At 32.7% G+C, this 144,179-nt stretch overlaps 13 protein-coding genes and 1 pseudogene across 14 annotated transcripts; 5 read left to right on the forward strand and 9 right to left on the reverse strand.

The window, feature by feature from the left end:
- Positions 1 to 740: 740 nt before the first annotated feature.
- Positions 741 to 6,715, reverse strand: LOC128178005 (uncharacterized). The gene is made up of 12 exons (XM_052844989.1): positions 6,631 to 6,715; positions 5,846 to 5,938; positions 5,434 to 5,520; positions 5,052 to 5,106; positions 4,328 to 4,478; positions 4,079 to 4,216; positions 3,487 to 3,622; positions 2,974 to 3,129; positions 2,516 to 2,733; positions 1,663 to 1,786; positions 1,335 to 1,408; positions 741 to 1,209 (listed from the first exon to the last, which is right to left on the reverse strand). Exons 1-12 carry the CDS (start codon positions 6,713 to 6,715, stop codon positions 1,123 to 1,125), a joined length of 1,404 nt encoding a protein of 467 aa, XP_052700949.1. The 3' UTR covers positions 741 to 1,122.
- Positions 6,716 to 13,159: 6,444 nt separating this feature from the next.
- Positions 13,160 to 20,586, forward strand: LOC128166733 (epidermal retinol dehydrogenase 2-like). The gene is given in 8 exon segments (XM_052832066.1): positions 13,160 to 13,297; positions 13,299 to 13,458; positions 14,201 to 14,385; positions 15,474 to 15,605; positions 15,866 to 16,110; positions 16,323 to 16,346; positions 17,279 to 17,404; positions 20,431 to 20,586. Coding segments are annotated over 8 exon segments (1,095 nt in total). The 5' UTR covers positions 13,160 to 13,174; the 3' UTR covers positions 20,531 to 20,586.
- Positions 20,587 to 23,048: 2,462 nt separating this feature from the next.
- Positions 23,049 to 35,559, forward strand: LOC128178850 (exosome complex component MTR3-like). Its single transcript, XM_052846229.1, has 10 exons — positions 23,049 to 23,710; positions 25,487 to 25,636; positions 28,290 to 28,556; positions 32,459 to 32,537; positions 32,912 to 33,086; positions 33,198 to 33,258; positions 33,464 to 33,549; positions 34,163 to 34,222; positions 34,739 to 34,849; positions 35,216 to 35,559. The coding sequence occupies exons 1-10, from the start codon at positions 23,524 to 23,526 to the stop codon at positions 35,318 to 35,320; spliced, it is 1,281 nt and encodes a 426-aa protein (XP_052702189.1). The 5' UTR covers positions 23,049 to 23,523; the 3' UTR covers positions 35,321 to 35,559.
- On the reverse strand, positions 35,550 to 40,753 carry LOC128178836 (receptor-binding cancer antigen expressed on SiSo cells-like). Its single transcript, XM_052846205.1, has 5 exons — positions 40,667 to 40,753; positions 38,998 to 39,182; positions 38,438 to 38,596; positions 38,058 to 38,138; positions 35,550 to 37,809 (listed from the first exon to the last, which is right to left on the reverse strand). The coding sequence occupies exons 2-5, from the start codon at positions 39,172 to 39,174 to the stop codon at positions 37,597 to 37,599; spliced, it is 630 nt and encodes a 209-aa protein (XP_052702165.1). The 5' UTR covers positions 39,175 to 39,182; positions 40,667 to 40,753; the 3' UTR covers positions 35,550 to 37,596.
- Positions 40,754 to 40,758: 5 nt separating this feature from the next.
- On the forward strand, positions 40,759 to 43,978 carry LOC128178842 (protein LKAAEAR1-like). Its single transcript, XM_052846216.1, has 7 exons — positions 40,759 to 40,917; positions 41,344 to 41,463; positions 41,886 to 41,968; positions 42,410 to 42,481; positions 42,703 to 42,760; positions 42,953 to 43,075; positions 43,541 to 43,978. The coding sequence occupies exons 1-7, from the start codon at positions 40,912 to 40,914 to the stop codon at positions 43,601 to 43,603; spliced, it is 525 nt and encodes a 174-aa protein (XP_052702176.1). The 5' UTR covers positions 40,759 to 40,911; the 3' UTR covers positions 43,604 to 43,978.
- Positions 43,979 to 46,746: 2,768 nt separating this feature from the next.
- LOC128159667 (peroxisomal acyl-coenzyme A oxidase 1-like) lies at positions 46,747 to 54,738 on the reverse strand. Its single transcript, XM_052822841.1, has 14 exons — positions 54,581 to 54,738; positions 53,166 to 53,328; positions 52,510 to 52,670; positions 52,090 to 52,197; positions 51,578 to 51,697; positions 51,266 to 51,381; positions 50,885 to 51,054; positions 50,459 to 50,621; positions 49,977 to 50,167; positions 49,566 to 49,718; positions 49,079 to 49,184; positions 48,500 to 48,646; positions 47,918 to 48,124; positions 46,747 to 47,803 (listed from the first exon to the last, which is right to left on the reverse strand). Exons 1-14 carry the CDS (start codon positions 54,705 to 54,707, stop codon positions 47,732 to 47,734), a joined length of 2,004 nt encoding a protein of 667 aa, XP_052678801.1. The 5' UTR covers positions 54,708 to 54,738; the 3' UTR covers positions 46,747 to 47,731.
- A 7,568-nt stretch (positions 54,739 to 62,306) lies between these two features.
- LOC128188596 (tribbles homolog 2-like) lies at positions 62,307 to 67,486 on the reverse strand. Its single transcript, XM_052859748.1, has 3 exons — positions 66,597 to 67,486; positions 65,478 to 65,770; positions 62,307 to 63,681 (listed from the first exon to the last, which is right to left on the reverse strand). The coding sequence occupies exons 1-3, from the start codon at positions 66,852 to 66,854 to the stop codon at positions 63,207 to 63,209; spliced, it is 1,026 nt and encodes a 341-aa protein (XP_052715708.1). The 5' UTR covers positions 66,855 to 67,486; the 3' UTR covers positions 62,307 to 63,206.
- Positions 67,487 to 77,853: 10,367 nt separating this feature from the next.
- Positions 77,854 to 83,425, forward strand: LOC128170833 (uncharacterized). The gene is made up of 5 exons (XM_052836590.1): positions 77,854 to 78,571; positions 80,739 to 81,194; positions 81,334 to 82,505; positions 83,031 to 83,086; positions 83,313 to 83,425. The coding sequence occupies exons 1-3, from the start codon at positions 78,047 to 78,049 to the stop codon at positions 81,685 to 81,687; spliced, it is 1,335 nt and encodes a 444-aa protein (XP_052692550.1). The 5' UTR covers positions 77,854 to 78,046; the 3' UTR covers positions 81,688 to 82,505; positions 83,031 to 83,086; positions 83,313 to 83,425.
- Positions 83,426 to 83,594: 169 nt separating this feature from the next.
- Positions 83,595 to 84,940, forward strand: LOC128192446 (uncharacterized). The gene has a single exon (XM_052865159.1). It carries the CDS (start codon positions 83,601 to 83,603, stop codon positions 84,606 to 84,608), a length of 1,008 nt encoding a protein of 335 aa, XP_052721119.1. The 5' UTR covers positions 83,595 to 83,600; the 3' UTR covers positions 84,609 to 84,940.
- A 1,513-nt stretch (positions 84,941 to 86,453) lies between these two features.
- Positions 86,454 to 88,139, reverse strand: LOC128192507 (probable ATP-dependent DNA helicase RecS; annotated as a pseudogene).
- A 12,156-nt stretch (positions 88,140 to 100,295) lies between these two features.
- On the reverse strand, positions 100,296 to 102,076 carry LOC128165232 (C-type lectin domain family 4 member K-like). Its single transcript, XM_052829588.1, has 4 exons — positions 101,909 to 102,076; positions 101,592 to 101,772; positions 100,739 to 100,861; positions 100,296 to 100,493 (listed from the first exon to the last, which is right to left on the reverse strand). The coding sequence occupies exons 1-4, from the start codon at positions 102,074 to 102,076 to the stop codon at positions 100,306 to 100,308; spliced, it is 660 nt and encodes a 219-aa protein (XP_052685548.1). The 3' UTR covers positions 100,296 to 100,305.
- A 10,012-nt stretch (positions 102,077 to 112,088) lies between these two features.
- LOC128178010 (mannose-binding protein C-like) lies at positions 112,089 to 115,604 on the reverse strand. Its single transcript, XM_052845001.1, has 4 exons — positions 115,551 to 115,604; positions 114,555 to 114,639; positions 113,500 to 113,712; positions 112,089 to 112,174 (listed from the first exon to the last, which is right to left on the reverse strand). The coding sequence occupies exons 1-4, from the start codon at positions 115,602 to 115,604 to the stop codon at positions 112,161 to 112,163; spliced, it is 366 nt and encodes a 121-aa protein (XP_052700961.1). The 3' UTR covers positions 112,089 to 112,160.
- A 10,409-nt stretch (positions 115,605 to 126,013) lies between these two features.
- Positions 126,014 to 128,869, reverse strand: LOC128165285 (hepatic lectin-like). The gene is made up of 6 exons (XM_052829710.1): positions 128,658 to 128,869; positions 128,363 to 128,508; positions 127,709 to 127,811; positions 127,153 to 127,237; positions 126,687 to 126,899; positions 126,014 to 126,097 (listed from the first exon to the last, which is right to left on the reverse strand). The coding sequence occupies exons 1-6, from the start codon at positions 128,823 to 128,825 to the stop codon at positions 126,084 to 126,086; spliced, it is 729 nt and encodes a 242-aa protein (XP_052685670.1). The 5' UTR covers positions 128,826 to 128,869; the 3' UTR covers positions 126,014 to 126,083.
- A 3,396-nt stretch (positions 128,870 to 132,265) lies between these two features.
- On the reverse strand, positions 132,266 to 142,657 carry LOC128162585 (angiotensin-converting enzyme-like). 2 transcript variants are annotated; one of them, XM_052825834.1, is made up of 13 exons: positions 142,342 to 142,657; positions 140,598 to 140,759; positions 139,101 to 139,188; positions 138,440 to 138,583; positions 137,872 to 138,063; positions 137,076 to 137,173; positions 136,083 to 136,252; positions 135,400 to 135,524; positions 134,897 to 134,995; positions 134,384 to 134,528; positions 133,946 to 134,044; positions 133,545 to 133,667; positions 132,266 to 133,238 (listed from the first exon to the last, which is right to left on the reverse strand). In XM_052825834.1, exons 1-13 carry the CDS (start codon positions 142,522 to 142,524, stop codon positions 132,962 to 132,964), a joined length of 1,905 nt encoding a protein of 634 aa, XP_052681794.1. In that variant the 5' UTR covers positions 142,525 to 142,657; the 3' UTR covers positions 132,266 to 132,961. The 2 variants fall into 2 exon arrangements, with proteins under 2 accessions (XP_052681794.1, XP_052681796.1); XM_052825836.1 differs by lacking the exon at positions 135,400 to 135,524 and adding an exon at positions 135,589 to 135,713.
- Positions 142,658 to 144,179: the final 1,522 nt, after the last annotated feature.

The raw sequence follows: 144,179 nt of genomic DNA on the forward strand, positions 1-144,179 counted from the left end.
TACACCTACCGGTACCCTGTTTTTATTTTAATTCATTTACTGTATGATACAGCTAATGGTACAACTAAATGAATCAAGATTGTCAAATGCAAGTGATCATTCATGATTAGTAATCATTTCAATTCTTTAAAAAATGTGTCCATGCATACCGAAATTGCTCAGAATAACTGTACATTTTTAAATACGGTACATATTTGTCAATCTTTAGCTACAATTTCCTTCCTGAATTTTATTTATTTTGGACCAACGTTAGATTACATGATGTAAAGAAATAAAATTCGAAATAGCCCTCTCCCCCTAAAAACAAAAATGATATATCTTTTTTTTAAATACTATGAACTGGATTTCAGATTGTAGAGACATAGCAACAGTGTTGAGCTTTAGTGAAAATCACATAGTACATATACAAAGCTTCAGTATATACACCTTTGACATTGTGAAGATTTTTTTTCTTCAGAAATCATAAGTTAAATATTGAAAGTAGTTCTAAAAAAAACATGGGCATGTTTACTTTAAAACCATCATAGAAATGCAATAAATTTAACCCTAATATACTTCAATATTTACTACCTTCAAAATGAGCACCTAGTATGGACTTTGATTTTGTATCTTGTAAAGAGATACTGAACTTGTATTTTTTCCGGTAAAAATATCACTAGCTGTCTACCTGAAGAACACCTTTCAGATCTCTGTAAAAATAAAGTCTACATGTGTGGTGGTGATTCTACAACATCCATATATTTAAAAAACAACTTTGATGATTGCAGTTTTGAATACACATATTTCCATTTAAACAAATTAAGACTAGTTAACAATGACTTATTGATGAATACAACTTATATATATAAAGATAAAGAGACATTCCAAAAACAGACAATACTGAGGGGATTGATGAATGAGACTCAATAATAAATTTTGATTAAAAAGTGGATCACTTCAAATTCATCTGCTGCCAGTTTTCAGACCAAATCAAGCAAACTTTTAAAAATAATCATGCAAAGAGCGATACTAAACAAAAGGTAAGTAGCCAATGAAACTGTTTTTATAAAATCTGATAGGTTAAAAAGTCTGCCTCTTTTTCATTATCCAATCATATCACTGTATTCTGTTTAAATAGTTTTTTCAGCATCCAATCATAATGGATCTTCTAAGCCTCTGTATGATACTTTTAATCGGAGGGGAAAAATCAACAGCATCTTCATCACTGCCCTGTTAACAACAATAAGATAATGTGTCAAGCCTGATAATAGATTTGTATTATTAAGTCATTTATTTTCAGTCCATGCACTATATGGAAAAATCGCAAGAGAGACAAATGAATGAAATGAAATTACCGATTCTTCATTCTGGGCGAATTCTTCAGGGAAAAGAATTGGCACTACTTCCTTCATCACTTCTGTGACTGAGTCTTCAATATAAATTCAATAATTGATTCAAAATTCAGTAATTGATTGCAATAAAGAATGAAAATATAATCTATAACAATGCTTTATAATTTGTAAATTTGAGTTTTATTTTAGATTGTTTTTTTTTCTCTTTTGTAGAAGGTGCCTTTGAATGGACACAAAAAAAGTTTACTTTTGATCAATATCATTGCAGATCAGGTTACTGAAGTCATCAGCATGCAATGTGAAAATCTAATGTAAAATGTAAAATACCAACCTAGTTCAGCAATGTCTTCCACTGTCTGCTTCAAATTCATGATATCATCTGCTGACAGCACTCTTAAGGCACTTTCAAATAGACAAAACATTTCCCCTTTTTCTTTATCATCTAAACCTTGCATCTGAAAAAACAACAACAATTTTAATCATTATATTTCACTTATTCTTACAATTTTCAGTATATTAATAGAAAATTTTGAAAACATTAATGAAGAAAATTATTTACAAGCATGAATGAAAAAGGAATTCAACTATTCTGATCTAAAACAGTGAACACATTGATAGTTCATAAATGTATGTACTGGTATATGTACTGTGTATTTAAAAGACAGACAAAAAGCATGCACCAATCCATCCCATCCCCCACCCTTAACATAGATTACTTTAGTAAAGTACAAAATTAATAGTAATGGTCTGTTTTTATCAAATACCAAAATCTGTGAAAGCATGACTACTCTTAAGAATCATTTCCTTTGCTTTGTGGTGTTTGTCACCATTCTTTCACATATCCACCTAAATCGTGGGTAGCATAAAAAGTAGTTATACTGAATGTGAAAGCAGTGGGCAGTGCAAATAAAATACAAAACCCACATCTTTCCATTGTTGATTTAATTAATAGTTTGGTGTTCATTGATCAAATCGGTTAGATCTTGCTTTGTAATTTGTTTGTTCACAGACTATTTAAAACTGTTTGTTAGTGGGTTTTTTTTAAAGGAAATTGAACAAAAAACACTTATTGGATGTTAATGTATCATTATAGTTCATGACATCTACAATTACTTGATAATTAATTATTTCCTAGTGCCTGTAGGTGAAAATAAATGATAAACAGACAAATGACATGTACATACTCTTTCTAACACTCTCTGTTTCCAGTTCTGTTCTAGATCCAGCTGGCTTTGAAACTCTTCTCCAAGATATAAAGCACTGAATGTTCTCAGAGCATTGACGACATCTGATTTAATTCCACTGAGTCCGCCCTTACTGTCTATCCTACCAGCATTTCCAAAGTCCAAGACTTTCACTTTCACTTCACAGTCAGACTCTTTCTGGATCATAACATTTCCAGCTGGATATATTAAGAAAAAATTTCAATGTATTGCATCTTTTCATAGAAATATGCAGCACATTTTTTGAAATATGAATTATAAGCATAGGTTTTTCAAAGATAGCATTGCCATAGATTTAAATTCAATACAAAAAAGAAACTTTGGCAATATATCAGATTTAAAGGCTTTTGAAATCATGTACATGTACTGGAACCTTTATTACATGTACCTATTACATTACATTACAAAAAATAGATTACAGTGAAGATCTCTATGTGTCCATCCTTTCTCATGCATTGTATGTACCACTTCAAGTAGGTTATGGAATACACTCAGAGAGAATGGTTTCAGTAGAGCAGCATTGGTCTGTCTGAGAGTGTCTATGTGCTTGTTTATCACATCATTAAGAGTGACCGCTGCAAAAAATATAAAATTTAATTTAACTTTATTTATCCTATTTTTGCTTCTGCAATACATGTACAACAGTTTGTTGAAAATTTTCTGAAAAAAAAATGTGGTTTCATTAATGGACATAAATTTTGCAGGATTTAACGGTAGTGAAATTTCAATTTTAACAGGTTAAATGATAATTATGTAAATCCCTAGGAAATGGTTTTAACAATTCAATCTTTTATCAGATATATTATATTTCAATGAACATCTGATTAATAATTGGACACAAATATTGATAAAACCATGACAGTTTCTGAAGAGAACTGTTTTTCTACTTAATACTTTTATCAAACTACCAGTATTAGTTTATGAGCCGATACCATTGTCTAATTTTTCCATGTGCACAACCACTTTATTTCCGTCCAGTCGGAACATGTACAGCTCCGGACTTACTCCCTCCATGCTCAGATCCACCCACGCTCTGATTTCCTCTGGACGGAAAACTGAGATCATTATCTGGAATATTACACAAATAATACAAGTGTTTATAATAAAAGTAATACCGCATATCTGGTAATTTTCGCGATGATATAATTTTCGCTTTTTTGTGACCTATTTCAAATCGCAAAATATTGAATAAGCAGAAATTATATCCTGTATCATTTTTTATAAGACACTTTTAAAATCGCTAAAAATGACTGACACAAATTAAAAATACTACATATTTTCCCCATTTTCGCAAATTTTGTGACAAGCGAATAAAAACAGATATATGGTAATAGATTTTCCAAAGCAGAAGAATCCAACACATTTACAACCACACTATTTTTTTCCTCCAGACTCATTATTAGCAATAGTATACAAAGAAACAATATGGGTGCTTTAATTCTTCATATGAACTTATGAAAAGTTAAAGCAAAAGAGACTTTTTTCAACAAAAGAATTAGCAGGATTGGGGCTTTATTTCCTTACTGTTTTCTGAGCATGCTCATTCCCTGTGACTTTGTCTTTAATGACAACAATATCTCCAGCAGAATTGCCTCTGCCAAGCACTTCCTTTGTCTTCTCAAATTCTATATTTTCTCTGTACTGTCCTCTTTCTGTGTGAATCTAATATTTCAGGTCAAGAGAAAAAAAATCATCAATACCAATTAATTTGCTACTACATGATCCTGTCTTTAACCAATTTATTAATAAAGCCACTACTTTATTGAAGAATACCTCTAATTTGTTGAGAACAACTCCTGATGGGGCTTTTTCTAGCTTTAAATATTCCAACATTTCTAGACACACTTCAGTTTTGGCTTTGATGTCTTGCTCTGACTTTGGAACTGCAATTTTGTTTGCATTTGACGCATCCCAGTAGAGTTTTCTATAACAAGATTTCAGTGCTCTAAACTATAAGTCTTCTGTAGAACAGTAATGAAGGAACTATTTTTTTTTTTTTATTTTTTTTTTTAATTTTAACATTTGACCCTGGATGTGATGTAAAACAAATGCTATAGATACTAGATACAACAAGGATCTTACAAAGAAGACGTCTGCTTTGGTCTTGACCTTTGACTAGGACCTTTACCCAGTAAGTGATTTTTAGCATAATGTTTGAACCAAGAGGGATTGAGCGAAAATATACTGAGGACTATGATTTTGAACAGAGATATTTTAGACCTTGACCTTAGATCTAGAAAATTGATTCAAGGCGACTGCACATTCCCTACCATGGATCACTTTATGGGGTGAATACTGAACAAGGTTGAGCCAAGGGGTGAGAATACATATTCCAGACAAGTGATATCAGTCAAACAGCAAGACTCATCAAAATTTTATGAGAATCAATTACCATAAATTAATTCAATTAATCTGGTTTGTAATGCATGTAGATGTAAGAAATTAAGTAGGATAAACAATTTTTCACACACAGATTTCAATTTATTTATACACCTACTGTTTTTGGTTATATTGTAGAGATGGGCGCCCTTTCTCATCCTCCACAACAACAGCTGAAAATCAAAATACAGAATAAGATTTTACAACCAAAATATATATACTTCACTGAATCGTACTGGTGTACACATAATTGATCCACAAAATCTAACTTTACAGCAGAGGAATATATTATGGTACACAATTTAAAACCATTTCAGAATTATGCGATTCCATATAACAAACACAAAGAATTTCAAAAAATCAGAATCTTTAATTTACACCAAAGAAAGTTTACATTCAGCATTTAAATAACAGATCTGTTATCTAATTGGTGTAGATCTTTTTTCATTAATTTTAAAACATCTGATGCAGTGTGTTAATAAAGTTTATAATGATTTCACCTGAATGGTTACTGAGGCTCTCTATAATGACCTGAACTTTCCCTCTCGTAGTTGGAGACAAATTGTCAATCTGACTGGTGAGGGGGTCTGTTTTGAAATAAAAGTGTCTCTTTAACTCCGGCGAATCTTTATACAATTGTAGTAATAACATAAAATTAAAACACAGGTACTTGGTACATGTAATATGATTTTTTAAAACACTTTTTCTATCGATAATAAAATAGATATAATCTGAATGTTTTGAAAACTGCAGTATAAAAATTAAATAACGAATACTGGAAAACAATTGTTATACAGCCAGCGTTTTATATTGAAGCAGAAGGTAAAACTGATAATACTGATTATTAATGCCCAATATCAGAGAACTAGAATCATTGGCATTGGTGTGAGCAATGATAGCATAAGCACATACCTTTACTGGGTTCAGAAAACTGCAGGGATTTTATCTGTCTGTTCTGGACGGGCTGGCCATGGTCCCCAGTCCCAGAGGGAATGGCCCCACTATCTGGTAAAATAGAGACTATAGTGGTACATTCAAGGCAGGAAAAAATGGTGTGAAATATTTCAGTATCATGCTTGAATTACAATTATAAGAGGAATATATATTATATCTGGTCTGTTGACAATCAGTGTTTTTTTTATTAAATTAGAACATAAGATTATAGATATTTCCTTTTCAGCCATGTAACACAAAAATCAATAAAGTTTCCTTATACTGTATCAACAAACTGTCATTGAACCACATATTTAAAAAAATAACACTGTTTCTATAAAGATAACCTCTTAATGTTAAAATTTGGAGCAACCCTTTCATGGATATATTTTTTTAGTAATTAAATGTAATTTAAGGTATATTAAAAAAAATATGACATCAAAATCCTCAAAAATAAAAATTGCAACAAAATCTGCACATTTTTAAAAGTATACAGGTTTATCTTTGTCTGGGTAAAATTTTGTACTTTAAGAAAATAAAAGAAATTCATTGGTTTACATTCATTTTCACTTACATGCATTACATGAAAATAAATTACATGTACCATCTAGAACCATAATGGTTTGATATGGCATTTGAAATGTTGGTCAAGGGATATGAATTTGCGAGGGAAAGACATCACCAGAGAAGAGGAAATTAAACCAAAAAATTTCATTTATATCTAATACCAAGTACATTTTGTAATACATGTACTTATCACTTACTCGTATATCTGTCTCCTTTGGAGACACTATTTGTCTCCCCTGATCCATTTTCACCGGTGTTGCTACATTCTGTACATTGTGACATTATCTATAAGTTCTAAGCTCTTTGTTTGACACCATTCAGTTCTGCAACAGAAATTCACAGTTAGTTCAAACTGAAAAATCCTCATGAATTTTTGAAAAATTCTGCACAGCTTTATTCAATTCATCCCATATGCCACCTTCAAATATTTCCTGTTTATTAGATAAAGGCAAGTTCATAATTTTTTTGATAATGCATGTATAACCTTTTGTATTTGTAAAAAGAAAGTATGATACATGTATTTTAATGTTAAATAAATCTTGGCATACTTCCAGACACTTCCTTATCAGAAGCAATATGAGCAATAATCCACAACAGCTTAATTTTCTAAATACCTCCTCATTAGTCACAAACATTTCCTTACACAATTTGAATCAGAAACGGTCTTCCTTTTCTTTAGAAAGATTATAAGTGGGACAAAAATTTGTCATATTTTGTTGGGTATTTTTTTAGCAGTGCAGATCACAAATATTTTATTTTGTGAACCTGATAGGCTGATCAAATAATGGATGTAGAAACTAATGCAATGGTGTTCAATTGTGATGTTTAACTTCTGAATCAAATAATAAATATCATATTTCAAAGTCCTTTTGAAAATAGATCTTCATGGATCCATTCACTGACACAGAATGGAGATTGGACAAATAAAAAAAAAACGGTGTTCATAATTACAAACTATTAACACAGTTCAATCTACCGTAAATGGAAAATGGCAGTATAAATTCCAAGATTCACATCCAAGTATTTTTATCAATTTGATGGTGGATTATTTACTGCATAACCTTATATATACCAGTATATGGTCAGGGTCTTCCAAAATCACTTTGATATCTGGTGCACAATGGTATCTAATTTACTTAAACTTTTACATTCTGGTAAAAGCTGGGTCCATCTATGAACTATTATTAAAAGAGGCTGAATTTTTTTTTCACCAAAATCTATATTGTATACATAATTACCAGTATATGTAAATTTAAGGTTTAATGATAACATGTAAGAAACATGAACTTGAGAACACAAACAAGCCTTTATTTTGTTTTAATCATCCCATTCTCATTGTGATTTTTGGAGAGATTCCATAAAATTGCGTTCCACCTTCTTGCATTTAACATTATCTACAAATTTAGGAATACTGAGGTAGTATACAAAGAAGAAAGAATTTAATGGCCGTGAGCTTATTCATTCAGGAACTAAGACCTACTTGAACTCTACTAAGAACCTTGGATGACCACTTACAAACTGTATCAAGGATTCCATATTAACCGTTTGCTAATGGTTTCTCATTTTTGTACAAAGTGTGCACAAAGCCAGTTAGAATGAAATATTTACTGCTGCAATAAGTTACCTTTAGAAAATTTAAAATGCACGTGTACTTCAATGCCAGCTATAAGCAATCAATTCAGTAATGAACTAAAATAATTAAGAAACAGGTCAGAAAATAATTACAAGCAAAGCTATTTTTAAGTCGATATTCACTCCCCACTCCATCGGCCCCACCCCTACTCAAATAAACTGTTCAACATATTTACTTATTTTCAAATACATGTATGTAAACAAAGATCTTATTGAAGGGTAGTACAAATGTACATGTATAGTTAAGATTGATAAATAAAACCTAGTTGAACAAGAATAGAATTCCTGGGTCCCCCGCCGGTCAAGCAGTATACTAGTATCAAGTCTATCGACCAAGGCTATTTAGGAACTTGACCAAGGTATTACTGATATAAACATTTGGTATAAATTTTATGAAAATCCGTCAAAATTTGTAGGCATGAGAGCGCTTACAAGGTCAATTTTTGGATAAAACGGAGTCATTATTGTGGTCAAAGTCCCATAACTCCAACAAAAAGTATCAACCAATGCTGATTTTCGAACGTGACCAAGGTATTAGTGGTATAAACATTTGGTATAAATTTTATGAAAATCCGTCAAAATTTGTAGGCATGAGAGCGCTTACAAGGTCAATTTTTGGATAAAACGGAGTCATTATTGTGGTCAAAGTCCCATAACTCCAACAAAAAGTATCGACCAATGCTGATTTTCGAACTTGACCAAGGTATTAGTGGTATAAACATTTGGTATAAATTTAATGAAAATCCGTCAAAATTTGTAGGCATGAGAGCGCTTACAAAAAAGTGTGACGGACGGACACACGGACCCACGGACACACGGACCCACGGACGGACGGACGCCCGGCATTTCTATGTCCCCGCACCGCGTTGCGGCGGGGGACAAAAATACAAATATAATAAAGCAATTGTATCTACATAGATATCATTAAAATCTGAACATGCATTAGCTTACAATATACTTTATACATTGCATGAATATAATTTATCTAAACAAATTTTTCAGACATTGTTTACCTTAAATCTCTATAGGGTTTCTTCAAAGTAGAATAGATACCATGGAGAAATGTTAAATTATTCACAAATGCGCTGTGTATGTTACCGGCACATGCATGTTTTCTCTCACTGCATGAGGGTCAGTGTTCTTTTGCTCCCCCCAACACAGCGGTCATTGACCAGACACTGTTAGTACATTAAGCCTCAGCTCTTACTGCCCTGATCATTTACATGAGCACTTATAATTATTAGTAGCTTTCATTACATGTATCACTTTTGAAAACGGTAAAAATAAATAATAATATAAAGGTAGGATTCTTGCAATTTTATTTATTTAGAATCCCACAATTATATTGGTCATACTATATTCTCTATAATTAATGCACCTGGTTCTTAAATTGCCCTGATTAGCCTTCTCAGCTATATGCACTTTTTTTTCAGATAAATGTTTGCAATTTGTCTTTTGAATAAATACTTGATTCCATTCCAGTTGGAACAATTTTTAGAGTAAACCATGAAAATATAAATACTTTTACTAATATTATGTACTTTTCTTTAAAATGAAAATTTGGATACCAGCTAGACTGAGAGACAAGAAGTTTTTGAAGCAATGTGTCTCCTTGATAAAAAAGTCCAATAATAGGCGCAAATAAATGTACTATCTTCAACGTCCTTTAATGACCTTGCCCTTTACTGACTTTAATTTCTGACCTTGACCTGTAACTAAACTTCCACTAAAATTCTTTAAAATACAATTTACAATTCAATTAAGTTATCACATCAATAATTCACATGTAGATTCATATGATTGAGCTCATCTTGCCAGGACAAAGTGCTTAAAAGCTCTGCAAGCTCTTTATTAAAATTAAAACAACTCGTTATAAACAGTACCTTTACAATTGTAAGGTTTTGTGATAACGGAACTGTGGAGTTCTAGCTTTACTTCATGGTGATCTGCCTGAATATTTTTTGCTGCCAGCAAACTTAAATTGACCCAATTACAATTCCTGATAATTTGGACACTGTTTTTCATTAGGCTTAGTTTCCAAATTCATGATCTCTCTGACTCTAGAACTACGAAATTTTTTTTTCAAAAATCACATAAAACTGTCACATTTCAGGGGTATGAAATGTTCTTCCTATCATCATCTCATTGACAAGGATTTTTGAAAAGGCAGAATTGTCACTTCTTAAAAGGCCAAAGTAATTAATTAAACTCTCATTATAACACCACAGGCACTTAAACTGCAACGTATAGCATGCAAAAAATATGCCTTAATTGTTTATGTACTGGTACATATAAGTATACTTGCATGTCCTTTTGAATCTCATGCAGAAAAAGTTGTACATGAGATTGGTCAAGAGTTTCTGATATTATGTGGCTATAGATATTGTGCCACTGTCAGTCACAGGCACTGGATTCCAAACATTGCTTGCCAACCAAAAAAAAATTCTTTCACACCATTGCATTCACAGAAGGGGAGGCTACTTTTCTATACCACTAGGCACTTTGGATTTACACAGAAAGGAGAAAATATTTGGTTAAAGGACAGGTGACACAATCACAAAAACATTGACCAACAAGTTGAATTGTGAGTGGGATACAATTTCTGCAAAATTTTCCTTACTACTCCCATCCGTTTCACAGCTATTGCTGAATTACTGAGCTGATAAGACGCGTGACCTCAATATGCATATCTGAAGCCTCTGAGGTCGGAAACCTTCGGTGCGACGTAATAGCCGACACACTGCCCATTCGCTGTAGCTTTGAACCATAGGGATTTCTGAATTGCTCTTATCTAAAATCTGAAGTCATTAACTTTTGCTCATTGCTATTAAAAGTTTGAGAACCCAGTACATAAACAGAGTTATTTTAAGCTTAGAAACCCCATTTCTGTTTCCTCAGCAATTATGAATAAGAGTAAAAATTGTGACCTGTAATGTTAACTTTTCATTGATCTATATACTTCATGCTGGAAAAAATATGTCAGATGTTGGATTTGTAAAAGATAAAAATCATCAAAACCATGGAATTATTGTTTCTGAAGAAAGGATTTTGTTTTGTCAACACATAGTAAGTGATAATGTACAGAGACTTTTCGTAACCAGGAATTTCACTGGATCTTAAACCCTAAATAAACCCTAATTAAGTTAATTGGACTTAATAAAGATTTTTTTGATTTAAGAAGTATTACCAGAAATCCTGGTACCTGTAAGCAAATATGTTTGTAAATTTCTTTAGTTCCACAAAATCAGGGGTCTACCTTAATCTCAATACTAATAACCGAAACATCTTTTAATTTTATTTTTAGTATGGTATTTGATCATGTTTGTTTATTGAAATTTAATTAAAAGAACTATATATATACCAATTTTCATAATCAGTAAATACTGAAACAGTAGTTTCTTAACATAGTATTCAGGTTTTAAAAACGTATTAATCTCAGACTCCTTGAATTTTATCCAAATGTAATTTGATCTTTCTTTTAATAGTTTATGAAGATCATTTTTGGTAGTACTTCTGAGTTGTGTATTATTTATTCTCTATTGATCAAACCTAAAAAAAAAAAAAAAGAAGCCCAAAAACGAGCTGTTATGCACACTGATTACTTCTTATATACTGACATTAGATTCAGATGGACAATGAATTATTTTTTTTACAGCAACACCAACTGTTACAAATAGTACACAAAAAATGATTTATATGTGATATAATAAAAATCTAACTCATCGTGCTCCCAGTTTAGTTTTTTTTAAAGAAAAAATATTTATATTAATATCAACTTATTCAAATCAATGTTTAGGATCTGCAAGATTGGATTAGTATGCATATTCAAACAATATATTTCAAACTTTACTGAATACTGACAATCTGAACAAGTGGTTGCCTGTCTGGCTGACAGGATGATAATCTGCAATAAATGATTATCAATCACAGAATCTTCAGATTCATTCTTATTTAATTACTTTTTTTCAATTCCTATTACCACTATCTTATGTACACAAAATGTCTCAAAAACTCCATTAACCAATAATACAACATGTAATCTTGTACATTCTATAATCTTATTACTTTGTTTTCAGGAGATTGTTCATATACTAAACTTTTAAATAAAATATGCTTTTAATAAATTCACTTTAATCTGATAGTGCTTTATTTCAAAATCATCATTTGCAACACAAATACACTATCCTGTACGTGTAAATAATTCCTCGTCCATTGCTATGTTTACTATGTAGCCGATAGCTGACTATGTCATCTTTGACAAATAACGCACAGTGGTTTCTTATCTCATTAAAGATCGGCAAAACTCGGAGATCTGCTCCAGCTGGGATTTTCAGCACACTTAATTGAGCTGTGTGTTCTTATCTGATGCTAGTCAAATGGAAAAATTGTTATAAACTGATTTATATTTATCAAAGAAAATGTTTTTAGAAGAAAATGATTTTTAAGCATGCCATACATACTAGTATCTGACTTTGCATACATGCAGGTATCAAAGAAACACTTGTCCGCTGCTTTTCCCTTGAAAGTGAAAACCATTACAATTCACAAGGGGGAATACTCCACTGACTTTGGAGTTGCACACCTTGTGTCATTAAAAATGTATGCTATGAGGTACCCACTTAATTTATCTCAGAAACATTAGCGTTTGCAAGTGGTCATGTTCTGTTACATTTATCTGTGCATACGGTTATATTGCAGAGGAGATTCTCAAACCTGAAAGAGAGAGGGCAAACCTAATACTGAAGGCGAACACTGAGCTTAAATTTATACATGTCTGTGCTGAACTGCATAGAATGATGGATATATATTTCATCTCAACATGCTTAAAGGGGTATAAATTAACCTAAAATGTAAAGAGAAGGACACACATATGTGTTAATAGTAAAGAGTAAGTAATCACCTTTTAAAAAAGCTTTTAAAATACTTGCCATACCTGTGACTGTGCTGCTGATTTCATCAGTAGAGCCATTTTTAGTCACGTGATTTTTTACGGGGAATACTTAGTTTACAAACATCTATGTCAAACATGATAAATAAAAAAAAATTAAATTTAACACGTATCTTCAGTAGAAGTCTCTACTATTATTTAATTAAACAAGAACGCTGATTATGACAACAATAACATTAACTGGAAGTATCAAATTATTTAGTTTAATAGCTTTGATAGAGAAACTAATGATTACTCCCCTCGACCAAAGGTCAAACCGAAAACGAAAGCAGAGTGCACGAGATCTGTCGACTGTCGACAACAAATATGAATCCGATTTTGGAGTTCTTTTCTACCCTGTTGTTGGTAATATATTACTGGTTAGAGGCAATAGTTTTAACTTTCATACCAGCCAGTTTAAGAGGGAAAAGTGTTGCTGGAGAGACAGTGCTTGTCACCGGAGCAGGTAAGCTGGAAATTTATTTTTCACTGAGGTGGTCGAGGAAAGTAATAAAAATTTTAAACTTGCTTTGAGGAAGTTGTTAATTAACAGTTTCATCTGAATGCAATCGTGAAGTTTTACTTGATAAAAGCAAAATATTCTGACAAATTCATCAAACAATCAATTTTTTTAATGAAATTTACTTTATAGTGAACAGATTTATGAAATATACAGTAAAATACGCTTATAGCGAACACGTTTTTATTGAAATGACGCTTATAGTGAAGTGGTTTTTCATTCCCTGTGAGATTAAAACATATTATGGATATAGTGAATAACATTTATAATGAAGCAAAATCGCCCATACCTGGCACTTCGTTTTTTTATAAGCGTGTTTTACTGTATGATATATTCACTAAAGTAATTTAAAGTACATTTTTCTCTTTGGTTTAATTCTGTTGCTCGTAAAAATAAAAAACAATATAATCACTTCAAAATCCTAATTGCGGAGGTGGAATGGAATTTGTGGTGTTGTTCAATGTTGACTCGTATCTTAAAATTTCCTCCAATATTTAAACTGTCCAGTAAAAGTTGAGTGACAAGTTGATTAAAAATATACTTTTTATATGAAGAAAAAATAAGAAAAATGTCTATTTCCCTAAATTTGCGGCAATGTGCAGCTGCATCACCCTCCTTGTTGCTACATGCCTGTAATTAGATAGACTTTATATTTCTCTGTAAGTGTACTTTTATATTTCTCTTGAAGGCAGTGGAATAGGCAGGTTGTTGTCCAAAAGATTTGCAGAGCTAGGGGCCAGACTTGTTTTGTGGGACATAAATCAGTCTGGTAATGAAGAGACTGCCGAACAGGTCAAGGCTATTGGAGCCACCGTCAGGACATACACTGTAGACCTCAGCAGCCGGGAAGCAATCTACAAGACAGCTCAGCAGGTGCTTGCTTGTTAATTAATTATATAATAATTTGATAATAATTTTGTATATTTCTTCTTATTTCTGTGGTCATAATCAAAAACTGAAACATCTTTTTTGATTCAACGTGTCACTTAAATATTTGCCAATTTTGATAATGTGTGAGTATAAATCTCTGAAAATAAAACTGAACTGTCTGAATACTGTTTTTCCATGATCAAGTAATTTCAAACATAAAAACTGCATATGATTTCCATAGTCATTAGTCATTGGTTTGTGAGCCAAGTACTGCTTAAAACTGTTTCTTTAAAAAAGAATATCATCAAGTATCTTGTGCAATTCTGTATGATCTGCATTTGTCTAGCTGTCATTCAACTCAAATATTAGTATATATCCACATAGGCCACACTTCTTGTCTTAGATGTTTTATCTCTTTACATTTAAATTCAGACAGATTTGTTTTATACGACATCATGATTAGATAAGAGGGGAAGGTCAGTTACTTATGTAACAGATAAAGAGATGATGTGTCTGAAGGCCTTTTTTTAAAAATTTTATTTACAGTAAATCATTTTCCACAATTTACATAGCTGGTGTTATCCTTTGATTAATTGCTAATATTTTCGTGTTCATATACTTTTCATACAATTAAAAGGAGGGAGAGAGAGAGAGACAGAGACAGAGAGAGAGAGAGAAAGAGAGTCATTTAGTATCATGAGCTGAATGAAGCTTATATAGGCAGCTTAGACCTTTGTTCTGCTGTATTTATTTACAACTGTTGACAGTGTTGAAAAGATAGAGGGAGTTTTTGACTTACTTTACAATTCAACTACCTTAATATCATATTCTCTTATATTATTATGTATTGGTGCATGGAATTGACCATGAACTAGATTAAACAGCAGGTGGTACATCATTATAAGATTGCTTTTTCCTTTTCATAATTGGTATTAAACCTTGAATTTTTTTAAATAACCATTTTGTTACTGGCACTAAAATTATAAAATACATGTATATATTGACAGAAATTGTATGATGTGTATAAATCTATTTACACTACTAAGTTATTTACAAGAGCTCCTGTTAATGATATATCTGTCAACTTGTAGGTGAAAAGAGATGTCGGGGAAGTGGATATTCTTGTTAACAATGCAGGTATTGTCACTGGTAAGAAGTTCCTTGACTGTCCAGATCACATGATTCAGAAAACCTTTGAAGTCAACACCATAGCTCATTTCTGGGTAAGGAAACATGCATTCAAAAAAAACAGTGTTTGCATGCACTCAAAAACAAAATCCATTCACAAAGATATTTCTTGTCAAAAAGAATGTTTCATTAAAAATTTAAAGATAATGTGCCAGTAATAATATTTCAAAAATAAAGAACCTTTCAATATATGGCATTACCTATGATATAAATTGTAGAAGGTTATATTCTTGTGAGATTGATCATTTGATTCTATTGAAAATAAACATAATTTTTTTTTTCTTTCCCCACACAGACTTGTAAAGCATTCCTCCCAGGAATGATCGAACGAAACCACGGACATGTCGTCAACATCGCAAGCTCTGCTGGGCTGATCGGGGTTAACGGACTGGCCGACTATTGTGCCAGTAAGTTTGGTGCTGTCGGATTCGATGAATCACTTCGAATGGAACTTAGCATGCAGGGCAAAAATGGAGTCCAAACAACAGTGGTCTGCCCTTACTTTATCTCAACAGGAATGTTTGAGGGAGCAAAAACCAGGTAACATGTCAAAACTGCTTAAAGTTTCTTTTATTTTGTATATGCAGCTTTAACAGAGATTTGCCTACCATTCCATACATGGCCATGAGTAGCTAAGAAAATTGAATCAATGAATGTCGAATTTTTGCTGAACTGAATAAAGACCCCAATTTCATCAGTATTACATGTATTTAATATGGTAAGATTTTTATATGTAAATGTCATTCCTGTAGAGAAATAAAGGTTCCATTTTTCAAGTAAGTATATATTTTAATGAGGCATGATTCGATCTCACCATTTGAGGAACATTTAAATAACTTAATTTTCTTCACAAGTGTGAACCAACTTTTATTTGTGAGGACATAAAAAGTTGGCCAGATTTACAGGGTCAATTATGACAAACCTAGCAAAACATCATTGACTTTCGTAAAACCAAGTAGAGTATATTTCAGTTTTGGTCTCCAGTTCAAGTAATTTTTGCTTTTGACTGGCCTATTTATCTGTCACCAGTTGTAATTTTTCATTACAGTATTGTTGGGGGAATGGCAAAAAGGAACTAGATTTCTTTTTTCAAACTCAATTCTAGGTCAATTAAAGGTCAATCGCAGTATAAGGACAAGGTCATTAATATAGGTCAGAGGTCAAAATTACTTTGACAAGGTGGCACTTTGTGTTCATCAAATAATATGACCAACAAATTTGATTTTATTATGATTTAGCTATAACATGCTCATTATTCTTTTCACACTTATTTTTTATTCATTTATCACTATAATAACATTTAACGAGCTTCAAAATATTATTTTATGTTGCATTACTATACAAAGTGGTATGTTTTGGTATTGTTTAGTGAATCTGAGTTCACAGAATTCAACTAATTTGTTACTACATGTAAATGTTATATTCATATAGCATAAGTCATAATAAATTGCATATTAACTTGATAATTATGAGAGAGAGAGAGAGAGAGAGAGAGAGAGAGAGAGAGAGAGAGAGAGAAATTCATTTAGTATCAATCATTAAGTGATTTTTTTTTTTTGTATATAAACTATCATAACTACACTTCTTAAAAATCAATAGATGTACATCCCTCATTTGTCATGTCAGATTAGTATTTACAGCAATTATCTTGAACCTTGGGTTTCTTTTTAATGTATCTAAACTTGATTTTCTGTTTTACTGTATAAAGGTTTCCTGCCATTTTGCCCATTCTGAAGCCAGAGGAAGTATCCCACAGGATCGTAGACGCAGTTCTGTGCAACCAGCACATCATCATGATTCCTAGGATTATCTATATATTCGTGCTGCTAAAGGGGTAAATATACCATATACTGCATATCCTGTAATTTTCACAATGATCTAATTTTGGCTTTTTTCTTGATTATTTTTACATCGCAAAATACACAAAATGCAGTAATTATTACTGGTATTGTTTTCCAAGAGAAACTTTTTTAAATAGTAAATAAAAAGGGTTGAACATTTTCCCAATTTTCATAAATTTTGTGACACGCAAAATAAACCTATAAACACCATTCACTTTCAAAAGAAAATTTCAATGAGTGGGCCTACTGTCTGTAAGAATATGCATGGGTTTCCGACAATAAGTTGCTTCATAGTACCGATCAGACCAAACCTAACAGAAAGTACCGGTAGACCCCCAACTAAACCCTGGATTTACTTTCGAGGTCTGCTCCAGGGGTTCACTCCAGGTTTACAAGAGCAGATCCAGAGTTAACCCCGAGTAAATCCAAAGTAAACCTAGAGAGGACACAGAGAGTAAATACAGTCATAAGTAGACCCCTGAAAGCAGACGCTAACTGTGTATCTGGAATATACAAGGGGCGGGATTTACAGGCGGTTAGATGGTAAGATAAAAGACAGGTCTTCTTCACACCTCAGTGCATAAAGTGGACCCCAAAAGCAAGCCCTGAGTAAACCCAAAGTAAACCGCAAGTGGACCTAAAGTAAAACCCGAGTGGACGTAAATTTAAAAAAAAAAGCATACCTATTGAATGTAAACCTCCAGTAAACTCTGAAAGTAAATGCAGGGTTTAGTGGGGGTCTGCTTTGGTGTTAGTTTGGGTCTGGTCAGTACTGTATATGTTCATTTGTGTATGTGCATAAATCCTATTAATAAAGACAGGCAGTGGCAAATAATTTAGATACAATGGTCCAAACTAAACTCAGCATTGATGGTTTGTAGGTTTTTACCTGGAAAATGTGGGGAGATTTTGTCAAAATATTTTGGTGCATCTAACTTCATGGACACTTTTAAAGGAAGAAACCCAAATTAGTACATCTTTGTGTAGAGCCTAAGAGGTTGGTTTATTCTTGGTGTAGACCCCTACTCCCAGCAGTCTAAAATGAAATTATCTTATTTATAAACTTGTATACTCAATTAATCATGTAGCATCAGTGTATCACACACAATTATCTGAGGTAGAAGTGATTTCATGTCAGAATTTTCAACCATTTTGCCAGAGTTATGCCTCTTTATATTTTGTGTGAATTTTTTTTTTCAATGGCTCTAAACATGGTATCAAAGGTAATATTGCACCCAGAACATGTACCTATATATACTGGTAGTTAAGTAGCTAAATGGTAGAGGATGTGATTGAAAGTTATGTAAATATTATAGGTTTTATTAGCTTTTGAATCATATTTATTCTTTACTCTGATACTTGTATCTGCAAGTAAGACTAACACTTGACAATAACCTCTAAAACTTAATTAGCTTTGAAACTCTGGCATAGGGAAATCAATATTCTCCTTGAATTCATAGGTGGGATAACTGTATGTGTAATAAAAAGGTCAGATTAAAACCAAACCTTCATTAGCTCTTTTTTCTATTAAATAAAAAACAAAGCTAGTGAAAGGTTTATTTTAATTAGACTGTGAAAGGTGTACACATATCCAGTTAATCATTAATCTGCTTTTTGAGTTCAGTGCACACATATGCCTTTACTTTTAGAACAATTTTAACAAGACCTTGGACTTTCAGAAGGGCGTTGCTATTCCTTGCATCAAATCTAAAAAAAAAAATGACGAGGTTTCAAGCAACATATGCATCGATTGCATAGTCTTAGCTCAAAAGCCGGACAAATCTTGTTGATTTCAAAGAGCCATGGTTGAGTGGCTAACAATGAAATAGACAGGCCTATGTCACATTGCTGTTTGACACAACTACCCAAAGTCCAAGGTTCTATAGTGATAATGCAGCTGTAACTGTAAATACATGTTAAAATGGCTTTTTACCAAAATACCTTTACATTTTTGCTTAACTTATGAGAGAGATATGTTATGTTAATAAATATTTCATATTTACTGTGAGACAATTAAGATGACCTACAATGTATAATTATACATCAACAATATATAAAAAATTAGGGGTATTTTTCAAGTCCGAAAGAAAAGTACTTTAGTACATTGTATTTCTAAGGAACTAATATTTCTCTTGTTTTCATTATTATTGAATTGTTTGGATTTGCTTTTGTGGGGAAAGGGGTGACATGAAATACATTTTTTATGCAGGAATTTAAAAAAAAAAATTGAGTTTAATGAAACTTTAATTTCTTTCTTGTGAATAAATGTTAAAGGCCAGCGCAGCAACTTTGGAGGGAAAAAATTTTAATTTCTGGGCCATGTCTGTTTACATTAAATTTCCAATCAGTGACTGAACAGTCTTAAGATCACTTTACTGGGACAGACCTGCTAAGTAGTTTATTTTTGTTGGCATTGGGATAGCATTCCAACATGTGCACAAAAGTGTTGTTGGACATTTGCCCCATTTGGTGAATGGTAGGCTTATCTCATAGACTTCACCAACAAGATAGCACGTGCTAAGTAAGTATGATTGAAGAATACACAAGAACACGCATTTCCAGTGTGTGGAGAGAGAGAGAGAGAGAGAGAGAGAGAGAGAGAGAGAGAGAGAGAGAGAGAGAGAGAGCTTTCTAGCAAGAAAAAAAATTATATGTAAAATGTCAGTGTGGGTAGAAGGTGGAGGTTGGAAAGAGAGAGAGAGAAAGAGAGAGAGATATGGATGGATGGATGGGCAAACAGAGATATGAGAGACACAGAGAAAGAGAGAAGGTACATTGACAGGCAAAAGGATGGGGAAAAAACAGTAACCAGTATATAAAACATCATATTAAATTGATACTTGTATCATGAATAAAAAAATTCTGGTGAGCAATATGAGTTGTGATTTTGCTGTGTGCACAAAGTACATGTAGAAATGAAAGATTGGGGCAATCAAGTTAGTTCTACAATTGAACGTACATGTAGTTACAAAAATAATCAAATATCACACTTGTTAATTTCCCTCTGAATTATTTTCAGGATTTTCCCAGTTAAAGTATCGGAACTTCTTTCAAGAGTCTTTGGTGCTTCTAATTCAATGGATGAATTCAAAGGACGAGCTGCAGCTAAATTAGACTAAGTTGAAAAATGCTAATTAATTAGTATGAACCTCTGACTATGTGATTAAAAGAAAAATAGTATTAGATCCAAAGTTAGAACTACAGTGTATTTTATCTTGTGTGAAATTGTTTGTATCATTTGAGGTTGTCAAATTTGGTTTACTTTGTATTTGTGAATATTGATTAATTAATTTAAATTCATAAATAATGTTTGCTCACACGAATCATTTGCCACATTAGTTGACAGTTAATAGAAGTATACATTGTATTTATAAAATATATATTGAAGAAAAAAATAAGTTGTCATTATATAATGCAATCAAATTATATGCTGTTGATTATATCTATTTAGTTGTGTTGTTTTTTTGTAAAAAAAAAAACAAAAAAAACAATATTAAATGAAAATCTAATAAAATGGTCGAAAAAATTTGTTTATTTTTCTCTTTCTCTTTATTTGATGCATCATTTTAACTCACACGGAGAGAGAACTTTGGTATGGGTGTATTTGTTTTATCCAAAGAACAAATTCTTGTATTCAATGGCATTAAACTTATGTCAATGTTATAAATTTTCCTTTTTTCCCAGTGGAACATACTTAGACCCTTTTTGTACCAAAGTTTGATATTAACATTGCTGGGGCATTAAATCGTCAATGACAGCTTTTGAGAGATTGATTTTAAAAAGGACAAGGTTCCCTCAGCCATTAACGTAGAGGAGAGCCTTTTATTATTCCCAATGTTGTTCAAGTCACCCTTTGCTTTACAGATTTGATGATTCCATGCAACACAAGTCCGTGATTAAAATTCTGTTCAAACAGAACAAAATCGATTAAGGTGACACGAAATCTTTAGAAATTAAAGACACTTGCGAAAAGGTATACCTACTATACCTATCTGAGTATTTACATGTTGAGCGAGATCATGGTACGGGACAAAGTTAGGTGGGGCCCCAATGGGGGATTAGGACCCAACGACGGAAATAAAATTAGCAAGATTAATGGTCTTTGAATGGTTTTCTTTTTAGTTTTTAAGAATGTGCATTACTGAAACAGATTATGAATACAGAACCCGTATTTTGCATTTGTTTAAGCAGTAAGCACCCTTGCAATGCAAACGTCTAGTTTGTCGTAGGCGGGCATCAAACCATGTATGGGTTTAGATTTCGATGCAAATTTCTATATCAGGGTTATTATTATTTCATCTAAATTTACCTTTAGCTAGGGAAAATTTACATATATATATGTGATTTTTAGAATAATGGTAAAACAATACTAAAAGCTCATTTCAACCACCGGGGTTTGACACAATCTGTGCAATTTTTTTTTCTAAATCGTATTCATGTATAATATATACCACTATAATAGGTATATTGCATATACATATACGAATTAGTTTGCACAGATTGTGCCAATTAAAGCACTGTGATTTAAAATATTAAACTATATTCAGTTTTAAATTTTACCTTTTGGTGGTTGGGGGGGGGGGGGCACACGCCCGTATCACAAGAGCAAATAATGTTCTTTTAGTTTGATGAATTGTACATGTCTATTTCAAATATATCAGAATTCAAAGATTTATATGCTTTTTACATTTTCATGACCGGACAATTATTCGGTATTCGCAACATGAAGTATCACAAGTCAGGCAGTCAGGCACGTCGTATATATCAGCCCCCCCCCCCCCCCCCACGTCATTTTCCAAATGCTTACTTTAGAAGTTTTTCTTAGTTATTATTCTTTTTTCTTGCCATAAAGTTCTCTCTCTCTCTCTCTCTCTCTCTCTCTCTCTCTCTCTCTCTCTCTCTCTCTCTCTCTCTCTCTTGCCTCCTCCACCTTCTACCCACGCTGACATTAAAAAAAACTGACTTTTTGACTTTTTATACGTGCCTGAAAAATTTGCACATGTTCAATTTTATATCTTTATCGGATCTGATAAAAGTAAATTGTATTTGTATATATATCAGAGTCTATAGTCTAAAATTCTATTAAGACAATTGAATAAACATGTTGTGTGTTTTGTGGGGGGTTTTTTCTGGAAGGGGGTGACTGTAATCTAATTTCCATATCTAACGCCATGGCTGCGCGTAATGGCAATATAAATGAGTTTAATCCATTTGCTTTTCACTATAATAAGTTTGAATGAATTAGATAATACATATGAATCACAATTCTAAAATATTAAATCTGTGTTTGGTCTCATAACATTAGTTTTAACGTTCTACACGCACGTAAACACCTGTTTTGTCTTTTTAAACAAACACTCTCGATAAATGAAGTAATCTTTTAGAAATCACAATTCTTAAAAATAATGACTTCTTTGTCCATATAATGTAAGTCCCAAAGTTCTTCTGTGCGTCATTCCATAAATCCGGGTTATGGCGAACTGCACTAGATGCTTAAATGGAAAATTAATCTTTCATCGCAGTGAGGATTTAATATTTTCTAAAGCTTGTGCATAAAAAATTTAAAAACCTGCATTTTGAGACTAATTGGTACTCCCCTCGGGTGCCCCGCGAGGTCTGGTGTTTAAAAGATCTACAAAGTATGTATTGAAAGATTTGGGGAAGGTGTATGTTTAATATATCGGGCCAAATATCGACGGTTGTGATTTCAACTCGGTGCGACAATGTTTGACTTAGATAAAGTGGGTTTGGATTCAAGACATTAGCATGGCCATAGAAAGCAATTGCTAGCGGGATAGATAGGACCATTCAAAGGAAAAGTCATTTCTCTGTTAGGAGGATTTTTTATTCAAGAGATATCGAAAATAACAGGAAAAGTAATAAAGATTCTATCCTCGTATAGTTATATCAACATAAACAACTGAACCGAAATTTGGAGGAACTTGTGAATAGGAAGAGGGTTGAAAGAGCAAAGCGTTTCGGAAAGTGTATAATCGAACGCGATTTTTTCCGCATGCAAACCAGATGACTTGAGCCTGGAATTAATATCCCGTAACCAACTGAGTCTGATTGTTTCATGGTTCGGGAAATTGTGTGGTGACAAGGACACGGGATGAATTGCCGGGTGGGGTTAGACTGGATCGGCTGTGTGGTGCAAGTGGTGGGGGCCCTCTTTTTCACGATTGGGTTTGGCACCCGATACTGGGCCACCAGCGACAGTTCCGTGAACGCTGGACTTTTCACCACGTGTGACGGGTCGTACTGTTACGACACCCATGTCTTCTACCACGGAAAGTCAGGTAATAACTGTTGGAGATACCGTATGCATTGTTTAACTTAACGATAGTTTAATCATTCTCCCATATTTTCTTAGAAAAATCAAATTTAATATCTTGATAGTGCAACAAATAATTGTTGAATATACTATGCATTGTTAAATCATTCTCCTTCATTTTTCTCAGGAAAAGGAAATTAATATTTAGTTAGTGCAACAAATCTCGTACTTTTTTTTTATAAGAACGCTGGTAGGGAATGATTGAAAAATGAAATCACTTACTGTAGAAGTACAATAGTACTTACTCTTTGATATAGTGTGTCCTTCTTTATTGCTTTCATAATATCAAGATACATGTATTAAGTTTGAAGTACCTTATATTCTTTATTGGTGATATTCGATAAATTAAAAATATTTCAATCATTAAAACAAAATATATTTATGCAGTATACATTTGAAATGGTATAGGATAGTTCAACATATTACTTATTTGCTTGAACGTTTTTTCTGTCCATGTTTTTTTTTTTCAAGCAAAATGTCCATGTATTTTTCCAAGCAAACCACATACTAAAATGGATTATGTTTCATAAATTCAAATAATTGTCAATGAGACAAGTTATTAAAATTTATATATAACATATACATTCTTTTAAGTGCAAAATATACGTATGTGCATACTGTTGTATTACAGTAGGAAAATGCGATTTATTTAAAATTTCACTGTAAAAAAATCTTCATGTGCGTTTTCAATGCGCATATGTTATCATATATTATTTGTCCATCTTTTTGCGAATTATAAACTGAAAAATATATATTGAGATGTAAAGAAAAATTGTGATTGCGATTGGATTATAAATACTAATACACCCTTGTTATTGAGCTCTCTGTACTGTGTAAATACAGCGTATCAAGCAATGCCGCAAATTGAATTTGGTCAAAGCCCTGTGCCTAGAATAAACATTTTATTCTACAGTACACAAATTATTATAAATGGAAGCGAACCTTATAGACTTGAAATAACTGGATCTGCAAACTCTGTAGTGTTATTTTATATATAGTGTAACACTGATTTCAATTTCAAAAGAAGGAAAATAAACACCAACGGAGCACCAACACTTACAGTTTGCTCACTAATTAATACGAGAAAATATTGACACACATGTATCACAATGATTTTGGGGACATTCTGTTTGTTTGTATTTTTTTAGGAAGCGGGTGGGAAAAAAAGACACCCCCTTAAAAAGCAAAAAAAAAAAAGAAAAAAAAAAGACTTACTCTATGTCTCTTCCAGTTCTGAATATTTTTTGATAAAGAAGAATGGGTCTGTTAGTGATCGCCCTAATATAGATATATCTCAGGTTGGACCTATCAGCCAAACAATTGGACAAGATAAAAAATGACCACACCCTTTGTCTATTGGATCCCATGAAAGTATGCTCATGAAGTTTCACTATGATATTATGAAATAATGACCACACGTTTTGCCATAATGGTCTTTTCTGTACATGATATCGTACACATACATATTTACCACTGTTTACAAAAGGGCAACTGAAACCCATTGACAGGCAAAAAAATTTAAAAATAAAAATGAAAAAAGACGAAAAAAATTTCATAACATTAACTTTGTCAAACCTATTCCGTTTGGGTGGGTTTGGAAACTTGAATTGAAAATTATATATTTCAACTTTTAGTGTACATGTATACCACTGCAGCTGCTACTGAAAAGTTACCTAATACTACCGTTGTCTTAAAACTATTGTTTTTCAATATATAGATATGAATGTAATTTCTGTTGCAGAGAAGGGGGCCATTATGGGGGCGGCGGTGCTTCAGATCTTCACGTTATGTGGTCTCTACCTCGTCCTTCTACTGATGCTGCTTTACATGTGTGGTCTGTTCAACGAGCGATCAGTGTCCAGGGGTGCGGCATTTACCGCTTTTGCGACAGGTTGGTACTTTATGATAAACGTTAGAAGTGTGTGTCTTGGGGGGTGGGGCGGGGTAGGGATGGATTGTAGATGGTAGATAAAGTCATATTCCTAATTATGTACGTTGTTTTACGGGTAAAACAAGTATTTATAATATTTTAGGTGAAATATTGGGACGTGGGTATACACTCGTACATGCATATCGACGAAAAAATATGATTTGACAGTAAATTCAAAAATTTCGAGAAAATGAATTTTCGGTTGTATAATTTTTGAATTTACAGACAATCCGCTTTCCCTTTCCTGCCCCGCAGATTGAAAACAGTTACAATGAATTGAATTTTAAAAATTTATCGGGTGGCAGTATAGAATAGGATCAATGCCCCAAAATCCGATTACAACAAGTTTGCACATATAATCAATTTCTGGTAAAATTTGCGAACGGAGGTACATATCTTCATTTCTTAACATCAACCTAGTTAACAAGTATCTTTACGACCCGGTCATGTTCATTTCATCAATTTAAAATGTATTTGATCTATGCGATGTATATTAAATAACTCTAGTCATCTTCACTAAAAAAAATTCATTGCTTGGCAGATTCATCGATGCTTTTTATTTAAACAACAACTTTATATAATATATCACGTTTAAATAGCATGATATGAGCATAGTTGTTTTCATTCTGATAATTTTAAAAAACATTTATTTCTTTAAAAACTACTTTCCCCCAGTTACCAAATAATTTGCGATCTGCACTATACGCCCACCAATACTGGTAAAATAAATAAGCATATATACATGTATAAGTTGCAATCATTCCATACTATAGTAATCTTTTATATATAAATTTGATTATCCGCATTCGTTTTTTAAGTACATTTTAAACAATTGTGTGGTTTTTGACATAGAGAATAAGTTTTAGAGAAATACAAAGCAATAATGAGGGAATTTTCTCTCTTTTTTAACGTAATTTCCTAAGTTTAAAATGCTCGTTTTTGTATAGAGCTCTAATGAAGTTAATTTATAGATTTATATAAAATTTAATGCAAAAAAGTGTTAAAAAATGTATAATATACATTAATTTTGTTCCATCAAAAAATAATTTATTTCACAAATATTCCTGACCTTTGATAAAATTGAATTATTTAATCTCAACTAATTAACAACACCATCCGTCTTTACATTTATTTATAAATATTTAGTGCGGAAAAGACCCATACATGAACAATTCAGGAAAATTCCTTAATTAATTTATGCTGTAAATTCAATGTTTGATGAGGTATAATCAAGTTTGAATTCCTTCTGTGTCCTTGAGAAAAAAATTTTTATACCAATTAATGATTTGCCAACTGATCAAAGTTCATGCATGGCTTATTACGTTGACATATTATGGTTTTTGCGGTATATGTTTATTGCTTTGATTTAATTAAAGTTTTTTTCCCCTTTATTATGTAACAGTCGCGAGATAGTGATTGGTCTAGAACTGAACTTCGATCACAGAGCTGTGAACTAAATGAACTTGGATAATTTAGATCTTAAATTAGATGGCTAGTTGACAGATGCCTTTAAACAACGGGTCATTCAGACATATGAATGGTGTAGAAATATGTATGAAGATGGGCGCCCTCCGATAATGACGCTACGCCCGGGTGTCAAAGGATTACCGTAAACGACGATAATCTACAAATGAATAATCTGCCAGTTTTTTGTTCGACCTATACATGGCACCGCCGTTTACTGCATAAAACGTTGTTTTGAAGATATTTGGGAGTGATTTTCTTCTATGTTCTGATATTGCGGACTAAGGTTCGACAAATAAAACCGGAATTGTGTATGCGAAACAATCCACATTCACGGCGTTTTAAAACACCGCCTAGATCTTTGCCTATATATTACACTCAACTAGGCCTACTCATGTTGATAAAGATATAGAAATGTAGACCCAATTACTCGCTCGAGTCCAATGCTATTAACCATCTAGGGGGTAAAGGAAAGGGACTGGATATTCTCCCAGTTTTTATTTTAATGTAAAGAAAGTTATTATCCTAAGAAATACCCAAAGATGATTACTTTGTATAACAATGGCTAGCGATTGTTACTTGTTGAAAGGACCTGGATAAAATTTACCAGGTTTACTAAGCTTCATTAAGAATTACAATGAAATTTAAATGTATATTTCAACTTCTTAGTCATTAAGAAAACAGTAGTCTAATCCTATTTACTTCACAATCTAAAAAGGGCGGGTAAATTACTCAAAACGTCATCAGGCGAGGTAATATATAATTATAATAAGTATTCAATGAAATTATCACCCCCCCCCCCCCCCCTCGGCCCAGTATTTGGAAATCATGAACATTAAATTCGTATATCCAATGCTTTTCCAACATCAGTCTGATTAAAACCACCACCCCCTTCTCCTTACATGGACTGATGAATGTATTAGGAGGTTGAGGGTATTCAATCAGATTGTCAAACATGTGCATGTTTCCCATGTTGAAAAACAATACGTGTATGTATGCAAATTATTGTCATGAATTATATGTCTGTTTTGAAAAATTGATTTCTCAATAGAGTACTAGTGCATGCGCTTACTTTAGAATAACAAAAATGACGCTAGACATATTTTATATGCATTACACATATATTTGATGTATTTTTTCTGTATTTCAGCTTTGTTCGGATTTATCAGTGTCATCATGTTTGGTTCAGCCATGACGTCACTACAGTACAGCCTAAATTGGTCGTGTGCTTTTGTGATAATCGGCCTCATTGTGGACATTGCTGCCGGAATTTGCATCTACATCGGCGGCCAGCAGTGGGAGGAAGCGCAGAAAGTACAACGGAAGAGAGAACTATTTCCACCAATCAAATCCTCGCGTCTTGACCCGCGGCTGGAGCAGAGAATACAAGCCGCCAATCAAAAAGGATCTAATAAAAGTTCCGGCAAACTCTTTAATCCAAAGGCCAGTCCACAACTGGGACGGAAGTTCCGGTTTTAGATTCTTCTGAATATAGGAGAGACAAAAATATTCGGGTCGGAAACAAGCTTTTCCAAGACTTCAAATGGTGCTTATTTATTTTGGTTACATATTTGTTACAAGACTGTGTTGTTGATGTATATAATGACTGATGTAATGTTTTAATTGTTATTTATGGACTGTTCTGAAACAGTCATTATTGTCAATGCTGTTAGTATGTGTAGTTTCCGTATACATGTACAGTGTAATTTATTCAATAGTTAAACCACAGATCAATGACTAAAAAATTATCTATACGTTCTTGCATAGGGCAACACATTCCGTTTTAAGTCATCGTAAAATTTCGGAATGTGTCTGTGATATTACAGACAATTTTACTTTTATAAATGCTTTTAATTTAACACGCCCTTATTCAAACACTCGACGCCAGGTCAAAAATCAAATAGAAATGATATGGAACTTTTCAAATCTATTGTTTTAAGCTTAGCTCAAAAAGTGTAATTGTGTTCTCAATCTGTTGATGATGAAAGAAATCAGGACTATTCGTACTTAGGATATTTTCGCTTATTTTTAAATAAAAATAAATTGAATTCTGAATTGCCTAAATTTTGAAAAAAAAAAATTATAAATGCGTAACAAGAGATGTCGCTATTTTAAAAAATTGTGAAAAAAGATTAATGTTTATCATTGTCAACAAAGCGATTTATTTATTGTCCGCTATCGGTCAGTAAGACATGCCCTTTTTTCGTTAATTGTTTTCGTTGTGTATCCGAATTTGTACTTACGGGCAATGATGGTGCATGATTCGAACAAAAATGTAAATAATGTACACGGTGCTAATGGACAGTAGAGAGTTTAAAAAAGCGTTAAAAAAGGACAAATAAATATTGCAGTTTCAAGGACTATCCTCTTTCGGCTTTGTAACTATCTACAAGTTTATATAATGCCAATGTGATTTCGAGTTTCTATATTAAATTGTTCCTAAGCATAAAATAGATGTCTTCGATAGATCCAGTTTCGACTGTATGAAGTAGTCCTTGGAATGTTAACGTTACGTCTAAATGAAAAAATCATTCTTTAACTCATGAAAACCAGGTACACAGAATTATTTCATATTTAGCAATTGATAACAAGGGAAATTGACGCCACTTTTTGGTATGGAATTCGTCGTTTTCCGGAATGTTGATTTGTTTTGTTTGGTAGTCTATACATCGTTTGTCACTGGTGTACACGATTGTCAGGATATGTATCTCCGATCTAGTCAACACTAGACGGATGCAGGGGTTTTTGCACGACAAGAATAAAATTGAAAATAAACGTCAACTGTTTTCCTTTACTTATTTTGTTTTGTAATAAACATATTTATATAATATTATTTTTTGGGGGTATAACCAAACATATTTTACAGAGCTTCTTTCCAGAAATTACATTCATTTATAAATTCATAAATGAGGTTTTTTAAGTAGTTTAAAAGTTTGTTTTCGGATAGAAAACATTCTTTTTAGATGAAGTGGTATATAGAATTTCAAGTCAAATCATTTCTTTTTTTTTCTGAGAAAGTTTTAAAGTATGTTAGCATAAAACAGTCAAGTTCTACAACTCCCTTGCTTGTAAAAGTATGAATCTTTTAAACAATGAAATGCTTTTTAGTGGTTAATATTTCTTTTCTGCAAATTCATTGGTAAAATACTTTAAAAAGATGCAGTGGCGTTGAAAAAGTTACATTTGTATATAGACGGAGGAGCCAAAATGGGAATACCTATGTAAATGTCTCGAGCCTTGCTTTCCCGGCGTTATTTTTAATGTTTCTCAAACTATATAACGATCGAAATAGTTCAGAAAAAATGATCTTTCCAAAATATTTGTTCAGCCATTATCCAGCAAATCTCATTGTTGTTAGATATCAATATACAACAATTCAAATAAATAAAAATACGTTTGAAAAAAAAATTAACAAAAAAGTTTAACTGCAGTCATTGTTGAAACTTATATAGATATAAGTAATGATTAGGAATCATTCTTTGAATATTATAAGGCGATCAAATATTATTTGTGTGATCAAATCTATCATAAAGCTCTTCGAGCTTTATCATGTTTATTGAATTTCGATCGTATTTGATTACCTCAGTCGTAATATTCAAAGAATGATTCCTTAATCAATATTCTTTTTTTTTTTTTTAGTTGTTGTTTAACCAATAATTCGAGCAGTCGAACCACTTCCAAATTTATTATAATTTTTCATTTCTAACATCTTCGAGTATCTTGGTAAAAAACCATTATTTTACTAGACCCCCCCCCCCCCCCCCCCCCCGGGGAAACTTTATAGAACTCGGATCGGATCTTTCCCACTAACCTTTTAAAATTTTCTGGAACTACTTATCTATGGATCTAGTATTCTTAATCTACTTTTTTGTTTAAGATTTAAGACATTATATTCTTGCGGTCATTTTTATAGCTCCCACACCTTTTCGGATTTCGTATTTCCTTTGTTGGAAGTTTATGTCTTACAATATTCCAACATGGCTGCGCCCATGATAAAATCGTGAGCTTTTGTAAATAGTGTGATTTAACGTCATAAACAGAACTACACTCTGAAACAAAGATGCCAACAGACTCAAGGCGAATTAATGGTCCAGAGGATTCATTTGATCCATCAGTTTTACTTGTAGATAAAAAGACGAGAGAGGTAAATATCTTATTCATTCTACTTATCTGCTTATTCATGTTATTCGTCGCACGATACAGGTATGTGTCAAAACCCGTGGCTTACGTCAACCCAGGGAAATTGTACACAGGAATATTGCACTAACAAACAAAAACATTATCATATGAACGCATTTAAAAACAGAAACAATATATGATGCACATAACCTAGCAGTGTATCACATTTTACAGTATTTTACAAAAACCAAAGGTCCCTGATCCAGACTCTACTCAACTTATGGGTTGTAGAGTATGAATGAAAACACTTTGCTATAATTTCTGATCAAAGTTGATAAACATGGCTCGCAAAGGTAGGAAATTATTTCATTGTCTGACATATGTTTAACCAAGTATTAAAAGTGGCTCTACAATTACTGACTCTCTGTATTATAGAAAATTCTTCGAGATGGAAAAAGAAAAGACGGAAGAAAACCAGAACAAGTCAGACCTATATGTACGTACATCAAAACTAAAAAAATATAAGAATGAATTTCATGTTCATGAAGATAAGTATAAGAAATTTGTTAAACCATAGTGTAACTCATGATACTCTTACTACTACTACCTATATATAATATGACATGTTTTATACTCTGTTCCAAGATATCCTTGATTCACGTTTTGCTTCATTACTCAATATTTATTAATACTTCAGAATTAAAACAATGTTCATTTAAAAGTATGGAAAATTTCTAAGATTTCTTCTTTGGAACGTATCCTATAACTTATCAGGTTTCAATACATGGCAAAAAAATGTTATGTACGTCCACTGGGATTTTGTTTTGCGCAGACCCAAATGATAACATCGAAAAATTGTACGAGTTACTTAAAATTGAGAAAAGACATCAACATTTCCCATTATTAATCTCCGTAATCTGTTTTCATTCCTATGAATTTTTCCAAATGAAATATGGGTTCCAATGATGTTATGATAACGATGTATGATCATTGATGTGTGAACAATGTTAATTTGGATATATTCCCTTTCATTTATAAAATTATTTCAATTGCACTTCTTTCACAGGTATGTATTTTTAATAAATAAATAAATAACTTTTAATGAATAAATAGATCATCCAAATGTGCTGCATGAATATTTTGGGACGAACTACAATAAAACAGTTTTCAGGTGTTAATTGCTTTGTTTTCATTATACAGTTCTAAAGGCTGGGATCATAAGTCAGGCCCGAGGATCAGCCTACATTGAACAGAATGAGACAAAAGTTATGTGCGCTGTGTAAGTCCTTTAAATCTATTAACATACAATATTCATGTACATTTACTGTCTATCCAGTTTTTTTCAATTGGTCTAATTTTTTCTGATTACTTTTACATCATAGTAAATATAATTTACTGTTAACTTAGCAACTTTTTGAACTGCAAAAGAAAAAGACAGATAGATATGAAAAAAGGGTTACATATCAACCCCATTTACCCCCATTTTGTGACACACAAAACAAAAATAGATTAAGTAAAACTATAGTATAATACTTACAGGTATTTGCTGTGTAAACATATATACTATGTATGTTGTAAGGATGTACTTGTATTGTACATTCTATGCATATAAATTAAAAAAAATATGATATGATGATTTTCTATCAACATTAGATATGGACCAAGAGAAGTAACAAAGAAGGAGGAATTCAGCATGAAGGGTCAGCTGACCTGTGAGTTTAAGTTCGCGACCTTCTCATGTCGAGTTCGTCGCCAGTATCAACAGGACAATGAGGAGAGAGATTACAGCTGTCAGTTACAGGATGCCCTGGAACCTGCTGTCCGTATGGTAAGTCTTAGTCAGTACCATGCTTACACTCTATTGATAATTTTGCTGAATACTGTAGGTATACTGGTACATTTGTCATTGTCTTTGATTTTGTTGATTTGCTTATTTCAGGATAAATTCCCCAAAGCTCAAGTGAATGTATATGTGACTGTGTTACAAAATGACGGCTCTCGTAAGTATAAGTTTGTGTTGTTGATGGAAAAAAAATTATTAAAAAAGTGAACACATGACTCTTGCATATAAACATTCTTGATGCCACCTTATTTTATCCCTTTACTGGACTGTTTTGTAGCAAACATACATGTCAGATGTTTTTGACATATGGCTTGCCTTGATATCAGCATAAGGAATTAATCGAGTCTTTTCATTATTTTTAGCTTTAGCAGCCTCTTTGACCTGTGCCTCAGTGGCTCTGGCTAATGCAGGGATAGAGATGTACGACCTGGTGGTGGGATGCTCAGCTGTAAGTCAAAATACATCGAACAGTGTATATTTAAAACACATCTATCTTCCGGCACAAAGAAAGTTACATGTATGTACGGATATTTACAGTCAAAATATCACTATTTTTTTACAATATATAAATGATACAGTATAGAGCTTAAAAGTGCAATGGTCTGGTTAGCCTCCCATTCAGACATATGCTTTTGGCATAACATTGCTCCACAGTTTTGCACATTTGTACACTGGTATTAATACAAATGTAGTAGTTCCACTGTAAATAACAATGATTTTATAAAGGTTAAACTATGTCCATAATATTTCTACACAAGTGTAACAATGCACTATTCCAACCATTCTTGTATGATGAACAAATACCATTTGTCGGTACATGTATTTGGAAATAATAACTTTTGATAAAATGATAAAAACACAATCCTGAAGCTAGGATATAACTGTATCTGACACATACACACACAGACAAATGAATTAAAATATTCTTAATTTACCAGGCACTAAAATACTGAAATGACACATGCTTTTATGCCCATCAAATATATTTGCATGTGTCTGCAATGATAAACAATTTTCATAACAGTAAGCAAACTTTGAAAATAATACTTTTTCCTCTGTAGAGAATTACTCCCTCTGAAGTGTTCATAGACCCCACAGAATCAGAAGATTACAAAGCAGAGGTCAGTGTGGGAATTTGTTTGGAGAAAATTCTAAAAGCTGCTTTGTTCGATTTTATATCAAATATCAGTCCATAACTTTCTAAGATAATTGGTTTGTATGGAAAATTATTTGATACTGTAAAAACCTAAAAAAAATTGGACCAAGCAGCTTTAAAGAAAACAGTACTGTGAGCAACTGATACACATTGTAGTGGTTTGTGTTTCTAAGGGAAATAAATCTGATTCAGTCTAATGAGGTGGTAGGAAAAATATATACATTTTTTAATAATTTTGGTACATATACTATGTCACAAAAAGTGTATTGACATTTTGTATGAACATTGTATAAAAAATTGGGTAAATGACATTGTGTATGAACATTGTATAAAAAATTGGGTAATTTAAATGACATTGTGTATGAACATTGAAAAAAAAAATTAGGAAAATAACCATATTTCCTAAGATATGATGTGAGATCATATACATGTAAATATACATCACATATCCACTTGTTAATAGTATGAGATTCTTATTCAGAATGACAATGAGGCGGGGAATGGCAGCGTGACCCTGGGGCTGATGCCGTCCCTCAATCAGGTGTCGGCCATCACCTCCAAGGGCGAAGTGGAATTTGAATTACTAAATAAGGTATACTTGTAATTGTGTCTAATTTTACCCCGGTAATATCGATGGTACCCTTCTTGCACTGGAATTCACACATTGATTCCTCAGATAAATACCACTTAGTCTAGTTCTTCATATCAAGTGAAAGATTTACCATTAAGTCAAAATCATGGAACCAGTAACATATGATACTTGATTTTGCCTTGTGCCTTGATTCATTTGGGAAAAAAACTATATACTAATACACAGTATTTTGGTTTATCCAGCATGTTTATTTTCAGCTATCATATGGTTCTTAAGTACCCTGATATCTGTACCTGTATTTTACCTATAAGTTCAAAATTTCTGAGAGAAAAATGAAAACTTAACAATGGCTTTCATTCTCTGCAGGGCACCAAACAATGTGTTGATGTTTGTCAGAAACTGTACCCAGTTCTCCAGCAGGCAGTGGCTAAAGCAGTGGAGGATAGGTTGTCCAGTGATCATGTGACGTGACCCATAATTCCATAGTCATTATATTCAGCTTTATGATCTTTCATTTACAGTCTTTGTTCAGTAATATCCATAGTTCAAAGAACTTTGATTGGATCTGATGCAGTTGTATCCTGGTATATACTGTTAAACAGTACAGAACCGTCTTTATATCTGGTTAATGCAATTTGTGACATTTGACATTGCTGTATTGAAATTTATGTAGTGTCATTTTGTGATTGAAATAAACATGTTAATGAAAAGTTTTGATTTAATATTTTGAAATTAAACATTGTGTATCACATTCCATGAGAAGTATCTATTAACATTCAAATTTTAATACCCAAATATGCTCTTTGTCAAACTAATTGTTGTGTCACTTGTTAACATGCAGTGGCAAATTATCATCTGTTCAGCAAAATTTCTGATCTTGTTCATATATGTTGTACATTTAGTATCTATATGAAGCTTGTCATGTTAGAATTCAGACTTCGAATATAGATTTGTAATATAAATATAACAACTTGTACAGACCAGGAAACATCATAAAATCTACATCATTGGCACTTTTCACCAAGCTATGGCTAAAGGACTTTATCAAATGCATATATACAGAGAAAAGCACAAAAACCAGTATTAAACAATGAATAAAATATTTTTAATGACAAATTCAGTGATACATATACCAGTACACAATTTATAAATCAGCAAGACTGGGAATTTCCGTTTAAAGAAAACAAAATTGCAACCACATTACCAGTATAAACCCAGAATATAATATAATCTTCATTCCAATATACATTGCATCATACTTACACAAATCATTCAAGTACATGTTTACTTATATATGACAGTTTCTTTTCATTCAGAGATTCATAAATATATAATGGGAGGGAATTTATTTGAAGAAATGAACTATTGAATTTTAGAGCAAATAATTGACATTAAATGGAGGAAAATGGGGGGGGGGGATTCATGGCTTTTACTCAATTTCTTCAAGGTTGCCAGGAAATTCTTCAGCAAGTACTAGTTCTAGATGACAGTCTTTTCAATTGATCATGTAGAGGAAGGTAAATAAATATACAAAGTAAGAATATTTCTACTATATTTATAAAAAAAGGTTGACTAGAGATTTAAAGAGTGATAACCTCTACTGAACAAGAATAGGTTATAATTTATGTTTAAAATAACACAATAAACACATTAAACATGTTAGGCCTTATCATACAATTTGTCCATTATATTTGTCACTTGTTTTCTATCGGATAAATATCGTGAAGAAATATTCATGTACATCTTGTGGAAGAGATCAGATTCAAATGAAGCGTTGAAACCATGGTAGTATGTGTTTATATAATGTAATAAATCCTTTCACACAATACAGATCAATGTTAATTAATTACATGAACATGTAACTTTAGAAAGTATCCTAAATTTTTTTAAAAATATTCCAAAAATTTTAAACAGCCCTAAATCTTTTTTTCACACATTTAAATCACCATCCATGAATTCCACGCTTAGAGCAGGATTGTCTAAAATCAAGTATGCAATAAAAACTCATTCCCTAGTCAATGATTTTTATTTACAGTATCTATTTATACAGTAAATGACATTCTGTTAACCTTAAACATACATTGATTTCTTTTTTTATCGTTCTCCAATGTTTATCAATGTTGTTAGGTTAACGTTAACTGTTAGATATTAAAGCATTGACTTTTGATAAATAGAACTTCAGAACAAAATTTTGTCTTCTAGTGAAAAATCTTATTCTTGAATTCAGTAAATAAATATACCCTGTTCAAAATTATTTACAGAATATTATCAAGAGTTTCTTCTTTCTATTGAGTTAACAAATAATTTAACATTGCTGCACAGATGTGTTCTGCATTTCATATATTAATTCTTATTCACTAATAGGTTAAAGTGTAGATAAACAGAGCAAAACTTAACTAATAATTGTATACATAATTACATGTAACATTCAGTTGATATTCCTTAATGCAAGCAGGTACAGCTAAAATTATCAAAACATACATGTAAATAAATAATTTTTGTACCAGTAATTTACCAGTAGTTTGTGTTTTACAATTCATTCTATATGCCCAGGAAACAATTTAAAAAAAATATTTAAACAGGATATCAAATAGCAAACCAATTCAAAGCCTCAAGTTACATGTATGTACACAATAAATGCTATGTATCATTTGTAATGTTGCCTCTCTTTTGGGGTATTATGACCATTGCACACAAGAATGTTTGACACATGGGTTTGACGATGAACTCACTGCAATCAAATAGCATCAAGAGCTTAGCCTGACGGCAGCGAATGAACTGTCTTTTTTGCTGCGGGCCTGCTCTTTCTCCATTTTCCGTCGCGCGTGTTCCTGTAGTCGTCTCTGCTGCTCCGTCTTCCTGCTCTGTTTGATGGCTTCGTCAGCCTGCCATGACAGGTCCTCCAAAGACTCCTCCCCCCAGGCATTCTCTGTGTCCTCCCAAGACCCTAGCTCTGAACCCTAAATACCAAAAATATGCATCATCAATAGAGAGACCTGTTTGTGCTTGTACATGAACAGCATATGTAAAAATTTCATCAAATTGAGTATACAATTTATAAATTATCTATCAATTGTGTTTTCTGCAATTGAGCTTTTCATCATAACATTTCTACATTAACTTTGTTGTGCAAGCAGTTAGAGCTTGCTCTAGAATTATAGTAATACTTGAAATATTATATTTCTTCATGATGTTGTACAAGACATACATGATTTATGGGTACATCTGCAGAAAGCGCAAATTTATTGGCATTGGACTGAGAAGATGATGTATTTCCTCCAATATAAACCTAATGAACAAAAGAAAAAAGAATTACATGTTATTACAAGTAAGTTCATTTGCTTCAAAAAATTTTAATAAAGATAATTTTTATTCATTTTAATTTTGTTCAACAGTAAAATAAACTACCAGTTTCATGACTTCTAATAAAGATAATAAACACAGATATCAGTAATACTGAAGAAGGAGAAATTTTCATGGAAATAAGATTTTGCAGATTCGTGGTCCAAAATGTTTTTGAAAAGATTTTATTGCATTTTGATCTGACAGATAGATACTGAGTATGTTTGATACATAAGGAAAGAACACCTTTTTTTGCTTTTTTATTCTTGGCGTCATGTCTGAAAAGAAATCAATATCATCCTCTTCTTCCAGGGAGTCCTTCTTTGTCCTTGAATTTCCCGCCAGTCCATTGGACGCTATTCTCTTTGATTCCGAGTCCCAGTCATCCCAGGCTTGAAACTCTTCCTACAGAAAGTAAAAATTTGTTAAGAAATGGGATGTAATGACCATACAACATGACTATGGCTGAAAGAGTACTGGCAGATTGAAATTCAATATTATGTTTTCTGCTCTTAAATATAATATTAAAGTAGAATCTATTGTATAATCACAATATGTCAATGCCAAAAAGATTTGTGAAAGTACTGCAGGGGTCTGTCAAATCTGCAGGTTAACTCTTATTTACTTTCATTCATTCATTCTTCCAGAGTGTATTCATATTATATATATGCGTAATAATATGTGATTTTACATGATTATGTACACATACACAGAATGTCTGTAATTAACAGTAAGTTTCTATCAAAATATAAAGAGATCATTCAAAATTTACTTAATATGTTGCATGACAAAAAAATGAAACTCACTTCAGTATTTGCAGGCATTTGGTTGAAATCTTGCGGAATTGAGTAATGGTTCGACATTGGCAAAATCGTGTCTGAGGTACGTCTCTTTCTTCTGCATATTAGTCTTTTCAGTGGGGAGAGTATTGTCAATAAAATTCCAAAAATCTTCTTTATGACATTCCAAATCACTTTAATCATTCTGAGTTCTAAAATGTGAATTTTTGATTATATTAGAATTTTGACATCGCATATTGCAAACTTGAAAACATGCAAGCAAATGACATTTTAGAAAGTTTCTTTTTTTTTTTACATTACCAAGTTTTACGGTTATGATGTCAGTTAGTGTATATACCATTTAAGTGATACATTTATTACAGAACTGTCAAATGAAATGCGATTAAAAAATAATGTTAATACAGACTGACTTCATCTTAGTGAAATTTGGAAAAATAATAGCAAGCGCAGCTCATCCGCATGAAGCGCCAGCAATCACTGCGAGCTCTAACGACAATGCCTGAGTGAAGACTCGGAAGAGGAAGTTCAAACAATTGCTACCGAAGACATACTGAAAATTCTGTTGTCAGATTCATGCCCACAATTCCTTGTAATTTGCAAATGGCTACCAATGTCATGTTCTCGTGAGAACTGGTTAAAATATGTCTTTAAGAATGTCATGCAATAAAGATGAATAAAACGTTCTGTTAATTCTAAATACATGAGTACTGGTTTGCAACTAGCTGCATAAGGTATTTTCTTGGCAAATTGTCCACAGTATTACGTTACTTTGACAGAAATTGTCGAGTGATGTCTGCTCTAATAACATGAGGTCACAATGTCTAAACTGAGCATGCAACCTTTAGAGTAATGAATAAAAAGATAGGTGGGTCCAAATGTGCACGTTCTAATGAATCTGATCGTGTAACTGTGATTGTGTCATAGGCTTCACCCTTTACACAGTCATACTGTAAACAATAAATGTTTATACATGTACATGTATTCTGGAGCGTAAAATATTTTATTTTTAATAATTTTTTATCACATTAATGCATTCATTTGGTAAACCATTCTGTAATTTATTATTTACCTTCAGGAAACATATAATTATGTACCCTCAAATTGGTATATAATTCAATTAATGCTGCACTCGCCCCAACAGTTGCACCGTAAAACACATTAAATAATGCAAAATAACTGGTGGTGATAAATGATTTTCTATTTAAGTACAGTATACAAGTATAATAAGTAAGAGACAAGATCAACAGGCAAATAACAAATGGTATCTATCGACTGTACTTCAGATCCCTTGAGCTTGAAATATTCAAACATTTATGTCTCTGCTTATATATATACATGTAGCAGCACAAAAAAAAGATGTGTTTTCTTTCTTCATAAACAACTGAATAGGCAATCGAGGGACGGTAATTAAGAAGCATTTAGTAGGAATGTTCATATGTATACCCTATTATCTTTATAGAAGGGAACAGGCATAGGTTCACTTCTCTAACAGTCTAAGGAGAATTAGCCCATGAGATATTAACAGCTTTATCCGTTTAGCATGCTGAGTAACGATTAAAGCGATATCTACACTGTATATAAACGATTTTCATTGCATGAAATCATTAGCATTGTAATGGAAGCCAACAGATTTAACAAAACAACATCAAAATGTAAATAAAAAGAAAATAGACACCTGTGAAAAAGCCTCACTCCGAGTCAGATTGCTTCAATACGTATTCGCTTATTTTTTCTTTGAGTTAAACGTTTGAGAGAGTTGGATATTGGTGATCTCCTTTTCCCGCTAGGTGTCGCTAAAGTTGCTAGACAACTGTACACAATATGGCGTAAAAAGGAATGGTATATCCCAAAACACTGCATTTGGTGGATAATTTAAGTAGAAAATAACTTTCGGAGGAAGTGAAAGCAAGCCATTCCATTATGCCGGTATTTCAGCTTTTTAAATATAGCACGCATTTCAATTATATACCGCAAAAACAAAGTTCCATTTTCCTCATAAACAAGAAGGTTCAGTGCAGTCACTCAATTTACGTAGTTTAAAGTATAAAGTAAATTCAAGCTACATATCTACCCATAGTGATTGTACTGGACCTAAACACATGTATACTTTAGTTATAGCACAAATGACAACATACATCATCATCAGTCCAACTGTTCATGTATTGACCAACACATCTTTAATAAGTTTCACATTAACAAAAATTATTAATATGTGACATTCAAAATTGCAAAATGAAAGGGACTACTCAATTTATTAACAAGAGTCAATAAATTTATATTTCAATTTTTATGTATTTTTTATTAAGCCCTTTTGGCAATAGATATACATATATTAGTCTCTCAATAACTTAGAGTTTACCTCCGTTGGATGATGATGGGGCTGGAGGCAAGTTTAAGCCAAAGAACAGAAAGAAAGTGGACCAACATGACCTAAAGAAAATGGCACCTGTACAACGAAGCAGATACCTTGCAGTAATTATATAAATTCTCATTCTTAATTCTGTTACAATTCTGTTTACTCTGGTTTTGTAAAGTAGGATTCCCGCCTTTCAATTGAGGGGCTTAAGCTGATCATGAAGAAGGATATATTCCCCCAGAAAACTGCATGGTTCTAGGGTAGAAATGATAAATACAATATTTTTTAAAACAGTGTATTGAAGTATTTCCCCCAAATAACCATCAGTTAAATGACACATGGTCTTATCTTAGTCTCAGTTAATGTAAATATACATAATTGGTAGGGTTTGCATATTAATAATTAGATTCTGCTGTAAGCTTATAGTTTAAATAAAATGAGTAAATTTTTAGACATAAATGTAATATACATGTACCAGTATATGTTGCAAAATCAAAAGCACTGTTTAATTACACTAGATATTATGATTAATCACTAGTATGAAGACCCTCCAAAAGAAATATCAGATGCCATGGGAGCCACAAAAAAGAGACTCCTGGAAAAGAGAAGAGTCATGACGAGGTAACATTAATATTTGATTCCAGGTAATTAATAACACAATCAATACACTTTTCTACCAACAAAACCAACAGGAGTTAAATGCATGCCAACATTCATACATGTAATTAACAGCATACTGGGGGCCTCAATTTTCAAAACAGCCTATACATAGAAGCTTTTTTTTATATAATGATGAATGCACTATAGCTGATATTGAAGTATGAAAAACCCAGATGTTAAACCTACAGACAACTTGAAATTTTATACATGTAGCTGTAGATCTTGAAAATTGTGTGGACAGTAATTCAAACCGTGTTGTTGATTGAAAATCAGAGAGACACCGGGTATTTTATATAGTTGTTGTGGACATGCTATTACGTGTATATAAATGTATATTTCATTGGATATATGAAATAATAATGCAAACATACCAGAATTAAAAATTGCTCCATTTCACAATAGGATTAATCAGGATCTGCCAGAAGAAGAAATTGATGAGAGAGATAAACATGCGAAACTTATTGGTCAGCTCAAGTAAGTGTAGCTATAATGTTAATGTACATTGATCATTATACTATGAAACCCTGTTTCATATAAAGTTCCCACAAAATCTTAAGTACTGGAAGAGGTTCATGTATGCTCTGAATCCCAAGTATTTGGAGGTGTTAAAATTACCGTATAGTTGAAAATTACTGTGCATGTGACTAATTTTGAATTACTTTGGGGAAATATATTGGGATATTTCAATTTTTCAGAGCTGCAGAGGCAAGAAATAGGTTGAGAATAATGAGATTGAGATATCAAGCTAATCGGGTAGGTACACCAGTCGCCACATTATACATAAATACCTGTGTAGGGAAATCAATAAACAATGAAAATAGTTTCTTCATTTTATTTTAGCAACTTCTCGTTCTTCCCTGATTTGATTAAAGCCTGTACATGTGTTTAGACTACTGCTTTTATTAGTTCAAAATGCTTGATTGTGATTTTACTTATCTGTTTCAGGCTCAGGAAATCAGTCATCTTATTGCGTGTCAGCCCACAGCACTGAAAGCTGTACGCCTACAGGCATTAGTCCCATCGTACCCAGAGAGGGAAGACAGGAAAGATAAACTGGATAAATTGGAGGTAATAATAATCTTGTGTTAACAAGATATTTAAATAGAATTTGTCTTTTTGGCAATTGATAAGAATTTCTTTTACACTTTAAATATTTTTTTTTCAAGGAAGTAATTATATGGTACTTGTGCAAAGGTGTGTCAAAACTAAATTCAGTTAACTGACATTCTAAAATTACTAGAAACTTATTGGTACACTTACAAAAAACTCTCTCTCTCTCTCTGTGTCTGTCTGTCTGTCTGTCTCTCTGTCTGTCTGTCTGTCTGTCTGTCTCTCTCTCTCTCTCCGTATACCAATTAACACATGGTATAAGCATTCAGTTTTTGATTAAAATTGATTTTTAAAAAATATGGGAACTCTTTTTACTCACATATCTGTTTTGCCTGAAAATTTCCATTTTCAAAATATTTCAATTTCCCACACCCCTCTCTCTCAACTGTGTGAAGATATTGATTTATTTATGGTATTCCACAGAGAGTACGAGTGGAGCGGCTACTGGAGGATGCACAAGGTCTGCTGACCAACAGAGTTCACTGAGGAGTTTATGTTTCGTGAATATTTCATTGATTTTTTATCACTTGATGTTCATAACAAGATCCAAATTAAAACAAAAACTTTCAATTATATTATATAAGAGAGATACGGTATATCAAAGGATTTTTATAAAAAAAAATCTCATGTGAATCTATAGTCTGTTAAAGTGGGATATAGGTTGTGGATTTATTGTGCCTAAAAATTGTTCCAAAAGAATAATATCTTTAAAAAAATCAATTAGATTTCAAGCTGATGTAATGAAAATCTGTTGGCAGGTTTTACCCATTTTGTAATAACGTTTTAACATCACTGAATTCTAATTTGCATTTTTATATTTTTGTTTATCTTATGAATTTGTTTTTGTTTTTTGTTTTTTTTTTTTTTACAAGTGCATGATATTTTGTAAATTGAAAAGAAAAGCTTGCCTGTATTATTTGTATTAAATATCTTTATATTTTTTTCATTCAATGATAATGAATTAATTAAATTATAGAGGGAGGGGGGGGAGGGGGGGGGTTATGGGCATGATGAGGTGAAAAATAGAAAGAAAGGTTGCAATATTTTATCTATTTTTAGGGCTTGTGCAACTGCAGGCCAGATGTGCAGATAGACAAAGCTTGTATATATAGAAGTGTTTGTAAACTATATACAACATGCTTACATGCAGTATAAATATATATAATATATGCAAGTGGGCAATGGATGTCCTACATGTATTTAGCTTATATTGATATGTAGGCTGACAGAATAGATATTGATAGAAGTCTCTTATTTACATCAAAGAATCTAATGTTTAGTAAATACCAACATCTCACTTAATATTTTATTTGTTTGTTGTTGTTGTTTTTTTTTCCATTAGTATCAAGAGCTCGTATTAAGTAAGATATCTTACCATTAAAGTTTTGTATTTTATCAAACATATGATATATAAAGTGCTTAGTGATTCGAAATGAAATTTCATTAGAATATTATTTCATCGCTGGATTAAGGTTGGTATTAATCTAGAGTTTGTGATTATGAGGGTGTACGTGTCCCAAGATTATCTGTGATCATTATGTAGATTGCCTTTGTTGATGGTAAGTTGTACATTGGAAGATTTTTTTATTCATCTTCTCACTGTACATATATGTTTTGTTTGTGTTCTGTAATTATTCATACATTATAAATGTGTTAAATAAATTTAAATATTCTCTGCCTCTAAAAAATCTTTTTGAATTATATTAATCAGAAATGCTTTCTCATACACTGAGTTATTTCCCTTGCAAACTTACTGATACCTTTTGGGTCTTTTCTCACGTTCGACTTGTCAAACGTGAATTTGGTTAATTGTTCATCAAATCAGGATGAAAGGAAATTAAAATAGTATGTTTTTCTTTCTTTTTTTACTATCATACAACTTGGCATAGAAAAAGTCATCAATGTTTAGAATCTAACTAGGACTATATTCGGTGTAATATTGGCGTAGGGAAATATCACGTTTCGCAATTCAAAATTGCTGAGTCTGTTTTAGCATTTTAAAAACAATAACATCAATGTTGGGTTTTTTTACTAGTGTAAACTAATGATATGATACTTGGGTTTCAGAATATGTTTTGCCAATCAAATTATATTTTTATAAGCTTTTAAAAGCTCCCATTCTATACATTGATTTTTGTGAAAAAATCACTAAAATCAGTTTTTCTCTCTTATTAAATGGCCAATATATTAGCTTTTCTGTCAATTCATATCTTTATATGTAGCTGCAATAATGTAGCCCTCTCCCGATTTTTTTTTTTTTTTTTTTTTTTGGGGGGGAGAGGGCTACAACTCCATAGGATCTCCGTAATGGTGCAAGTGCGGGAGTGATTCACTCCCGCAACGATTTCGTCTCAAATCGTATATAAATGACGATAACATCTGCATTTCTTACCTGAACTCAAATAATGTAGATGTCTATGGCATAAATTAATCCAAAAATATCAGGTATAGTCCATATATCGGTTATTTTTCGTTATGTCAACAACGCAAGTTGAATTTGTCCGCCATGTTTACTGACCTTGACCGGTTTTATTTTGAGACAGCCAATGAGAATTTAGGAGCGGATCTTGAACTGAATATAGGAATTCCCCTATTTTAAACATAATTAACGCGGTAAATATGAATTTTTCATTACATACCAGTTCCTTAAATGATGTTTTAGTGATAGAACGAGGTTAGATAAATTATTTATAGTGACATTCACGTTATCAAGCCCATCAAAACTCCAAGCGTAAATCCCATAAAATCACGCGAGAACTGTCATGGCTGCTGAAAAAGACGACTGTAAACATGCTGATGTGTTTTATCTGGTTTGGATTTATATACGGTTAGTTTGTTCAACCTGAATTAAAAAATCATTTTATCTAAAGGAAGTCAAATATAAAATCGATCTTTTCAGACCGAAGTCAGTCGCATTAAAAATTTAATTTTGCACCATTACGGAGATCCTATGGAATTGTAGCCCTCTCCAGTAAACATCAGATATAAAAAATCGGAGAGGGCTACATTATTGCAGCTACTTTATATGAAGTCTTCATAAAACATAAAAATCAGAAATATGTTATTATTGGAAGCATAAAAAATAAGCAAAATTTAAGAAATTTAGAGGAAATGTGGGCTAAGCAATATCAATTTTAGTATAAATATTTATTCCAATTTAGTAGTACAAGCTGATAGACATTCTGATATTCTATCATTTCATGGAAGAATAGAATCTTCAAATCTTAAACAAATGTCTACAGAACTACAAAGAGCTACACTTATTTTTATCATCCTTTTTGCTGCGGAAAAAGGTAGTGACCTTGACCTGACCTTTATGCAAAAACAGAAAGGTCAAATTTGATTGAACTGATAGAATCATTTAGTAATATGATCCGTTTGACTATGTAAAAATTTCATGAATTTCTTATTATAAGAAGTATGTTTGATAAGGAGAAGACTCCTTCCTTTAAAATAATGTATGATTTTCAGAATTAATAAATTGTGTTTATATTACCAATTACAGCCTTGGCTTAAATGTATACTAGTACATTGAGATTAAATTGTGTAACAGCTCAGCAAATATGTACACCTCATTTCTAATCCCAAGCTATGAAATTATTTGAAGAAGTAATAAAGAACTCCCTTACTTAAAATCAGGATTTTTTTAATTGACTCTGTAAACAATATAATGATACTAATGATTGACACAGATGATAAAAATTACTGGTTTAAACAATGATTTGTATTTAAAGAATCATGTGTAACATTATGGAATGGGAAAAGCCATTACATGAACAAACATGTAATTACATTCAAAACTGAGAGGTAAATAACGAAACTAGTCAGTACTGATAAAAAGCGGAACAGTTCTCCTCTGCATCAGTGTATACAGTATTCATCAATGGTATTCAAACCACGTTTGTATCGGTATATCAACAGAATCGCGTTCAGGCTTTCATGAGTTTCATTTATAATGAGAAAAACCAGAGTACAAAGATCTTGTATATTTCATATATGCATAGTGTACAATGGAAGCAATTGCTCTATATGAATAAACTCTGATCAATCAAGCCTATTTGAAAATGATATCCATAATTATTGCACATAAAAAGTAATCAAATGTTGATAAATTATAATAAGGTACTATACAATGATAAATAAATACATCATAACCTAACAAACAACAAGAAATTTGCTCATTTAACTGAAACATAAGCAAGTCTTCAAACAATACATACTTATATTTGTAATATTGTGACAAATACTTAATATAACAAGATGATAATTAAATTCAAATATCACAGATAAATCTTAAAATTCTATTTCCATTTAATTTAATTCTTCAAAGAACAACATTAAATACATGTAATGTAAAATCAATCATGTGTACAAATACATGTATATGTTTACATAAGATGTGTCTTGTATCTTGAAAGGAATGGGTAATTCAAATAAAGTTCCATTTTGATTGATGATGAAATCAAATACATTGGTTGTGAACATCAACTTAAGCTCTGCTAACTAAGACACCACAGCTAAAACTCTACCATGACCTGCTGCATGTAAGTATTTCTACAGTTTGTAGTTCTGGGCACGGCCGTATGATTCCATTTAATTATAGACGTTTCTACTCTACAATTTGGAGTACTGCTGATATTTTCCATTCTGGGCAGGTTTTATGTATTTGTAATATGAATCCAGCACCTAAAAGGTGAAAAAAAATAAATTTATGAAGTTAAAATGGTATAAAAAATGAAAGATAAATGAGAGGAATTAGCCATTAGCCCAATTATGATGTACTTGATGTATATCATATACCTCTTTTTCATTCATTGGTGAACTCTTGGCGTAATCATACAAAGCCTGATACACTTGTCCGTCATATCGCCCTAAACAACTCTGTAGTACTTCATCTGGATAATCAAAGGCATCCACAAATGCCACGGCATTGGGTCTGACCTCTGCTAGCAGCTGCATCAGCTTCTTCTGTAGAATCTTCACTTGTTTGGAGTCAAAAAACTGGTCCTGAAAAACAGAATTACAAATGTATCACAGATTGCAAGCTGTATTGTACAGATGTACATTTTTTCAAAAATTGAAAAATTTAGGTACATTTAAAGTTTGATATCACAGTTTTTTCCTTCAAAACATATAAGTACATTTTTCATGTTTTACAATACATGTATCAAGATCCTGAAAACACTTTTTGAATATAAAAGTACATGTACATTATATACATTATTTTGTGCAGACTTTAATTTTCTTAATTTTCTTTGGTCAATAGTCATAATATCAATATGTGCCACTACAAAAATATCAGCTTCATATCATTGCAGATTGTTTTCATGAGAGACAAAAAAACTGGTTCTTTACGTTAAACTTGTCACAGAGATAACAAACCTGAATGAATCCCCCCAGATTCTCCACAATGCCGTGGACAGCATACAGTTTACACAGACTAGTGAGTGCCGACTGGACTTTGTAATCCATGCGGGATTTGACAACTGTCTCCACAAAGTGTTTTGTTACAAATGCATGGCAATGGGCCTTCAAAAGAGAATGGATTGGTATGTAAAATCTAAAAATCATTTTCTATGCAATTGTATTTTACAAAAAAAATGTATTCCAGAAAACAGACTTTTCTCCACGATTGTTTTATTTTTGACCAATTATCAAAAATATTTGCCAATGGCAAAAATATTGAAGCCTACCTTGAGCACTATGTGCAATAAGTTGGTATTTACAGTACATCTTTTAATTGTGAGTGATATTCTAGTTCTCACAATTTCCAAGGAACCAAATCAGCTGTTTTGATATTCCAGCAATAGTACCCGAACATGTACCATCAAGTACAATGTATATCAGAATGGCTAATTTTAAACTACAATTCCTTTCTACTGCTTATCTCAGTGAAAGATAGTGCAAGTATTTCATGATTGTATTCTTGAGCACAGAACGGTAATCAAAATAGTGACTTACAATTGCTGCCCAGGTCAACATAACAGTGGAGCCATTCCAAGCTTCCACGGGAGATTTCCCAGACTGCACCAGTTTCTCCATGCTGGCTGCAGCATCGCGTATCATTCTACAAGTCAGAGATAGACATTTACAGAATGTTTAGGAACAAATATCACTGAAGAACATTTTCCGAATAGAATATTTAATGCAGTTTTCACTGACTTAAAAAATACTCTGTATTAGAAATTTGCTTCTTAATATTTCCAGATATTCACTTTAAGTCTTTTACCAATCCTTAGAGTTTCAGAATGAACAGAATTTCACTCCATTAAAAACCCACAGAAATTCACATGAATGCCAAATTCCAAAATTGTCTTGACTCATCATTTGATTGTTCAGTGATTAGAAATACATGTACCGGTACATTACTGGATTTTTTTTAGCAAATTATTTCTTTAGAATCATATCTTCTCATGATTAGGTAGAAATCATTAAGAAGTACATGTACCTTGCTGCTCTGTGTTCGTAAGCCATGACAAGACAGTTGAGAGCCACTTCCTCTGTCATACAAGACTTCTTATTAAGATCAGTCGACATGTATTGCATAAAGGTTGGGAGAGCTTCTCCGTTTTGCAATTTCCCATACATTTTCATCAAAAACCTATGATATATAATTTTAAAAAATTAGGTAAACATAGTTAGAAAAAAACTTAATCACCATCATAAAACCATGATCCAAAATATGAGACGTTTTCTTCCTCATTAAGAAAGCCAATCACAGATTTCTTTCTATCCATGGTTTGAGATGATGACACTTGTGATATTTACTGAACTACAAATACACTCTGTATTAGTGCACGTATTTTACAAATATTCAAGGTAAATAAACTCAACATTAATTGAAATGGAAACAATTTACCTAGCAACTTGCAGCATCATGACATTGTTCTCTCCTTCGTAAGTACAACCCGGCACGACATCAATGTATATTTTTGGCAGACCGCTGGCATGGGAGTAGCCATGACCCCCACAACACAGACGGCATGTCTCCACCCCTGCAGAGCACATCCAGGAACTAAAAGCTTTTAAGCCTGCTGATATGGCATGAAGCTAAAAAAAAAATGACATTCTTCTTAAGTATGCTGAAATACAATTTATCTATATAAATCATCTACAAGGTACACTATACATGTATTATAGTGATCTATTAACAAAAGGACGAGTTGAATTCATGTGCAATTCTAGATGGGATAAATGTATAAAAAAAATGTGTTAATTTCTTGTCTTTTGGAACAAAACAGTTCCGAAATTTTAGAATGAAGTTATTTTTTTAACTGCTTCTTGCCATTTCATTTTTCGCAAAATTCCACAACTGCAATTTTAATGTGAATATAAATGTACCTGGGGCATTGAGTTTAAGTTTCCTCCTTCTATTTCCGCAGTGGTTTTCAGGTAGAAGTCGTACATGAATCTTCCGGCAAAATACATGGCATAAGAAGTGGCAAGCAAGGGGAATAACCTGTACTGCTGGGTTTGATAGTCAATGATTTGTGCTTCCTCTCCCCTATAAAAATTACAATGTTACTTGTATAGAGTATCTACAGGTAAAACAAGAATTGGTCTGCTATACACAAATATACTGAATGTCTCATTTGAATTTTGATTTCTTATAGCTGAATGATGGCACATTATCTTCTGGAACATTATCTGTGCAATCTTTCAATTTTAGAACTTTATATGTTAGTAACAAGATTTTACTGAACTTGGAGGTCAGGTAAGGAAAAACGACAAATCAAAGAGGCATAATATAGACAAAATTGTACATACCCAGGAGAGACCTCCGTCTGTCGCCGGACTGCACTGTATCGTATAGAAATGACACAGGCCTGTGCAAGGGCCCGAGCAGCATCGGTCACAATGGCTGCCCGTACCAGCACCATGGAACCGTAGGCTATCTTTGCGTTGGGTGGTTTAACATATGTTCCGTCCTCTAGGACCTGTGTTAACAAAACACAATCATAAGTAAAGTAATCATCTATTAAAAAAAACAAAACTTTTTTCTACTTTATACCGGTAGTTTACCATGGACATGTACATGTGTATATGGTAAACTACCATTAAGATGTGAAAGATATGTACATGTATATGGTACAAATAGGAATGTCCAGGTTTTATAAGAATACACGATTTTTTATTGATGAAGCCTACCTTGGAGTATCTCATGAGCATGTTTTCTCTTGGAATTCTGACATTGCTTAATCTTAAGAAACCATTATCATTTGTACCATATCCAAACTTGGGTCCAATATCACCAACTTCAATACCTAAAATCAATTAAGAAGTTTATATACTTTGAATGACGGATGCTAGAAATCTAAGATATCAGATCATTCCGATACAGTAATATAGAATATGATAAGGAAATAAAAAAAAAATGGCTGCATTCTAAAAGCAGAATGATAGTCATCATGTAACTGCTCTCAGTTAAATTCTAGAATTGTGAAAGAAAATTTCACCAACCTGCCAAGGGCATATGTGTCTCAAGGTCACGAATCTGAACCATGAACATATGGATGCCACAGTTTTTCCCTTGTGTGTATAGCTGGGCCATGACAAGACAATGGTTGGTTGTCTTTCCAACTACAATCAAAAGAGTGTTACTATCACCGATTTCATCTAATATACCGTAGATTCCTAATTAAATGCGAGGAATTAATATCAGCGTAAAATCATGAGGAGCACTCTTCACTAATTTTAAAATCTCGCCATTATTCTTTGAGACCTGAGAAGTATGAGAAATAAGAATAAAAGTTCTGCTTTCGTGATTTTATATTCTCGCGATTTGATACAAAACAGTGGGATCGCGGTATAAGGAATTTATAGTAATGACCATCAAGTAGTATGTTAGAAACATTCTGTATTATAATGACATATAAGCTACTGTAATGGAATATCAAGGCTTTTAATTGTTCATGTATACACTTTATTGAATTATACTTTAGGTCTAAGACAACAGTGGAATTTATACTAACGATTTCCCGGCCAGTATTTCATGGAGGTTATTGTGGGGGAGTTGAGTATGAATTCTCTTGTCCTTGGATCGTATGTAGCAGTGGTTTCCAGTCCTCTTATGAATGTTCCTTTAAAAATGCAAACAAGCAATTGATAAAAAATGATTTTACATGTAAACAGATTATGAAGTAAATTATAATTGTACATACTTTGATAATTCTATTATTTCTACATTAGATACTCATTCTCTCTCTCTCTCTCTCTCTCTCTCTCTCTCTCTCTCTCTCTCTCTCTCTGCAAGCTTTTCTGTAGGCTATCTTGCAATGCTGGTGTCTCTTTCTCCCTAAATATTTCTCTTACAATAAAACAAATGAATGGAATTCTGCAGTCCTGCACATATACTGATAAAAGGGTTCCTTTGTAGTCATTAGCTATCTTACCATGCCCCATTTCTGTTTGAGCATACGTTCCGATCATTTTCAGACTCTCGGCCAATGGGAGCCATCTTTTCTTCTGCTCCTCTGTTCCTTGTTTCTCTATTGTGGGTATAAACATCACAGTGTGTAAACCAATAGGGCTGTTCTCATGAGGGGCTGCAGCTCTGAATAAGATTAATCTCACAAAAATCAAACAAAAGAAGAACTCTTGATCTGTGTGGAAAAACTGCATACGCAGTCATTTTGTTACCTAGATGATTATTGCCCAATTCATTTTCATTGTCAGAAAGGAAATATAAATTAGGCTAATTTAATTAGGAATAGTTTATTTAAACAGCATTGACAAAATGTATTTAATTATTAAATGTGGTAAATTTTAGTAGTGAAAAATAAGTCATTGGAAAAGTGCGGTTTTTTATTTAAAGTGTAAACCTAATATTTTCCCTAGTTTTTATCAATAACTTTTTGGCAGAATTTAATTTAAATATTAAAAGTAAAGTGCAATCTACATTCACTTAAAACTTTAACTTTATAGAAAATAACTATTTAAAGTTGCTTACTCTGTTTAGAAGAACTTGTTTTTTACTTTAAAATTACAAATAAAGTGCAATTTACATTCATCAAAAACTTTATAGAAAATAACTTTTAAAGTTGCATACTCTGTATAGAAGAACTTGTCCACAGGTTCTGTGAGGTTCAGCTCCTTACATTTCTTGTTGATGTACAGATGTTTCTGCAGACAAATCTCATATTGTTCTTCTCTTGTCTGGAAAGCCCAAGGCTTGAATTTCCTGAAGAATGGGTCTTTAGTGGCCAAATTGTCTGTAATATTCATAAAATATTGGTAATATTTGTTAAAATCATTTTTTTCTTTAAACATATATTCATTTGGTACTGTGACTTACTAACTGACTTTCAAAGCAAAAAGACATCTCATATATAATCTTACATCTTCGCTAGCCAAAAGTTTTCGGTCCACTCCACTCCCTATAAACCCTTGGGAAGCGGAGTGGACCGAAAACTCCAGACAAAACAATGTGACGTCAATATTCTAAGGGCAACTACTCTAATTTTAAAGATTTTAAAGAATAATTTTAAAGAAATGAGTAAGCGAAGCGTCAACCAATGACGGCCATATTCCCTAATATTATTTCTCACAGAACAAATATAGAGATATATGAGGCAATCACCTGCTATGTTTAAACCAATGAAAATGTGACATTTCAGTCCAAGGGAAAACAATTCTTATTGTTTTATTCCTGTAACAAATGACAGCTTAATATCTTACTGACAAGACTAAACGTGAGAGACTTTAATTGTGTGGTGGTCCAGATACTGATTACAGATACAGATACAACTATGGAAATTCTAAACACTTGCTAAAATGTTTTTTTAGTCTTTTGTTAGCTTGTATCAAACTCTGATTTGATGGAGGCAGCACCTAATCCTTGTCAACCATAATTATGGTCGTTGGCTAATAAATATGAAAACAATCAATCAGTTATTAAGGTCAGATTGTTAAAGTTTTTTGTTTAAAAGAAAGTATATTGCTGAAAGACATTAAAGTATAGTCAAATTAATACATATAACCATTTTGAATTAAAATCAAAATACATTTATAATATAGTTGAAAGCTAGGTCATTTCTTTAGCTTCTAACATCAGTTCATTAATTTCAAATGTCATTTAAATAAATTTCGTCACTTCAGTAATTCGATGTCATGCTCAAAATTAGTGAACATATAGGCATCAAGCTTATAGATTTCTGTCTACTGATTCTATTAACAGCTGATCAAGTTGCTGCAATTTACTACTGATATAAAACTAGGCAAACGCACGTTTTAGTATGCAATAAATACACAATTTTTTTTCAGTTGGTGGCACTATAGCTCCCAGGTCGTCCGTCCGAATTTTTTTCAGACCGGGAGCTACAGACCTGCAGCTGGATCTTGCTTTGATCAGCTTTTTACCGGTATCATCATCAACATTAGACCATGCAAACTTTGCAGCAAAGGAAAAGTTCAAAGTCCAACAATTAATTTTTTCATAAAAGAAAATGCAAATTGATAACTCACGTAAATATCTTCTTCTTTTCACCTTCTCTGGTCCTCTGTAAATAAAATTTGATAGTTCTTCCACGTCGAAAGTAGATTTATTCCTTTCTTTTGCAAGATCCGAATTTACTCCCGTTGTCGTCGCCATTTTTGGAGAGGTAGGTGTTCAGTAGACTGTACAATGATGGGGTCTTTTACTGGGACTTTCTAGTCACGAGCTCTTACCCGGGTTCAAAAAATTGACCGTTTTTATTACCTTATCTTACATTATCTCAGTATCACTGTTATTCACCTTAAAATATATATAAATTAAGTACATTTATATTCAAAATACAAAGTAATGCTAGGATATTAAAAAAGTTTACATCACTGGGTGGAGAAATCAACCACTGAAAAGTTTTTAATCATGAAAATTGTGCCTCTAAAACATCTTTTACTATGGTGGCTAAATTCTGCTCTTGAGTGCAAGTTATTTTCCCATCAAATATGCATGTCGACATGCGAGATCAATATGTTGACATGCAATATAATTATGTCAACATCAGGGACATACGTATCGCATAGCCGCCTAACTCCGTCACTACCCCAACTCCGTCACTTTCGGGAAACTCCTCGCCGTTTAAAATCAAGTGCGGTTATGACGTCATTTTTTGAATGCCAAAAAATTTCAATCAAAAGTCAACAATTTACAACGGTTAAATTTAAGAATGTGTTCAAACATAACAAAATTACACCTTGTTCATTTCATGCAACAATAATTGCATGAAATCAGCTAAAACTTTTTCACGGGTGCACTAAAATAACGATATTTCTGACATGCGGGCCCATTCGATGATTAACGGTGGTCAGTCATTTTAAGAGAGGTCAAGATGAAACATTTCACATGTAATTTATTTTTTATTAAGGTCATTTATACATTTTTTTCAGTCCGCAATAGCATTCATGCACTACACTTGATGATAACGTCAAATCGCTCATACCATAATTTTTGCCTTATACAGGGTTACAGATATATACGATATGTCGGTGTTTAGAATATGCTACATTTATTAAAAATGTAATAAATAAATAATATAATCATCAATATATTTATTATTGATATGATATTTATGAAATATGGAAGGACAGAAATCAAACGGCTTCCATACATCCTGAAAAGGTCATTGTGATTGTTGTTACAAGGAGCCATTTTTTAATTCTGGCGATCATTTCACTTTCATGAAATTAAATACAATTTAAATTGTATCCACCGATTTTGCTTCTTTTAAATTGGCCTAGATACAAGTTGAGTTTAAACTGAATTGTTAATGTGTCTTCATTCCCTGGCGTATCAAAGATCATGTAGGTGACGGAGTTAGGTTCATAAGTTATGATAGCACGTGTGATAAACGTCGTATTCAGAGGGCTTATTTAAATAATAATAAAAATATTTTTGTTAATAATTTTATGAATTATAACGTTTCAGATTATATTTAGTGATTGCAAATGATAAAAACCGCAAAAAATAAATTACAGAGAAACGTGGAATGTTTTCTGCTTATGGTGACGGAGTTTGGGTACTCGGGGATATATAACATAGTATATACGTCCCTGGTCAACATGCAACGTAACTTATTTAAATCGCTGATATGCAATTATTATTTTCATAGATTAAAATTATTCAGAATATCAATATAATCAAATTACGCCCACTTGTGACTCCCAAAATGCTAGATGCTAATTATCTATGTTGAAATGAAATGCGAGATAAATACATGTATGTTGACATGCATGCAATTATTTATGTTGACATGCAACTAATATTTTTGTTGATATACAGGTAATATTTATGTATATGTTGACATGCAACTTATTTATGTCAACATGTAACTTAGTTATGTTGACATGCGAAATAAATAATTATGTTGACAAGCAACTTTTATAAATAAGTAGCATCTAGCATGTTGAAAGTCACATGAGGAAAATATTTAATTATTTTTTACAATTCTTATCGGGTACCTGTAAACTGCAAAACATAATAATCTGTGATGTCAGATACGGGCGTTAGTAAGGGATTTTACCCTTTTAAAACTGAGATTCCCTAATTTGATTTGTAACTTGCATGTCAACATAATTATCTTGCATGTAGAAATAATCATCTTGCATGTTGACATAATTTTCTTGCATGTTGACATTACAAATTCCTCAACCGCTTACCCGGTATTTGCAATAATGTAAAAAAAAATGATGTACATTCTAATATCTTTGATGAAATTAAAGGGAGATGATGACGATGACGACGACGACGAAGAAGAAAAAGAAGAAGAAGAAGAAGATGATGATGATGATGATGATGATGATGATGATGATGATGATGATGATGGAGACATTACAACCACAATTTTTTTTCTATCGATATGAAATATTGTAAAATGAAACGATCGAAAACAGTGTGATTTAGAGCATACTGGATGGTTACCAGTTTCTAGCATGAGAATTAATTGTTGTTTCAATATACATGTATAGCATGAATTTGGACGACGTATTTTGACAAAAATAACTTTGCATTATAGAGAGCTATTATGCCCATATATTACCTTAACTTAAACATAATCTCATCTCTCTCTCTCTCTCTCTCTCTCTCTCTCTCTTTTATATGGTGGTATATTTCTGCCCCCCCCCCCCCCCCCAATGCAAAATAAATTATGTAAACATGCGAGAAAATTATGTCAACTTGCAAGATAATTATGTTGACATGCAAATTACAAATCCTTTTAGAGACTTTGATTTTTATATGGGTAAAATGACTTATTATGGTGACATATCTATGCCCCTTGTGTGCAAGTTATTTTTCTATCAAATATATGCCGACATGCAAGATAAATATGATAACATACAAAATAGTTATGTCGACATGCAACATAATTATGTTAACATGCAAGTCTGTGAGGCCAAGAAAGAAAAAGTACACACTCCTCGATTTCAGAGTGGATGTTACGAAAGAGTTAATTGGTCAATTTTCCCGGAGGAAAAGGCACAGTTGTGTTCCGCAGCCTGACCAGAGCCATCGACTTGTACTAATCGTTGGAGCCAAACGAAGGTGTAAGTGGTGCTCCAAACAGCAGATTCGAAGAGAAACAGTGTATGCATATGGATGCAATAGTTGTACCATTCATTTATGTAAAAATGATTGTTTTGTTGATTATCACAGTCATCATTCGTTGCCATTTGAGAATTAAAACATGTATATGTATTATCATTGGGCATGTCTCATGCAATTTCTTATGTAAAGGTAGCTCACTTCATCAAAATTTATACCTGAAAACACCATTCACAAGGTGGCAATGAAAATGGTATGTTAAATTGTTTGTATCAGTTGTTTCATAACTCAGTGGTTGTAGTATTGGGTTTTGTGAACTGTAGGTCACAAGTCTACGAAAGACGAATAGGGCCACATAAAAAAATATTTTTATGTCGTAATTACGAGAAAAGATCTCGTAATTGCGAAAAAAAAAGATCTCGTTATTCGAGAAAACATCTCGTAATAACGAGAAAAGATCTCGTTATTACGTGTTAATTATCTCGTTATTCGAGAAAACATCTCGTAATAACGAGAAAAGATCTCGTTATTACGAGACAATTATCTCGTAATTACGAGAAATGATCTCGTTATTACGAGTAAATTATCTCATTATTACGAGAAATGATCTCGTAATAACGTCTTTCGTACAAGTCAGAATCTGTCTTAGGTTTTTGTTATATTTACCAAACAACGTTTTTTGATACACTTTTTTCTCCAAATTGCATATATATTTACTTCTTATATATTTCATATTCACCACGATATCTCTCATAAATAAGTCATTTTCTGCTGATGTGTGAAAATATTTTCAAGTAAAGTGAGCTACCAGATTAATACATTGGATAAATTTTGGATAGGTTAGCATGAGAAATGTGTTTAACTTCCATGAATATAATGTATCTTTAAATGGGAATATGTGTGCATGTTGATGCACCAGCATTTTTAATGGATCATTATCAGTAAATGACATTTTAAGTGAAAAATATTCTGAATTATTCTTAATTAAATCATTTCAAAGTTTGAATGACTTGTGTTTTTATTTTTAAGTAAACTTGAGAAAAATAATGATTGCATGAAAGCAAATTGATTAAGAAATTGATATATGAATAAATAAATATCTGTTTCTCACTGTTTCTTAAATGAAAAAGTCATTAAGCAATAGAATTTAATTTAATTATGTTTTTAATGAAAATAAATCAAAGATAACTTGAAAAACATTTAGAAATCCTTTTTTAAAATGCTTTTAAAAAAATTACCATATTCTTTTGCCATGGAAACCATAAATTTCGACGGCAAAACATAAACCATTGAATTGAATAAATTTGGGTTTTTGTTTCAAAAAAATTAACAGTGAATAAAAGGTCTCATACTAGTTAATCTCCCCTCCAAACTTTACATCCCTAGTGTTTGTTTTAGAAAAATTGTGTACAATTCATTAAAAAAAAATGATGAAAATCTTAAAAATTGCTTAAAATCCTATGCAAACATATATCTTATAATTACATAAGCACATTCTTATGAAGGAAAGGGTTAACTGTGTTGTACAAATGAAGCGTGTCATTATTGTTTTATAGTAGCACCCGGTCTGAAAAAATTCCAATTCGAATTTGGACGCTCGGACCTGGTCGTTTTATCATTTTCGTGTCTTTGACACCTCCCTTGTCGTAGCAAGAGTTATCTTTCTTTGCTCTTTGGGGTTTCTGTGTGTTGTGCAATATTCATCTAAAGCAAGCTGTTAACCAGCTGTTGCTCTAGGCCCCAGTATTTAGACATAAGTCAAAAATTGTACACCGCCTTAATGTTTCTTGATTGAAAACACTGAAAAAAAATGAAATGCGATTGAAGGTGTATCTAGATATAAAGTTGTTAATTACAAATTTCAATCGATATTTTATGCATGATAAAAAAAATCATTTTGTGACCGACTGAAATTTGACTTTATTCTGAAATAAGTTCATGATCCCGAGACCAGCTGTTGTTCATATTAAACTTTATATGGTTTACACTTAAATTATGAGTAAAAAAACCAACAACAACAACCAAATCTGGGGAATCTATTGGGGCAATATTAAGGTCCTCAACCATCTCAGAAAATGCTCCATGCCAAAAACTTAAAAAGTTATATCAAATGCCGATTAGGTACTGCGTATTATTTTTGTTGAATGTGTTAATCGATGTCGTGTAAACACATAACGTTCCTATATGCTATAATCTTATAGTATATAAGGATGTTATGCACGTGATAGTAATCAGGCACGTAGCATCGGGGGGGGGGGGGGGGGGGGGCTGCCCCCTTCCCTTTTTCTCGCAACAAACATTTTTCTGAAGTACTCATAATAGAAAATTGAATTATTGTGGAGTTGGCCACCCACTATTTGAGAGCACGTAAAAATCAGAAGTAAAAATAAGTAAATTATAGGTATAGCCCCCCCCCCCCCCCCCCCCCGGGATAGGTTTTGAACGATTTGCGACAACCCCCCCCCCCTTTTTTTTTTTTTTTTTTTTTTTTTTTGCTCGGCAAGATTTTTGGATGAGCCTTCCCCTCCCCCCGCACTTTAAAAATCGATGCTAGTTACGTGTCTGGTAAAACCTTAATTATTACTACTACGTATTGATACCGATGTTCATAATTATACGCAAAATGGTTTTTGAAACATGAAATTCTCTCTAGTGCAATTGTTTTCCTGGAGAAATAGAATATTTTTTGGCGAACTTTGTTATTCGTCAAAGAATACATACGGTGGACTAGGAAAATACTCAGTCAAAAACTGGAGGTACTTCCTCGTCAAAAATTTTATTTTAAAAAACTGATCGCTTAAGATAGTCGCCAGGGGAAATATATATTTCCGTGTCTCTCATGGCCTTGATATGGTTAATTCTTCAATAAACCCAAAATGCGTAGTAGTTCATAGAACCCCCCCCCCCCCCATCTCTGTAAAGGTCAGTAACCTTAAAGAATTTTAACACAATGCCATGGAAGTCATCAACCTATAATGTGAAGGCTGAAGGTTTCACGTCATTCAGAAATCCACTGCGCATTTCGGAGCACGAAGTAGATTGTGTATCTATCCATGCGTGCATAATGACCAAACGGCGGCTCGTGTTGTACTAAGTGGCCGTAAAACAGCGACAATGCACGGTGTGTGCGTGTCCTATACCTACTTCTCACTTCCTTTCTCGAACAATTTTACGTCATCTTTTGATCATTATAGTTTGGACTATAATCAAAGAAGAATTGCGCAACCGTTTCTTCTCTTGCAAACGTCATGCAGATAACCAAGCTAATATTGCTATAGTAGTACATCAGTATATCATATTACATGAATTTGTGCTCTCTCTCTCTCTCTCTCTCTCTCTCTCTCTCTCTCTCATGGACAATTTGAGGTGAAGGTAACTTTGACCTGGCGCGATTATTTTTAGCATCTCTCCTCATCAGCTGTCTGACAATTAAATATGCTGACTATCTCAACAGCATCATCATCCTCAATATGTGAAAGGACTATTTTCTTGTGTCCATGCATATAACATGCAAGAAATTGTAAGAAATATAATTTTTTCGACTAAGCAACACTTCCTTTCTCTGTATAACATTATACGTCCTCCCCCATGCCAAACTTATGTTTATTGTATAACGAAAATCTTTCAGTTGTGCAAAATATTTGTTTTCTATATCCCCCTTTTTGATACGAATAGCCCCCCCCCCCTCCCCACGTACACTATTTCGGTGTTGAATTTATAAATAAATGAGAATTTTTAAACGTACATACCGGTACTTTGAAAAAATGGAAAAATGGATTTTTGTTAGGGGGAGGGGGCTTGTCAAGATTTGGGGTATGTCTCCCCCCCCCCCCCCCCACTTCACACAAATGTTTAGCTGTTTATTGGGTTGTTTTGCTAATAAAACATATACCAGGAGCATATAGCATTAGACCAGTTTTTATCATTTTTGCTACAGAAAAAAATAATACAATACTGACAACCGAGCCGATAAGATTATGCAAACTTCAATGATTTAACGGGTACATTAGTCATAGAGATCTATATATCAAATTTTACCCACTTTTCATCACTTATCAAACCCCCGGCTATACAGTAATGTTTATATATACATGTATAACAATTACTGACGAATCGTGCTTGGTCAATCGTTGTACTAGAACATGACCTGTTCAGCCTTAATCATTCGAGTATAGAATACATTAGCTGCATAGTACATGTCCGAGAGGAACCTTCCTTTATATTTCGCAACAGAGAGAAATTTGACCTCGGTGACCTATCACAGCCACGGCGTAGTTTATTTATTTGCAATATCCATGAGGTGTGACGGCTAAATCACTAAAACGTTCATCACCCCACTGGAAATATCCGTAGCCGTTTCAATACAATCGGATTTCAATAGATTATCAAAACAGACTCTGTAGTAAACAAGTCGGGGAAAAGGATAAACATGTTTACAGTTCATATGCGTAGTTTTCCGATCGGAAACGTCATACATATGAAGAAAATGACCAACGTAATACAATTCGTGCTTGTACATGCTAGGCCCTAAGTAAATACATGTACATGTATTACCTGGAAATCGTGTGGGTTCGTTATCTCACGCATTCCTAGATCGCATACAACCAACTATATATCCTCCAGTCCAAATGGAACATTCGTTACTCCATGTACAAAAATAATTAACGATTTTTTTTTATTCTTAACATTTTTATTATGTGATTAACAAATACAGAGGGCAAAGCCTTTGTTTGTTTTTTACACAAGAAAACATCACACGTTCACACACAAATGACTACCGTCGTCTGTTCTATAGAGATATTGAAATTTGTCCCCAAAAATACACTACTGTATGGGATATTGTTAACAAACAAAAAAAACAAATTTTTTTTTACAGCAATGCAGGGTACAAAATTGCCAATTCTAAAAGAAATGAACGACATTTAGCAGTCCTCTACAATTGCACCCCCTCCCCTCCCCCCTCCCTTCATTACATGACAAAATAAATTAGACCACTCATAAATTGTCACTCATCACCTTACTGTACATGACTGTGTCACACTTGCTGCCTGTGGAATGTTTCATTTCTAACACACACACAAGGCCACTTATGTACACATATAAGCAAAACAACACATGACACCCACATTTTGCATCACCTCATTTACACAGCAGCACACAATTTCAGACATTCAACCAACACAGAAACTGGCCTATGTGTTCTTCATGGAGATCTTACTCTTGCGACTCAACACAAATTAGTTTTATATTAATATGATTATGATAGGTGATACCATTCACATGTACAATTTACAACAGAATGCATTTGCTCATGACATGAACTTGGCACATATCTCATCAAAATTTAAACAAGTTGTCCATTGCAAAAAATTATTTGTTAAGTCTAAAGCAGCTTTGCTCCTGAATGTTTCACAATCCAGCACATTTTTCAGCAGCAATTAACAGTTACATAAATAACTGCACAAAGTTCCTTATAACAATATGCTAAAATGTTGCATTAATGTGCTCTACCCGCTTCATACGCCCGATTTCTCAGTTCTTTTCTATGGAAAGTTTCTCAGGAACAAGTTATACAAAGAAATTGTCTTCTGCTTCGTGAACAACCATGTTTGGGACCATTTGGTCCATGTTTTTGTGGTCAATGATGGTCACAAAGCTGGAAGTTGAAGAGCAATTGGTAAACCAGGGATGTTTCAGAATTTGGTCAGCAGAGAGGCGATCTTGGGGTTCCCTCCTCAACAGATTTTTGATCAAGCATCGAGCTTTTGGAGACAGACCAGGCGGGACAGAGAATTGCCCTCGACGGATTTTTCCAAACAGCGCACTTGGGTCGCAATCATGGAAAGGGTATCTTCCTACCAACATGGTATATAACATGACACCCAGACTCCAGACGTCTGCGGATCGGCCCGAGTACGTCTCATTTGGGTTGAGAATTTCTGGGCTGACATATGCAGGACAGCCATGCTTGTCTGTAAGTTGATCGTCGCTGTCGTCGTTCAGAATGTAAGCATCCTCCAAGCCATCCAATCGAAGCTCTGTCCTACAAAGATAAAGTAAAACAAATATTGACTAAATTGAATGCAATCCAAATCAGATTAATTCAACTATTTTGATAAGTGACAATCATATATACGTGGGATAGGAAAGTTACTAAATATAGAAGGCTGATATCCTGTAAGGAAGAATTCATCAGCAAATTACAAACATTCCGGCAATTCATTAGTTGTGCACTTCAAATGTTCTATTTAAGGAGTCCTACATCATTGAGAATTTCAAGCGTTTTTAATAATTCATGTTCTTTACTGGGTCAATGCACTGGCGGGCATTTAAACTTACAAGGAATCAACCTACTTGCTGAAAACCTAACACATGCGTCATTCTGGTAACGCAGACAGGAGAAAACTTTTTATCAAAGAGACATGAAGCCAAATGACTGACGTCAGTTTCTGTTATACAAGGCCGTTATACTGCTTTATCAATGATTTTCCTAAAGTAGGCCAAATGCATATTGTGCTGTTGACACATTCCTATTCAATACTTCTTCACAATTAGCCCACTCCTTGCCCACTTTTGTTATAAAGTGAATTTTATGTTTTATCTTTTACATGACTGTAGAGCACAGATTCAACACACTGTGTTCTATATTTAGACCAGCCTGGGGCTCCCGAAGTGCAAGGATCGACCCATTGACAGGCCTTTTCCATTTCCTTTTTCACCTTTGCGGCCAACATGTATCGTAAAAAATCAAGCGGGCGCATATACACTATTCTCTCCATACAAAATCTCTTCGACAGCATAAATTTACTATTAGCCAGAAAAAAAGGTGTATTCACTATATGGTAATTAACCAACACAGAGTTCTACTTTGTCTTTACAATGACAGCAGAACCCTGTCACCTTCTCCATTTCCTGATGACTAGAAACCCTGTTATAGAAATTCAATATCACGGCCCTCGCAAGAAACTACGCTTTAAACAACTCAAGCCTTGGTAAAAAGTCGCCACACCCTTCGATAATGAGATAAGACATTAACAAACTCACTGTCGATAACACTTCAACCTGGCTGCTATATTCAGGAACGCCTTATCAAATAGATAGATTTCCCTGCTATTTTTCAAGTGCAACCAGTTAAAAAAATAGTTGCAAGATGCATGAAGCTTGCAACGTAGTTTGCAAATCAATTCCTCTTTTTTGAATTCCATGAATCTCAGCATGAGATCTCAGCGTTAAACAAATTAACCATTCTTGAAAGATGTTTATTTTCATTTCTATGAATAATACAAATGTAAAAATTTTTAATGCTTCAATTCTTGATGCCTTTGGCTATACACCAGATAGGTATTTAACAAGGGCGTCTGCATTTTATGACGTTGCTTAAATTGTTGGGCGGAGTTGATTTAACGACTATGCTAGGTGGAGCTGTACATTTACAATTAGCTGACCTACATTCACCTATACTGTGTACCGATGTGTTAACTTTTGAAGACAAACAGTGATATGCCAAAAGATGTGCACGATCACTCAAAATTAGAAAAAATTGAATATTCATGTACATACTATTAACCACCAAATTCATCGACAATTACTAAATTAAGATCTTTGAGAAATGAAAATTCAAATAAGTTTTGATGACATTTTAACAATAAAGGATTCGCAAATCAAATTGGGATTTTGTTTTTGGAATTGGAGAGAGGGGAAGAAATATGTAATACATCAAATAATATAATTGGAATTTCCATACATATCTCACAAAATGAGAAATCCTGTGATATTTTATACTTCAGTTCCAAAGCAACAAACACATAATTCTACTTTAATTAGAAAAGGTGTTTTTACCTTTCTTGATTTTTGAAGACAAATTTTCGAAGCTTGAGATCTCGCAGAACCACTCCGTTTTCATGACAATGTAAAACAGCGGCCACAATTTGCTCCATCAGCCGCGAAGCCTCCTCTTCTCGTAACTTTTTCTTCTGTCTCACATATGAATGCAGGTCTCCGTAATGACGATCAAAAATGACATAAGCTTTCGTTTCTCCGAGAATGATCTCCGAAATGGAGCTGATGTTATCATGATCATCAACCTGCCAGTATGGTGCAAGATTATCTCTGTATGTATTTACAGGAAAAACCTACAAACGCAGAAGAAGAATTGATAAAAAAGACATTTTCATATACATATACATATTCATCTTTAATCTTACCCATTTCCTTATATTTTACTAACCAATTCTTTCTAGATTCCTAAAATATTCTTATGTTCATACTGGTAGATCTATATATACTACAACTGTATTATACAATTATGCGCAATTATATGTTTGCTTGATCAAATAAAGTCCTAATGTAAGTAGATCACAGGGAGAAAGAATTAGAGATGCTATAAATAAACCCACTTCAATTGATACAGCATGATAGCATATGATAAAACATTCTATGAACATGACTGAGTAATTTCCTGTTGATGCAGCTGACTTCATAGTTTCAGAATTATAGTATACAATACACTTATACAGGATAGATATAAATGTGTCAAACTACATGAGTAACAACTTCGCTACTAGTGGGCTTCTTGCCAATTTTCTTTCATATCGAATAACTATTATGTAACACTCTTCAAATATCACTACAAAAACTGTTTATTTTATATGCACCATGTTTTGTGAAGTTCATATGTTCACGCACAAGAAAAGCAGATACTGTGATCTGCTATCAGGTAACCCTTTGCTTGACAAACTGCAAGCTATGACTCACCAAAAGGCCTACACACAAAATTTGAATATTTTTAAAAATATTTATTTTTTCTAATGATGTATTGTTGCATTTCATCCAATTACAAAATATTATAGCATAATATCTTATCTATATCCCTACTGTGAAATTTTTAGTAATGATATTGTATTTTTTTTTACAAAAAAATAAATAAATATCGAACTAAGATATGAAAAAGATTCCCACCTTGCAGATGTATTCTTCATAGGTTTGCCAGTTAACAGCCCTAAACGTCTCCCCTTCTTGCTGGTCAAGTAAAATGTATCTTCCAATTTTCGAAGCATTTTGTGCACTAGACTTCTTTGGAAATTCTGGTACTGAGAGTTGCACATCAGGACTAAGTGTCGAGTTTAGGTTTGATTGTTGAATGTCAAATAAATCTTCTTTCTTTTGACGCCCATGCTTTGAGATATGCAGCCTGGGCCTTACCCGCGTAATATTCATAAAGGAGGTTGATTCCTTCCTTTGTTGTTAAGAGTTCAGGAATCCCCAACTTCCTTACCGATTTCTTCGGTTGAGTTTCCTTCAAATAAGTTAGATCACCTATGTTGACGATCGACGTTCTTTTATACAAGCTAAATAAAATATTGTTGAATCACATTAAAAATCGTTAATTTCAGTATCACAGTTACGTAACGTTTAACGAACAATGAAATCTCGTGCAAGTGTTCCGTTAATCACAGAATAACAAAATGGTCCAAAACTGGAATCTTTTGTAATGTCTGGTCCTTTGAGAGGAAATCTATTTTGTGCCCTTACCCAAAGTCTATCTTAGGTGTGCAATAACGTTGCAATCACAGAAGTTTCACTTTATGATGAAATTGCGTACAAGGAATAAACACTAGAGTCGGTCGATATAGCGGAAAACTGCGATTCTCGTTTTAAATCCGTCAGTAAAAAGTTGAAAACTTCTTCACACCGTTCTTTCTTGTTCTTTAAAGAAACCTACCACTAATTTTCTTTCTCTTGGGAAGGGCACACTTTCCCCCTCCTGTTTAGAGGATTCTGGACATACTGCGTCTAGCTTTCTCCATTGTGCTGTTGGCAACGTGTATCAAGAATAGAAAGACAGCGGGGCTAGTTCAGATATTCATACGCGTATGATTTAAAGTTAGCGCATTTGTTGTATTTCAGCTTTGATAATTTTATGCCATTCAAAAATATATATTTTCACTATCATTTATTTCATTTTTTCTAAAATTTGATTAATAAGGATTTGCTTCGAATATGATATTGGAACTATTTTCTTTACGGCAAGGTACGTGTTATTAATGAAATTCTTTCCGATCTAATTATAGAACGATACTTCTGAGCTTTCTAAAAATAAATCTTGAACGGAAAGTTGTATAAATGTGATTGGCTAGAAGATTGCTTTTCTTTTTATAAGTTAGAGGGAATCCCTATAAGAACTCCATATATGGACGGTGTCGTAGTTCGAAATCCGTGACGTTGAAACACGTCAGCAATCAAAAGAACAAAGGATTTACATAATGAGAGGTTACAAAGGACTATTTAAACATGTGTTTACCAAACAAAATATACACTCTAAGGAATTATTGAAATAATAATTTGTTTGTAATTTGTTCCATTTTTTTAAATTCATCTTATATAATTATATACCTGATGTATATATGCGCTTCCATCACATTTTTAAAACTATAATAAAAACCAGTAATTAAGTATGTGTTCAAAATATAAAATGCAAATCTTTTATAACAACGACGATTAGTTCTAGTTCTTCTTGTTTCAACTCTTACATATACCATATTCAAACGAAATTTTCCTGATGTTTCTAATCTTTTGTGAGATTTTCATAATTAAGCATGCACATTTAATTGTGTGATTTGTAATGCTTGTTTGATCTAATTTATAGGAACTTTGATATAAGTAAATTAACACTTTAAAAGAAATTCATATAGATATCTAGATATTTTAAAGTATTCTCATTTTATGATATGTAATGTGATAAATGATTTTTTTTTTTTTGGTCAGAATTAACATGTATAATATATAATAAATTCTTTTTACCTTTTGCTTTTGACCAGGACATTGCCGACACTGAAGAAAAATATATGCATGAATTGTATTTGTAGGCTTCAAAAATAATTTAATGAAATGCGCGTTTTCCTTTTGGACAGAATGTGCGCACCAAAACTTTGGCTAAACTTGCAGCGCAGATACAATTCTGGTGTGTTCCGCTTCGTAGTTCGTATTCGTCATCGAGGTCATGACCCCGTGACTATCCATTGGTCAGTTATGAGTACACAGGTAAACACGGGTGTATATTACATATTACTGGATAGGTACGTATTACTTATATTGACCTACTTAAGGGCACACCTAGATTGCAAACTGATAAATAAAAAAAATGATGGATTTGATGTTGTAGAAAAAACTAAATCTACAAAACATATATGTCCATCTTACATTAACACAGAACACGTCAGTATATATGTTCATGTACCTTTATATATATATATATATATATATATATATAACTTTTAAATAGAATGAACTGACATCTCGTATGAATAACACTATACATGCACATTTATCATAAATGAATTGTCATATTTAAAAAGTTATATTTTGCTATTTCTTTGAATTTGACAGACAAGCAAGGCACCACCTTTATAATGTTGCAAAAATTAATTAAAAGACAAAAAAATAAGTAATTAAATGAAGAAAAAAACAATTCTCCACTAAATCAGCAAATTTTACTGCTATAAATAACTTATGCCCCTTACGCCCTCCCTTGATGATAATTTATTGACTGACCGCGATGTATTTCTGTAAGGACAGCATGAAAAACATCGACAGTCGTCATATTTCTAGACAAGGGAAGAATATTAATATGAACATGTATAAATTGAACATATTTTAACGATTAAATCAAATGGATTAGACACAAGTTCTACATAACTTAGATAGTCTTCTTCTAATAATGAAATTTTATAAATATTGCCATTAATAACGTTAGATATGAATACACATAAATATACATGAATAAACAATCTACTACATATATAATATCAATGTACATGTATATATTTTACTCATAAAAATGATTATATATCAGAGTATGTATTTCATATGTTTTTGTGGAAACTATAGTACATGACTTATTCGAAGTGTTTTTTCATTTTATTTGAAATACTCCACGCCAAAAAAAAAATATGAGAAAATATTACGACAAGTGATCGAATGAAGAATATTAATAAACACATTTCCTTCAAAGTTGATATTTTTCGTGAGCTGCCTTCCACACCCCAATATCCTTCAACACCCTCCCCAACCCCAACCACCCACCCACACATACACCTGATGTTATTAATTTCAATATACCTGTAACTGTTAATGTCTACCTTGTATATATGCTATGCTTACCGATTGATCGAAATATGACGTTTGCACCTGGACCTAGTCAGAGGCTGTTGAATATTGATGGAATAAAGATCTAAAATTATATATAATTCATGAAGGAATTTTCCACCTGTATTATACACACACACCTACCCATTCCGGCGTTAAAGTGCTGAGGCCGAACTGTTAATTAAATTTACATGTATAGCAGTGTACATATGCACGTCTTCATGTTTTAAAATCTAAAAGTTGATAACCATAATCGAGAAAGACGAGGAAACAGACGGATAAATCTTAATTAATTACATTATATAGATTCATTATTAAAAGGAAATTGAAAGTGTAAATTAGAGGTACATGCCAGGATCCAGTCCAGACAGTTCTCGAGACTACGGACCACGGAATTGTCCTACATATGTGTAATGATGTAGAGCATATTACGTGTTTTAATTCAGCTTTATCTTGAATGGAGAATGCTGGAAGAACTTTTTAATGCCGATAGTCATGTACTATTGAAGTACATGTACTGCGACATGCTACTCACAGCAAACAGAGCCATTTTGAAAATGAAATGTGAATTGTTAAAAATTGTACAGGTTTTTTTTTTGGTGGGGTTTGTGTTTATTGAAATTGTTATTTTAAGTTTTATCAACTTAAAATATGTTTTAAATTATGTAATTTAAATTAGACAACCAAGAAGGTAAAGTGTTAAGAATGCTTTGTATCAATAACAAATTACCATGCATCAAATATTTAAGGCACAACACCGATATAACAACTTTATAAAAAATGACAATAAATAAGAATATAATAATAATTTTTTAAAATCAATTGCAATGATAATTTAAACCAAACTTGCGAAATCTTCAACCGCTGAATACTAGTAATTTGCATAAGGCAGATTATATCTTTCTTGATTTCAAAAGAAATCCCTGCAAGTATTCTATATGTAATAAAAGATTCGTGTTTCCATTTTAACATGTAAATAAATGTATTTCTTAAACACATGCTTCTACAATTCTTTATTTATTATTTACTTTTTGTTCTATTTTTGTTTTTTGTTTTTTGGGTGGTGGGGGTTGTCTTCAATAAATGATCATTTCTTCTATCTTTTTATTGTTGGGATATTTGATATGTTTAAAAGAAACCACTTCTAATTATTTCCTTTATAATTGTCATCATTGATAAATGTAAAAAAAAAAAGGATCATTGGGTAAATCATAGAAAAAAGCGATAAATTACAGAAATACGAGATTTTTCTCTAGATGATGCAACGATCTCTTTGAAATAAACAGGGATGATGAAACTTCAAGAAATGTATGACGCAACTCCACGCCACTGCAAGCCGCGTTGTTTATGTTGTGTTCACAAAGCGTGACGATCGATTTGCTTATGTATATACACATACGTAAATATCAACAATATATATCCGACAACATATATATATACAAGTTAAGCGCGTATGACACACACACGCACATTGTACAGATTTTACGACCTATATATCAGGTTTTCTCGGAAAAAGCTCCTTTCTCTATTCGTCGTTGATTTTACTTCTTAGATAAGCGTTTAAAATACCCAGTTTTTCTGTATTGAACAATATTACACGAAAAGAGGAAGTGGGTATTACTAATAGATACGCCCAGAGACCACAATTCATGACCTCGGGACAAAGTATCGTGTGAACTTTGCACAAATTCTTCCGACATAAGATTATATTTGAAAAAGTTTTTAAAAATTCCCAATTAATTTTTAAACCTTTTTAATTCTCCACCCTTTCCCTACTTGAACAAAAGTTTAAAATTTTAAATTCAATACATAACGTTTAATATGATATAACATATAAGTTATACGCACAATGGGAACAATAGCCATCGTGAGTGTATGAAGAGATGCGTGTACATCGGTGGTGTAAGTGTATTCATAAGCATATGACATTCTTTCAATCAAATAAGTTATTCAAGACGAAACATTGACAAATAGGTAGAGATGAACCCTGAAAGACGTAAACAATCAATAAGCTCAGGTAGAGCATGGTATAATAAACGCAGGTTGATCCAATAAATTCCAGCCAAATCATATAATATTCGTCATTCGGCGAATTGTGCAACTAAATGACCAAGTCTGTTTGAACCAACTTAAATACCTTTGAAATTTCAGAGGACCATGGCGCAAAGCAGACAAAATTCCTTCATTGTATAATAATCAATTGTATATTATTATGATTTATGCAACACGTATGCAGTTCAAGTGTCGTTGAAATTTCAAAATGCTCCACCCCTTATAAATGCATCGTTTCATAATAATTGTACTCTATATTTTAAATGGTATTCAACATGATATGCTTTTTCAAACAATTTTTCGTGGACGATGTTGAAGTTTTGATCGTGAAATAGTCCAATTGTGTTGAATATATTGATAAATTTTTAACGCTATATTAAAGCTTCATAGATACAGGTACAAAGCCATATTGTATTCTGTATTTATGCTATCTCCATCTGGCGCATGCAGCGACCTACGTTTTTTCCTGTTTAGGTAAAAATTAAAGATACCCAGCTTTTATACTTATCAAAAGTATTTTATCGTATTATGACATAGGCCTGCCTTCTTGTATGAGAAGTAGTAATTATTTAATTATAGACACACTAACCCACCAAAATACCTCGACTCAATTCATAAACTAAACCGAAGGCATTGAATATTTAAAAAAAAATTCCTAAAGGTATGTTTCATCACGAATGAATAGTTTTTAGTAACGGCCTTCAGTTCTTGGATGGAACATCAATAGACACAACAACATATTTCTCAAGGTAAAACTTCAGCCAGGTAAAGAATGACGTAATATCTGTATAAAGAGGTTTGAGTTAGTTCCAGCCAGATTAGAGCAAACTATTAAATGCCCTAGTTTTGGGGGACCTTTTTAGCATAACATTAGCGCAGTTTCCGAAGCTCATTTGCAACGAATTGAAAAAGCTTTGATTATAATTTTGTTGTTGTTGATAAAATGCCTTAACCATTTGTATGACTAGTTTTGTGCATGATGTAGTTCTTTTTTTTCAACAACTGTTGGCGAATCACGTGACTGACCATTTCACGATTTCAATTCATGCAATCCATTCAGATTTTGTTTCAGATCGCAAATGAACTCTAAAGTAAACGTTGTTCTATCTATAGAAGTAGTCTTATCAGAAGCGTCATATACCTGATACAAATGTACACAATATATCACGTTAGATTATAAACATAAAAATAGTGATTGTTCTCACCCAAAAGTCACAGTTGTCTTTTTTGCATCATGTGTGGGTGGTGAAGGGGGGGGGGGTATTTTGGTGGGAAATCGTTGGCCTTTTTTGCCAGCAATTTTGCTCTTCCATTGATATACATCGAAAGTCTTCAGATCTTCTTACGGGCATATACGAGGGTCAATCAAAAAATAAAAAGACAATGTGACTGTCTATCATATATTTTTCAGTAAAGTCATAACTAACAGATTATTTCATGCAATAATATTTATATTATTGATATACGAAGTTTCATTCCATTTGATGAAAAGGTATTTTCGTTACCCGATTTTGGTTGAATATAAATAGTGCTAGAATGTTTAATTGATGAGTTAAATTTTCTACTTAGAAATTAGTTGAAGAATTGAATATACAGGGTGCTTGTAAATTGTTTGTTAAACAAAATGATGTAAAACTCTTTATTTGAATCAAACGCAACACTGAAAAGAGATCAACAAATTAAACCTGAAATTAAATAATACCAACACCCTGTCCAACTCCGAAAAAAGAAATTTCAAACAAATTCTATTTTCATAATCTTTTATTGTAAGATAAACCATCGACATTTGGTATTTACTTATCTATCTTTTTGGATACACGGATACAGGTAAATCAAACCAAATAAAGACGGAAATTCTGTTTAGATTGCGAAATAGTTACTGCGTAAGGAATAATGATCAGTTGGACTCTAATCCCGGACTCGACTTCGTCTCCAAGGGAGCGTGATTTAATGACAGTGTCTACATTTATGTAGGTATCACCCCGTACCCACATCCTATCATACATGCTATGGTACTAGTAATGAAAAATAAAACTCTATATGCATTCTTATGTAACGGAATCATTTTGAACTACAATTGCGTAACAAAGGGCACAGCTGTTTTTACTGTCATAAAAATAGAGCTATTTTAAAATATGTCGCTGTCGATTTAAGTTAAGAGTTTGCCGTAGAAGTGACTAAACATTGAAATTTATTAGTATATGGCAAAAGTCATGTAAAAGATTGTCAATTTGACACACAATATTAAGTGAATTTAAAATGTCCCATGTCCTAAAAACTGAAACCAAAAGGAACTATAGAACTATACTAGTTTGACCAATATAATGAGTATATAAATGTCATTTTTTAGGACATACATGCAGGCTATGGAAATGCTCTGAACTATAGAATATTAAATGGAGAAATCATGCTATTGAATACAGAATTTATCCTGTAAAGTTCTTTAAACGTGTATGTTTTTGTCAACATAAACAATCAATTTCGAGGTTCCATTATTAAAACGGTCGTCAAAATAAAGAAAAAAATGTAATAAGTTGTCTTCACGATAAATATTAAAGAATATTGTTCAAATTCTTCTCGGATTTAATTATATCTTGGAAACTGCTGTAGTTTTAGAAATTACGATGCAGTTTTCTTAAGGTTAGTAGTCCTATATTACATTATTGCCATAATTAACATGAATCACTAAAATGTACAATATTATCATTTACTTCTTTGTTTTTTTAATGGTATTGAGATACATTTAAAACACATATGGAAGCTTGTGTGATGCTTATCAAATTTGTTGCACCTTTTCGCAACAACAACTACAAAAAAAAATTCTCTGGAAACATCCGTATAAAAAATGTTAAAACTAAATAAGTTCGTTGGTTTGTTATTCTATTTCTCGATTTATTTATTTTAATACGATTCAGTTACTATTTATTTCATCAAAAATGACAATGTATCGGATTCTAAGCAAATGTCAAATGAATGACGATGTGTAGTGTTTCAATAGGGCTGGTCAATAAACAACTATTAATTCCATTAATTTGAGTCCCTGTATTTGTGTGGGAGAGGGAAAGTAATCAACTTCTTGGTTTAAAAGTAAATATGATATGACAGTACGAAATCAGATAATGATTAAATCAACTGAAGTGCTACATCTAATTTAACGTTATTGTTCGTTGTCAAAATGTCCAAAAATAAAACAAGAAATCTTTCAACAAAAATCGATGAATTAAACAATAAAGGCGGTGTTTTCTAGATTCTTTCTTTTATTAGCTTACTCAGTTCTCATTAAAATGATTTACAAGACTAATCAACTGATTAATCTCCAATAATCCAGAGTAGCTTACGGCATACTTTTTACCACATCATTAACAGTGACAATATTCTAAATATAATCACTTGCATGCTGTCTACTTTAGCTTCAGTATATATCGTCTCAACTATTTACTTTATTTGCATCATCTAAGCATCATCTTACTAAACATTATTCGAAGGTTATCTGTACTTAATGAACTAAAATAATTCTATTAAATTTGCAGAATTTAAAAAAAAAGAGAGAGATATAATAATAAATCTGTTTTTCATTGTTTAAGATGTTACAAAATAAAAGCACCTTCTGATTAAAATTCCATGTAATGTCAAAGATATTCAACAAAAGAATTTCTAAGACAGATATATATGAAATATTTTATTCTATTTTGTCATTGTGAATAAACTTTTAAAAAACAAATTGTCTTAAATTTGTATTTCGTGTGTATGTATATCTTGTTCATACAGCTGTGCAACACTGTGCAGACACTGAGCGCAACTATATACCGGTACCTTTTATATATATATATATATATATATATATATATATATATATATATATATATATATATATATATATATATATATATATATATATATATATATATATTCATTGTCCATTTGACGTGAGGACACACATAATGAGTTTATGTCTATATTTTTACTACGTTGTTAAGCATTTAAAATACCCACTTTTTAAGTACTGAACTATATTGCGCCTTGTTATTAAATAGGGTGACCTTTCTTTTATGATAATTTTGTCATACAAGAACAACTTAATTTTTCATAACTAGGTGTAACTAATAGGCAATATACATCCCGATTCATAAACCACAGACATCAAATAAAGAGACCTTTACAATATATTTCATTTGTATTTGAAATAATTTGTATATTTAAAACAAAAAAATTATCTTCAAAATGCATTTTCATTTCATTTCATTTTGAAACTAGGTACTTGTTTACCTGTCGAGAGACTCTGCACTCACCCCTTTGTCATCTTTCACCTCCCAACCTTTTATATGAGCCGATGATTTTTTTTCAAAATTTGAATCTTGAATCAAAATACAAAGAACAGATCATCTTGGCAGGTATTTAATTACCGTTAATCAGCGACACTAAAATATTTGTGCAATATTCAAAATTTGTTATATGAGAAAATCGAGGAGTCGCTCTTTAAAAGATTGGATAAATATAAAAAAAAATTCCGAACGTCCTTTCTGAGAATTGTTTTTGCAAGACAATATCCGACCCAACAACATTTTTCTCAAGGTAAAACCTTAGTCAGGTAAATTATTACGTAATATGCATATAAAGAACATTGGGTTAGTTCCAGCCAGATTAGATCATATACGTCTTAAATGTGACGCCCTAGTTTTAGGGACCTTGTTTGTTGTTACTAATGCTTCTAAACAGAATCTAAGGTCTGATTATTTAGTTTTATACCTCTTGCATGGTAAATCTTCTATTAAAGTTATCTTAATATCAATATGCATATTATTTATTGATTGAATGGTATATTAAATTCATAAAACCAAAATAAACAAAGAAAAATTCAACAAAACATCTTTCAGTAATGCATGTAATATTAATAAGCTGAAATCAATTCATAACATCCGCAAACCCTAACAATTTGAAAAATAAATTCAAACAAATTGGTTTTAAAAACTTTCAATGAAAGATCAATAAATCGCATTTGAATCTACATCTGTAAGGATATGGATACAGTTAAATCAAAGCACTGAAAGATCAAAAGCTTGTTAACAATGCAATATACTGCGGGATCAATAATTTTCGTGGGGGCAAATTTTCGTGGATTGTTACAACTTTATAGGTTCGTGGGGACTTTTTTGTATATTTTTATACATACAAAAGGAAATACGATTTTATAACTCTAATTCATTAATTCGTGGAGGATGTTAATTCAAGATTGAGTGGTACCCACAAATTCCGCGAAAATTGAACCAGCGAAAGGAATGATTGATGCTCAGTGGAGGGTTCATCCGGTATCATCTTCACCTGTAATTAATGGTACCTGATTTACGACATTGTCAACATTTAAGTCTGCATCATCCCGTACACTTTGCGTATGGTACATGACTATGTTACTACTTTGATAACATACCAGAATGATTTCCTACTGGTCAAAGTTATTTACAAACTCCGAAAGCAAAATTGTATCTGTTTTATGTAAGTTTTTGGTCTTGCAATATCAAAGGGGAAATATGTCAAACTCTTGGATTGTAGGTGTTAAAAATATTTTAGATATGTGTGGTTTTTCAAATATTTGGTATGAACAAAATATTGTAAATGTAAAGTGGATTTCTACAATTGTAAAAGAAAGGTTACAAGACCAATATATCCAAAAATGGTCTAGTGACATTAATGACTCGTCAAAAGGGCAAATTTACAAGATTTTTAAGAAAAATTTTAATTATGAAAATTACATTAATATATTGCCACTTAGGCTCAGAAAGGTTTTTATGAAATTTAGAACTTCAAATCACCATCTCCCAGTGGAGACTGGGAGATGGTACAATACACCTTTAAACCAAAGAGTGTGTAAACTGTGTAATTCTGGTCAAATTGCTGACGAATTTCATTATATTCTGGAATGTAAAGAACTATTGACATTTAGACGTAAATATCTTGATGAAAAATACTGGTCAGCGCCAAATACTATTAAGTTTTGTGAACTTATGTCTTGTTCAGATGCATCGTCGGTGACCCACGTCTGATTCACATCGATTCTCTCCATCATCACCCGTGGGTCACCAAGAAAAAAACAGTGTGCTTTTAATTATATATGCAAAAACTCTTTGACCTTTATCTTATCCAATGAAATCTCCCTTTACATTTATCGATGCTCTTCTGTATTGGGAGATACGTTAGTCGATACACATGGGAGGTCAATGGCGGAAAAAGGTACCGAGAAAATATGCGGCTTATGTAGAAATACAATTAAAGATAAAAAATCGTATAGATTAGTGTCAACACATGAAGATTTCTCAAGGATATTCAAAGAACTCAGTTTAAATGTTAAAAATTATGTTTGCAAATTTTGTGTAAATAAACTTAATAGACTCGTGAGGATCGACGACGATATCAAAACAAGATTGACAAAACTGTACGAGAAGAGAAACGAACTATTTTCAGAAATAAAGGAAACTGTTATTAGTAAAGCGCATTTACGTACACCTGTTAGCAACAAACGAGAAAGGCAAAAGAACACACCAACACCACGGAAGCCAAAGATCAGACGATTGTTGCCATTCAATTCCCCTGAGGTTAGGGCTGCACCAATTGATAAACCTCATGCAGAGCGGTCTATTTTACCGCATGAAAAAGAGCCGTGGATCAAACGTTTGGATCAATCTAGCACAAATGATGCCTCTACGCAAACAAAGACTTACCATGAGAAAGACTTTGATGTCAAAGTAAGTTCAATTATATTACTTACAAATAAGGAAAACAAAAAAATTGCACACACTAACATTATGTACATGTAACATATTTAACAGTTTTTATTCAGGCTTCAGGTTATATGCACGAATTCAGAAATTTTTCCAGAGGGGGGGGGGGGGGATGTCCGAAGGATAATACTGTGTTAGCCGGGTAGGGGGTGTGGTGGTCTGAGGCATATTTGCGACAATTTTGCTGTATTAATTAAATAAATTTTTATTTTCCAGGGGTTGGGGGTCGCCCCCCTCCCCTCTAAGTCTGCGCATGAGGTTTTCTGTTTCAGTCTAAAGACAAAGAAAATAAGCACCACCTTCAAATTTACCTGGTCAGTGTAACCCTGTCAATCAACTGAATTGATCGAGGCCCCAGATTGGATTATAGAAAATGATTGACATTTGTTTAATCGTCCTATGTATACCATGTCTAGTGCTCATGACAATCATGCAATTAACTTATGTCTTTTGATGCTTAATGTGACGCCATGTCTTTTAGCACTATGACAAGAAAAAACTAGTGTTTGACAGAGACTAATTTTTCTGCTATTGAAAATAGTAATTAAAAATTTACTTGTACTTGGTTATGTACAATACCAAACGCGCTGATTACCAGCAGTCTGTCAAATTCACATGACGCCGGTCATCCATGAAAACGTCCTTTTATTAATAAAGATCTTGAGAATATAGAGAACATAGAATTAAATTGAATCAAATATTGCGTCCACGATTTATAACCTTAGTTATCATATTTCTTTGAAAATATCATCACGAGCCGAAACCAGAAAGGGAACAAGTACAGACAACTCTGGTACATGCGTAGCTTGTGCACTTTAGCAGCGGATCCCCAAAGTAATATAAACATATGCTTATCACTATTGAGTTGTAAAAGTCAAAAAGGTTAATATAAAAAGATTTGGCCGCCATTTGCTGATTTGACTCCCATTTGGTGGTCAATCACCCATGTGATACATGTACTTCTAATATGAATTTATCTACCTAATGGTGGTTTAACTTTTTTTCATCTCAAATTACATATTTTTGGGCATTATGTCAAATAATAGGACAAGTAATTTGGCAAGTTAATTTTAAAATATTACATTAAATATTCTCTTTTTCACAAATTATTTGTGTGGGTTTATTGAACATGCATTTAAAAATATGATCACATGACATGGATTGCATGCAGGAGGTCGTTATAAATCAATGTGTCTGTGTTTGTTCATACGACTGATTTTTTTCCGAATAGGACATAATCTCAGTTATTTTGACTTCTACTTTCAATTTCATCATATGGAAATTTCCAAAAAATGAAATACATAGAAGAAAAAATACAAAACAAAGATCTTCACAGACAGACATACCAAATGGGGGTTGAGTGGGCCGGGGGCCAAACCTGATAAATGGATTTTTCGAAAACTTGGGAAAATGGTTAAGGATGTCAAATAGAAAGATTACAATTTAAGTAACACATTTGTCTTTAATTTTTTTAATTATTCTTAGTAACTTGTTATTTTGAATTTTAATTGTTGATTTAAAAGTTTAAAATTTTTAAATAGGTGTATTTTAAAAGTGAGAGCACATGGCTTAGTGGTCAAGGGCGTTAGGCCAGTAACCGAAAGGTCTCTGGTTCAAACCCCGCTGTGGTCAATTGATGTTGTGTGTAGTGCACTTAGACAAGGCACTTTATATACATTGCCACCCAGCTGAAATTGGGTACCAGCTTACGCTGGGGGTTAACCTGCGATTGACTGGTGTCCCATTCAGGGGGAGTCAATGACTCTCATCTGCTTAGCACCACGGAAACCTGGGATAAGCACCGGCCTTATGTGCCTTCATGGCACGGAGAAGGATTTAATTAACTAACTTATTTTAAAAGTAAATTTTTTTTAAGTACATGTTTATTGATATATTTGGCCAAATTAATAAAATATCCATGTTCCTCACTTTCACTAATTTGGGGTTGGCTGCCATTCAATCCGCTTGCGGTGTACCTATATTCTGTCTAAAACTATAGTTTTTTCGATGAACCTTTCAGTTATTGAATCTTTGAATTTTTGGTGCTACACAAAACAATGAAGCCCATGTGTGATATCTCCATTCTGTGGAGTGGTTACATATAAAGTAAATTTGACTATTTTTTTTTCAGATCATGGCAAAGTATGGAAGTAGTCATAGATCATCAATAATTTCTGATCCCACCCAGCAAGCAATATGTAAAGCTATGCTTAATGGTAGGACGAGTTTTGTACACCATATGATGAAGTCAGACCAGTACAAACAAGCTGTGTTGCAAGAAGTGTGTAAGCACATACACAAAGAAATATGTGAAATTTGCAGAAAAGAAGAAAATCAACTTCACTATCATACAGAAATTGCAGACTGGGAGAGTCTTTTGCATTATTTAAAGGGAAAAGCCCCTGTCACTGTTAGGCTCTTACAAAGTGTTTTATTGAAAGATGCATCAGAACAAGAAGTGAAAGGTCATAAGGTTATAAGCCTTTGCACAGGATTTTCAGTCTTTTTGTATAGCAGAAACCACACTCTATCAAGACTGCAATACACAATTGGACTGCTGTTGGATCAATGTGGAGCCACAAAAGAGGTAGGTTGATTATTTGGATAGTTTTATTTTTCATCTTACATGTATTGAAGGAAAACAAAATATTAATTTCTATCTCTTTAATTACTGTTGTTTCAGTGTTTGATATTGTACATAGATTGAATTTTTATTTTTTATATAGGCTATATCTATATTGCATGACCTAGGATTCTCGGTTTCACCAAGTGCATTGCATAGGAAAAAAAGAGACATAGTTCTGAAACAAGAGGAGAGAATTGATAATACAGTTGCAAGATATGTGTCCGAGAGGCGAGATATTATGACTTGTGAGAAAATCATAAAGGACTATGAAGACACAACCTATCAGCTGACTGAAAAAGTGGAAGGTCCAATTCAAAGTCCTAGAATACCAGTATGCAACATGCACTGTACTTTGTTATCAAAATGGGTGTGGTGCACAACTGAATGCTTTTACAACTTTAGAGCTTTGGGATTGCTCAAGAACAGCTTTTTCAAGTACAAAGCTTTCAAGTGAAGTTACTTTTTCAATGAATTACAGAAACATGCACACTACTAGTGCCATGCAAAAACCAGAGACTGTAGTTTTTGATACAAGAGTGAACAAGGTGTCCAACACAGAGACACTTAACTCATCAGGAAATCAAGAAAACCTTGTGGCATATTTAAAGAAGAAGATGTTAAGAAGAAAAGACAATCCATGCATACCCATTGAAATTCTGGGGGACAATGTCGACATTCTCATTACTCCTGCAAATATGACTTCAGACAGACAAAGGAAATCATGGCATTGGTTTCTCCTTCTGGCAACCCAGAAGAGAATAATTGATCAGGAGCTCCCTACAAATAAGCCTGTAGCCGACATAGAAACAATCAGTAGTTGTGTGTTTTTTCCATCTAAAGTGGAAATTCTTGATTTTCAAAGAAATATTCAATTTCATGTTGCCAGAATCTTATCAAATTTTATTGGAGAACTCAAATCATTCGAAAAACTTCTTCCAAACTATATACCACACCCACAAATTGAAAAAACGTCCCAGAAATCTGTGTTTATAAACTGTGACTTAATTGACGAGAGTGAAAATTCTTCCGATGGAATGATTAGAATAATGCAGAGAGTTCACTCTCTAGCTGTGCCATTCATTGACGGAACCGTTGAAATAGTAGTTCTAGGGGGTGATGTTTTGACAAACGAACGTGCTATGAGTGCACAACAAGCGATGAGAAACAATGAGTCAAGCTATGAAAAGCTTCTTGGTGTAATACATAGACCTGAGGGACTGCACAGACAGATGAATTTTCTGATGGTATCATGGGTTGTAGTTGGTTATCTTTGTGAGTTTTGTTTTGTTCTTTCATCAGTTTGTATAAAGTTTTGCATGTTAAGAGAAATTTCAATTTCAAATCTTATCATACATCATGATTTCATAAATTTTAATTTGCTTTGCAAAAATTTTCATGCAAGACTTTATTAAATGTTTCATATTTTTTAGTTCTTTATTCTAGCTTGCAAGTTGGTTCAAATCATTGTATCTCAAAATTTTTCTTTCCAAAAAAAGGTTGGATAAACAAATATATTAAAGATAAATTCTAATTATAACTCACCAGAACATAAATAATATCAAATATCTGGCATTTTGAATAAGCTCTTCAATTTAGGTATTGCTTGTTTTTAAAAACCTTATGGGCATACTCATTTAATATTTTATTTTTCATAGAATGATAATTTAAAAGAGAAAATTTTTTTGGAGGGGAGAGGTATGAGATCAACAACTAGATTTGGCCAAAGTACATGAATTAACTATGGTATTTGTTATTGTCATTGTTTGTGTTTACACATTTTTATTCCATTGTGTTTAGAGATGTTTCACCATTGAAGTTTGAAGGTTACAGTTTTTGGTTTACTAATTTCTTGGGTAAGTCAATTTGTTTTGGCAAACATCAGGTATCAAAATGTTTATGTAATAAACATGTTGATTAATTTATTTATTTTTTGGAAACATAGAACTAGGTAATTAAGTTAAAATTTTTGTATCAATCATATATTACAAATATTATACTTGAGTAAGCAATGTAACAGTATAGTGTTGAAAATCAATATGTGTCAGCATGTCAGGTTTAGATATTTTCAATTTACTTCAGAGTGTATATCAAGAGTTTTACAAAGAAGAAAGCAGCAGCGATGGGGGCAGTCTCTATCAACTTAGAAACCTAATCAACAGGAGAAATGTATCTGGAGCAGACCAGGTCACTAATGATTTCAGGTAATAGATATGTTTGTATTATCTTTATGTTTAAAAACATAATTTTTCCATTTTATGTTTGCTCAGATACTTTTATGTTGGCCAAACAAGATTATGTGCAATTTGTCCAGCTATAAGCAAGATACAAAGCTCAAAGGATTTTCTTTATTACCTATTTAGGTCACACATGAACTTTGTGGTGGATGCAATGAGTGGATATGTGGTTGCAGCATTTATGAGCCTACACAGCATGAATGATATGGATGACAAACCTGGCAGCTTTCCATTATTCTCCCTCATGAATGAAAATCAGAAAACAGACTGGTTATATGATCAAGCCGATTTAGTAATGGATGTTCTAGGAGTTAAAGATACAACATATATAGATGAGCTAAACGAAAACATCAAGCAGTTAGATATAGACTGTAATAAACTTTGTGAAATGAAGAGTGCAACTGGTTTTCAGTGTGCATTGTGTGACAAACACTATGTAACAGAGGGCCACTTCAGGAATCATCTTAAAAAGAAGCATCAATGGCAGTTCCATGAGAGTACTTTGACAAAAAGATCCGACAGTGTTGTATCAAGTTTTATAAGGATGGCTCTATTGCTAGTCGACACTTGTGATGCCTACAGGATGGGAGACGGTGAACGTTGTCTTCGGAATGCTAAATTTGAATGGATGTATGCAGGTGCGCTTGGACATACTAAATATAAGTTGTGGCTGTGGAGATATATTGCCTACATTGTTGCGATACTCAGCCCAAAAGAAAGTTTCGAATATAAATGGAACATATGCCAGAATTTGATGGGAGGAGTGGACCAAAATATACCGAATGATAACTGTGTGGAACTACAGATCAAAAAGATAAAATCTCAGCTGAACACACAGGGTTCAAACAAGTCTTTCAATTCTGCCAAGGTAGTTACAATGTCCACACAAGTTATTGATAATATGAAACAAAAACTTATGCAAGTAAACAATACAGTGAGAGCTGGGAGGAAAAGACCACAGGTGGACAAATCTGTGGATATCGGTCGAATTGCAGAATGTGTACTCAAAAATGGACACGGTGTTGTAAAGGATTGGCCATCGTTCAGTAAATTTAAAGACCCACTATCCAAGCTTGATCCTAAATCCTTGCATCAGTGGATGGGCAAGCAGAAGAAAATTGCTTCTAAATCACTGCAGTGAAATGTTAACATTGGTCCTTTTTCACCTAGACTCTCTTGTATGTTTTGACTGAATATACATGTCCATATGTTATGTGTTAACACACAATATCAATATTACAAAACTTATTGCATTGCAGTATCTTATTATCAATTCTGTGATATGAATCAGAACTATTTCATTGATACACATATCTGACTGTATGAATATGTTGCAGTGATTTTCAAATTAACTTATAATTTATAAGGATTAAAATCTCTAATCCTTGGTAATCGTAAAGTTGCAATGTTTACTTTGACCAATAAGTATGACCTTGTCCTTTATGCTAAAGAAAATAAACCAATTAAATTTTATGTTGTTGCTTTGAATGGGTCAATGCATTTGCAATTCCTCTTGGGTAATTTCTATACCATGTACCAGGTAATGAAATACATGTACTAGAAACTCTTCCAACAAAAGATATTTCAGTTGGAAAAAATCTGGTAATCCCTCATTTAATTTTGAAAAAAAAAATGCATGCAAGTGTATTAAAATATTTTACTACATGTACTTTTATTAGGACGAAAAGATATCGCACAAAAAAAAATTAATTTGAAATTTCATCGCTCCCAGTTATTTTTTTCCATCTGGAATAGCCTTTAGCCTCTTGAGTAATTTTCAATGTCAAACAAGTTGCATTGGATAAAGTAAAGAAATAAATCTGTCTAATACAGGAAAAAATGTATGGAAGGGTTAGAAGGCACTTTTTATATGTTTTTTTTTAAGGTAGGGGAGGGGAAATATTTAAATGTGAAGGTGGGGTAAAATGGAAAGTGCCTGTCCCTTTACATTTATTCTTGGAATAGCCACATTTATTCTTGAAATAGTCAAGAAGAAAAACTAGAAACATTGTTTCATTCAGCTAAATCCTTCCATGATTTCTAGTTCATCTGTTATAAGTTGAAACAGGAATAGACATTAACAGTTACTAAATGCAAGTGTTTAGAATTATTAAAGCACGAGTATACTGTGTAGCAAAAAATATATTTAAAAAATCCAGTTCACCCCTATCCATAAAAAAGTAAGGGTTTTTCTTTCAGAGGAATGTGCCCCCCCCCCCATATCCTTCCTCTAAAATTTTTTAGCAACTTAATTTTTGAAAAGCCATTTAGAATTAATGTCTATCCCACTAAAAACAAGTTGTGAAATCAATGTTCAAGTGATAAAGAACAAAGTTTAATTCATAGATTTAAATGGTTTATATTACATGTACATTGTTTTAAATTTTATAACAGTGAAACATTGGAAAAAAGCTTTCTTACTCCAACTCTGGATATGTATCATCTATATCAAGTACATCATCACTTTCTAAGTCTGTGCTATCTGACATGCAAGAGTTGTCATCACTAGAAACATCATCACTTTGAAATAAAAAATATGGATGTTGATACAGTTCACAACAGTCACCACTGCAATTACAATTTTGGGAACATATATCACAACATAAATGTTTTACAAGTTCTAAATTAGGAAGCGAATCATATGATTCCAATATTTGAAGTCTACGACACTTATCTTTATTTTCAATATATGTCTTCATGTCAGCTTCAAGTTTATGAGTATGTCTACTATTATAAAGAAGCAGATGTAAGGACTGACTACCATCACGGCCAGCACGACCAAGCTGCTGAACAAAGCTATCCATATCTTTAGGAGGACTATAATGTACAACATTGTTTACTCCTTTGTAATTCACTCCCATACCTGCAGCACTAGTAGCAATTAAAACTCTAATATTTCCATTATCATCATTCATGTCCTCTCTAATTGTTTCCTTAACATTTTCAGATGTACATGAATGAAACATATTAACAAATTCCATTACAGAGTTGTCTAACACCATTAAAAATGCAGTGTATATGTCTGCACAAATTTTTATGCTTGAACAAAAAATAAGTGTTCTTGGACAGTCTTTCTTTTTCGTAGATAAATCATGTGTCAACCAGCAAAATGTTTCATCGATGGGCACAGTGTTTTTTAACTTTTGAACAAATAACTTTATGTTCTCTCTATCAGGACTGTCAATAATGTCCACACAGTTGTTTAAAGCCAGTCGCTTCTTAATCACTTTTCTTGCCTCCTTGCTAGCAGTGGCTGTAATCACTAGGGCTGGACAACTTATCAATGACCTGATCTCACCTGTCCGTGAAAACCATTCCCTGAAAGCTTGTCCATGTTTTGTATTTTCACCCCTAAAAATAAATTAATAAAAAAAAGTAAATACCTCTTAAGTTAAAAGTATGGTACATGTACCAGTAATACAAATCCTACACACATTCAATTTTTTATCTTTAATTTTTGAAACTTGGGCCAAAATAATGAAGCACTCTGAGACCACTGCATGAGCAGTATATATTCCCTACCGGAATCCCCCATTCCTCCCATTTCTTACTATTTATTAGTCCCCTACAGGTTTCACCGTAGCCTTCCACGCTTTTTTCCTCTAAGCGTTTAAGGAATAAATTAAACTTCATATGTAGGTTCAAGTTGTCAAACTACAGAACAACTTTTGTTTCGTTAGATCGACAGATGATATCCGAGAAAAATAATTATTTACATACCATATTATGGGGATCAAAATATAAGAAACAATAAGATATCCACCTTCAAGTTATTGCCACAGATTTCCTTGGCAAAATAATACTGTTTGCATTCATATAATTTAATAAGTAATTAGTATAAATTAATTTGGCCGAGGTGTCAACATCTTGGTGTTGCCAAGGTGGCAACACTCATTGGCCGAAGTGTCTGTCTGCCAATCAATATCCCCCTTCAAAAAACACCTCTCCCTCTTTTGAATTTGTTATGCCATTGCCCTTTCAACATAACTTGTAATAACTACTGTTTAATATTTTTATATACTTACCAATGAACAAGAGTGTGGGCTTCATCCACAACGAATAATCTAAAGGATTTGGATCCTGACAACATATCCCGCCATTTATCGTTCTGCAGTATAGCTTCTGGTGACGAAAAGACAAATTGGTATTTACCGTCGAGTATCGAGACATCCTCAGACTTGTCTTTGCCAATGAATGTGGCGGTAAACCCCTTTGATGCTAAAAGATCCGTCTGTTCCTTCATAATGGACAAGAGGGGACTGATAATAAGAACTTGTGGTTGCACATCCAATGAATTGCTATATTCATAAAAAATAGGGAAGGCCATGTAGCACAAAGACTTCCCACCACCTGTCCTAAGAGAGAGGAACACATCCTTCTTTGCCAAAAGACTGTCGATAGCTTTTTCTTGTTCTGCGCTTAATTTCTCTACTTCAAATATTTCCTGCAATGTTGTTATGCTGGGCGCCGCCATTGTTACTGTACTTCCAAATATCGTCAGTAAGGCGTTCAGTGATTGGTTTGATATTTTCAGACTCTCCGAGTAAAAACTTGCTCGGGTGCAATTTGATTGGTTTATTAGGTTCATGCATAATTCATGAGAATCACGCGAACTAACTTCGAGACAACCACGGGTTTGAGGAAACTTGTGGACTCAAAACCGTGGTTTGCGACGATGGTTCAGATGCTACAAACCTGAAAAAATTATGTTATTTTATTATCAAAATATACAGTTTGATATAATAGTCTGTCCTCCATTATTATACTTTTTCCTATCTTCATTGTATATATTGTATATTTATGCTTATTTACTATTTATTTACTACTTATCTATTCATTCATACAATGTACCTCTGACTTTTGAACTGTATATAATGATTGACCTCATGTACCATTCCATGGTGTGAGCGAAATAAACTGAATTGAATTGAATTGATAACAGTTGAAGCTTCATACATTTATTCAGTGTTTAACTGCATTCGAGGAATAAATAACAGAAAAGGAAACAGAAATGAAACTAGAACGTAACTGAACTTTGACGAATATAATAAATGTACTTAGGTGTTGTTTTAGGACATCTGTGGAGACTGTCTGACCTACATATTATTATCATTATTTAGCCGAATATTTAACGCGCTTGTTTATTCTGTTAAGATCTTTAATTGTTTGGGGTCAACATTATCATTAACAATTGATTTCGAAATATCTTTATCATAAGGGGCATCATATTTAGAAAAAAGTCTTAATTACTCATGATAAATAACATTGCTTAGTATGTGTGCTCGTCGCATTTGACTTGAAAATCATTGTAATCGGGTCAGTGCTTATTGGTCTCAGCAACCAGAAGGACATTAAAAACAAACATTATAATTCATTAGCTTGCTCTGTTTACATATAGTATACAAATATAAGGCATTTGAAATTATTTGAAATGAAAACAATAACACATATGGAAGTTTGTGAGCTGTTTTCGTTTCATCTTAAAAAAAAACAATTGGCTATAGAAATATTCTTAATGCGAAAAATTATTAACGTTTAGAATTTTTATCGGTTTGTAAATATTTATAAAGGTTTTGAAATTTCATCGGTTTGTTATAATATTTTTTGATTTTAAGATGAAAGTAAACAGTAGCTATTTAATGACAATGTGGGAAGTAAGTAAATGTCAATAAGGATGAGTTGTATTTCACATGCAGTTCAATAAACAATTAAATTTGTAAATTTGAGTCCCTGTATATAAGGAGGTAAAGGAAAGAAATAATTTTTTTTATTCAAAGAAATCTGGAATGAGATTTAAAATGAAATAAAGTAAAGTGTTATATTTTTTAAAAAACTTTTTGATAAAATAATTCATTTCTATGATGTCAGAATGTACAAAACAAAAAACAAAAAACTTAAACAAAACACAAAAGCGAACAGAAATTGATGATCAGAGCATATAAGGGTTAGGTTGTTTTATGTTATATGCTACCTAATTTCTGTAAAAAGTTTGTTTTGTTCTCATTAAGTTTTTTGTTTATTTTTTATTTGCCTCCAATTACAGTAAATGGTTACTTGAAACACATGTTAAGACTATTAAAAGGTTTATCCAATCGTGTAATTTGATGATGTTTAGTAGTGATGTTACACCGATCATACTTCATTTAATAGTCAAGGCGATTCTAATGATTTTCCATCACGGGTTTTGCTGAAATCCCACATTTATAAAATATTGACTTTTTTAAATGCATTGCTTCGTTTGATAAAATTTATACACAAGTATGAATTTTTAAAGCCCAAAAACTTGATTATCATTAGAGCAAATCTAATTTCATTGTTAACTCAAACCGGGGATAACAGTTTTGTTTGTAGTGCTGTGTAAGAAAAAACGACAACCATGTACGTGCTACCCCCATCCTAAATTCAGCAAAAAGGTAACCGTACATGTATTGCAAATTCATAAAATATAGTTTATGTATAAAAGACCTGTTATATACCTGCGTGCAGTTTCCCTGATCGTGACTACAATTTAATGAGGAAGTCACCTTGTTTTAATGTCGATAAACACATTTCTGGGAAGTAAAATTGCAGAACGCAATTATCGTTTTACGTTTTTAGACACCCTATATGCGATAAAAGTGCTCTTTTAATTAACGATCCTTTGTTTTATGAACTCAATCAGAGCACTTATGCTCGATCCTCTCGTATAAAAATCACACTTAACTTAATTCAGTAATTTGATGTAATATAATTGTCAGATAAGATAAAAATAAACATAACAAAATCGTCTGAAGTAAAAAAAAAATCAAATTGAATACTGTTACACTTTTTTAACACGTAAAACTGAGAGTCAATATGCAAAAGGATTCTGATAAAAAATGTTATATTTTTTTAGCATCTAAATACTTAAAATAAGGATTTCGACAATTCTGCATGCACGTCCATACCAAAGGACGTCTAAACTTAGGAAATACAATGCACTTTGTATAGATGTATAAGAATATGTATCGTTAAATATATTGTACATTATATATTCTTCCTTGAAAAATTGTGTGACAGTAATGAACAATTTTAGGATAATTGAGGAAGTTCTATACCGTAGAATCGATAGGCATCTCTTCTGATAATGATAAAATTCCTAAAACTGATTATAATTCAACCACTTTTTTCACTGGCTACTTGAATTTGTATGCAATTAAAAAAAAACCAAATCAAAAACAAACTAAGAAACATTTATGGTCTTTCCGTCCACAAAAAGTTAAGGACTTTAATTAATTCAAATCAAACAAATAAAATTGGAAAATGCTATCCATATAGTTTTGATTGTGGTTCATTTATAGATAAATTATATTACGTTTCACGGTTCTTGTTTGATTGGTAGAAACAATCGAGTTTATTGTTATTTAAAGTCCTGTGGATTCCATTTTGTTTTGTTTCAGAATAACTTTCCCTTTAATACAGACCAAACATTTGCAAAACTCATAGCAAATTTGACAAGTTATAGAAGCAATAGGATGAAAGTTACTTATACAATTCACAAAATGACAATGGATTTGAATTATGCTTTTATAATCATCTTTCACAAATTAAGAAAATGACTTGATTTAGATTCATTGCAAAGTTATGGAAGATTGGAATTTAGTATATAAAAGTTAAGACTCTCAATTATATACACATCAACTACACAGATGTGAAGCATCTATATTTGATAGAAGATTTTTTTTATCTTGAAACTGTATTCTATATTAGATAGAATATGAAAAAGAAACAAAAATGCTGATTTCTTATGTACATCATATGCTGATTTTAATACTATATAAAAGAGCATTTACATTGTTTATATGTTTCTTTTTTGTTGTCAATAATGTTAATCTAATAATAAAAAAAAACAAAAAACAAAAATTGTTATTTTTTTTTTTATCTTCTATACATAATTTATATTCTTAAATTTACCATGGCTCCTAAGTGCACCGTGTTCAGATTACATAGGTAAATATGAATGTCAAAGTTGTCTTTCTTGAATTTTGCATAGATGAGAGATTGGTTTGTCTTGTGCGCTGATGAACCGATAAAGTAAAAGTAAAAATGAGCGCGAAATTAATTTGGTTTTAGGCTTACAGTTATATCATATGACCTTGATACTAAGCAAAATTTGGTTTATTTTAGTGAATTTATAAGTTGAACATCTCATATATGAGGTATCCCGAATGTTCTTACATCAATAAATTTCGTATTGTGACATATTTTGCCAATAGTTATCAAAATATTATGACAGGACCAGAATAGATAAGTCTACAGCTACTTGATTTTGTGTTTGTGGTCATATGAAATATTTGTCATCAATACTAGAAAACAATATATAGAATGTGACAAGAATCTAAAAGTGAAAAGATGACGCAATGGTATCTTTGTTATATACAGAGGTGATGAAACTACATTTCGAGTATGATGCAACAGCACCAAACAACCTTCGTTGGGTTTGGTTGAGTTACAAAGCGTGACGATCAAAATATGATAAATTGTATACTTTCCAACAAAATAAGCAAGATAATCAATCAAATGAATATTTGTTTATAGTTTAAAAGTGTATCAATAAAATAATGACATATGATCTTCAGAACACTATGAAATTATAAATTAGTTTGTACAGATAACCATTTTTACCGTTTACTCTTGGTCAGGAAACGTACGTGCCTTAAAATATGATTACGCGAACACTAACTCAACTTGATTTCATTTAATAACGAACAGTAATTTTGGTTATCTTGTAAATTCACGAAGATTTTTCTCAGGACATCATATTCCCTATTATTTATAATTTATACAACCCTTTCCTTTTAAAACCAGGTAGAGATCTAAACGAGAACTCATAAGCATGGCTGCAAACGATGCCAACGGTCCGCTCTTTCGATAGAAGCGAGAATAACGTTAAGCACAAATTGTCCTAGAAATCGACCAGTTATATATAATTATTTCGATTTAAAAAAAATATATCTTAGTTCTTTCCGATTTATGCAAGTGCATTTGTATTTACAGCCCAATATTCAGTCTGCAGGCTGACTAGATACACTATAAAAAAGTGTACATGCGCATTTCGTCGAACTGCAACCCGGGAGTCGTGTACAAGAAGATATTCTTTGTGATTTCTCCGGAAACTTCTCATTTGTCTTTCCTGAGATTTTCGTTCAAGACAAATCAGATAAAATGTAGTTTCAGCGCCATTTTTAGCACAAATTTTCACAAACATGAAATACTTATTATTAAGTGGCACAGCTTAAGATAACAATAAGCGAACTCAAATCAAGAAGCGTCAAGCCTAAGGTCGTGTAAACCTCTATCAACTTTTTCAAAAATTCTAAAATCCTATTCCTATGCGGTCAAAAACATTATCCAGAAAACACATAGCATATATTTGTATTCAAGGTATGATAAAAAAAACCCCCACGAGTACCGTTTGTGCAATATTATGTATAGTAATTATTTGGTGTATATGAAATAGTTAATTGTTAAGATGATACTTGATCATTTTTGTTTTCATTTTTCATTAATTAAGATGATGGGAATAACTATTTAAATTAGTTTTCACGTTACAGACAGGCGAAGTTTTCCTATTTTTCCATAAAAGTAGCAACAAATATCAATTTTCGGTGAATTTTTTTATATCTAAGGATGCTTTTCTTGTAACGCCAGGAAAAAACCCTTTAAGTGTCTGAAAGTTCAAAATGTTTTACACAATATACTTCAACAGATACTGTGGGAAAAGTTGGGTGAGACCGTCTATAAAAGTTTTTCAGGAACACAACTCGTCGAATTTAGGCGTTTTCTATTAAAACTGATACAAGGATGTAATACTAGTATTTTTAAATGGGTGCTCAATTAATAATGTATTATAATTCTTTAGATATACAATAAATATAACTATCTACTCATATCCATAAGCATAATATTCTATCATGTAAAATACATTCAGGATTTTGGTGCATTGAAATACTAAACACATCATTCAGAGAATTTAGGCAAATTAATGCCTAAAAACCCCGATAGGTATAAGCTATTGGAATCAATTTTAGAGACAAAACAATGTCCTGTCTTTAAAATCCTTGCTCCGTTGTATATCTTGCGAGAGAAAAATAGGCAACACCTGAATTAATCCACCCACAGACCAGCCAGATTACATAATGCGATGACAAGTAATCGGCGTCATGCTCCAGCTGGATCATATCGTGTAAGCATGTCTAAAACTATTATTCATTGCAAAAACTCTTTTTATGTCATTATTTTATGTGACTGAAATCTTTTTAATGAATTAAGGGCTTTTATATGTTGGTATTTTGCCAAACTTCATGATTTTTTTTTTAAATCAACATTAAACTAGTTCGAGATAAAGAAAGTTTACCGAACAGTGTCGTATTAATTGAAGTATTTTATTTTCGTACAAAAGGATATCTATGTAATTTTTTCTAACTTGACCGTGTATTTGACTTTTCATACACAAACTGAAATACCTATTATAAAGTAATGATCACACCTTCAAACTTTTTTTTTCGGTCAACCAAATAAAACAATAACACGACATCTAGAATGAAAATTGTAGCCCATGTTCCTTTTATTAACAGTTGCTTAAACAGGTAAACTATTCGAAGCTATGGTAAATGTTTTGTTACTCGTAATGCCAATAATTTTCACTGCTAATGATGATGATCAAGATATGTGTGTCGTTTTTTCATTCTGTTTCAATGTTACGAGTATTCAATATTTAGATCAATTTAGGATTATATCTTGAAAAAGCTTTGCTTTAGCTTATTTCCTTTGTTGCATAAAAAATGATAGCATGCACTTTGGAATGTGCGTGTTATTCGGTTTACGCATTTACTAGTACTCAACAAAGTTAACACAACATTTGTTTAAAACTCATTATTAAACTTTGTATTATAGTAGCTTTAAAATGAATAATAACAAAATGTATAGAAAATTGTCAGAAACGTATTAAATCATCATAGTTTTTTTTCTACGTTTGAAAACAATAGAAAAAAGATAAAAACTTAACAATCCTTAGTTTAGATAATCTATCAAACACAAATGGTATATCCTAAGGAACTTTAAACCAGACGGAAAAACTCATAAAACATGTAGAGCAAGGTTAAGGTTTAATTTCCATGGACTTTTATATTGCACGTATCCCATATCCTAAGGAAATTAAAATCAGACAAATCCAATAGTTGATGATTAAAACATAGTGCAAGGTTAATTTGTTCTGCGATGCGCATTAGTATTTTACTTTGAGTTCAGAGAAAAAAAAAACTATATTGATGACTGAAATGATAGTTAAATATGTATTGCCGGTTGAGGTTGCTGTGTTTGAGTAAATAACAAAATTATGGATTTGTAGTCTTTCTGGTCAAATAAAAAAACCCAATTAGAAAGAAATCAGCATTCATATATAGCTTAAAATTTAGTTGTGAAGATTTGGAGGTTGGGATGACAGCGTAACCACTGCTACTCATAAGGGTGTAACAGGGGCTCCAAAGAGATGCTAACTATATAGGGACCCGTAAAGAGGACTTTTATCATCGATTTTTAATTACAAGGAGGACTCTCACCATTGATATTTATAGTATCAGGGTCAGAGGTGCTGACTCTAGTAATGCAAAACATCCTATATACTTTCGTGGAACAAAGTTAAAAATAAAGAGGTCTCATATCATCGATATTTTTAGTAGGTTTTCAAAGAGCCGCTGTTTCTACAAAATGGCAAACATGCGTAAAGAAAAAATTAGAGTATAGAGATCTCATATCATCGTTATTTATAGAAACGGAATCATTACAGAACATTTAAAATAAAATGAACTAGTATACTGTAAAATTGGAAAATTATGGCTTGGGGTGCATTAAAATATATGAGAAAAACCGAAAGACGTGGGCGTTGAATAAGAGCCGTTGGTTTGACAATAAAATTACTTGTAGAAGTAACCTGAAACGGCTACGATTTCGCCGACAGCTGGGGAACTGAAGAAATAAATCGTAGAGTTAAGCCTCTGTGAGCGCCTGATATGAAACAAGAATAAATGAAAAAAGTTCAGTACGACAATAACGTTTATGCCATCGATAGAGCTCATTTTAGGAGAAGAATTCAACAGACAGAAAGTATTTTGTTACCTATATCAAAAGAGATAAAAAATTCATAAAGGGCAACATATCTTAGACGGTGAACTTTCATTTCTTTCTTCTTTTTTTTTATCAGTGAAACGTTTTGATTGTTAAATCTAATGCGTATTATTTGATGGAATATGAAGTGTACTTTGATCCATATATTTTAAGAGGAGAAGAAGGAAGAAAATAAGAACTAAGTTTCGACTATTTTTTAAAAAATATTACCAGTTGTTAAAACATTCATCACATTTTTGGAAAAGATGTTTCTCTGTTATATCAATATGAAAGTACAACTTTGTACTTTAATAGATTTATTAGAAGAACAATTTTAAGAAAAATACATAACGAAAAATAATGTTACGGATATAAGTTTTACTAAAAATTGATTTATGAAAAAAATAGTGTTGGTAAGATTTGAAATATACATAATAAAAATCAAAAAAGACCAAAGTAGTCTATACATTGAATATATTTTTTTTAATGAACAGACAAATAAAACTATTGATAAATATATTCAACTTTAAATAATAGTGAAAAATAAAAAAGATAAGGAATTTATTTGGATATGTTATGTAATATGCACGTGCGCAATTTATACTCGTCCTCAGTACTTGGACTTATGTGCACAACTAGATATCCAAAGGGTATACAAGTGACCTTGTCTTAAGTTTTCTCAAAATATTTTAACATTAAAGGAAATAATTATGATATTAGGTAATTCCCAATTTGGTACAATTTGTAAGGACCTGTGAAAGACGCAAATGTTTGACGTTGGTCTATGTATTTCCAAGTACCGTCGTTGCGTTCCAGTCAGTTCCATTTTGATCAATGAGATTAAAAACGTTAAAAATTGGGCTTTTTTTATAGATATTTCTTTCTTATAACCTAATGAAATTTTGAAAAAGTTAATAAACAAATATTCATTTAATAAATAAATACTGTAATATACATATACAAAGGAATAAAAAATAATTTTCAAAATAGCTTTTGTGCATCATTCAATGAAGTCTTTTTTTTTTTTTACACAATAACATTGACCCGCATACAAAAACTATATTTAATCTTTATAAAGTTAAATAAGTAAGTTACTGAACTATTGAAGTGTTTTAAACACAATAGTTATCTGTTCTTTTACATTCTAATATAGCCGTCTAGTCGCACAGATTGCACATTGCAAAAATTGCATAAAGCCCTATTGATTCCGGCGAATTTCGCAATCCCTATAGAACTAAACCTCTTAAAGTAGATCCCAAATCTTTTCAACATCAGTTAGTACTGGTAGGAACAACTAAGATATTATTTGTAGTCGTATGCATTCCTACGCAAGAGTTCGATTACCAAAGCGCCTTTTGCACATCAGTAGCGTTTGGAATCAAGGGAAGACTATCCAATCTAAAGATAGAACCAGTACTGGCGTACACTAGACTAAGTAGACTTCATCATTATTTGTTTGTTAAAACAAACTTGCATAAATATTTTCCAGATGTATTTCGATTACTGATACATAATACATGGTAGAGTTTGATGGCGTTATTTCTATATCTTCAAATATTACACAACATAATTCATTTGGGGTTTTCCGTCTATAGCTGGGAATTCTTGTCAGATAAGTAATTATCAGCGTAATTAATGAGCGTAATTATTCAAAGACAGCTAAGAAACTACTTTAATGCGAAATTACATGTCGCTTATTTTGAATTAAATAATAATGAATAAAATCAACTCCCAAACTTGGGTACTTCAGTACTTTGATTAAATTTATACTTTCACTATCTTTGTGCAATATTTACTTTCATCGTGTAAAACAATATTGTGTTTTTTTAACCCTGTTTGCAATAACAGCACTATTGATTCTTTTTTAAAAAATTCTCTAGCTTGACATTTTTTCACCATCCAGGTTCATTTGCTTTTTAATTTCTTGTATCATTTAAGTTAGTTAACAAAATATTTTGTGTGTGTTGAATTCTTCCCCTTAAATGAGCCATTCACTTTTCCTATTTTTGTATGGAACTAACAGAATTTGAACATTATTGTCAAACTGAACTTTTTTCATTCTTTGCATTCAACTTGTTTCATTTTAGGCGCTCACTGGGACATAACTCTACGTTTTAATGAAAATTCTTAAGTTCCCAAGCTGTCAGCGAGATCGTAGCCGTTTCGAGTCACTTCTTATGAATCTTTTTACAGGCCTTCTTATTGTTAAACCATACAACGACTCTCATTCAATATCCACGGGCTTTTTTCAATGCATTTAATGCTATGATTTTCTCTTTGCTATTCTTTGACAATACATAATTAAATGACCCTTTTCATAAATTTAATGATTGAACTAAAAAGGTTTTTTTTCAAGTCAGCAAGGATCCCGTTTCTATAAATAACGATGATATATGAGACCTCTAAATTAAAATTCTGTTTCTACGCATGTTTGCTACTTTGGAGAGTAAACATCTATAAGGATCTCGTTCTGTCCAAGCTCACTATTTTGTAGAGTCAGCACTTCAGCAAGGACTCTGATTCTATAAATATCAATGATAAGGGTCCTCTATAAATATCGATGATAACAGTCCTTTTAAAAACGGACCCCTTTTTATTAAAAGTTACGTCATCATCAAAATCACCTCTATGAAAGTACATTTTCAACAAAAGCGTATCTCGTATTACTATCATTACAATTAAAATAAAAACAGGTAAAAAAAAATCTAAACTAAGTACTAAATAGTTTGCTACTTATAAAGAAAACTGTTTCCCCTGTACATGAAGATTGCCGATGAATGTTAGTTTGTTATTTCATTCTGTTTTATTACCAGATCAATATGTGATTTTATCTTTAAAAAGCTTTGCTGGTGCATATAACGTTTACGTTTGTTGTAAAAAAAAAGATAATATGAACTCTAGAAGGTGCATGTAATTTGATTTATAATATGCAGATATTCACCAATTTTTCCACAACTCTTGTATAAAACCAATACCTCAGTTATGGTTAATCTTTAAAATGAATAATAACAACATGTATAGAAAATTAATATATACAGAAACGTATTAAATATATTGTTTACAAAAATTCATGAATTATTTTTATTTTTTGCTACATGTGGATACAGTTCAAATAAAATAAGAAAATTAACGTTTCTTAGTTTAGATAATCTACCAAACACGCAAATTCTATATCCTTAGGTACTTTTAATCAGACGAAAACACTACCGACCATGAACCATGAAAAATATAGGGCAAGGTTGAGGTTTAATTTCCATGGACCTTTGTCTTATATTACAGATATCCCAGATCCTGAGGAAATTAAATCAGACAAATACTAATGATTACAACAAAGTGCAAGGTTAGATTTATTTGTGATGCGCAATTGTAGTTAACATTGTGTTCAGAGGGAATAAAATAGATGACTGAAATGATAGATAGATATGCTTCGCCGGTAGATGCTGCTGTGTTTCAGACAATAACAAAATCAGACTTTGTTGATTAACAACGTTGTTTATTTATTGCTCATTGTCAGTTATACCTTTTGGAATATTAGTTTGATTTTAAACTCGCACTTTCTAAAGAAAGTTCAGGTATTTTGTTGTTAAGTTCTGTTTTTATTGTTTCCTTCTGTGTCTGTCTTTTAACTTATTAATTAAACACCCACAACTTACATATTTGATTGTCCTTGTTTTTTATAGTTACATTGATTCTAATTCATACAAAAGCTGAAAATAACAAATAATTACATTATAAAAATGTTTACAACTCAAGTACATGTATATTTTCAAGCTTTCGATATAAATATTTTTTTTTTATTAAAGTTATATGTACATGCATGTATATTATGTTTGCCCCCTCCAATAAATCATGTATTAAACAATTTTTCAAATGATCCTTTTTGATAAGAAATGTAATTGTATCAAACTCAACAAAATTCTTCACGAAATATGATGAAGAAATTGTTTGATTTCAATTTGCATGTAATTTATTCATCTTTTCATAGTGCTCAAACATCATCAATGAGTTCCATCTCTCCATGGTCAGAATTCAGAACCTTGATTAAAAAAAGCAGACATTTTTCAGATCTTTTTCACATATTCATCACTATTTTCAATTAAGGAGGCTGGATGGTCAAAATATTAACCATTAGATGTCGTAAAACTAAAAGATATGATTTGTTTAGCTATAAACTATAATTTAGTAAAGAAACAATCCATATATTTTACTTTTATAACTTGGGTTTTTTTCTATATTTTGATACAGAGCTCGACAAAAGGCCGGCGGGTTTCCAACCTATGACGTCCTGATCAGTAGCTGTGGCTTTATCTTTATTGCGTTCAACATCAAGAAAAACGCATAAAGACGCAATATGAAGAGGCCCTTTCAAACAAAATTCTCTCTTTTAGTAGAGGCAGATGCTGACACGAAAAGACCCATCTAAAGAAACAAGGGCGTTGTAATTGTGTAGATCTTTTAACATTTTAATCCCTTTAAGGGGCCCGGTATAAACATAGAAATGAATTTTTAAAAAAATTAAACCAACAGATTTTAACTTTTTTGCTAAATAATAGTCTACAGCTATAAAACCCGTATGTTAAGATTTAAGGGAGATCTTATTGGTAAATTTGTTGACCATCCTACCGCCTCATATAAATCAAAGAAGTCCCAAAATGAATATCGAAAAGGTACCGGTATGACAATTTCTTTACCTGATTCTTCACACATGACTTGGATTAAGCGTCACATTGTACATCGTCCCACCGTCCAAGACGACTTTGATAATTGGTGAAGGCACAGTGCTGCGCTTTCCCCCAATTGGCTGGTTGTCCCTTATCCCAACTTGAGTATGCGGTTTTCCCTGTTGAGAGTGTTATCCATTTCCCCTCTGTGCCATTGTCAGTAAAGTCAATCCAATATGGAACTGTTTGAACACGTTTATCATTTCAATGATGACATAGAAAAGCATCAACTTGTTAAAGATCAAAGCTATCTGTTACGAACTCAAGTCAAAGTGAATATTATTAATATTACAGATCTGGATCAGTCCAAGAGTTAGTTGATTATGAAAGTCACTCTAATACTGACCAAAGATCGTTGTTGATAGTTTTGTATAGTTTTCAGATTCATACAGTGTAAGAATATCATTTGCAAATCGTGTTCACCTACCATTTGGAAAATTCTTTGTAAACCATTTGTTTTCATCATCATCGTTGATCTGAAGCAGGGTTGTTCCCTGATCTCTGCAGAAAATCTGTTTTGAAAAAAAATGAAATACAACCATGAATATATATGAATCAGGGAAATACAAACCTCATATGCTCTTAAATCATTCAGAAAAAGAGTTACAGCGTTTAAATAATGTACATGTACTATAATTGATCAGTATATTACATAAAATGAAAGCAAATTATTCCATTAAAATGATTTATTTCTATAAAAAAAAAAGTTTGTCTGCATACTGTGCGTTTCGTCCTTTTATTACCACCAATAAACGATGTGAATATCGTTAATGAAGTACTGAGAATTCGATATATACGGTATACTTTTAGATGCACTAAATTCTGCTAAATGATAAATTGGAAAGTAATTTCATGTGCACTTCAATAATAATATTCGCGGTTCGGGATTGCTTCAATTAATTAAGGTGGTATGTGACACTTCCAAATAGTGACGTGCAATAAAATCAAGTGTAATTTTATAAACAGATTCTTCCCCGAAATAGAACAATAACAGTGTATCGCAGTGGGTTAGCGGTTTCGCTTGGAATCTGTAGGTTATGAGTTTGAAATCCGGTGGACTTTTTAAAACAACATTTCCGAAAAAAAATGTCTTTTGGCCAAATATTGTAAGATTTAAAAATTTGAAACCGGTTAAAGTATTTTAATTATAATGTATTTTAATTAACATTATTATCGACAGATTCCCCATACCACCTTACACTGCTCAGATTTGTCGGTATCAGTAACATCTAAATAATAAGAGGGGAAAACACTTAGTGGATGGTCAATTTTTAGTTAAGGGTAAAATATGTTCATGTACCAACCAATGGTTTTTGGTTTCCTTCTCCAGACATCGTTGATACTTGATTGAATCCTATTCAAATTTGTCAACATCTGTCCGTCACAGGTTTCGGATCCGCTAGACTCGCAACCATTGAACGTACAGCATGTCTCACTGCACTGAGTCTCAAAGACAGCTGTCTGTCGAAATATTTTAATGTAATGTAATGATTCAATAAATGTAATAAACAAAATTGCAGTTCAATGTAATGTAAAATTCGAATAAAGACTCTGAATAAAATATCGTCATTTAAAAAAAGAAAAAGATTTGACTTACCTTTATCATTTTTGTTTTCTTCTGAATGGACGAAAACAGTTGGAAAGGAAGGTCCGAGATGTTTTTCATCAATGCATTATCTTCCTTGTATGTTGCAGCATAAGAAACTGATGAGCACAAGGCCAGCACCAGGAACGCACAATAAATACTAAACTCAAAAGACCGCATAGTGAGATGGTTTTTTTTAGCATTCAGTATGGCTACATTTTAGTGATTGAACAAGTGTATTTTATACATGAAATGTTACAGATGTTAGTGGATAAAGATACTTAGTAGATATAGAGATACATATTCAAAGATCGAAATGCGTTTTATTATGTTTTGTGTTCATGTAACCCAGAACATCACCGAAGTAGGAATTTATATAAGGATGTCCAAATAATATCCCGCAGTTGCATGGCCAATTTAAAATTGGAAATATATATCAAACATTTATTTCTGTCAAATAATAGAATATCTACATTTTTCACCAAATCTTGTCTCTTGTTACGAAGTTTTAACGGAACGTCTTCCAAAACAAATAGAAAAATACGGAATGGCCCAAAATTTCAATGTAATATAAACATGACTGTTATGTAGAAGTCAGACTTTTTTAAAAAATACATGGAGCTGAAATATTTTAAAAATAGCTTAACTGGTCCGCTTGCGCTAAGTCACTGCTATATATAGAAATTAAATCACTAGTTCATGCGTGGGATAAGTATTGGCTAGCAACCCTAATAACACAAGTTGTCTGTTTGACACAATTACAAGAAATTTCTATTCTTTGTCCTCAAAATGAAATCCAATCAAGCTTAAAATTAACCTAGATATCGTCCTTAAACCAAATACATGACGGTATTCTACTAGGACATTTATGTGGGGTATGTCAGCTATCTGACCTTTATATTAAGTCATTAAATTCAAAAGAGAAATCATGCGTTGGAGTTCCAGTAATTAAATACGACTTATTAAAGAATTAATCTATTTGAACAGAGATTTAAATATCGAACAAAGAGTAAAAATAAACAGAAGGTTTCAAAACTCCTTATCATAACAGTAGGTCTCTAAAACAAAACGAAAATCTTTATTACTTACATGGAAACTTGTTAATAACGGGGAATTCTTAAAGACTGATTTTTGATTTTATTTTCAAATATCATAACAGTAGGTTTCTAAGGCAAAACCAAAATCTTTATTACTCACATGAAACTTGTTAAAAACGGAGAATTCTTAAAGATGTGTGCTCATTACAGCTATTGATTATTTATTTTATTTTCAAATATGACACTCAAGAGTTTTTATATCATAAACAAACATGTTCGTAGGTAGTATTTTAAATAATGATCTATATTTAAAACATATGATTAATCTGTGTTCATGCATAGAATCGGAATGTAATCGAATGTGAAATAATTTTTTGGGGGATGGGGTGGGGCGTGAGAAAATCATGAAATCCAATTATGATTTAATGAAGCATAATGAAATATCCAGTTATGAATTTTTGTCGGAACTAAAGATTTTCTTGATTTCGGAATTGGAAGTTAACGTTGCAACAGAAATCAATACATGTAGTTAGAACAATAAAAGGGTAGGGCTGTGCGATGTTTCCAGAACCGTTTTTTCAATCAGTTTGCGGTGTTGTCGTTAATCAACTCGTCTGTAGGAATTTACAAGACTAATTTTACTTTAGAAGTTACTTTAAAGTTGCCTCTAATTGCAGTAAAAGCCTCTTTTTAATGGCGTAAGAGGGGTTATCGATATTTTTATCCATTCAAGTGATTTGATTATTTACAATAATGTTAAAATTACTGTAACAAAATCAAGATGCAAAAAACTCGCCATCATCGCACACAGAACTTCACAAATACGATGGTTTTGAATGTGTTTTAATCTTAATCTTACAAACGTGCGTAATAACATGAATGTTTAGACTGGCATTCAGTCTGTATAAACTAGTAGTGGAGAAATTTGAAACATGTCTAAGTTGCTTTCATATAAATAGCTAAATCTTTATTTGACAAATAAAGATATCGTTTTGATATGTGTGAGTTGTAATGAGTTCGTTGTACAAAACGAATTACAAGTATCTGATAACTGATAAAATCGACACAAGCTGTGGTTGGGGGTTGAACGATAGAATGCAATAATTGCCCTACCCCCCCCCCCCCACCCCCCGACCCAAGTTTGTGTTAGTCAGAAACAATATTGTTGCAACTTGTCCAAATATGAAGTCTTATTTGTAATTTTGTATTTTCTCTTCTATGTTTTGAGGGAGGGTACTGTATACAGGCATATTTACGCGCCGTTTTATTTTCGCCTCTTTTTGTCCTTGTTCTTCCATAGCGAGTGAATTTAAGACTGGAAGATTTGTAACAAGACAGAGTTATCTCATTTGCAAAAACAGTGTCTGAGCGAATTTAAGACGGGGCGAAACCGTTCACTAGAGAAGAAGGGCGAAAATAACATGGGGCAAAAATAACTCTGTATACAGCAAGTTGCAACATAACATGCATGGTAAAATGTCCCTTGAGTAAGATAATTGTCTTGCGAAATACGTGAGATTGTTTCTCATTGCAATATCCCGGATCGTGACTCCGATGTAAAGCTAATGAGGGAATTCAGATGTCTTTTGGTTCATTGTCATGTTGTTGTGAACATACTTGTACTAAAATAAATCCTTGTTTAATTAACGCTCTTTTTCTTGGGAACTTGAATGCGGAAAAAGAAACCTTTGATTGACAAATAGTTTCAAGGATAATCAGATGCGCTAATGTTAACAAGAAGGTTAAGGACGCCTGAACTACGCATATATTCCGGACAACTACCCATCAGATTTATCTTTGAATTATTTTTATAATTCTTAGTATATGCTTTCTTGAGCCATATACTATTATCTGGTTAAATGTGATCTAGTATATGAAGCAAAATTTGCAATAGATTTCAACTTTTTCTCAATATAGATATTTTCGGCAATTCTCCCTGCTACTCACTACTTTGTGAGTAGCGGGGCGGATCGGAAACCCTATTCTGTATTCCTAACATGTTTTAGCTCATTGAATGATACAATCAATTGATTTATGAAAATCCCGATTTTCCAGTTCAATTACTTTTTCTCGGTAAAGGGAAGACAAACACTACCTGTTTATTATAAGATCTCCGTAGTTATCTTTCTTGAATAACGCATTTGGAGAGAGAGAGAGAGAGAGAGAGAGAGAGAGAGAGAAATATTTTCAATTGTATTTTGACCAAAAAAACCCAATCACGTCTTATTTGATAGGAAACGTATTGGATTAACATTAACAAAAGTAAGCACGAAAACAAATTGTTTGATTTCAAATCTTTTTTATTCTTTTCATGGTGTTCTAACATTTTAATAAGTTCAGTCTCCATGGTTAGAATTCAGAACCTTAATATAAAAAATGAAAACATTATTCAGATTATGTCCACAAAAACATATCTTTTACCGATAGTTAATATTCTATTTAACCCAGAAGTTCATTCATTTGATTTAATTGAATTTGAATGACAGAAGTGACAATCATGTTACAATGTTACGCTGTATCCTTGAACCTCCATGCTTGAAAGAAGTTATGGGACAACGTTATATATCTATTCTTATAAGCACATCATTTTTGAGAATGTAATTTAAATATTTTCACGTTACACAATATTTTACAAAAGGCCACGTTGTTAAGTTAGTCTGTTTTGAGAGAAAGTGTGTCGCAAAATGGAAAGGTCCCATTATTCCTTATTGGAAGAATTTATTTAAAATTTTAAACATAATGTTCTTTGTTGGCAGTAGCAGATGCTGACTGGAAAAGATCAATCCATAGAAACGAGGCCGCTCCAATCGAGTCGATCTTTACGCTGGCTCGATGGTCGTGGATTTTTCAAATGTTTTAATCTCCTTGACAAGAAGTCAAGTTCAGTAAAAAGATATAGGAATATTTTTATTAATTTTTTTATCAGTAAATATTAAATTATAGGGTATAGCTATTTAATTAATATACAAGCATTTAAGGTAAAGCTGATAGGTAATTCAATGACCACAAAGTCTTTTTTTTATTCAAAGACGTCTCAATATATTTAAGTAAGTAATTGCTTGTTAAAGTGACATTGCGCATATATGACATTTGTACATACAAAAACATATGCATAGGTCGAAAATTAGTAATTTGTATCCGGCCCTTTGGACCCTATAAATTTCTTTATACAATTGTAGCTTTATGCGTGCATGATTTCAAATTTAAATTTTATAAACTTCTTGACATTGATAAATTCCATTTCTGATGTACAATTTCTAACACCTTTATTTTTGATTATAGGTAATTTTTCCCTGTGTTGGTAAGCAGAGTTTATAAATCTAGCAGTTGTATTAAATTGGTAATTGTTGATCAATGAATCACATAAATATTAACTAATATCAAATTCTTCGAAATTAAACATGTAGATACATTTGTATCTATATATAAAAGACATTAAGACAATTGACCTGTTGCTTCACACAGGACTTGATACGTGGCGTTACACATCGTATCGTCCCATCGTCCAAGTCGTTTAGAATAATTGTTGTTGGCACAGTCCTGATCACCCCTCCAGTTGTCTGGTTGTCCACGATCCCAACTTGTGTATGTACTTTTCCCGGTAGATAATACCACCCATTTTCCTTCCGTACCAATGTCAGTAAAATCAATCCAGTATTCGACTGTTCGAACATACATGCAAAATTGCATGTGAATGATGAGACATGGCAAACATCAACTTATTAAAAATTAAAGCCACTTATAAACAATTAATACATGTATTACAGATCTTAATCGGTCCAAGATCAGGTTGATTATAGACATTACTCTAATACTGACCAAAGATTCTTAATACTTTTGCGAAGTTTTCAGATTCGTATGCTGTAAGAATATCATTTGACCATTGTAACGTTTCCATCCTTGTTTACAAACTGCTGAGAAGAACAAAGATATCGTATATTAAAACTTGAAATATTGAGAATTCATTATATATACCTTTAGATGCAGTGAATTCTGCTAGATTATAATTTTTAAAGTAATTTAAATTGTACTTCAATAACTGCGTGTATTTATAGACGGTTCATGATTACTTCAATTAAGATATCCGATCCATTTTAGGACCAAATTTTTCCAACCTTAAATATTCATCATGTATTTAATACTTTGATATTCATTTAAAGCATTTAAAAGTAGAAAAAGATTTACCGAGAGAAATTTTCAAAAATATTATGAACTAAGCAGTAATTGATTAATGAAGATTGCATTAAGGTCTATGGAGACAAGCACATTTTTTAAGATAAAAAAGTAATTACTAAGAATATTTTAAAATGCTTTGGTGGAAAGATGTATTTTATGAATAGGAACACAAAAACTATTGAAAATAAATTTTATACCGTGCAGATTTTTTTAAAATTAATTTTTATAGAATAAAAGCAAAGGGGGACAACTCTTCAAAAAAAGGAAAAGGTCATTAATTAGGACACATTCCACACTTACATATTGATACTTAAATAGGAACATTATGTTCAAGTATACTGAGTGTTAGCCCTTACATATCTGTTATGCACCCAAATTCATTGAATCTGAGGCTATTATGGATCGAACACCTTAATTAAGGTGGTACCTCACACTACCATATTGTGACGTACTGTTTATCGAAAAAAAAATCCGTTAAAATCAAGTGTAATTTTATAAACAGTTTCTTTCCTCGAAATAGAACAATAACAGCATAGGGCAGTGGGTGAGCGGTTTCGCTTTGGATATGTATAGGTCATGAGCTCGAAACCCGCTTATCGAACAGATTCCCCATACCACCTTACACTAGTCAGATTTGCCGGTAGCAGTAACATCTAAATAACAAGAGGGGAAAAACACTCAGTGGACGGTTAGTTTAAGTTAAGGGTAAAATATGTTTATGTACCAACTAATAGTTTTCCTATTACATACACCGTTGATACTTGATTGAATCTTATTCAACTTTGTCAACATCTGTCCTTCACAGGTTTCGGAACCGCTAGACTCGCAACCATTGAACGTACAGCCTGATCCACTGCACTGAGTCTAAGAGACAGCTGTCTGTAGAAATAAGAAATTACATTTCAATAAAATGATATGATCCAATGTAATAAATCAAATTACAATAAAATGTAATGTTCAGTTTGAATTTACAAAGAAGCTGAATGAAACTTCGTATTTTTTTAAATTTTGACTTACCTTTATCATTTTTTTTCTGAATGGACGAAAACAGTTGAAAATGAAGGTCCGAGATGTTTTTCATCAATGCATCGTCTTCCTTGTATGTTGCGGCATAAGAAACTGACGAGCACAAGGCCAGCACAGGGAACGCACAACAAATACTTAACTCCAAAAACAGCATAGTGAGATGGGGTATTGTAGTATTCAGTATGTCTACATTTTACTAGATTTTATTTAGTATTTATATATTATTTGGAACACATGAAATATTACAGATGTTAGTGGATAATGATGCTCAGTATATATAGAGATACATATTTAGAGATTGAATTTCATTATAATTATGTTTTGTTTTCGTATATTCCAGAACATTAGCTAAGTAGAAGTTTGTATGAGGATATCCAAAATTGTTTGTCCTGCTAATAATTGTAAATAATTTTCAATAATTTTCAATTTAACATAATTTTTGATTGATAAATGATTGATCATGAATGAGAGAATGACTACGTTATTCATCAGACCTTATCTCTTTTTACGGAGAGACAATAAATTCATGTTTTAAAAGGATAGACTAATAATTATTCATCATATCGACTATACCTAAATTATCATTTAAAACATGCATATCTAGCAATGTCTTGCATCAAATTTCAAGGAGGCTTTTGACACTTGACATAATTTTTAAAAATTAAAATCTGTCGTAACGCAAAATAAACCAAAGTCTTTGTTCACATAAAATTTCTAAATAAGCTGTAATTGTCATAAATGATTCAAAATAAACAACAAAAATTTTAATGGAACGTCTTCCAAAATAAATAGAAAAAGACGGAATGGCCCAACATTTCCATTTTATATAAACATGACTGTTATGTAGTAGTCAAGTTTAAAAAATACCAGGAATTAAAATATTTTAAAAATAGCTTAACTAGTCCACTTGCGCTGAGTCATTGCTATTCATAGAATTAAATTACTAAGTTCATGTGTGTGGGATAAGTATTGGTTCATAAGAAATATCTGTCCTTTGTCCTGAAATCCAAACCAGCTTAAATTTAAACCAAATATCGTCCTTAAACTAAATACACAATGACACAATTACAAGAAATTTCTATTCTTTGTCCTAAAAAATGAAATCCAATCTAGCTTAAAATTAACCTAGATATCGTCCTTAAACCAAATACAAGACGGTATTCTACTAGGACATTTATGTGGGGTATGTCAGCTATCTGACCTTTATATTAATTCATTAAATTCAAAAGAGAAATCATGCGTTTGAGTTCCGGTAATTAAATACGTCTTGTTAAAGAATAAATCTAGTTGAACAGAACTTTAAATATTGTACATAAAGTCAAAAAAAACAGAAGGTTTCGAAATTCCTTGTCATAGCAGAAGGTCTCTAAAACAAAACCCAAATCTTTATTACTCACATGGAAACTTGTTAAGAACGGAGAATTCTTAATCAAAGATTGATTTTTTATTTTATTTTCCAATAATCGTATCAGTGATTTTTGATTTTATTTTCCAATATCATAACAGTGGGCCTCTAAAACAAAAGCAAAATCTTTATTACTCATATTGAAACTTGTTAATAACGGAGAATTCTTAAAACCGTGGTGCTCATTGTTAATTTTTTATTTCTATTTTCAATTATGATACTCTGGACCTTTTAACGTCATAAACAAACATGTTCGCGGCTAGTATTTTAAATAAAGGTCCATATCCAAGACATATGATTAATCTGTGTCCATTTGTACAATCGGAATGTAATCGACTGTGATATAATTTTTTGGGGAAGGAGGGAGATATGAAAATCATGAAATCCAATGATGAATAAATGAAGCATAGAGCTATATTCAATTATGAGTTTTTGCCGAATCTCATGATTTTCATGATGTCGGAATTAGAAGCAATCCTTGCGACAGAAATCGATAATTAGAACATGAAAAGGGTAGGGCTGTGCGATGTTTCCAGAACCGTTTTTACTATCAGTTTGCCGTGTTGTCATTAAATCAACTCGTCTGTAGGAATTTGCAAGACTAATTTTACTTTGGAAGATACTTTAAATTTGCCTCTATAATTACTGTAAAAGCCTTTTTCGAATGGCGTAATAGGGTTTATCGATATTTTTCATCCATTCGTGTGATTTGATTATTAACAATAATGTTAAAATTACTGTAACAAAATCAAGATGTAAAAAACTCGCAGTCATCGCACACAGAACTTAAAAATATTTAACGTGCGTAATAACATGCATGTCAAAACTTTCGCATTCAGTATATATAAACTAATAGTGGAGAAATTCGAAACATGTCTAAGTTGCTTTTATATAAATAGCTAAATCTTTATTTACGAATGAGGATATCGTTTTAATATGTATGAAAGTGTAATGAGTTCGTTGTACATAGCGAATTACAAGTATCTGATAACAGATAAGATCGACATACACTAGCTGTGGTTGGGGGTAGGGGGTTGACCGATAGAATGCAATAATTGCCCTCCCCCCCCCCTCCCTGCTCCATGGTTGTGTTAGTCAGAAACATTATTTATTGTTGGAACTTGTTCTAATCTGAAGTCTAATTTGTAAATCTGCGTTTCCTCTTTTAAGTTTTAATGGAAAGTACTGTATACAGGTAAATTTTCGCGCCGTTTTATTTTCGCCTCTTTTTGTCCTTGTTCTTTCCTAAACGAGCGAATTTAAGATTGTGTGATCTGTAACAGGACAGAGTTATCATTTTTGCAAAGACATTGTCTGGGCGAATTTAAGACGGGGCGAAAACGTTCACTAGGGTAGAAGGGCGAAAATAACACGGGGCGAAAATAACTATGTATATTGTATGTTGCAACATTACATGCAGGGTGCAATGTCCCATGAGTAAGATAATTGTATTGCGAAATACGTGAGACTGTTAGGCATACCTTATAGCAATATCCCGGATCGTGACTCCAATGGCATAAAGATAAGGAGGGAATTCAGATGTTTTATGGTTCATTGTCATGTTGTTGTGAAAATACTTGTACCAAAATTAATCCCGTTTAATTTACGCTCTTCTTCTTGGAAACTTGAGTGCGAAAAGAAACCGTTGATTGACAAATAGTTTCGAGGATGATCAGATGCGCTAATGTTAACAAGAAGGTTAAGGACGCATGTACTACGCATATAATAATGTTTTCCAGAGACGGTTGAAGTTTTCCGGACAACTACCCATCAGATTTATCTTTGATTTTTTTTTTAAATTCTTAGTACATGCTGTTTTTGAGCCATAAACTATTATCTGGTTTAAAAAATCCAAATACTTTAGCTTTAAAATTTGAATATCGTTAGATGTCTTCTTGCCTACAATTGAAATTTGTTTATTGATTTGTTGAACCCTCGGAATAGAATTGTTCTGTCTTGTCTTTTATTTAGGAATATACGCAGACTGTTTATAACCATCACGTGATATAGCACTAAGGTGGCTAAATAGTGAGACGGATTAGAAAGGGGAGCATTAGATTTTTTTTAAAAGGAATATTATTGAATTTCTATAATAATAGTCTTCAAATATATTTAAATGTTTAAACCAAACGCGCGGAATGAACTCGTATATGAAGTAAAATTTGCAATAGATTTCAACTTTTTCTCAAAATAGATATTTTCGGCAATTCTTCCTGCTACCCACTACTTTGTGAGTAGCGGGGCAGATCGGAAACCCTATTCTGTATTCCTAACATGTTTTAGCTCATTGAATGATACAATCAATTGTTTTATGAAAATCCCGATTTTCCAGTTCAATTATTTGTTCTCGGTAAAAAGGAAGACAAACACTACCTGTTTATAATAAGATCTCCGTAGTTATCTTTCTTGAATAACGCATTTGGAGAGAGAGAGAGAAAAAAAAGAGAGAGAGAGATTTTCAATTGTGTCTTGACCATAAAAACAAACACGTCTTATTTGATAGGAAACGTATTGAATTAACATTAACAAAAGTAAGCACGAAAACAAATTGTTTGATTTCAAATCTTTTTTATTCTTTTTATGGTGTTCTAACATTTTAATAAGTTCAGTCTCTCCATGGTTAGAATTCAGAACCTTAATATAAAAAATGAAAACATTATTCAGATCATGTCCACAAAAAACATATCTTTTACCGACTAATATTCTATAAAAACCCAGAAGTTCATTCATTTGATTTAATTGAATTTGAGTGACAGAAGTGACAATCATGTTACAATGATACGCTGTATCCTTGAACTTCCATGCTTGAAAGAAGTTATGGGACAACGTTATATATCTATTCTTATAAGCACACCATTTTTGAGAATGTAATTTAAATATTTTCACGTTACACAATATTTTACAAAAGGCCACGTTGTTAAGTTAGTCTGTTTTGAGAGAAAGTGTGTCGCAATATGGAGAGTTCCCATAATTCCTTAATGTAAGAATTTATCTAAAATTTTAAACATAATGTTCTTTGTTGGCAGTAGCAGATGCTGACAGGAAAAGATCAATCCATAGAAACGAAGCCGCTCCAATCGAGTCGATCTTTACGCTGGCTCGATGGTCGTGGATTTTTCAAATGTTTTAATCTCCTTGGCAAGAAGTCAAGTTCAGTAAAAAGATATAGGAATATTTTTATTAATTTTTTATCAGTAAATATTAGTTTATAGGGTATAGCTATTTAATTAATATACAAGCATTTAAGGTAAAGCTGATAGGTAATTCAATGACCACAAAGTCTTTTTTTTTTATCAAAGACGTCTCAATATATTTAAGTAAGTAATTGCTGGTCGTGGATTTTTCAAATGTTTTAATCTCCTTGACAAGAAGTTAAGTTTGGTAAAAAGATATAGGAATATTTTTATTAAATTTTTTTAAAGTAAATATTAGTTTATAGGGTATAGCTAGTTAACTAATATACAAGCATTTAAGGTAAAGCTGATACATGTAGGTAATTCATTGACCACAAAGTCTTTTTTTTATCAAATACGTCTCAATATATATAAGTAATTGTTTGTTAAAGTAACATTGCGCATATAGACATTTGTAAAACAAAAACAGATACATAGGTCGAAAATTAGTCATTTGTACCCGGCCCCTTGGACCCTATCAATCACTTTCTACAATTGTAGCTTTATGCATGCATGATTTCAAATATAATTATATAAACTTCTTGACATTGATAAATTACATTTCTGATGTACAATATTCAACACCTTTATTTTTGAATGCTAAGTAATTTTTTTCCCTGTGTTGGTAAGCAGAGTTTATAAATCTAGCAGTTGTATTAAATTGGTAATTGTTGATTAATGAATCACATAAATATTGATTAATATCAAATTCTTCAAAATTAAACATGTAGATATATTTGTATCTATAAATATAAAATAAATTGAAAAGATTTTAAGACAATTCACCTGATGCTTCACACATGACTTGATACGTGCCGTTACACTTCGTATCGTCCCATCGTCCAAGTCGTTTAGAATAATTGTTGTTGGCACAGTCCTGATCACCCCTCCAGTTTTCTGGTTGTCCACGATCCCAACTTGTGTATGTACTTTTCCCGGTAGATAATGTCACCCATTTTCCTTCCGTACCAATGTCAGTAAAATCAATCCGGTATTCGACTGTTCGAACAAGTATATCATGATTATTTAAGAAGATGGGTGAATAAGGCGTGTAAACTGTCTATATAGGGATAAATAAGATACTATAAAATTAAAATATGAACAAATCTCATAATTTCTATCTAAATAATTGAAAACAATTTATATTTACCATAACATTGATTTATAACCTTTAAATCTGTTAAATATTTAGAAAAGGTTGATTTAAACTGGCGTATGCGTGTCAAAACCTCCAAATAGTGTCATTTTTAGAACTTCAATTCCTTTTGTTTCATAGAGTGGGTCTTGGCTCCATATTTTTGTAATAGTCTATATAAAGTTTAAAGGAAATCAAACCTATTTCAATCAACAAAAACGTGGAAAAATGACCCACTATACATTAAAAAAGTCATTTTGTATCCCAACAATTGAACGTTTTTGAGAAATACTACAAATTCGTGGTTGAAGTTGCATTTAGCATTTAACAATGAAGTTTGTTGTAACTGAAATGGTTCAGTGGTTAGAGCACCAGACATAAAGTAGCATTGTAGAGCTAGAGTTTTAGGTTGTGGGTTCGATACCACCAAAACTTTAAATTTTTTTTTCTTATTGTTTGTTAAAATATTCAAAACTGAATATAGTTAGAAATTGTGCTTTTGTAAACTTGTAACATAACATGGCAAACATCAACTTATTAAAAATTAAAGCCACTTATAAATAATTAATATTACAGATCTGAATCGGTCCAAGATCTAGTTGATTATAGACATTCCTCTAATACTGACCAAAGATTCTTGATACTTTTGCCATGTTTTCAGATTCGTACGCTGTAAGAATATCATTTGCAAATCGTTTCCACCTACCATTTGGAAAATTCTTTGTAAGCCATTTGTTTTCATCATCATCGTTGATCTGAAGCAGGGTTGTTCCCTGATCTCTGCAGAAAATCTGTTTTGAAAAAAAACCCATCAAATACAACCATGAACTTGTGCTCATCGGTTTCTTATGCAGCAACATACAAGGAAGATGATGCATTGATGAAAAACATCTCGGACCTTCATTTTCAGCTGTTTTCGTCCATTCAGAAGAAAACAAAAATGATAAAAGTAAGTCAAATTTTAATAATATACGAAGTTTCATTCAGCCTCATTGGAAATTCAAACTTTACATTACATTTTATTGTAATTTGGTTTAATACATTGGATAATGTCATTTTATTGAAATGTAATTTTCTTATTTCTACAGACAGCTGTCTTTGAGACTCAGTGCAGTGGATCAGGCTGTACGTTCAATGGTTGCGAGTCTAGCGGTTCCGAAACCTGTGACCTTAACTTAAACTAACCGTCCACTGAGTGTTTTCCCCTCTTGTTATTTAGATGTTACTGCTACCGACAAATCTGACTAGTGGTAAGGTGGGGAATCTGTTCGATAAGCGGGTTTCGAGCTCATGACCTATACATATTCGAAGCGAAACCGATTACCCACTGCCCTATGCTGTTATTGTTCTATTTCGGGGAAAGAAACTGTTTATAAAATTACACTTGATTTTAACGTTTTGGGTTTTTTAAATAAACAGTACGTCACAATATGGTGGTGTCAGGTACCACCTTCATTAATTGCAGCAATCATGAACCGTCTATAAATACACGCAGTTATTGAACTACAATTTAAATTACTACTAAAATTATAATCTAGCAGAATTCAGTGTATCTAAAGGTATATTTATCGAATTCTCAATATTTCAAGTTTTAATATATCTTTGTTCTTCTCAGCACAAGGAACACACAACAAATACTAAACTTCAGAGACCGCATAGTGAGATGGGGTTTTGTAGTATTCAGTATGTCTTTATTACTCACATGGAAACTTGTTAATAACGGAGAATTCTTAAAACCGTGCTGCTCATTGTTCATTTTTGATTTTATTTTCAAATATGATACGACCTTTTAACATCATAAACAGACATGTTGGCGGCTAGTATTTTAAATAAAGGTCCATATTCAAGACATATGATTAACCTGTGTCTATGTGTTGAATTGGAATGTAATCGACTGTTATATAGTTTTTTTTTGAGGGGGGGGGGGGGGGTAAATGAAAATCATAAAATCCAATTATGTTGAAATGAAGCATAGAACTATATTCAATTATGAGATTTTGTCGAAACTCATGATTTTCTCGATGTCAGAATTAGAAGCTAACGTTGCAACAGAAATCAATAATTAGAACATGAAAAGGGTAGGACTGTGCGATGTTTCCAGAACCGTTTTTACTATCAGTTTGCCGTGTTGTCATTAAATCAACTCGTCTGTAGGAATTTGCAAGACTAATTTTACTTTGGAAGATACTTTAAATTTGCCTCTATAATTACTGTAAAAGCCTCTTTCGAATGGTGTAAGAGGGGTTATCGATATTTTTCATCCATTCGTGCGATTTGATTATTAACAATAAAGTTAAAATTTGGTAACAAAATCAAGATGGAAAAAACTCGCAGTCATCGCACGCAGAACTTAAAAATATGATGGTTTTGAATGTGTTTTAAGTTAATCTTACAAACGTGCGTAATGACATGCATGTTTAGACTTTGGCTTTCAGTATATATAAACTAGTAATGAAACACGTCTAAGTTGCTTTTATAAAAATAACTAAATCTTTATTTGACGAATAAAGATATCGTTTTGATATGTGTGAAAGTTGAATGAGTTCGTTGTACATAGCGAATTACAAGTATCTGATAACAGATAAGATCGACATACACTAGCTGTGGTTGGGGTAGGGGGTTGGGTGTGGGATGGGGGTTTGGGTGGGGGGTTGGACGATAGACTGAAAAAATTGCCCTACCCCTCCCCGCTCCATGGTTGTGTAAGTCAGAAACAATATTGTTGCAACTTGTCCAAATATGAAGTCTTATTTGTAATTCTGCGTTTCCTCTTTTAAGTTTTGATGGAAGGTACTGTATACAGGTAAGTTTTCGCCGTTTTATTGTTGCTTCTTTTTGTCCTTGTTCTTCCCTAGCTAACAAATTTAAGGCTGGGTGATTTGTAACAAGACAGTTATATGTATATCTTTTGCAAAAATAAGTGTCTGGGAGAATGTCAGACGGGGCGAAACCGTTCACAAGGGTAGAAGGGCGAAAATAACACGGGGCGAAAATAACTCTGTATACAGCATGTTGCAACATTACATGCATGGTGCGATGTCCCATGAGTAAGATAACTGTATTGCGAAGGACGTGAGACTGTTAGGTATACCTCATTGCAATTTCCCGGATCGTGACTCCAATGGCATAAAGATAAAGAGGGAATTCAGATGTTCTATGGTTCATTGTCATGTTGTTGTGAAAATACTTGTACTAAAATTAATCCTTGTTTAATTAAGGCTCTTTTTCTTGGGAACTTGAGTGCGAAAAGAGAAACCGTTGATTGACAAATAGTTTCAAGGATGATCAGATGCGCTAATGTTAACAAGAAGGTTAAGGACACCTGTACTACGCATTCCTCTTGGTTCATATAATAATGTTCTCAAGAAATGGTTGAAGTTTTCAGGAAAACTACCCATTAGATATATCTTCAAATTTTATTTTTATAATTATATAATTCTTTAGCCGTATACTGTTATCTAGTAAAGAAAAAATCCAAATACTTTAGCTTGAAAATTTGAGTATCGTTGGATGTCTTCTTGCCTACAATTGATATTTGTTTATTGATTTGTGGAACCCTCGGAGCAGTGTTGTTCTGTCTTGTCTTTTATTTAGGAATATACGCAGACTGTTCATAAACATCACGTGATAAAGCACTATGGTGGCTCAACAGTGAGTAGGCATAGAAAGGGCAGGATTAGATAATAAAATATAATTCAATTTATATATAACAATAGATTGCAAATATATTTAGATGTTTAACCCAATCCGCGCAGAAAGCATTTGTACATTAAGCAAAATTTGCAATAGGTTTTAACTTTTTCTCAAAATAAATATTTCTGGGAATTCTGTGAATCCATCATCTTACGTCAAGGGTTTCTGATCCGCCCCGCTACTCACTATTTTGTGTGTAGCGGGGCGGATCGGAAACCCTATTCTGTATTCCTAACATATTTTAGTTTATTGAATAATACAATCTTTTGATTTTCGAAAACCCCGATTTTCTAGTTCAATTATTTTTTTCTTGCTAAAAAGAAAGATAAACACTACATTTTTATTATATGCTTGCTGTAGTTATCTCTCTTGAATAGTGCATTGGGGAGAGAAAGACAAGGAGAGAGAGAGAGAGAGAGAGAAATTTTATTTAAATTAGAACATTTGCATGAATCTCCTTGACACGTTTTGATATATAAACAAATCTATTTAAAACAACAAAAACTTTAAATCCAGATAAATTTTAATTTAATGGAAAAAAAAATTACACATAATAAGTCAAATGCTATATCCTAACAAACTTTCAATACGACGAAAACAATATTGAACTTGAATCAGATAAATGATCAAGGGCATGGTTTTCGTGGACTTTTATTTACATTGCACGTATATATCCCATATCCTAAGAAAATTAAAAAACAGACAAAACAAAGCAAGTCTTTAATGATAAAACATCGTGCAAGGTTTACTAGTATTAATTTTTATTTATGAATTTACTTATTTATTTTTTGCGATGCGCATTTGTATTTGACATTGTGATCAGAGAAGGAAACCAACATTGAAATGATAGAGAAATATATTTTGCCGGTTAATCTTGCTTTATTTGAGTTGAATAACAAAATTATGAGGTTTTTAGTCCCACAGCTCAAATAGAATCAATAAGAAACAACAAATCGGCATTCATAAAACAAGCTCTCGCGGCAATCGGTTTTTAGAACGCAGTTCGCAGTTCGCAGTTCGCAATTGAATAGTGAACTGCGTTCTATAGAACGCAGTTCGCAATTCAAAATTTAGTGCGATTGAATAGTGAACTGCGTTCTATAGAACGCAGTTCGCAATTCAAAATTTAGAATTCATACTTGGGGCCCGCTTGCCTTCTATGCAATTGAATAGTGAACTGCGTTCTATAGAACGCAGTTCGCAATTCAAAATTTAGAATTCATACTTGGGGCCCGCTTGCCTTATATGCAATTGAACAGTGAACTGCGTTCTATAGAACGCAGTTCGCAATTCAAAATTTAGAATTCATACTTGGGGCCCGCTTGCCTTATATGCAATTGAATAGTGAACTGCGTTCTATAGAACGCAGTTCGCAATTCAAAATTTAGAATTCATATTTGGGGCCCGCTTGCCTTATATGCAATTGAATAGTGAACTGCGTTCTATAGAACGCAGTTCGCAATTCAAAATTTAGAATTCATATTTGGGGCCCGCTTGTCTTATATGCAATTGAATAGTGAACTGCGTTCTATAGAACGCAGTTCGCAATTCAAAATTTAGAATTCATATTTGGGACCCGCTTGCCTTATATGCAATTGAATAGTGAACTGCGTTCTATAGAACGCAGTTCGCAATTCAAAATTTAGAATTCATATTTGGGGCCCGCTTGCCTTACATGCAATTGAATAGTGAACTGCGTTCTATAGAACGCAGTTCGCAATTCAAAATTTAGAATTCATATTTGGGGCCCGCTTGCCTTATATGCAATTGAATAGTGAACTGCGTTCTATCTAGAACAATTCAAAATTTAGAATTCATACTTGGGGCCCGCTTGCCTTATATGCAATTGAATAGTGAACTGCATTCTATAGAACGCAGTTCGCAATTCAAAATTTAGAATTCATATTTGGGACCCGCTTGCCTTATATGCAATTGAATAGTGACCTGCGTTCTATAGAACGCAGTTCGCAATTCAAAATTTAGAATTCATATTTGGGACCTGCTTGCCTTATATGCAATTGAATAGTGAACTGCGTTCTATCTAGAACGCAGTTTGCAATTCAAATTTAGAATTCATATTTGGGTAGTTTTTAGCTCACCGAAACGAAGTCGGGGGGAGCTTATGCTATACCCTCGGCGTCGGCGTCGGCGTCCGAACCTGGTTAAAGTTTTTGTTGCAGGTCCTGTATCTAAGTTATTACTTGTCCTATCTTCACCAAACTTGCATGGATCTTGACCTACTCATGGACTTGAAAGACCTGAATGCTGAATCAGGGCCATGAGTTTCAGATGCTGGAGGAGGTTAAGGTTTTTGGAGCAAGTTAGAGTTTTTGGTGCAGGTGCCCTTTGATAGCAATCATTAGGTTACTACTGGTCCTAACTTTACCAAACTTGCATGGATGGTGCATCTTATGATACTGATGCATCAGACATGCTTTAATGCTGAATCTGAGCCTTAGGTTTCAGATGCTGGATGAGGTTAAGGTTTTTAGAGCTGGTTAACGTTTTTGGAGCAGGTGCCCTTTGATGATTATATCTTAGTTATATCTGGTCCTAACTTCACTAAATTTGCATAGATGGTGCGTCTTATGATACTGATATACCTGGCAGGCTTGAATGCTGAATCTGAGCCATAGGTTTCAGATGCTGGATAAGGTTAAGGTTTTTAGAGCTGGTTAACGTTTTTGGAGCAGGTGCCCTTTGATGATTATATCTTAGTTATTACTGGTCCTAACTTCACTAAATTTGCATAGAGGGTGCGTCTGATGATACTGATATACCTGGCAGGCTTGAATGCTGAATCTGAGCCATAGGTTTCAGATGCTGGATGAGGTTAAGGTTTTAAGAGCTGGTTAAAGTTTTTGGAGCAGGTGCCCTTTGATGATTATATCTTAGTTATTACTGGTCCTAACTTCACCAAACTTGCATAGATGGTGTGTCGTATGATACTGATGCCTCTGACAGGAAGGAATGCCGAATCTGAGCCATAAGTTTCGGATGCTGGATGAGGTTAAGGTTTTTAGAGCTGGTTAAAGTTTTGGAGCAGGTGCCCTTTGATGATTATAACTTAGTTATCACTGGTCTTAACTTCACCAAACCTATATGGATGGTGCGTCTTATAATACTGAAGCACCTGACAGGCATGAATGCTGAATCTGAGCCATAGTTCGGATGCTGAAGGAGGTTAAAGTTTTAAGAGTTTGTTAAAGTTTTTGGAGCAGGTGCCCTCTGATGATTATATCTTAGTTATTACTGGTCCTAACTTCATAAAACTTGCATGGATGATACGTCTTATGATACTGATGCACCTGGCAGGCTTGAATGCTGAATCTGAGGCGTATGTTTCGGATGCTGGATGAGATTTGTGTTTTTTGGAACAGGTCACAAATTTTATAGATAATAGCTTGCATAGTTGATTTAACTATAATATTAATGAACTGCAGAGGTAGCTTCAGATGCAGATCTCCATTATCAAAGTTGCTAAAAAAAATTATCCTATCTAAAACCTGCTTGATAGATGTGTTCGTTGTTAAATGATATAATATGATTCCTATGATATAGTATTGTATGATATGATACACTATTGTTTTATATGAAACAATATTATATCATATATTATATTGTAAAAAGTTATATGATACGATATGATATTGTATCAATTTTTTTTGTACATTATGATATGATATTGTATTGTGATATTGTTATGTATAGTATTGTTTATTATGATACAATATTGTATAATATGATATTGTATAATATCACATATATTATATTTTATCACATGCTATTTCATATGATATTGCAACATGATATAGTATCATATGATATGATATTGTATAATATATATCATATCATATGATACGATATTGTATAAAATGAGATTGGTTTATATAATATATTTATAGATTACTGCATCACCAAATTTCACAGTGGTAGTGAAATACCACTAGTAGATGCCCCTGAAAATTTCGGGCCCCAAAAATGAATTGCAAACTGCGTTCTAGAACGCAGTTCACTATTCAATTGCATATAAGGCAAGCGGGCCCCAAATATAAATTCTAAATTTTGAATCGCGAACTGCATTCTAGATAGAACGCAGTTCACTATTCAATTGCATATAAGGCAATCGGGCACCAAATATAAATTCTAGATTTTGAATTGCGAACTGCGTTCTAGATAGAACGCAGTTCACTCTTCAATCGCATATAAGGCAAGCGGGCCCTAAGGATGAATTCTAAATTTTGAATTGCGAACTGCGTTCTATAGAACGCAGTTCACTATTCAATTGCATATAAGGCAAGCGGGCCCCAAGTATGAATTCTAAATTTTGAATTGCGAACTGCGTTCTATAGAATGCAGTTCACTATTCAATTGCATATAAGGCAAGCGGGCCCCAAGTATGAATTCTAAATTTTGACTTGCGAACTGCGTTCTATAGAACGCAGTTCAGTATGAATTCTAAATTTTGAATTGCGAACTGCGTTCTATAGAACGCAGTTCCTTATTCAATTGCATATAAGGCAAGCGGGCTCCAAGTATGAATTCTAAATTTTGAATTGCGAACTGCGTTCTATAGAACGCAGTTCACTATTCAATTGCATATAAGGCAAGCGGGCCCCAAGTATGAATTCTAAATTTTGAATTGCGAACTGCGTTCTATAGAACGCAGTTCACTATTCAATTGCATATAAGGCAAGCGGGCCCCAAGTATGAATTCTAAATTTTGAATTGTGAACTGCGTTCTATAGAACGCAGTTCACTATTCAATTGCATATAAGGCAAGCCGGCCCCAAATATGAATTCTAAATTTTGAATTGCGAACTGCGTTCTATAGAACGCAGTTCACTATTCAATTGCATATAAGGCAAGCGGGCCCCAAATATGAATTCTAAATTTTGAATTGCGAACTGCGTTCTATAGAACGCAGTTCACTATTCAATTGCATATAAGGCAAGCGGGCCCCAAATATGAATTCTAAATTTTGAATTGCGAACTGCGTTCTATAGAACGCAGTTCACTATTCAATTGCATATAAGGCAAGCGGGCCCCAAATATGAATTCTAAATTTTGAATTGCGAACTGCGTTCTATAGAACGCAGTTCACTATTCAATTGCATATAAGGCAAGCGGGCTCCAAGTATGAATTCTAAATTTTGAATTGCGAACTGCGTTCTATAGAACGCAGTTCAGTATGAATTCTAAATTTTGAATTGCGAACTGCGTTCTATAGAACGCAGTTCACTATTCAATTGCATATAAGGCAAGCGGGCTCCAAGTATGAATTCTAAATTTTGAATTGCGAACTGCGTTCTATAGAACGCAGTTCACTATTCAATTGCATATAAGGCAAGCGGGCCCCAAATATGAATTCTAAATTTTGAATTGCGAACTGCGTTCTATAGAACGCAGTTCACTATTCAATTGCATATAAGGCAAGGAGGCCCCAAATATGAATTCTAAATTTTGAATTGCGAACTGCGTTCTATAGAACGCAGTTCACTATTCAATTGCATATAAGGCAGGCGGGCCCAAATATGAATTCTAAATTTTGAATTGCGAACTGCGTTCTATAGAACGCAGTTCACTATTCAATTGCATATAAGGCAAGCGGGCTCCAAGTATGAATTCTAAATTTTGAATTGCGAACTGCGTTCTATAGAACGCAGTTCAGTATGAATTCTAAATTTTGAATTGCGAACTGCGTTCTATAGAACGCAGTTCACTATTCAATTGCATATAAGGCAAGCGGGCTCCAAGTATGAATTCTAAATTTTGAATTGCGAACTGCGTTCTATAGAACGCAGTTCACTATTCAATTGCATATAAGGCAAGCGGGCCCCAAATATGAATTCTAAATTTTGAATTGCGAACTGCGTTCTATAGAACGCAGTTCACTATTCAATTGCATATAAGGCAAGGAGGCCCCAAATATGAATTCTAAATTTTGAATTGCGAACTGCGTTCTATAGAACGCAGTTCACTATTCAATTGCATATAAGGCAGGCGGGCCCAAATATGAATTCTAAATTTTGAATTGCGAACTGCGTTCTATAGAACGCAGTTCACTATTCAATTGCATATAAGGCAAGCGGGCCCCAAGTATGAATTCTAAATTTTGAATTGCGAACTGCGTTCTATAGAACACAGTTCACTATTCAATTGCATATAAGGCAAGCGGGCCCCAAATATGAATTCTAAATTTTGAATTGCGAACTGCGTTCTATAGAACGCAGTTCACTATTCAATTGCATTTAAGGCAAGCGGGCCCCAAATATGAATTCTAAATTTTGAATTGCGAACTGCGTTCTATAGAACGCAGTTCACTATTCAATTGCATATAAGGCAAGCGGGCCCCAAGTATGAATTCTAAATTTTGAATTGCGAACTGCGTACTATAGAACGCAGTTCACTATTCAATTGCATATAAGGCAAGCGGGCCCCAAGTATGAATTCTAAATTTTGAATTGCGAACTGCGTTCTATAAAACGCAGTTCACTTTTCAATTGCATATAAGGCAAGCGGGCCCCAAATATGAATTCTAAATTTTGAATTGCGAACTGCGTTCTGTAGAACGCAGTTCACTATTCAATTGCATATAAGGCAAGCGGGCCCCAAATATGAATTCTAAATTTTGAATTGCGAACTGCGTTCTGTAGAACGCAGTACTATTCAATTGCATATAAGGCAAGCGGGCCCCAAATATGAATTCTAAATTTTGAATTGCGAACTGCGTTCTATAGAACGCAGTTCACTATTCAATCGCACTAAATTTTGAATTGCGAACTGCGTTCTATAGAACGCAGTTCACTATTCAATTGCATATAAGGCAAGCGGGCTCCAAGTATGAATTCTAAATTTTGAATTGCGAACTGCGTTCTATAGAACGCAGTTCAGTATGAATTCTAAATTTTGAATTGCGAACTGCGTTCTATAGAACGCAGTTCACTATTCAATTGCATATAAGGCAAGCGGGCTCCAAGTATGAATTCTAAATTTTGAATTGCGAACTGCGTTCTATAGAACGCAGTTCACTATTCAATTGCATATAAGGCAAGCGGGCCCCAAATATGAATTCTAAATTTTGAATTGCGAACTGCGTTCTATAGAACGCAGTTCACTATTCAATTGCATATAAGGCAAGGAGGCCCCAAATATGAATTCTAAATTTTGAATTGCGAACTGCGTTCTATAGAACGCAGTTCACTATTCAATTGCATATAAGGCAGGCGGGCCCAAATATGAATTCTAAATTTTGAATTGCGAACTGCGTTCTATAGAACGCAGTTCACTATTCAATTGCATATAAGGCAAGCGGGCCCCAAGTATGAATTCTAAATTTTGAATTGCGAACTGCGTTCTATAGAACACAGTTCACTATTCAATTGCATATAAGGCAAGCGGGCCCCAAATATGAATTCTAAATTTTGAATTGCGAACTGCGTTCTATAGAACGCAGTTCACTATTCAATTGCATTTAAGGCAAGCGGGCCCCAAATATGAATTCTAAATTTTGAATTGCGAACTGCGTTCTATAGAACGCAGTTCACTATTCAATTGCATATAAGGCAAGCGGGCCCCAAGTATGAATTCTAAATTTTGAATTGCGAACTGCGTACTATAGAACGCAGTTCACTATTCAATTGCATATAAGGCAAGCGGGCCCCAAGTATGAATTCTAAATTTTGAATTGCGAACTGCGTTCTATAAAACGCAGTTCACTTTTCAATTGCATATAAGGCAAGCGGGCCCCAAATATGAATTCTAAATTTTGAATTGCGAACTGCGTTCTGTAGAACGCAGTTCACTATTCAATTGCATATAAGGCAAGCGGGCCCCAAATATGAATTCTAAATTTTGAATTGCGAACTGCGTTCTGTAGAACGCAGTACTATTCAATTGCATATAAGGCAAGCGGGCCCCAAATATGAATTCTAAATTTTGAATTGCGAACTGCGTTCTATAGAACGCAGTTCACTATTCAATCGCACTAAATTTTGAATTGCGAACTGCGTTCTATAGAACGCAGTTCACTATTCAATTGCGAACTGCGAACTGCGAACTGCGTTCTAAAAACCGATTGCCCTCTCTCGCTCTCTCTCTCTCCAAATATCCCTTAGATTTTTCTGATTTCCAACATTGTTAATTCTTTGTTCATTGCTGGCATTACTTGTCGGAATATTTCGTTCGTTGTTTTTATTAGTTTGTCTTTGCTTTCTTGTAGGCCCGTGCTTTAACTTACTGGACAGCTACAGCTTACTGTATTAATCATTTGGGTTTTTTTTCCATCGAATTACATTTAAATCTTTCGATATTAAACTATTACAATTGAAAGGACAGAATGATTAATGCTGGATACATTCTATTGTGTTTTCACAAAAAGTAATATAGTAAACAAATGATCTTCTTTCATATAAAATAGAATTGTATCAACATCACCTCAAGTCTGCACGAAAATAAGAAGATCAAGAAATTGTTTGATTTAAAATCATTTTATTCTTTTCACGGTGCTAAAACATCATCAATGAGTTCCAGCTCTCCATGGTCAGAATTCAGAACCTTAATATCAAAATGAAAACATTTTTGAGATTATTTCCACAAAAGCATTACCTTTACCTATAGATAATATTTTATTAAACTTAAACGAATGATTTGATTAAATATGAATGTCAAAATCATGCCACACTTTCTCAAACTTCTATGTATCTCGAGAAGTTGCATGGGACACCTAAAGACATCAATTTTTTAACAAATATTTTAAAAAAATACAATATTTGACAAAGGTCATTGGGTTTTTAAACTCATGACGTCCTGATCAGAAGCTTTATCTTATTTGTATATTGTGCTAATCATTAAAATCAAAATTTTAAGCAAAATGCTTCTAGTAGCAGAAGCAGATGCTGACACAAAAGACCCCTCTAAAGGCGCTCTAATCGTGTATAGCTCGGTATAAAGATATAGAGGATTTTTCAATTTTTAAACTTATATATATCTATCTTGATTTTTTTTCTTAACTAAATAATTGCCTACAACTATAAATCTGAAACTCATGTCCAAACATTGAACTGATCGGTAATTTGTTGATCATCAAACCCATCTAATCAAATACACATCAATATAAGTAAAATAAATCAGACACTTAATTTACCTGATGCTTCACACATTACTTGATATGTGGCGTTACATTTCACATCATCCCATCGTCCAAGTCGTTTAACAAAATTGTTGTAGCCACAATGCTGATCACCCTTCCAGTTGTCTGGTTGTCCACGATCCCAACTTGTGTATGTACTTTTCCCGGTAGATAATATCACCCATTTTCCTTCCGTGCCAATGTCAGTAAAATCAATCCAGTATTCGACTGTTAAAACATGTATATTATATTTGAAATTATATTTGAATGATAACACATGGCAAAGCACAAACTTGATAAAAATTAAAGCCACGAAGTACGAACAAAAAATGATAATCATTAATATCAAAGATCTGAATCGGTCCATGATCTGGTTTAAAATGAACGTTTTTCATATACTGACCAAAGATTCTTGATAGTTTTATATAGTTTTTAGATCCATACACCGTAAGAATATCATTAGCAAATCGTGTTCACCTACCATTTGGAAAATTCTTTGTAAGCCATTTGTTTTCACCTGCATCGTTGATCTGAAGCAAAGTTGTTCCCTGGTTTCTGCAGAAAATCTGATTTGGAAAATAATCATAAAATACAAGTATGAATAAGAATTTGAACTTTAAATATAAATTGTGCGATTGATTTCACATGTAAACATTGGATAAAATTTTTACATGAAAAGTAAAATACTGTGCATAAAAATAATACCGACTTTTGAAGTAAAGGATTTTTAAAATAAAAAACACGTTTAAAATTGTTTTCCAGTGTTTTTTAAAAATCTTAATCCACGACATTATCTGTATTCCATAATCAATTCGTGGTAATATTGACGTTCGTAGTCTCTCAGCAATGAAAAGCCAAATTATTTCTTTATTAGTATTGTACATTAAAGAAATACAGAGCGCTGATAAAAACGTTTAAATCATACAAAAAAATAGTGGCATTATGATGGCTAATTTTGTTGACAACCCATCCTCCTTAAGATAAAGAGCCGAAAACTTTTTAAGGAAAGATGCTGCTACAGTAAAGTAAGCGGTTACCTGCGCTTGAAACCAGTTCATTTTACCGCTGAATAAGAAATAGCAGTGACCGTTATAGCGTTTCCATCCTTTTTTACAAACTGTTGAGAATAAAACAGATATATCAGAACATGAAATCTTAAATCGAAACAGTTAACAGTGGATTTACATGTTAGAGCAATATGCATCAGAAGTATATTAACTGATTAATTGAATATTTTTACTGATTTTAATTTATTTCAAAATATTCCCAGAAAAAGATTTAAAATACGTTACCTTTTGCATGTACTATTATTGATCAGTGTATTACTTTGAAGAAGGAAAAGCAAATTGTTCCTTATACATTGTACCGAAGTTTCTCTTCATTCTGTGCATTTTGTACTCATTTTTACAACCATTTAACGATATTTACAAAGTTTATCAAATAATGAGAAGTCGATTCATATACTTTTATAGATACACTGAATACTGTTAGATGCTAATTTTGATAGTTATTTAAGAAGTAGTCGATTAATTGAGTGTGTTTATATTCAGCTCGTGGTTTCTTTAAACCAGTCAGACTTGTCAGTAGAAGTATAATCTTATTAAAAAGAGGAGAGGATATAAACACTCAGCAGAGGGTGGTTGATTAAAATTAAGGGAAAAAATATGTTCATGCACCGGCCCATTCTTTTTGGCTTCCTTTTCCAAACATTGTTGATACTTGATTGAATCCTATTCAACTTTGTGAGCATCTGTCCATCACAGGTTTCGGATCCGCTAGACTCGCAACCATTGAAAGTACAGCCTGATCCACTGCACTGAGTCTCAAAGACAGCTGTCTGTCGAAACAATTAAGATATTACTTTTGAATGTATTTGTAATAATCCAATTACTGTAAAAAAAACAAATTACATTTCAATGTAATGTAAGGTTCGAATAAAGACTTTAAATAAAACATCGTCATTTAAAAAAAAAAGATTTGACTTACCTTTATCATTTTTGTTTTCTTCTGAATGGACGAAAACAGTTGGAAATGAAGATCTGAGATGTTTTTTATCAATGCATCATCTTCCTTGTATGTTGCTGCATAAGAAACTGATGAGCCAAAGACCAGCGTAAGGAACGCACAACAAATACTAAACTCCAAAGACCGCATAGTGAGATGGGGTTTTGTAGCATTCAGTATGTCAACATTTTAGTGGAATGAACATGTGTATTTAAATATTATTTGGAACACATGAAATGTTACAGATGTTAGTGGATAAAGATACTTAGTAGATATAAAGATACATTTCAAAGATTGAATTGCGTTTTAATTATGTTTTGTGTTCGTGTAACCCAGAACATCAGCGAAGTAGGAGTTTATATAAGGATGTCAAGATAATATCCTGCAGTTGCATAGCCAACTCAAAATTGGAAATATATATCAAACAATTATTTTGTCAAATTATTGAATGTGAGAATGTCTACATTATTCCCAAATTAATTTTGCCTCTTATTACGAAGAGATAATTAATTGGTGTTTTAAAAGGATATAGTAATTATTATTCATCATATTAACTATAGCAAAAATGCCTTTTAAACATGCATAACTAGCAAAGTGTTACTTCAAATTTTAAGGAGGCTTTTGACACTTATATTTATTTTTTATTAAAACATGTCCAAACGCAAAATAAATCAAAGTCTTTATGCACATAAATGTTAAGTTTTAAATGAGCTTTAATTATCATAAATGATTCAAAATAAACAACAACAATTAACGGAGCGTCTTCTAAAATATATAGAATAAGACGGAATGACCTATTAGAACATTTTCGTGTAATATAAACATGACAAGTATGTAGTAGTCAAGTTTTAAAAATACCTGGAGCTGAAATATTTTAAAAATAGCTTAACTAGCCCACTTGCGCTGAGTCATTGCTATATATAGAATTTAAATTACTAGTTCATATATGTGTGAGATATACACTAACAACGCCAATGGTCTGTTTAACACAGTTATAAGAACTGTCTGTCCTTTGTCCTGAAATCCAAACCAGCTTAAAATTATACCAGATATCGTCCTTAAACTAAATACATGTCGGTATTTTTCAAGGACATTCATGTGGGGTATGTCAGCTATCTGACTTGTATATTAATTCATTAAATTCAAAAGAGATGCGTTGGAGTTCCGGTAATTAAATACGCCTTGTTAAAGAATGAATCTAGTTGAACAGATATCTAAATATTGTACAAAGAGTAAAAATAAACAGAAGGTTTCAAAATTCCATATCATAACAGTAGGTCTCTAAAACAAAACCCAAATCTTTATTACTCACATGGAAACTTGTTAAGAACGGAGAATTCTTAATCGAAGATTGATTTTTGATTTTATTTTCAAATTTCATAAATGTAGGTCTCTAAAACAAAACCCAAATCTTTATTACTCACATGGAAGCTTGTTAATAACGGAGAATTCATAAAACCGTGGTGCTCATTGTTGATTTTTTATTTCTATTTCTATTATTTTTTCTATTTTCAAATAGCATAATCTGGACCTTTCAACATCATAAACAAACATGTTCACGGCTAGTATTGTAAATAAAGGTCCATATCCAAGACATATGATTAATCTGTGTCCATGTGTAGAATCGGAATGTAATCGACTGCATGTAATATAATTTTTGGGGGGAGGGGGGGATATATGAAAATCATGATATCTAATCATGATTAAATGAAGCATAGAGCAATATACAATTATGAGTTTTTGTCGAAACTCATGATTTTCTCGATGTCGGAATTAGAAGCTATCATTGCGACAGAAATCAATAATTAGAACAAGAAAAGGGTAGGACTTTGCGATGTGTCTTGTCTTTTATTTAGGAATATACATGTACGCAGACTGTTTATAACCATCACGTGATATAGCACTAAAGGTGGCTATACAGTGAGACGGCTTAGAAAGTGGAGAATTAGATTTAATCAAAGTACCGAAGAACTGACGGGAGTTGATTTTATATGCTTATTCATTTTAAAATCAATGATATATGCTATTTTGCATGACAAGTACAGGTAGTTTCTAATCTGTATTTGAATTACGCACATTTTTATAACATGAATTTTCGGACTTTTTCGACACAAGAATGTTGATAAAAGCCCATATGAATCATGTTAAGTAATATTTAAAGATAGAATAAATTCAATCAAACTATGTATCAGTGATAGAAATATTTCTGGAAAATTTATGGATCCAAGCAATATTGAACTCTCGTCTCGTTCAACCAAACGCTCAGATCTCGCCGTTAATCTCCGACAAGCAAGAGAGACTCTCTGCTCGTCGGAGATTTACGTAGACAGCCGAGCGTCGAGTTCAACGAGTCTATATTGAACTTTGGCGTAAGAATGCATACAACTACAAAAAATATCTATAAATTGTTCGTACCATTTAAAATCTGACTTTTTTCAAGGTATTTATAAATATTTGTTTCCTTGAAAAAAATGCTTTAGCATACATTATTTCGGATTTTTCTATTATTCTCAAGAACTAATTCTTGTCAGCGGCGATGATTTGTGCTGAGGTCCAAACACTGTTTCACTTTCGGTTTGTCAGAGTAACTGCATAGGAGAGTTGATTAAAATCAACTCCCAAAAAATTATTCAATTTATATATAAATAGTCTTCAAATATATTTAATTGTTAAACCCAAACGCGCGATATGCAATCGTACATTAAACAAAATTTGCAATAAATTTCAACTTTTTCTCAATATAGATATTTTTGGCAATTCTCCCCACTACTCACTACTTTGTGAGTAGCGGGGCGGATTGGAAATCGTATTTTGTATTCCTAACATATTTTAGTTCATTGAATGATACAATCATTTGATTTATGAAAATCCCGATTTTCCAGTTCAATTAGTTTTTCTCGGTAAAAAGGAAGATAACACTACCTGTTTATTATATGATCGCCGTAGTTATCTTTCTTGAATAGTGTATTGAGAGAGAGAGAGAGAGAGAGAGAGAGAGAGAGAGAGAGAGAGAGAGAGAGAGAGAGAGAGAGAGAGAGAGAGAGAGAGAGAGAGAGAGAGAGAGAGAGAGAAAGAGAGATTTTTTCCAGTGAAACATTTTTTATTCAAAGTAGAATATTTACATGAATCTTCTTGACACGTTTTGATATATTATAATTAATAAAATTCATGATAAAAATAACAAGAGCTTTGAATTCACATATAATTTAATCTATGAAAAACAAACTGCAGATGTATAAAGATCTATTGAATGGATGTTGTTTCATTCTCTGATTAAGTAAATGTTAATGACTGAATTTAATCAAATTGGATTGTCTGTTTGAGTGATAAATTTTATATCTTAATTTTACTTTGTTGTGGTAAATAAGGAAATTAGAATGTTTTAAGCTAAACTACGATCTAGTAGACTAAAACATAGCACAGAAAATCGTTAAAATTTACCTGAGAATAAGAAGGATTGTTATTGCTATAATTGGTTTAGTGTCAACATACCGCATAAATCCTATGTACCGTTTAAGCAAAGTAAACTTCCTATTTATATAAATTTTTGCCATTGTTGTGACACAGAAATTAAATTCTTGACAAAACCAAACTTTAATATCATTTTTATTTATGTAAGAAAAACATACATCTTTTACATATACATACAATTATTTATGTGCTATAACGTTAAAAATCATACATGCATAAAACTGTAAAATATACGTCCATGAACTTCATATTTTAGAGTAGTTACACAACATACATGTATATTCGTGTGTGCGGCGATCAATCAGAGTTAGGGGATGATCGCATCCATTCATGGGGATACAACAAACCATAAAATTAAAATACATTCACACGTACTTTACAATGAAAATTACTATCGACGATAGCAACAAACCGTCTTCGTCATGAATTGTCTGAATGCAAATACGACACTTGTTATACAGAATATAAAACAGAAAAATCTAACCAATAACACTGTAGTTTTGGGATTTAGTTTGGTTCAATTCTCAAAATTTGAAAATCATCAATCATATATACATGTATGTAGTTAGAATTTCTTTTGGAAAAGTCTTGGAAAGATTACATATGACAAAACACAACCAGAATAATCTACATGTAAATTCTATCCATGAACGTCCGTCAAAATTAATTGTTTATCAACAAGATATGCATAATTGAAACGATACGATATGTGTACATGCATTTGTATGTATGTAAAGGATTTCAATCATTTTAAAAGGACAGAGGGACGGAATGTTTCCTTTTTTTATTGCGTCCTTTTGAATCTCGATTTAACTTTAGCGTATTTGGAAGAAAGCAAAGAAAACGCAGAGAACAAAACACGCAATTGAAATAAACAGATTGGCGGATCCAGCGGCGAGAGCGCTAGGGATGGGGATGGAGGATGGGCATGAGGCCGACCAGCCCGTGTTCTCCTCCTTGTTTTGTTCCTTTAACCACTTCAACAGTGGGTCGAAGTAGTTGACCAAGGGTTTGGCGCTCATCAATCTCTGGCCAGTAATGGCCTCCATTGCGTCCTGCCAAGGTTTGGAGGAGCCCATTCTCAGCATCTCCCTGGGAAAAACGGTTGTTTAAGTTGTCAATTTTTCAATTTAGAGAAAATAATGCAATTTACTTTCGTGTAGAATAGAAAAGAATAATAAATTCCTTTGTCTACAAATGGTAAGCCTGTAAAATACTTTTATTTCTTTAATTTCTGAAAATTGTGAACAAAAAAAAAATATGAGTTCATACTTGACTTTAAAACTGATGACGCTGACCCTAACACATAAACACATAAAACTAGCGTTCCATGACTCAGTACCGTACAGGTACTGAATCATTGAATGCTAGTTTTATGTGTGGCTGCAGTGCCTGTACCTGAGCTTGTTCCCTGCATTGGTATTGTTGTAGATATCACACCTATGGAGTGGTCTGGTGTTTCCCGCCTCCCGACACAAGGCCTCATGCCACTGGAACTGTACCACAAAACTGACGAAGTACCTGTAAAAACACGATCATCAACTATGTAAGCTTTAATCATTCATTGCTTAAACTATCGTAAAAACATGAATTTCTAGCAATTCACGAGTAAAATCAAATACAATTCATTTAATCATATTAGATCTTTTCGTTTCCATGTTGTATGCACAAAAATAGCTTGCACATTAGTACTTTACAGTTTACTTTTGCATCACAAAACAATTTTTTTTTATTATTTTAAGATTTTTTCATTGTACCAACATAAGTTATATCATTTACATGACTATCGCCTAGTTTACCTTATGTAAGGCGTGTTTCCAGGAATGTGGTATTTTGCTCCTGGATCAAAATCTTCCTCTGTTCTCTTCACTGGTGGAGAAATTCCCTGAAACCTACATCTAAAAAAGACGAATACAGTAGAAATGCGATTAATTTTCTTTAAGATTAATTTTGAATGTAAAAAAAAAGAACAAAAAAATCCCTAAAATTATAAACAGAAAATCAAAAAGAAGCCAAGAATATTTTATAGTCCTTTATTTTTTTTGATCTTTTTTTTATAGTTTTTACGTTGAAAATTTTGACGACATTGTTGAATACCGTAAATTTGGAATTTACAACCAGCCAATAAATTGATCAAATTGAAAACTATGTTAGTACTTGTGTATACCAATAAAGCAATAAAGATGTGAAATGAACTGTCTGTGTACATATTTCAATCATCGTAAGTAATAGCTTACCTCAGATCCCACCAGTGTTGGTTGTAGTTGGATGAGTTGGTGTCTCCCCGGAACACACTCCAGCGCCACTGATCAATTAAATAACCAAAGGGAAGAAATGCCACCTTGTCTAATGCCATTTTCAGCAGGAAATTGATGTCACTGTCTGTTACAATGAAAAAAAATATCAAAGTGCTATTTTTAATTTTTTTTAAACAATCGATCATGCACGAATTCTAAAATAAAATTCTATTATGAGGAGAAAGGAATTTTTTTTTTAAATTTTCGATTACGACGAAAACATGGAAAGATTGATATCATAAATGTTGCATACATATTTAAAACCTTTGCACTAGAAAAATATCAAATGGAATGAATGCTCTAAATTCACCTTGAAAATATCAAATTGATCGTCAATAATGGAGAAGACATTGGTCCGTTAAATATACTTCAGTAGCAGATAAAATTAAATCGTTTGTTTCTTAAATAATAATACTGAGATCAATAGATATACATGTACATGTAATTCTTTACCGGAATCTTGAGGTACCTCATCCAACAGACCAATTACTTTCATGTGCTCTGGTGTTTGGAAGGAGAGACTAACAATGTCGGCCATTCCCTCGTGGAAACCTAACGCAACAAATAGAACACATGTAAACTTTGTAACTTTACACAACTTTACACATTTCAAATGATGAGTATACATTTTTACGGAAATCCGTTAGATATTTTTGGATGTATATTATGAAATCATTCACATGTAGTTTTGGAAAGTGATAAAAATGTGTTAATAAAAAAGGTGATAATTTTCGTGTTAATAAGCTATATTACACATATAAAACATTCGAGTGTTAGCATTTTTAGTGTTTTTAGTAGTTTTCATAATATTTTTTCGGACTTTATCATGTATTAGCATTATTTTTAGTATCTTTTTTTTTTTTAAATCGGACTTTGAAGTGTTTGAAATGCAAAACGCCTCTCAATTAATTCTTCATTTTTGTCAATTGTATTCTTTTAAATTCGCTGTTCAATACCAGGATTTGCTCCACCTCGGAACAACCTCGGCTGATGTCGATAGTTCTGGAAGTACACGATATGCCCCATTTCGTGATGGACAGTCAAAAGCTGGTCCTCTGTCACGCTTGTGCATTGTTTTATTCTGAAAATTTATCATGCAAAGAGTAAAGCATCATGAAAGAAGAACAATAAAATATGGCGGATACCAGGATTGGCGCCTCTTCGGAACAGCCTCGGCAGGTGCTTGTAATTCTGGTAGTACACGATGTGACCCATCTCGTGGTGGACCGTCAGTAACTGGTCCTCAGTGACAGACGTGCATTGCTTTATTCTGAAGTTTTTGGTTGTAAAGACTAAGTTATGATTAAAAATATACCTGTCTTTCCTTCAAAATTCTATCTCAAATAATAGTAAATTAGGCTAACAAATTATCAATTACATTCGTTGGCTAATTAAAACTACTTTCGATCGTTGTAAAAACAATTTCCAGCTTTTGTTGAAAAGTTAACGTGAGATAACAAATTCAATCCAGTGCAATCTTTGAGAAATATAATTTCCTTAACTATTCACATATACATGTCCATGCTTCCAGTGTAATTTACATGTTTACCTCTTACATGTATTTCACATTTTGGAGTTCCAGTACTTTCAGTACTTTGATTTCTGTTATTAAAAAAACACATAGAAAACGTAAGCTGACCTGAAATCGTTTTCATCATAGAAGTCCCAAGCGGACGCGTGGCAGACGACGTCTCGGTCGGTTGGTTTGACAAGCATGGAGTTCTGCCAGAATGCGTCCGTCATCTTTTCCATTCCAATGGACATAAAGAAATCTTCCGCCACGCGGTACATGTGGGTTACGTTGTAATTCTGGATTGAAGAAATAGATGTAATTTTGGATTAATAACAAAAAAAGTAATTCATTAATGTAAAAAAATGTAATTTTGGATTGGTGTAAAAAAAAATATTCTCTTTTGTGGTTACATATCAATCACATCATTGGGAATTCATTTTTTTTTTAAGTCTGCGCTTTTAGAATAATTCATCGGGTTTTTTGTGACTTCATTTGGAACAAAAATGATGCATTTATTCCACCACTTTTTGTAGATTGGTATTCTTTTCGTGATGAACAGACAGTAAGTTGAAAACCATGCAACTCTTATTTGAGAATTCTAGTAACACTTGGTCAACCATGTATATCATGTGGCATTGCAATGCAATCAAGCACTGTCAAGTCAAAGTCAAAATGAGAAATTGAGAATATATGTACATAAAAGCATACAGTGTGCCAGTTTATAAATGCAAAAAGTCAGTCTATCAGCTTTTTTATAGGTAGCTCCCTACATCAAGATTTATACCAGATAAACACAACGTCACAAGATGGCGACTTGAATGTTTTGTTAAATTGTTTAACATGTATCATTTGAATAGGTTGAATATCATCTGATAGCTCAGTGGTTAAAGTATCGGGTTTGTGAACCGTAGATCAGGAGTTCGAATCTGATTGGGGGATTTTATATTTGTTGAATTCCATTTTGGATTTATTTAAATCAAAATTTCATATTTTTTCGCCTTTTTGACTTTTAAAACCGGTACTTCTTATGCATCATAATATCTTATATAATCAAATAACTTTAAGTATAATTAAGTGCTAAAACCAGATAAAATGATATTAAGTTTTTGCTTGATGTACCTGTTCCTTCATTTTGGCAGTAATGTCAACAGAACTAGCCCCTGGGAACGGGACCAGGAGGTCGTAGATATTGCTCCACTGCTGGGCCCACATGTTGCCTACAAAATACATATACAGCTCTTACTTGCAAAAAGCGGTTTAAAGTGCACCCGAATATTGCCAAATAGATAACTTAACGAGAATTACCTGTAAGTGATGTAAACACTGTAAATTATCTATCAGTGCTGTAAATACTGTTAACAAAGTGCAAATATACTAGTATTTGATGGTTTTAATCTTGACTCTGGTTGGTTTTGCACTTAACTGTAACTTAAAAAGTCAGTGCAGAAAATATTGCACTTGTATATGTATATAAGTAACATTTTGACTCGATATGGAAAGTACTTCTGTTTAAATACCTTGTCCCTGACATAGATTTATAAAGCTGTTGCACGAATTCGAATTTTTTTCCCGATCCTCTTAAAATCAAGAGATCCGTCTGATTGCGTTTTTATTGGTCTATATATCACCGAAAAGGGACAAACAGTTTGACATACAGCTGATGTATCATGGCATGGGTTACGTAAAATGAAAGTGAGTAAATAGGTTGGCATACTGGGTTGTAAAAGTAATACTACCTTATCGTTTAATAATACGGCTTCCCAACCTTGTTTTTTTCCACTAATTTTTTTTTTTACAATTTTCTTGCAAGAAATTTCTTTAAACTCAAGCAGAATGTAAACATCATAGAAATGATCAAAAGTTAAATGAACCTAAAAATAAAATTCTGAAACCCATAAAAATATGTCTGCCGTACCAAATAAATGCGCCGGGATGTGCCCCGTCTCTGGGAACATGTCCTTGCCGTATTTTTCCTTCAAACGTTTTCTGACGTAAGCGTGGAGTTCCACGTACAATGGCTCCAGCTCCTCAAACAGTGTCCTGACGTCTTGTTCGAACGTCGGCGTCTCGTACCACGACCGCCAGTATTCTCCAGTGTCGTTAAAACCTGATAAAACGAGGGGGAAACACTGACTCTCGTACCATGCATAGATCTATTGTTTCAAGTTTGTTCAAGAGCATTGGGACTTGCAATTACAAATATTTTGACATAATAAAACAAATGATTTTTTAGCTTAAGTTTCTTTTATAAAAGGTTTTGATGATGAAAATCGCTTATTATAGAAAGAATGTGGTATTAAATGAGATTAAATGCGAGTAACATAATTGCTTGATCAAAACACATTTTTCTATGCAGTTTTCGAGTAAAGTAAATGTATAACCTTTTGGTTAAGAGAGACATTTGCAGCATAGCACATCTCTCTCTCTCTCTCTCTCTCTCTCTCTCTCTCTCTCTCTCTCTCTCTCTCTCTCTCTCTCCTAACCACTGAATTTGATGGCGGCATTCATGGCTTTGACGAACTCGGTGTACTTGGTTCTCATTAACTTCCCCGAGGCGTCCCTCCACCCCTTCCAGACAGCCAACAGTTCCTCGTAGCTCCGACTGTTGGTGATAATGTCCGTCAACCCTAATAAAAGCCATTGAAAAGTCAGATACCGTATATATGTCCCATTAATTGCAAGAGTATTACTTGTGCAAACAAAAATGGCAAATTATATATTTACTACATTTTCGAAAATTTATGGCAAAACAACCGGATATACGGCACAGCAATGCACTATCTGCATAGACCATAATGGTGTTCTAATGAATTATATACCATGTTAAAAGTAATATTCATCTGCTAAATCTTAACGTGCATTGAACGCCAACTCATATTTCAATCCAACAAAAAAACCCAGTTCATATCCCGGTGAACAGGATTTTGATCACGTATCAACCAAGTTCATATCCTGTTAGCTTTTTAACATTTTGTTTATTTTTTAATTAAATACAAAGACATTGTATAATCTTTATAAAAAGTGATCGACAGCATCTGTATATAGTTTGTACATAATAGTTCGTAATATGTTGTTTGAAATATAGTTTTCGTGTTATAAGTACATGGTTTATAAAAGCGGTGTGAGCACAATTCGTTGTTATACCTGGCTCGAGCTGCAGGCATCCTTTTGACTCTAAGCAAACTTTTCCTTTGCTGTAAATTCCTGTAAGATCTGCTTCTAAATTCGAAATCTAAAAATAACGTCAAAATTTAAAGATAACAATCTTTCAAACATGTGTAGTCTATTGTTATTTTTAGTTCAGGTTATTTATGTTTTGACAGTCAATGTTCTAGTGATGTTCAAGCTGAAATATTCAAATTTTTGCAAACGAAAACAAGTAAAGATCATGTTACATCGAAAAGGAAAAAGCAGAAATAAATACCAAAATACCTTAAATTATGTATGCAATTTGAATTCATTTTATAAAGGTTCATTTAGTACACATTTGCAACAGAAATATTTTTCCTAAAAAAGGAAATAAAAAAAACATGCCCAAAAACACTGAAGAGTAATAAAACATCTTAGCATACCGAATCATATTTGAGTTCAAGGCAGTTACATTGTTGCACATTTGTTTTGCGGTGGTGGATATTGTGGATATGAAATATTAGAACATTTCGCTAGTAGTTAGCCTTCTCGTATTGTTAAGATTTTTATAATGCGTCGTAAATTTTGTTTACAACCAGCTACTCGAATTTACGACATTGACAAATACCCTGTGAATTTTTCATGGCCCATGTTTTTATTATCTTGTAATAAACTAATTTTGATCACGGCAACGAAAGTTATACTTTATTTTACTGGAGAGATTGTAATATTTTTTCCTTGATAATATTTTTGTTTCTCAATTGAAAGACAAGTTTCCGCCCTTTGTAATCAAACCCTGATTGCTACTTTGAGTCAATAAAAACGGGCATCCAATTATTTAAACAAGAAGAATGTGCATGACTGAAGATAAAACATACTATATCATCTTTACAATTTGAAATGCATTCCATTTTGTATTCATAAATTATATTAAAAATCGGGGTGAAATAATCATACTTTCGCATTGATCTTGTAAAAGTGGTCATTCCTACGAATATCCACACCTACAATTAACGAATACACTTCCCAAAATCCATGTTTTTAATTACTACTATTAACTATGCATGTTCTCTTCAAGCCTATGTTTACAATTTAAAATGCAAAGCAGATCATTGTCATAATAAGGAAGGACCTTTGACGCAGTTTAGTTGTCAGATGTTAGAGTTCTGCCATAAAAACCAATTACTTGTAGCATTACGTGCGACATTCCTTCACTATATTCGATGACCCTGAACACAAAAACATGGTTTCAGATTATAAGCCCTGTCTCCGCCACCAATGAGGGAATATTAAGAACCAGACGTTAAACAATATTCAATCACCCGACCATTCAACCATTCACTTAATCAATAAATCAACCATTCAAAAATTCATCCATTTAATCAATTCATTAACTATTGGATCGATCAATTAACCAATCAATCAATCAATTAATCAGTCGATCAATTAATCAATCAATTCATTAATCAACATCATCATCCTTGTTATACAAGATAGAGTATTTTTACTCACAGCCTTTAATTGTTCGCTGTCGTTGGTCGCAGCAAACCCAATGTTCACGATCTTCTTGAACAGCCGTTTGAGCGTGGCATTTGGGAAGCCATCATAAGCAAAGGTACTGGCATTCTTCGCAGCCTCTTTGTCAAACTCGGCCATTTGAAGAGTGGAATTGGTCTACAACAGAAAGAACATGCTGGGCTGTTTCTCGTTCCTCTTACTCGTGTGTTACATAAAAACTGGTTCATGCATTGTCTCTCGTATATATATCGGTTCAAGTAAAGATAAAATTCCAATTGTTTCCCCTTATTTCTGACGCCCGTTGGGGTTCAGCCTTTTTGTGGTTGTAAATTTTTACACCACCCCTTCCCCCTTACCAAAATAAATAATGCATTAACTTACGTATAACCATCAAATATAAATTTATAGATAAAATAAACCTTAACTCATCGAACATTCATTTTGGGAGATTAGTGATACATTTGACATATTTAGGATCTATAGAGAAGATAAGGTATATAATTAAGTATATTCTATCACCAAATAGATACTGCCTGCCTTAATTGAAGTAGGCTTTCCCTCAATTCTATTAGCATAAGAATTCCATTAACATATTTAGAAAACCGCTCCTAGCAAAACCAAAGATAAAGTAATGTGCATTAAAACTGCTGTGAACTTTTTCCCATAATTTTAAACATTGTTGTTTAGTACACTGCATTTTTCATCCAATTGTCTAGTCAGTCGATCCAGATTCTTATATTTCCTACAATTATATGTGTGTCTGTGATAGGATATTCCAATCAAAATTAAATAGCTTTTTGCAATTTTTATGATTGTATATGGATTTTGTTTTAATATTCCAAGTTCGTTCCTTAGGCCTGTTGAGTTGCGTAAAGTTATTATGTTTATGCTATTGACAAGAGACCTAAGGACAAGTGTTTGGAAGCACGTAAAATATTTACCCCCCCCCCCTTCCGATAATTTTAACTTCGGACTGCGCAAGGCTAGTATATATTATGCAAGACCTTGTGTTTCGACTCATTTAAAAATCTCTAAAATGTTAGTTACAGTGCTCAGATATCATTTCAGTTCTTGGCTATCATATTTTGTAAATATTGAGTGAATGCCCAGGTAGTCAAGTAATTCGTGTTAGAACGCAAAAACGCACAATTTTAAATAATAATAGCATTGCCGTCTCTTCATGTATTTATTTAGTCTGTTTATATAATGGACGCATCACATGCTATACAATTCTACAAACGTTGGGTCTTCCCTATTTGTGTGTGCTTTCCTTTGTAAATACCTAACAAGAAGTCTTTTCAGTCATACAGTTTTGAAAAAATGGTACGTGCTAAATTTCATGTTTAAAGTTATCTGAACTTGGGCAGATGAAGCTACATTAACAAATCAGCAACAATAACACAATTTCAATTAACCATACGAGATCATAAATCATACGATCGTGCCTGGAATAAAACTAAATTCTATAACTAACGGTCATATGGACTTAGCAGCTAAAAATGATTTTATGCTAATGTTGATGTATGTATATTGAAAGAAATTTAAAAAAAAAAGGTGTAAAATATTCAATAAAAACATGTTGTCGAAAAGGTTTGCAGCAATGTGACGTTGTTTCATTGTTATTTGTGCCACCTGATGCAAAAAAATTAAGTATTTTCCAAGATGTGTGGAGAACCTTTAAAAAATATATACTCGCAGTTCCATTTAATGCAGAAGTTTTGTTTTACGTACTACATACCATGACTTCCAAATTATAATCCGTTATATTGGTGTAATAATTCCACGCTTTTTTGACATTTTCGTTCCATAGACTTCCAACCTTATCATTATACTCGTTCACGAAATTCCATCCTAAATTTTCGTCAGAAATTTGGGTCAAAGACCCTCGGAATAGAACGCCCAGAATCAGTACCCCCCACATGATGCCAAATCGTAAACTCGCAGTCCTTTTCTGTCGTTCTCTCCCGCTGTCTTTCTCTCTTTTCTATGTCTCTCACCTGGGCAGGTAAGAATCAACTGACGCATATAAATACTGCCCCGTACGAGTCGCCAAGTAATTTATGATCCCGTATGTTGATGCACTAATTTCTCGGTTGTAAAAATGACACTTAGCTGTAATTTAACGACTGTCAATATCATCAGATAGTTAGAACGCAATCGACTATCGTTAATTAATTATAAGTTATGTCCATCTTCGTAGTACATGTAAATAGATAAATTGAGGTATAATGGGAGATTCAGAGTAAATTCACAAAAGTGTCAGAATAACACAAGAATAACACGGATTTTACGAAATTCTAAAATACGAAGGACATACATACGAGATATATATATATATATATATATATATATATATATATATATATATATATATATATATATATATATATATATATATATATATATATATATATATATATATATATATATATATATATATATATATATATATATATATATATATATATATATGTTTAACTGCATTCCACCTGTATCTCAAACGACCGTGTAGTGAGCGACCAGCGCGCTAGTTTCCCTTCGTCATCGAAATCAAGATTTTTGTCTTGCCTAGATGGACCAGTGGTTAGCGCGGTGGCCGCTCACTGCTAGGAGAATGGGTTCCAGAGGTCGTGAGTTCAAGCCCCGGCCGGGGCGGAGGTGGAGCTCCAAAGAGGTGAATTTCTCTGTGCATTATGTATATCTTTATCATTCACTATGGGCAGGTATATGTCAATTTGAGAGTTATTGCAATGCTTGTGCTTATATATATATATATATATATATATATATATATAGACTTTGGACGGAATCCATACAATGACTATGATAGAATCACGTGACATGGAAGAAAAATACAAGGTACATCCAGTGAGACAATCGGACGGATACTCCAAGTGGGGTCTGGGAAATACTGTCAATGATTAGAGATTTTTAACATTTTCAAAATCGTCAAAAACAGTGGGACAACTTAAAGATCTGGGGAGACTAAAGATTTGGTACAGACGATATCATTCAGACTTAGAAAACGTCAACTACTAACTACTGTAGTTAGAGTCGTGTGTTGGTCAATCTATGGTGTCGATGAAAATATAATGAAAACAAGCATTTTGAAAAAAAAACAGTCCTGCAACTGGGTAAATAAGATCGAATTTAAACGCAAGCCAATGATAAAGAAGGCTTCAAAATAACTGGCGTGCACGATTAAATTAAAAATATAAATATATTTTGTCGTGGATGGATGTATGTATACTATATGGTAACAAATTGAAAAGAATAAAAAGAAAGCTTCATTAAAAAAAAAACAAGAATAAAAAATGGATGTATATTGGCTGCATGTACTGTCCAACTTGGTAAATAAAATTACAGTAAACAAAAATATAAGCAAAACGATATATAAATTATTCGTTGGAATGACCTCTGTCACGTGTCACGGTGGTCATAAAAATACCGCTCCTTGCTGATGATTTATCTGATGTTTTCTGATGCACACATAGGTAAGACAAGCAACCACAACGTTTGCGTCAGTTACAATTATTGTGACAATTGCTAAAATTGCTAATCGCAAAACTAAAAATA

The sequence above is a fragment of the Crassostrea angulata genome, chromosome 1, assembly GCF_025612915.1.
Source record: "Crassostrea angulata isolate pt1a10 chromosome 1, ASM2561291v2, whole genome shotgun sequence".
In the NCBI taxonomy this organism is placed as follows: Eukaryota; Metazoa; Mollusca; class Bivalvia; order Ostreida; family Ostreidae; genus Magallana; species Magallana angulata.

Excerpts from the sequence above, each read along its gene's own strand:
- LOC128178010 (XM_052845001.1), bottom strand. The coding sequence starts at position 115,604 with ATGAACAATGAGCAGCACGGTTTTAAGAATTCTCCGTTATTAACAAGT. Across the intron at positions 114,640-115,550 it reads CGTTATTAACAAGTTTCCAT|ATTTTCTGCAGAGATCAGGG; the intron begins GTGAGTAATAAA and ends TTTTCAAAACAG. Across the intron at positions 113,713-114,554 it reads TACAAAGAATTTTCCAAATG|TCGAATACCGGATTGATTTT; the intron begins GTAGGTGGAAAC and ends TTGTTCGAACAG.
- LOC128165285 (XM_052829710.1), bottom strand. The coding sequence starts at position 128,825 with ATGCGGTCTTTGGAGTTTAGTATTTGTTGTGCGTTCCTTACGCTGGTC. Across the intron at positions 127,812-128,362 it reads AATGTTTGGAAAAGGAAGCC|TATATCTGTTTTATTCTCAA; the intron begins AAAAAGAATGGG and ends TTCATGTTCTGA. Across the intron at positions 126,900-127,152 it reads TACAAAGAATTTTCCAAATG|TCGAATACTGGATTGATTTT; the intron begins GTAGGTGAACAC and ends ATGTTTTAACAG.
- LOC128178842 (XM_052846216.1), top strand. Across the intron at positions 41,464-41,885 it reads AACGAAGCAGATACCTTGCA|TATGAAGACCCTCCAAAAGA; the intron begins GTAATTATATAA and ends ATTAATCACTAG. Across the intron at positions 42,761-42,952 it reads TGAGATATCAAGCTAATCGG|GCTCAGGAAATCAGTCATCT; the intron begins GTAGGTACACCA and ends TATCTGTTTCAG.
- LOC128165232 (XM_052829588.1), bottom strand. The coding sequence starts at position 102,076 with ATGCGGTCTTTTGAGTTTAGTATTTATTGTGCGTTCCTGGTGCTGGCC. Across the intron at positions 100,862-101,591 it reads GTACATGAACATATTTTACC|ATATATTCATGGTTGTATTT; the intron begins CTTAACTAAAAA and ends TCCCTGATTCAT. Across the intron at positions 100,494-100,738 it reads TACAAAGAATTTTCCAAATG|TTCCATATTGGATTGACTTT; the intron begins GTAGGTGAACAC and ends GTGTTCAAACAG.
- LOC128178005 (XM_052844989.1), bottom strand. The coding sequence starts at position 6,715 with ATGTCACAATGTACAGAATGTAGCAACACCGGTGAAAATGGATCAGGG. Across the intron at positions 5,939-6,630 it reads CAAAGGAGACAGATATACGA|ATAGTGGGGCCATTCCCTCT; the intron begins GTAAGTGATAAG and ends CTATTTTACCAG. Across the intron at positions 4,479-5,051 it reads CTACAATATAACCAAAAACA|AAAACTCTACTGGGATGCGT; the intron begins GTAGGTGTATAA and ends ATCTTGTTATAG.
- LOC128178850 (XM_052846229.1), top strand. The coding sequence starts at position 23,524 with ATGAATTGCCGGGTGGGGTTAGACTGGATCGGCTGTGTGGTGCAAGTG. Across the intron at positions 25,637-28,289 it reads ATTTACCGCTTTTGCGACAG|CTTTGTTCGGATTTATCAGT; the intron begins GTTGGTACTTTA and ends TCTGTATTTCAG. Across the intron at positions 33,087-33,197 it reads TGGAACCTGCTGTCCGTATG|GATAAATTCCCCAAAGCTCA; the intron begins GTAAGTCTTAGT and ends TGCTTATTTCAG.
- LOC128162585 (XM_052825834.1), bottom strand. The coding sequence starts at position 142,524 with ATGTGGGGGGTACTGATTCTGGGCGTTCTATTCCGAGGGTCTTTGACC. Across the intron at positions 136,253-137,075 it reads CTGCCAAAATGAAGGAACAG|AATTACAACGTAACCCACAT; the intron begins GTACATCAAGCA and ends TCTTCAATCCAG. Across the intron at positions 134,996-135,399 it reads CCGAGGTGGAGCAAATCCTG|GTTTCCACGAGGGAATGGCC; the intron begins GTATTGAACAGC and ends TTGTTGCGTTAG.
- LOC128188596 (XM_052859748.1), bottom strand. The coding sequence starts at position 66,854 with ATGAATATTACGCGGGTAAGGCCCAGGCTGCATATCTCAAAGCATGGG. Across the intron at positions 65,771-66,596 it reads ATGAAGAATACATCTGCAAG|GTTTTTCCTGTAAATACATA; the intron begins GTGGGAATCTTT and ends CTGCGTTTGTAG. Across the intron at positions 63,682-65,477 it reads GTCTTCAAAAATCAAGAAAG|GACAGAGCTTCGATTGGATG; the intron begins GTAAAAACACCT and ends TTATCTTTGTAG.
- LOC128170833 (XM_052836590.1), top strand. The coding sequence starts at position 78,047 with ATGGCGGAAAAAGGTACCGAGAAAATATGCGGCTTATGTAGAAATACA. Across the intron at positions 78,572-80,738 it reads AGAAAGACTTTGATGTCAAA|ATCATGGCAAAGTATGGAAG; the intron begins GTAAGTTCAATT and ends TTTTTTTTTCAG. Across the intron at positions 81,195-81,333 it reads AATGTGGAGCCACAAAAGAG|GCTATATCTATATTGCATGA; the intron begins GTAGGTTGATTA and ends TTTTTTATATAG.
- LOC128192446 (XM_052865159.1), top strand. The coding sequence starts at position 83,601 with ATGAACTTTGTGGTGGATGCAATGAGTGGATATGTGGTTGCAGCATTT.
- LOC128159667 (XM_052822841.1), bottom strand. The coding sequence starts at position 54,707 with ATGGCGACGACAACGGGAGTAAATTCGGATCTTGCAAAAGAAAGGAAT. Across the intron at positions 53,329-54,580 it reads GAAAAGAAGAAGATATTTAC|ACAATTTGGCCACTAAAGAC; the intron begins GTGAGTTATCAA and ends TGAATATTACAG. Across the intron at positions 51,382-51,577 it reads GACACATATGCCCTTGGCAG|GTATTGAAGTTGGTGATATT; the intron begins GTTGGTGAAATT and ends AATTGATTTTAG.
- LOC128178836 (XM_052846205.1), bottom strand. The coding sequence starts at position 39,174 with ATGATTAAAGTGATTTGGAATGTCATAAAGAAGATTTTTGGAATTTTA. Across the intron at positions 38,597-38,997 it reads AAATGCCTGCAAATACTGAA|GAAGAGTTTCAAGCCTGGGA; the intron begins GTGAGTTTCATT and ends TACTTTCTGTAG. Across the intron at positions 37,810-38,057 it reads CAGATGTACCCATAAATCAT|GGTTCAGAGCTAGGGTCTTG; the intron begins GTATGTCTTGTA and ends TTTGGTATTTAG.